Here is a 144,179-nt window from a genome sequence, read left to right on the forward strand (position 1 = left end):
CCAGGATTTTAAAACCCAATAAAGTTTGAATTTATTGTTTTTTCTCACTTCAAACCAATGAGATGAACCAATGTTTGGGGTATTAAAAAAAACAGACATTTTGAAAATTAGACAGAAACTAGCTGCCATTGAGCGAGACTGCCACTCAAAGCCCTCTCTATCAAAGGTACCTTTTTCATATGAAACACCTTTGCAGTAAAAGACGGAGGTTGACCCAGGGAGATCTTCAGCCGAAAGAAGGAGGACACTGGAGACAACAGCTGCTGCGTGGTTTTGAAGTTAAGATGATGTAATTTAAATGTGGGTTTTTATGGGCACAGTGTATTGTTATAGAGTTAGAAGCAGATAACAAATAGTTAAGAGAAAGGGAGGCTTAGAGTTGTAAATAGTTGTTGTTTAATGTTCACTTTTAGAGTTAAGGAATAAGTTGATATTATTTTTCTTTCAATAGTGGAATTTAGAAGTTCTCTGTCCCTCATACTTTAACAAATTATGAAGCGAGGGGACTTTTTCTGGGTGTTTGGTTTAGTTAGCAGAAGGGTTCACCGCCGTGTCATAACACGTCATAGAACATCCTCACATGCCTCCTCGGTGTCCAGTATTTTTCACTTCATGCCTGGCCATTTCAGCCTCACTGCCTTTGAGGTGCATAGCCTCCTCCTCTGTAGGGGTAAGAGGCCTGAGGTTGGAAACTCCACCTTGTGACCTCCAGCTCTTCTTGACATTGTTGAGCAGAACTAGCAACATGTCGGGTGATATCTGACCCTCTTGTCTGGACACATCCTCATTCAAGCACACAAAGACAAGGGATTGAGCAGGAACATTGTGGCCATGATATCAAGCCCCCAAGTTCATCCAGGAAGCCTGGTTCATTCTCAGATGGCCAAGGAATCAGATTGTGGTCAGGTGGCCAGCAGCAGAAATGGCGTTGAGATTGGTTAAGAGCTATAATCAAGCATGCTGGGAGTTTTGGTTGAGCTAGGTTAAATGCTGACCTCAGTTCAACTGCAGCCAAAACATGTTAAGACTTGTAGTTTGCTCTGTGACCAAATATGACAAGTTACATTATGGTTTGTAGATATAATGGTACCAGTATTACTGCAGTATGGAGAGCCACTGTCTCCAGCTTCGGGTAAACATTTGAGAGTCGCTTATCAGTAAACTCCAGTGGCTGGGATTGAAAAGTGTCAGCAGTTCATTGGTTGAGTGCCAGAGATCTTTCTGGAAAAGGAGCGCAATTTAAAGAACAAAGGAATTTTTGTCAGAGGAGAAGAAACCTCCACACCACATTGGAAAAGCATGTGCCCTGAATTTACTTTCAGAGAGAAATCAAAGAACCATGGGGCAAGACAGAGGACAAAGTTGGCCACTTCACTCAAATCGCGCTAGTATTTTGTTCAAACCAGACTTATTGAGTTAAAGTAAGAGTTAGGGTTAAATTTGGATGAAGTAAACTAAGGTAAAGTGAAGTGGGCTAAAGTTGAAGCTAGATAAAACAAATTGAGAAGTAAGTGTTGCAATGAATGCATGTTTTATATTAAATATTAGCACTTAAAGAGTTAAATCAAGAAGGGTCTGTTTAATTAAAGTCTGAGTCAGTTCCTTGCCTATTATCTGTCTTCCTAGGGAAGAATGCCTGGGTAGATGGTTTGAGTATTCCTCTCTGGCAACAGGATCTTTGGAATTGAGTGGGAGTCAGTAACCGCTAAAACAATGGACTCCCAGTACCTGTTCCACAGTCAGCAACAGTGTGCCACTTTTCCAACGCACCCTTTCCTACCCGATTGTACGTTCCATGCCCCACCCACCCTCACCTCTGTCCCAACCCCCTGCCAAACCCGTCTCCAAGGGGAGCATTAAATTCTCCCCATGCAGTCCAAATCCCTGGTTACCCCATGTGCTCCCTCTGCTTCCTAAACTTTGTCATCCATACTCAGTTGCTACTCACTGTGGCCATTTCCCCACATACACCTTGTCTCTCCTCTCTCCTGTCTCTCGTCCTGATGTCCAGACCTGGCTGTAGTACAGAATTTCCTCAAGTATTCATAGAAACGCTTGACCACCATTTTTTTATTGTTTGCTCTCGCACTGATCTGAATCATGATGAATGCAAAATCCACAAAAGTAGTGACGCATCTGAATAAAGGAGGCATAAGGAACCTGCTAATGGGGGAAAGATAGATGAAGATAAAGAAGAGAAGTCACTTTTTTTACCCACTTCACTTACATATGTTTATAATATAAGCTAAGTCCAAATTCAAGCACTTAGGAATGGATGTATTGACTACATCTTACCATTTTTAGATTCTTGCAGTTAATAATGAGGATAAAGGATGAGGGTAATTCAGAAGCAATTTTAAGTGTTAATATGTGCTCCTCAGTAAAAGTTACTTCAGAAAATGATCAATAATTGACTTGCATTGCTGCCCTCATTGTTTTGTTTGCTGAATTGCCAGTTACTATGGAGCAATCGATCAAGCAACCCTTTGTACCCAGACAGATGCCAATGATCTATCTCGTCCAGGAGGAAGCCTGGAAATTCAGTGTAGCCACATGCACCTCCAGCTGCTAAACTGAGCAGCTAAATCTCCGATAGGTATGTACTCATTCTAACTCCAATTTTTGCTAAAGCAAAATCTGTACTAATTTATATGCAAGGAAACTGGCAGACTGAGTTTTCATTTAGCTACAGAGATAGGAGGTAGGTGGGTTGGCAATTTCCGCTACCAGCTGGGGGCCACTTTGCCTGCATGTATGCACTCTTTTTATATGAGCTGGATTGGGAGGTTAAGGGTACAGTCTTTCACCACTGCAAAGTTCCTGGGACACAGGCAGTTATAAATTCAGCTGAAGATTTAGAATTATAACTGCATGAGCTTCTATACCCAGACCTTTTGTGGGCTGCACAGTGGCACAGTGGTTAGCACTACTGCCTCACAGAGACCTGGGTTCAATTCCCACCTCAGGCAACTGTCTGTGTGGAGTTTGCACATTCTCCCCGTGTCTGCGTGGGTTTCCTCCAGGTGCTCCGGTTTCCTCCCACAGTCCAAAAATGTGCAGGTTATGTGAATTGGCCATGCTAAATTGCCCGAAGTGTTAGGTGTTGGGGGGTGGGTTGCTCTTCGGAGGGTCGGTGTGGGCTTGTTGGGCCGAAGGGCCTGTTTCCACACTGTAATTAATCTAATCTAATCTTTTATTATTTGAGGCATCAGGAAGGTCAGATGACTGAATGAACCCAAGTTAATTTTGGCAGAAAGACAGAGGTCCTCCCCACTGCTCCAAGTGCGTCCCTCAGCGCTTAGTCCTGGCCCTTAGAATGTGCCAGCCTGCGATGCTCGGTCAGGTTCAACTCAACGTTCCAGAAGACCAACAAATTTCAGGCAGATCAAAGAGCATCTTTTACTGAGTTGATGGTCCTCCAGGCACAGTTGGTGTTTGTCTCGGTGTGCTTCCTGGGGAACAGACCGTATAGCACAAAGTCCGGCGTCTCAGTGTGTTTGGGAGAGGGAGTGTGAGAGTGGGGGAGTGTAGGGGAAGTGAGTGTGACGGTAGTGGTATGCTTGGGAGAGTGAGTGGGACGGTGGGTGAGTGAGCAGGGTGGCGAGTGTGACGGTGGGGATGTGTGCAGTGGAGTGAGTGTGACGGTGGGGGAGTGTGGTGGGAGTGAGTGTGACAGTGGTGGTGTGTTAGGGACGAACCTAGACAAAAACCATTCCATTCTTGTGCAGACTTCTTTTGCAGAGGCACAGTCAGTGAAGCAGTTCTTTTACAAGCAGTAGCATATGAAGAAACATTTGAGATGGACTCCATTCAGCAAGCAAACCCAAGACATTGCTTATTTGTATATCTCCTTCCTTCAGGACTGGCCGCAATGGCAGCAGTAGTCACTGCCCACTGCTCTGTAACTTGTGCACTGTTAGCATATACTGGGAAATTGTTGGCAGTATCTCAGTCAGTATCTGCTACTGTCAACAAACGGGGACTGTTTTCCATCAGTGTTTGAGCAGCACTGAGGGCCCATTTTGATTGGGTTTTTTTGCCTCCATAATAGTTTACTTCTCCTGGGGATTTTACATTAGTGTCCCTGGGTCAGTCAACTGCTTTAAACTGCCTGTCAGTGCTGCTCTGCTGTTCTGCAAAGTTGCTGACAAGCAGTTCAAAACATCTGAACCCTGAGCAATATTCAGCTGAGTTTGGGTAGACAGCTGTTCTAGTTAATGTTCATGCTGATAATGTCGCCAATCTGTACTGATCAGTGCAGCCAGTTGAGAAAGTCAAGCTTTGACTACAGTGCGATTTTATGTATTTTAAAATGGATTGTTGCAATCAATGATCACCACAATGAGTACAAGAACTATCACTGCTGGGAATTCCAATCTTTTCTCCAATTTTCAAAGCTGAATGTTTGTGGCTTTATCTACAGCTCAGTAATATGCTACATGCATAAATAAAATGTTATGGTACCGTGTTTATCATAAAGGAATGCAGTAACTCATAGGATGATCGGACATAATCTTGCAGCACACTGCAAAACCCTGATATTTGTTACGAAAACCACAATATCATTGCCATTCAGGGGAGATAGTTACAAAGGTTCAAGTGAATTTCCCAGTCCTTTACCAGACTGATCATTTTCCCACAACAGACATATGTTTGTACATTTACCTATTTCCACCTTCCTCACATCGTCCATCTCATGCTGTCTGTCTGCTGTCTGCCTTGTTGCTGCCTTTGTCACCTCCAGATGTAACTATAAGAACACACTCTTGGCTGGCCTCCCTCGTTCTCCCCTTTGTAAACGTGAGGTCATCCAAAACTCTGCAGCCTGTGTCTTAGTGCAAACCTCATTCCCCTGTTTTCAAATGTCAGCATGGCCACAGCCCTCTGTGGTCCTTGCAATCTTTTGCATCCTGTCAACCCTCTCTAATTCAGGCCCTCATGCATCCTTTCATTCACTCCACTGTTGGTGGCCATGCCCAAGCTCTCCATACACTTCTCCTCTATCTCGAGTTCATCCCTTGAGATGCATTTTAAAATCAAATTTTCTGACCAAGCTTTTGGTCACTCTGTCCTGACATCTCTTTGCATGATGCAATGTTGATAAAAAGACCTTAGTATGGTTCCTGTGAAGTTTCAAGGAGAGATTCATTCCAGCAAAGGCACTACACAAAGATAAGATGTTGCCCTCCCATCTCAAGAACATTATTGCTGATTGGGCAACCCTAATTAACCTCATGCAAAACATTAAAGTGAATGGAATTTGGCCTTATCACGTTGGGTGGCACCGTGGCTCAGTGGTTAGCACTGCTGCCTCACAGTGCCAGGGAACTGGGTTCGATTCTACCGTCGGGTACCTGGTTGCACAATCTCCCCGTGTCTGCGTGGGTTTGCTCCGGCTTCCTCCCACAGACCAAAGATGTGCAGGTTAGGGCGGATTGGCCATAGGAAGTTGCCTCATAGTGATGAGGGATATGCAGGCTAGGTGGGTTAGCCATGGGAAATGTAGAGTTACAGGGATAGGGTAAGGGGGTTGGATGTGGGTGAAATCCTCTTCAGATGGTTGGTGTGAGCCTGATGGACCAAATGGCCTTCTTCCACACTGTGGGAATTCTATAATTTCTAGGAATGGCTTCCAGGACACACATAATTGTGCTGTATCAGGATAAGCTCTGTCCCTAAAAGGCTTAACTGGTATCAGGATAAGCTCTGTCTATCACATTTTAAAGGACTGTTTGTAGGAGAGGTTAATGAGTTGTTCTCTAGTTGTTGTTCCAGTGTTAAGTGTGATGTGTACCCAGTCTCACTCTTAGGTCAAGTCCGACAATATCACAAGGCACTATCATGTTTCTCAGATACAATATGAATAGCGGTTAAGTACTATGTCATAAACTTTTAATGTTTAACAAACCTGAGTTTGGCTTTCAGTGAAGACTTCACATGGGCGTCCTTCTGCACCCAGAATCAGGAACCTAGATGGATAACAATAGGAAAATACCCAAGACTCGAAATCATAGAATCCCTACAGTGTGCTGCATGGAACTAGGCCATTTGGCCTATCTAATTCACACCAACCCTCTAGTCCCAACCCCTTATCCTATCCCTGGCTAATCCACCTAACCTAGGCATCCCAGGACACAATGAGACAATATAGCATGACCAATGGAGCACCTGGAGGAAACCCAAGCAGACACAGGGAGAACATACGAACTCCACATAGATGGTCGCCCAAGGCTGGAATCGAACCTGGGTCCCTGGCATTAGGAGGCAGCAGTGCTAACCACCAAGCCACTGCACTGTCCCTAGGCCTTACTTCTCAGTTGGTTCTTGAGAGCATAACCATGGCATTGATGAAGTGGACAGAGCAATGTACCACCCTGCGCACCAGATGTTGGGCCAGAGTTGGCGGGGTGGGCTGGGGTGAAACTTTTATTGCCAGCCTGTGACATTGCAGTCGACTCCCCCCGCATTTCCGGAACTGCATCTTCCGACAAGATGAAGATGGGAAACATAGTTAAAAATCACACAACACTAGGTTATAGACCCAACAGGTTTAATTGGAAGCACACTAGCTTTCGGAGCGACGCTCCTTCATCAGGTAAGCTGCTCATCACATCACCGGCAACGTCCAGATCACAGTAAAATATGTGGATGCTGGAATTCTGAAACAAACCCCAGAGAAACTCAACAGCATCTGTGGAGACAGAGATAACGTTTCGAGTGCAGCACGATTCTTCATCAAAACTCTGTTTCTCTCTGCACTGATGCTGCCAGACCTGCTGAGTTTCTCCAACATTTTGTTACCTCCAATGTCCTCAGACAAAGTTGAGCAATTTTGACCCTGGGCAGCTTTGAAGGCACCTTAATTGAAAAGATGACATTTGCATGGACCCTCTAAGTAAGCACACCCTCACTTGGTTTTTAAAAAAAAATTGTTTGCTGCTTGAAGGTTGAGAGCGGTTGGCAAAGTCACCAGTTGGCTGTGGCTGGGGGACTGTCCATCCCCCTGACATCACCCAGCAAGATGTGCTCTCTGTGTGTGCCAAGCAGGGCAGGCTTAACAACGTGAGCACTTCAAATCTGGAAAGCAGCTCCAATACAGACTACATGCTGGCTAAGCCGGACTCAAGCTGGGGATAATCATATGTGTGCAGTCTCCTGCTGCAGCTGCTGATGTCTGACCCACAAGACAGACACAGGACAACGTTCGAAGAGGAGAGAGAGTGGGGGGTGGGGGGGTGGGAGGGGGGGGGGGTGGTCGTTGGGATTGCCTTTTGTGGCACATTAAGAGTTAGATCTGCTACCCAGAAATTGTACTGTTTCACATCACAGGAGAATAAAATCAGTGGAAGCAAAGAACATGCCACCAGGCGTTAGAAACAGGGTGAGAGCCTGCCTCCACAAAGGAATACGATGCTAAAGACGACTTGTGAGTGGGATATTTACGGTGGAATATTTGCTCAAAGTCAAACAATGCAGCAGGAGAATTTTGCAGCGATGAGATGTTTTGCGTGTGTCAGAGGAGAGTGGATCCTGGTGCTGCTGTTCTCTTAATACTCTGGTAAGCTCCATTTTTACTGAAAGCCAGCTTCTCTGTTCTGTTCCTGGTATTCGCACAGGACAGACGATGCATTAAAAGCAAGCATTAACTGCAGGGAACTCAATTGAGTTCGTGCATTGCACGATCAAAAGAAAATCAACTGTTTAACTCATTGTAAAAAAGGAAGAGCTGAGATGAATCGGCGCAGTAGTAGGATTTTAAATCTCCTGCTTGCCTTGTGTTCAATTCAATTATTTTCTTGCATTGGAAACCAAAAGGCAATACTGTGACACCTGACCTCCGATGACTTCTTGCCCACTGCTGTGGGAACACATAATAATTTTGAGAACCCTGCATAATCACGCTCTCAGGTTCAATCTGTTTGGTGGTGAACTGTTTTGGAGAATTATTTCCACTGTGATTTAATTCCTCCATTTGCTATACATTTTGATGTGCAATGATGGAACAGTGTTAACCCTATGCTCGCTGAAAGATTCTTTCAGATGGAGCGGCAATGCTTTCACAGTTGCTGCCCCCGAATTTTAAGGAAACACATTTCTTTCTGAGGTTGTGAGGGACAGTCAATGGACCTGAAATGTTAGCTCTGATTTCTGTCCACAGATACTGCCAGACCTGCAGAGCTTCTCCAGCAAATTCAATTCTTGTAACCTATTTCTTTGTTCATAATATACTTTTGGAATAAAGTCAGAGGATTGGGAGTATAATCACTTTGATCTTGGCGAAGAAAAGTTAGTTCAGTTTTTAATCATTATATTAGTAAAAGATCTGAAATTAAACATCAGTCACTGAAGAGTTCACCATTGAAACATTAACACACATGCCAAAACAAAGAGGAGATTTAATCACAAGTAAGTCGTGTGGGTGAAAAATGAAAAGTTAATCTCGGAATGATGATTTATTCCATGTGTCGCAATTATTTTGAGCAGCCAAGATGGCTAGAAATGTTACTACAGATTGAGTATCTTGTGACGCAGTTTGTGATATGGCAGGTTGGATAATGAGCACATTCAAAATGCAGGAAGGTACCTCTTCGCTTATTCCAAGCATGTGGATTTGAGAAATATGGTAGATGTTGGAAAACTGTCATAAAAGCAGAAATGCTAGAAATACTCAGTTGGTCAGGCAACCATCTGGAGAGATAGAGAAACAGAGTGAACGCTTGAAGTTGATGATCTTTCAGACTGCCCTGTGCCCGCATGTTTGCATCTGCAATCAGAGATGACCAGGCCTTGCTTTGATAGATGGTTAATGCCCATGGAGATATCACGTGATGCAAAGACCTGACGGACTTGACTAACCCCACAGAAGCCGATATCCCATCACCTAGTCAGCCGTGCATAGTATTTGACACTGGTCTGGCTTCCTCAGAGCCAGCTATCAGAGTGGCGAGAACCTCTGACACTTCTGTTGATATCTGTCAGCCAGGGCTCCTTGATTGGACCAAATTAACAGCCCCAATCAGGGAACTCATATTCTATGAGGTTCAACTGACCAGCCTTGTTACAATCACTACAGGACTGTTCTGCTTTGGATGATTGCTCTGAAGTTTGCTAATCTCAACCGGTCATGTTTTACATGACACTGCACAAATGAAGGCATATCATGTTGATTTAAACACAATGTAGGAGGAAATTATTACAGATGCTGGAAGCTGTACTAAAAGCAACAAATTCTGGAAATCACAGCAGGTCAAGCAGCATTCATGGAGAGAGAAAAAGCTCTGATGAAGACTCAGCTAGACTCAAAGCATTAGCTCTCCCTTGAGTCACAAGGTGGTGTGTTCAGTAAACATTAGCCCAGGTGAGCACTCCAGTGTAGTGCTGTTGGAAAATGCTGTTAAATCAAAGCCTAGGCATAAAGAAATCCTTTGGATTAAGGAAAAGAAGGGCAGGACAATCCGGCTGGTGTCCTGACCAACTTTTATTTCTGAATCACAATCACGATAAACCATAGACAACATGTTTACTGCGCATTTAATAATCTATTGATACCAAATAATTCAGGTAAATAGATGATGGGTAAAAATGAGTCAATCCAATTTCTTTGGATTCAGTGGAATCATTTTAGAATTGCTTTATCATCATTGATGTGGACAGTTGTTGTCAGAAGGTCAGGCAGCATCTGAGGAGCAAGAAAATCGATGTTTCGGGCAAAAGCCCTTCATCAGGAATGAGGTATGAGCAAATCAGGCATTCTTGATGAAAGGTTTTTGCCCGAAACATCGATTTTCCTGCTCTTCGGATGCTGCCTGGCCTGCTGTGCTTTTTCAGCACCACAGGCCCGACTCTAATCTCCAGCATCTGCAGTCCTCACTTTCGCCTGGTTGTTGTCAGAAGTCAGTACAAAGAGAAAGGACAGGGAAAAGGGAAAGAGGCATTGCAATTGTTCCTTTCTTACTATCTCCTCCCAATACAGCTCTAGCAATTAACATTCTCCTTGATGCAGTCACCCATGTCTGAACGTTGTATCTGTTTGTAAAATTGGATAGCAGTTACTGGATAAGAACTGCTGTCAAGGCAGCTGGATGCTATTCCAGTGAATGAATAAATGTGAAGTGTGGCTTTACCACACAACTGACAATCCCCCTTGATAGCAGTAGATCTGTTCTCCAAATCCCTGATAGAACCATCAATCCTCCTGTACTCTGGCAGTTACTGAGCAGTGAACTTGCCACCATGCTTGGCACACTCAGACAGTTAAAGCAGGTACATATGGGAAAGGGAAACAGAGAGGGTAGGGACTGGCTGAGCAAATGACCAGACCAAAGTACACTTTATTTAATGACTGTCTCTTTGAGCTTTCACCATTCCCACCAAAGTTACAAGAGTACAAGGGGAAACTGAAGTGCATGTATAGGCAGCACAGTGGCTCAGTGGTTATCACTGCTGCCTCACAGCACCAATGACCTGGGTTCAGTTCCAGCCTTGGGCAACTGTCTGTGTGGAGTTTGCACATTCTCCCCGTGTCTACGTGAGTGTGCATCCACAGTCCAAAGATGTGCAAGTTAGATCAACTGGCCATGATAAATTGCCCATAGAGTTCAGGAATGTGCAAGTTAGGTGGGTTAGCCATGGGAAATGCAGGGATAGGCGAGGGGTCTGAGAGGGATGCTCTTTGGATGGTTAGTGTAGACTCGATGGACTGAATGGCCTGCTTCCCTGCTGTAGGGATTCCAGGAGCATTGCTTCATTGACGTCTTTTTACAGGATGTTGTATGAGCATCAGGGTCTGAAATAGTTAACACTGAAGTGTTCCTAAAGCACTACGACTGTGATAGTATCAGGTGGGACTCGGTGGCAGAGCATCTAAAGATCTTGAAAGGAGTGAGACCTCGCATCCAGATTTTTCTCAAACTCTCCATAATAATATCTACCATATCAATGTAACTAGTCAATAACATGCAATAAACTATTTCTTGTTCAATACAAGGACCTCTTCTACTCAGATCAAGTGAGTGTGTGTCCTCAAACACACCAGAAGACCATAACATCTAGAAGCAGAATTAGGCCATTCAGCCCATTGAGCCTGCTCTGTCATTCGATCATGGCTGATATATTTCTCAACGCTATTCTCCTGCCATCTCCCCATAACCTTTGATCCTCATACGAATCAAGAACCTATCTATCTCTGTCATAAATACACTCAACGAATTGGCCTCCACAGCCTTGAGTAGCAATGAGTTCCACAGAGTCCCTACTCTCTGGGTGAAGAAATTCCTGTCATCTCAGTTCTAAAGAGTTGTCCCTTTACCCTGAGGCTGTGTCCCCAGGTTCTAGTCACTCCTACTAGCGGAAACATCTCCACATCCACTCTGTCTAGACCTCTTAGTATTCTGGAAACTTCAACCAGGTTCCTCCTCATTCTTCTAAACTCCATCAAGTACAGACCCACAGTCCTCAACCACTCCTCATGGAACAAGCCCGGGATCATTCTCGTGAACCTCCTCTGTACCCCCTCCAAGGCCAGCACCTCTTCCTTAGATCCGGGGCCCAAAACTGCTCACAGTATTCCAAATGGTGCGGCATCAAAACCAATCATGTGGTGAGATGTAGGTTCAGTTTCGCTGTAAGACTTCATTCCCTCTATGTGAGAAAGAACCTGCATTTATGCATTGCCTTTCTCAATTGCAGCACCACACAAATTCAAGTATCGTTGTGTGGCTGATATGTTTTTTTTAAGAACCCCTACAGTGTGGAAGCAACCGGTCCACACCAGCCTTCCAAAGAGTAACCCACCCAGACCCATTCCCCTACGCTATACTTACCCCTGACTAATGCACCTAACCTACACATCCCTGAACACTATGGCCAATTTAGTATGGCCAGTTCGCATAACCTGACCATCTTTGGAAATATGGGAGGAAACTCACGCAGACACAGAGAGAACGTGCAAACAGTCACCCAAAGCTGGAATTGAACCCAGGTCCCTAGCACTGTGAGGCAGTCGTGCTAACAACTGAGCCACTGTGCTACCTAGCTATTGTTATTAACCTGTTGCTATCCCTCTATGACTCTATGTAGGGAGGTCCAGCAGCCAAATTGCACACAGCTCAATTCCATAAAGAACAAGAAGTCAAACCAGAACATCAGTTTGAGTCATGTTGGCTAGGGATAAAGGTTAATCAGGACACCAAAAGAGCACCTCTGTTCTTCTTTGATCACTGCCATTGGATCATTCTACCTTACCTCAGAGTGTAATAATTCACAATGAGCAGTGTATCTGACAGTGTGGTATTCCCTCAGTACTGCATTGGAGGGTAAATACCTGTTTAAATCCTACAGGGAAGGTTAAATCCAAAACATTTTTAATCAGGTGCATCAGAACTACCACTAGGCCAGAGTTGAGTGAAAGCGATGACCTAGTCATACTATCAATAGACTGTTGATCCAAGAGGTTCTTTGGACCTGGGTTCAAATCCTGTTACTGTAGATAGTTGAATTTGAATTCAATTAAAAATGGAATTAAGAGTCTCATGATGACGATGAAATCATTGTTGATTATTAGGAAGGAACCCATCTGGTTTAATGATGCCCTTTAGAGGAAGCAATTGGTATCACAGAAGGAATCATAAAATCATAGATGTGGGGCAGCTTGGTAGCTCAGTGGTTAGCACAGCTGCCTCACTACACCAGTGACTCAGGTTCAATTTGATCGTTAGATGTCTGTCTGCGTGGCGTTCGCACATTCTCCCTGTGTTTGTGTAGATTTCCTCTAAGTGCTCTGGTTTCCTCCCACTGTCCAAAGATGTGCAGGTTAGGTGGATTAGCCAAGCTAAATTGCCTATCGTGTCCAGGTTTGTGAGGCTAGATGGCTTAGCCCATGGGGAATACAAGGCTACGAGGGTAGAGTAGGGGGTAGGTCGAGATAGAATGCTCTTTGGAGGGTCAGTGTGGACCCAGTGGAATGAATTACCTGCTTCCACACTGTAGGGGCTCTATGAACTGCTACCCTTCCCTACAACAAAAACAGACGCTGCTGGAAAAACTCAGTAGGTCTGGCAGTATCTGTGGAGAGGAAATCAGAGTTAACGTTTTGGGTCCAGTGACCTTTCCTCAGAAGTTCTGAGGGTCACTGGACCCAAAACGTTAACTCTGATTTCTCTCCACAGATGCTGCCAGACCTGCTGAGCTTTTCCAGCAATTTTTGGTTTTGTTTCTGATTTCCAATATCTGCAGTTCTTTTGGTTTTTTAATTTGCTACCCTTACCTGGTCTGGCCTACATGTGACTCCAGACCCACAACAATGCGGTTGACTCTTAACTGCCCTCAGGGCAATTATGAATAATTGCTGGCCTAACCAGAGACCTCTACTTCCTGTGAATGACTGAAAATAAACCATTGAATAAAGTGAATTCTTAAAAAAAAAAGAGTATATATCTTTGTTCATAAAATATTGCAAAATTTAGAATATCTTTAAACTCCTCAAAACAATGAATTACTTTAATTCCTGTCTTCTGTTAAGTAGGTTGACTCTATGCAATGGATATAAAGTCATAGAGATGTACAGCACGGCAACAAACCCTTTAGTCCAACACGTCTGTGCCGACCAGATATCCTAAACTAATCTAGACCCATTTGCCAGCATTTGGCCTATATCCTTCTAAGCCCTTCCTATTCATGTACCCATCCAGATGCCTTTTAAATGATATAATTGTACCAGCCTCCACCCCTTCCTCTGGCAGCTCATTCCATACACAAACCACACCCTGCGTGAAAAAGATGCCCCTTAGATCCATTTTATATCTTGCCCCTCTCACCCTAAACCTATGCCCTCTAGTTCTAGACTCCCCCAACCCAGGGAAAAGATCTTGTCCATTTTCCCTATCCATGCCCCTCATGATTTTATAAATCTCTATAAGGTCATAAATCCCCAGTGTTAACCATAATCTTTCACTATCACAGAATCTACTTCAACTGGAGAAAGAAGTTATGAATAGAAACATTTTACAAGCAAATATTAGTGTTGGTCTGCGATTAACTAAAGTAGCTGGAAAAGCGCAGCAGGTCAGGCAGCATCCAAGGAACAGGAGAATCGATGTTTCAGGCATCAGCCCTTCTTCGTCGATTCTCCTGTTCCTTGGATGCTGCCTGACCTGCTGCTCTTTTCCAGCAACACATTTTCAGCTCTGATACTCCAGCATCTGCAGTCCTCACTTTCTCCTCGATTAACTAAAGTAGGTTTGTCTGAAGTAACAAGTTTTGCAATTCACAATGAGACATGAGTCATATTTCAGCACTTCTTACAACATAATCGGATCCTATTGTTTAGGTGGCCCCACATACACAACACATTAAAATTAACACATTGCTGTCAATTATATTTAAAAGTGAAAACCTCTCAGGCAGTGGGCTCTACTTTCAGAGGAATCCATCTTTGGTAAACCAAGGGCATGCTTGCTCTCTCCAACTCATACTGTTCAGATAAATATTTGCCCCATGACAATCATCCAAAAATAAATTGAGTAACTGGGTATTTTTCACATTGCTGTCAGGGAATCTTGCACAAAAGTGCTGCTATGTTACATATTTTGTAAAGAAAGCCAATCTGTCTTTACAATGTGCATGGGGAATCTTTCAAAGTCGCTCCCAGAAGTCACATGGCTACCCTTGGCGACTGAAGTCAAATGATTGAGCCAGTGCTGTGACCAGACTGTACTTTATTTTAGGAGGAAATCACAGGAGACTCTTTGAAAATCAATAAGCGTTTTTAAGGCTAAACAGAAACTCCTTGACAATGGTTTCTCTGGAAGTGTGAATAGCTCTTCCGATCTCATCACAACCCGGCAGAATGAGTTCCATCCAAGTTCAAGGCTAAGACTGGTAACTAGCCAACCATTTCAACTTAAAGAAGATTCAGTTCTCAACTAACCTAATAGTAAATATGAAAGCAGGGTCCAACAGATTTTGGGAAAGTGGCCATTGAAAGATTTTGATCTGTCAGGCTAAAAGTAATCATGTGTGTGGAGAGAAACATCATGAAAACAGTCATTGCTTCTCAACAGGGAGACAGAGGATGGCAAAACCAGCTAAAAGACTGCTGCACTCAACCAGGCTGCCAGGATCATTAACTTACCGTCACATAAACGCGAGACAAAGGAGCCTTCACCGTCCCCAATCCATCCAAACCTCAAACTATTTGACTGCAGAAGCCATCGTAACTGCTGAATCCACTTTCAGGCTTTCATTTTGGAAAGAAAGATTTCAAGGGCCTTCAGTGATTTTCACCTTCATGTCTAACCTTTACTCCGATTTGCTGTAGATCCTTGTATGTGGATTTTAACTCCTCAAAAGTAATTTTATACTTAAATCACTTTCAGCAATAGTCATGGAACAAACTAACCTTTGACCTTATTTAAAAAGTGCACTGCTTCGCTGCTGGGGTTTTTAAAATTGGAACTCTCAGAAACTAAAAGAGGGGTGGGGCAGGGGGGGTCCACTTAGGAACTGATATAAGTTTTTAGTTCATAGACTCCTCTGAGGATATGCATGGAGTGGTCGTGAAGCTGGACAAATTGGCTGATATTTTTCTGATATTACCTCAGTGACAACAGTTCATTGGCTGTCATGAGGTTTTGAAAAGGGTATACAACAGCACAAATTAATTACCAAAGCATAGCTGGGAGTCTCACAGCCTACAGTTATTTCAACCAACGATTTGGGTGGCACGGTGGCCCAGTGGTTAGCATGGCTGCCTCATGGTTCCTGGGACCTGGGTTCAATTCCAGCCTCGGGTGACTGTGTGGAGTTTGCACATTCTCCCTGTGTCTGTGTGGATTTCCTCCGGGTGCTCCAGTGTCCTCCCACACTCCAAAGATGTGCCGGCTAGCTGAATTGGTCATGCTAAATTACCCATTGTGTCCAGGGATGTGTAGGCTAGGTGGATTGGCCATAAAGAATGATGGGCAACGATGGGTGGGGGAGGGTGCTCTTTGGAGGGTCAGCGCTTTCCTGATGGGCTGAATGGCATCGTTCTGCACTGAAGGGATTCTATGAACCTGTTGAGATATGCTATGGTACACCTCTGGGGCAGGTAGGATTTGAACACAGACCTCCTAGTCAAGAGGTAGGGACATAATCAAAGCATCACAAGAGCTTGCCCCATTGTCCACACGTTCAATATTTTCAATCTTTGTTAGGTACAAACTACTGCTCAGTTTCTACCACTCTGAATTAATTTTATCGTACCCAGTAGCTTCAAGAAGTGCCCATAGGATGTCACCTCCCAACCATCTGGTCAGGTCATGCATCTTATCATAGGCTCACGTCAATGTGGAGTGACTGTTACTGCGTACCAGAGGGACAATAGAATACTGCCACTAGACCTTAATATGGAAAGTCATGGCTAGAATAATGAGCTCCCTTATGGCAGAACTCACAGTAAGTCAGCCGATATATTTCTTAATTAAAAATAATATTAAATCTCAGAACACCCAATAAATATTACATTGTTAAATTGCAACTGTGGCAATAGATTCTCTTTTTGGGCATTGGTGAATCAGATGGCTTTTTTTTCACAATGATCAACATCAGTTGTCGTGGTCACCATTACCGAAATTGGCTTTCACTTCCGGATTTTATGGGCTGAATTGAAATTCTCTCAGGTGTCGGAGTAGGAACCTCTGATCTCTGGTCCAGTCACATTTGCAATACCTCTCAACCAATGCTTCAGACAAGGTTCCCACGAGTAGGTATTTTCCAATCAACCTGCTCAGAGATCCTACTTTTTATGACACCAGATTAAACTAATCCCTTCTGCCTGCCCCTGGTCCATATCCCTCCATTCCTTGCACATTCACATGCTTATCTAAAAGTCCCTTAAACACCCCTATTCTATCTACCTCCAGCACCATCCCTGGCAGCATGTTCCAGACTTCTACCACTCTCTGTGTAAAAAAACATGGCCCTCACATCTCCTTTGAACTCCACCCCTACCCCCTACCCCTCCCCCTCCCCCTCCCTTACCTTAAATGCAGGTCCCCTTGTTTTAGATATTTCAACTCTGGCAAAAAGATTCTGACTGTCAACTCTATCGATGCTGCTGATAATTTTATAAACTTCAATCACGGCTCCCCTCAGCCTCCGCCTCCTGGTCCAAGGGTAGAGCCACAAGAGATTCTGTAGGTGTTCATGTGCATACACGGCAAAATTTCATCTCCCAGCTCAGCCTTCTAATCAATAATGATGGTCAGATTCATCACTGCCAATATATTCTGATCCCTTGTTGTCTGTTGAGAATGTTCAATTATTAAAGGTCTGCGAAGTTAAATGCTTCTGATAATGATACAAATTTCATCTTAATTAGATGAAATGTTTTCTCCTTTAGGATGGGATGTCAAATGCTGACAACATTTTAAAACATTTCTCTTTTATTCTAAAGAACAATTTTAGCTTTTTATCTTCAATGGCACTTTCTTAAAGAACTGAGTATGAAAACAGATTTCCATTCTTCTTGACTTTGTTAACTCATCGTTCTCTCCCTCTGCCACATCCACTGTGCCTTTGTCTCCAAGTCACACCTTCTGGCAAGTGTCCAGGTCAAGGGAGCTGTTCGGTCTACCTCTGACCTTCACAGTCGGAGATGATGTTTGAACACAGTTGCTGAATTCACATAAACTAGAGATTGGCTTTGTTGGGTTAATTATAAATATCCAATAGGATCAAGCTCAGAGTTGGCCGTGGTGCAGCAAGGCTAATCTTTGTACAGATGACTAGATGGATTTGATAAAAGTTTGGATTGTACTCAGCAAGCTGCGTCCTCAGTTTTTAATAAACAGGAAATGATAACAATTGCTGTTAATTCAGCATTTGGCTCATCGCACTGCATCACTGCAAGTCAACAGGAATAAAAAATTGAGTGAGAGAAATAGGTTGCTCAGATGCTTTCACCTTTCCAATTTTTTTTGTTGGCTGTTTTTAATTCTTTTATGTGTTCTGATTATCTCTGTCAATGCCAGCATTGATTGGCTGTTGGTAAAGGCCTATTGAGATGGTGGATAATGACAATTACCCAATCATCAATCACTCATCAGGGATTGATTGACCCTGCAGGTTGGTTTAGAACATAGAACATAGAACAGTACAGCAAAGGCCCTTTGGCCCACCATTTTGTGCTGAACATGACACCAAATTAAACAAATCCCTTCTGCCTGCCCTTGGTCCATATCCCTCCATTCCTTGCACATTCACATGCTTATCTAAAAGTCTCTTAAACACCTCTATTCTATTTACCTCCAGCACCATCCCTGGCAGCATGTTCCAGACTTCTACCACTCTCTGTTTAAGAACGTGCCCCTCACATCTCCTTTGACCTCCACCCCGTCCACTTGCCTTAAATGCATATCACCTTGTTTTAGACATTTCAACTCTGGCAAAATAATTCTGACTGTCAACCTATCAATGCAGCTCATAATATTATAAACTCCTATCAAGTCTCCCCTCAGCCTCTGCCGCTTCAGAGCAAACAACCTGAGTTTTTCTAGCCTCTCCTTATAGCTCATACCCTCTAATCCAGGCAGCATCCTGTAAAACATATCCCCTCCAGTGAAACATATTGTTAAGTATGAGCAGGAATCACAGCACACCAGCTGATTGCTGTGTAAGTAGCTTGCAAGACCCACTGATGGGTAGAATCGCATCATTGTATAGACACAGCCCATGGTCTCCTTCAAGGTGAAGTCTCTGAAAGGCAGGGCACAACATTTCCCTTCATTTCCAAAAGCAAGTTTAACTATCTCCAGTAAGAAGTGAGAGTCTGAAGCGTCCAGGTTTCATAATGGTACCATTGTCTGGAGGTGCCATTGATTGTCAAAGTGCCAGAGTCTGGCATGTCTCTTTGTGTTCTCATCCTTTTCTTTCACAGACTGCAGTTGTTGTCCCTAATTTATTCCGATGCACTGCAACAAGATTAGTTTCCCGATTAGCCGCTGATGAATCTTGCTCATCTTACTATTTCATGCCATTTAAGTTTTCTTGGAATTTATCGGTATGCTCCTTAAGAGCTACCAGCTCACTCTGAACCTGCTGGTTTTACAGCCTGGATTTTTCTATTGCTATCAAAGTGTTAGCTTCTGTTAATCCAGTACATTGCCTTCTTCATGACCTGCTCTAATACCTGTCCAGCCTCTTTGAAGATCGGACCTTGAGCACTTGCTGATTCCGCGGTTGTTTGGTTTCCTCTATGTTCCATTTGAGTTCTTTCACTAGAGCAGTATTCTTGGCTTTTATCTTTGAAAGGGCTGTCTAACAAGTATGATGGTACTGTCACGCTAAGAAGTTATTTTGTCCAGGTTCTTTTTGAAGAGGGTTTGTAAATGCATAGGTGCCGAAATGTCCCTGAGAAATAAACAATGGAAGCATCCTGGGTGTGGCAAGCTCTTACCAATCCAAATTTCTCAGTTTTCATTTTGTCAGTAACAGAAGAGTTGGAAGTTTCAGTGGCTGCTATACTCTCTGAATCTACTCTTGACATTTTCTTCCCTCTTGGATTAGCGAACTGCATGTGAGAATCTGCATCTGAATTCACCTATTTGCCAAGGAGTGTGTTTATGGGATGATACTGTATTGGAATAGTTATTTAGTCATAGGTACTGTGTCTATTATTCAGTGAAGTTTTCCAATAGTTAAGTTATTCTAATTTCCTCTTTCATTTGTTTGTACTTTAACTATAATTTTTAAATAAATTGCATTTTGCTTAACGTTGGGTAGCTTGACCACTCACATCGCATCTAGAACAGGCACTTCACATTCACATTTAAAATGAGAAAAAGTTAGGGTACAGGCTACCTTCTTAAAATGCTTTGAGAGGATCTGGTCTAGTCCATAACATGAGTGATCTGCAGCTCCTGTTGAGTGTGTTATGCATCTCCACTTGCTTTTGAAGGTCTATCGTTTTCTCCAGCATTGCTTTGATGTTTCTGCTCCTGCTGAGCCTGATCTGTTTTATGTGCGACTTGCTCCACACCTCCTGTAAACCATCAATTGTTTTATTTGATCGATGATATAGTGTTTGTAATACAACCTGCTTTCCTTCATTCTCTTTCAGCTCTCCATTCAGATTGTAAACTGAGCAAATTATTCCCTAATAACTTCATTATCTCAGAGATTGTAGTCTCAAGTATGAATTGATCCTGAGCTAATTATTCAACATTTTCCTCTTCACATTTCATGCTTCCCTACCCAACCAAGACCTAAGCTGTTAACTCCACTCATTCTGAAGAAATCAGATATTCCATTCTTCTTTCATGTTGAGATATGCGAGTGTTTCTTGAATAATCTGCTGTCATTTCTATCCTCTAGCTGATTCCATGGATTGTGACTAGTATTAAGTTACAACATTCTAGTAGTCCAGCAATGTCTACAATGTAGAAGATCAGTGATATCCAAGTGCATTGAATATACTGAAAAGTACCAAGAATTGTTTCAAGGTTAAAAATCACACAACACCAGGTTATAGTCCAACAGCTAGTGTGCTTCCAATTAAACCTGTTGGACTATAACCTGGTGTTGTGTGATTTTTAACTTTGTACACCCCAGTCCAACACCGGCATCTCCAAATCAAGAATTGTTTCAGTTTTGCCAGGATTGGATCTTTCTACGTCCAGAGTCTGATACTGTCAGCTGTGACCGGAAGTGTGTCCAGAAAATTTAAAACCATTACAGCTCTTCCAGTGATGGTACCACCAGTGGTGTATCCATCACTAGGAGGTGGCTCAATGTATCCGTAATTGCTATTTGGCCTCCCAGACAGTGTTTCAGTTTGTAATTATACACACTTAGTATTAGAGCCCACCACTGAATTCAATCTGAAGCTATGGGTGGCACTGCTTTGTATTCTTTAAATAGACCCTGCAGGGGTTTATGGTCTGTTATTATTATAAACTAACATCCATAAAGGTATTGGTGGAACTTCCTGACTCCAAATATGACCACCATATCTTATCTGGGTATACTTACACTCTGCATGAGCCAAAGTGCTAGATGCATATGCTGTTGGGAGTTCCTTTCCATTGGGCCACCTATGAGCTAATATTGCCCCGGTGGCATACAGGGAGGCATCACATGTTAACACCAGATCCCGCGTGGGATCAGTGTGTCAACACCTTAGAAAGCTGTGGCTTGTCTACACAACCATTTCTAAGGCTCACCCTTTTTTAGAACTTGATGCAAAGGTGCCAGGATGGAGTCCAGGTTATGTATGAACTTTCCACAATAATTCACCAGCACAAGGAGAGACCTCAGCTCCAGTATAGGCGTGGGAGCCAGGGCATCTTTGACCTCCCTCATTTCATCTTCTGATGGGTGTAACCCGGTCTTGTCGACTCTGTAACACAAGTAGGTCATTCAGGGGGCGAGTAACATGCATTTTCCTTTTTAAGATGTACACCTGCCTTGAACAAATGTCTAAGGACGATGTCCAAGTACTTCAGCAGTCTTCCTGTGCCAGGTGTTCCTGGTACAAAAGACATGGTGCCAGCTTAAGGCATTCTATAATCCATGGGCACAACAGGAGCTGGTGCCATGAACACTGGAAATTATATTATCACATTTATAAGCTTCCTTGGTTTATTGCAGAGATTTGGACCTTTACTAAGTTGTGTCCTTTTGAAATAAGGACTCTTCTTATCGAGTTTTTGTTTTACCATCTGGGCTGACCCAGTGTCTCCGAATCATGAATAGCTACAGTGCAGAAAGAGGCCATTCAGCCCACCATGTCTACACTTGCTTTCCGATTGAGCAATTCACTTTGTGTCATTCAAGGCAAGACTTTTACACTTGTTAGTAGGGTCCTGGGGAGAATTGGCAAGCAAAGAGACCTTGGGTGCAGGTTCATAGTTCCTTGATGGTGGAGTTATAGGTAGACAGGTTTGTGAAGAAGGTGTTTGGTATACTTGCCTTTATTGGTCAGTGCATTGAGTATAAGAGTTGGGAAGTCATGTTGCGGCTGTACAGGACATTGGAATACTGCATTCAATTCTGGTCTTCCTGTTATAGAAAAGGTGTTGTTAAACTTGAAAAGGTGCAGAAAAGATCTAAAAGGACATAGGGCAAAGGTGAGAGGGGAAAGACATAAACAGGACCTCTGAGGCAATGTTTTCATGCAAAGGTTGGGAGTGAGCTGCCATAGGAAGTGGTGGAGGCTGGTACAATTACAACAGTTAAAAGACATCTGGATGGGTATATGAATAGGAAGGGTTGAGACGGTTATGGGCCAAATGCTGGCAGATAGGACTAGATTAATTTAGGATACCTAGTTGGCATGGACATGTTGGACTGAAGGGTCTGTTTCCATGCTATACAACTCTATTACTCTATGGCTCGATAACATGCTCCTGCCTCCTTCCTGTAAAAGCCCTATAGTGCAGAAGCAGGCCATTCAGCCCATTAGGTTCACACCGACCCTCCAAACAGCATCCCACACCACAGACCCACCACTTTACCCTTTCCCTATGACCCTGCATCTCCCATGGCTAACTCACCTAATCCACACATCCCTGGACACTATGGGCCATTTAGCATGGCCGATCCAGCAAACCTGCACAACCTTATACATTCCTCCTCTTCTTATCTCCTTAGTGATTTAATTAGGAAAGGCTCTGCTGTGTAAGGTAGTGGTTCTGAAAGGTTTAATGTCCATGGCATGTTGAGCTCTTGGGTGAAGTCACACAGTTTTTAGGTGGAGGCAGAAGTGAGCAAGGGAGCAAATGTGTTTTATAAAGCTCCCGAGAGTCCTTGGTGATAAGGCTTAACTAGTTAACACAAACAGTAGCTATTGCTCTCATGCAGTAAACCACATTGCTACAGAAATAACCAAGTTCCATTATTTGCACTCACTTACCACTAAAAATAGCTCCTTGTTAAGCTTCACTTTTCAATGTCATATGAACTCTCTCATATTTGAAAACCAATGTTCCTTTCATTAATCCAAAGAGTAAGCTTGAGAGGTTTAAATCCCTGTGACTAAATGGGCTTTGTAGTTGATAAGATTGAATCCAATGCAATCTACTGCAAAAGGTTGCTGGTAATCACTCTGCATATGGCAAAGCAGGATTACACAATTCAAAATAAAAGGAACGAACAATTGGCAGGAGACGCACAGTATCAGTTTTTTATGTTTCTTTGAAAATAATTTCACAAATACCAAATTGGATGGGCTTTGGAGAATGAATCACAATTTTAATCAGCGGTTTGAGCCGAGAAGGTCTGAGAAGAAGCGTGACGGGCAAATCCCCACTATTTTCCCTGCGGGCAGTATGCACACATTATGCTACCTGCTCATTTACATGATCACAGTGTGCAGTGAGAGCTGAGCACAGTGTAGACTGGCTGCACCCCTGAACAGCTCACACAACACCACTGACACTTCCAGGTGTGGGAGCTGGTAGCTGTGGCAGTCACCAGACCTGCTGGGATTCAAGAGGGCATCTGACTGTTGTTGGATCAACATGGTCAAGCTTGGCTCAATGGTCCCCTTCTGTGCTGTACCATTTCTGTGTCTCTATGTTTCAAAGTTCAATGACCTTAGCACGGTGGCTCAGTGGTTAGCACTGCTGCCTCATAGCGTCAGGGACCCCAGTTCGATTCCAGACTCGGGCAACTGTCTGTGTGGAGTTTGCACATTCTCCCTGTGTCTGTGTGGGCTTTCGCCCACAGTCCACAGATGTATAGGTTAGGTCGATTGCACATGCAAAATTGCCCATAGTGTCCAGGGATTTGCAGGCTAGCCATTGGAAATGCAGGGTTACAGGGATGGGGAAGGGGTTGTGGAGTCTGGATGGGATGCTCTGCGGAGGTCAATGTGGATACAATGGGCCAACTGGCCTGCTTCCACTCTGTAGGGAATCATCTTTAAATATCCCATCAACCCACCATTGGATTAATCTTCTTCTGGAGAATCCTGGGCCCCAATCTCTGCTGCCATTCTGCCATCTTTCCGGAGCCAAGTCCCATTCTTGTAAAGCTTCCAGCATACACTCCTGTGAAAAATGCCTCCCCCCATTTTCTCAAGGTGCACGATGATTCCAATTCTACCTCACCATCCTGCCGGTGTCAGTGGTGTTGTGTGACCTGTTCAGGGGTGCAGCCAGTCCACACTGTGCTCAGCTCTCACTGCACACTGTGATCATGTAAATGAGGGGGCAGTATAATGTCTGCACCCTGACCGTAGGGGAAACAGTGGATGGTGGGGACTTACCCGTCACGCTTCTTCTCAGACCTTCCCTGCTCAAACCTCTGATTAAAGTTGTGAATCATTTTCCAAAGCCCATCCAATAGAATATCATAAGTTAGTGAAATCATTTTCAAAGAAACGTAACATAATTCGAAGAGGAAGCAGATATTGATGATGATGAAACCCCCTTTCAGTTGAGCTCACACTTACAGCCACCAGTTCCAATTGTTCCAAGTCTTTGGGACCCTGGAATAACCTTATAATGACATCAATGTGCTGCTCTTCACTGGGCATAAATAGCACCGCATGGGTGGAGTGGAGAAAGAAATAAAGAAGAAACTTATACAGAGCAGCATAAGAGTAGACTGACTTGTATTAAGCAAAAGAGTTTGTGACATAGTCTTTCAGTAATATAATAGAAAGATTAAAGCTTGATTTATCTCTGAATAAGAGTCAACCAACCCACTCTTCAGCAGATTCTTTATTCTCCACCAACATTAGTCGGCAGTCACCAACAGGGAAGGCGATGGGCTATAGTGGCATTATCTCTGGACTGTTAATCCAGGAAATTCAGCTCATGTTCTAAGGACCTGGTTTCGAATCCCACCATGGTAGAGGGTGGAAAATGAATTCAATAAAACTCTGGGATTAGGAGTCTAACGATGCAATAATCAAGACACCTTAGTAATGTTCAGGGGACTTGGGTTCAAACCCCATCATGGCAAATGGTGGAATTAGAATTCAATAAATTATTTGGAACTAAAAGTCATCTAATAATGACCACGAAACCATTGCTGATTGTCAGAAAAACCCATCTGGTTTATTAATGTCCTTTAGGGAAGGAAACTGCCTTCCTTACCTTGTCTGGCCTAGACTCCAGACCCACAGCAGTGTGGTTGACTCTCAACTATTAGAGTTGGGCAATAAATGCTGACTCAGCCAGCATCCTGTGAATGACTATAAAAACTTGCAAGAATTACTGAGGCACTGCCTCAAGTGAATGGGAGTGACTCGACAGAACTATCCCCTTAGGTTGACAGTGTTCCAGCTACAACTGAGAACACTATTACCCAGCATGCAGCCCCTGCCCTTGCCAAGATGGGGCCATAGCAGCCTGAGGTGATCCAGCAAGGCACCAGCATTAGTCAGGACCTTTCCACTACTCAGACTACAGCAACTGGGTAACACCAAGAGGACGGGCAATGACCCACAGAGGGCATACAGCTAAGGAATGGACACAGGGAGTAATGGACATCGATAGGATATCTTACGTATTAGCTCACCATTTTTGTTAACTTGTGTTGATATACCATGCAAGACTTTCGTTCGTGAATTTGATTGGGAAAGTCTATTTTGCATTGCCTTTCATTTTTGCATCACGATGGTCAGTGACACAGGGAAGGTCAGGAATATAAAACTGGTGGTAAATTGGGGATTTACCAGCATTGCAGTTACTGGTATATCTCATTGAAGGAGTTTTTAACATGGAATCTTGGCAGAAAGGAGTTACTGAGGTGGCAGCCTATGTTCCACTTCCCTCTCCTTCTTCCTGGTCGTGTTCCGTGTGACCTTTGTAGATTCTCCCAGTCATGCTCTATTCCAAGGGAAATGCCTACGAGAGCATCCATGCCCATGGGCCATTCCAAAGACATTTAAGTCAACAACAGGTCCTTCAGCCAGGGAAACCACTCCCTATAGATCTCTGCAACTTGAAATTATGAAAAAGGGTGGTGTGGTGGCTCAGTGGTTAGCAGTGCTTCCTCACAGCACCAGGGACCCGGGTTCAATTCCAGCCTTGGGCGACTGTCTGTGTGGAGTTTGGGCATTCTCCCTGTGTCTGTGTGGGTTTCTGCCAGATGCTCCAATTTCCTCCTGCAATCCAAAGATGTGCAGGTTAGATGGATTAGCCATGTGAAATGCAGGGTTAGGGTAGGGGAGCTGGGTTTGGGTGAATACTCTTTGCAGTGTCGGTGCAGAAACAATCGGCCAAGTGGCCTCTTTCCTCAAGGATTTTGTGATTCTATGAAAGGATCAAGTACTTGTAGAATATTGCCAACTGCTAAAACAAAAAAGAAAACTAGCAACTAAAGTAAATAGTTTATAAACCTTTTAACTAATGTTGGAGAGGAACACAAGGATATGGGGTTGGCTGGGGAGAAAGGAAGGTATCTTTCCTGCCACTTAATGCATGATAAACCCTGTGAAACCCCCCTCTTTTAAATGCATTCATTGAAGTATTGTGCTCCAAAATGGCAACACTGGCATTAAATCTGTAGAATACGCTATTTGGCGTCATGATCTACCTGCACTACAAACCGCTGGCAAACTAACTCTGTGAGCTAAACGTAGAAAACATCAAAGATAGGAGCAGGCCATTCAGCCCTTCGAGCCTGCTCCACCATTCAATGACATCATCATCAATATAATGCCTGGCACAGCTAAAGGAGTGCCAAAAAGCCCAATGCTGCAGTCAATGTGCATTAAGATTAAAATGTTGGCTAAACTTGCGACAATCAGAAGGTTGTTGGTTTAACTGCCATGTCAGAGACTTGAGTGTATTGTCCAGGCCGATATGGCAATCAGCCCTGATGAAGGGCTTATGCCCGAAACATTGACTCTCCTGCTCCTCGGATGCTGCCTGACCAGCTGTGCCTTTCCAGCACCACAACCTTTGACTCTGATATTTCAATAGAGTAGAGTACAGGCATGTTTAGTTTGAAATTCTGGAAGCGATTGTGTGTGAACGTATTGTATCCCAACTCACAGAACCTCAGCGTATTCCTGGTAAACTATGTTGGGGTCAGGCAGCAATTATGAGGAAAGCCAATTGACCTGAAACTTCGACTTTGCCTCTGCAATGTTTCAGTTAAGGTCATTCAATGGTTTGGGGCTAATACTGAAAGATACAAATTTGCCTACACCATTTTCCATCAATAATGTCTTTAAAACCATTCTATCTAGATAAATCTAGAATGCGTGCAATCACTTCAATTATCAAGTCAGGTAATTATACTTTCAGGTGGTTTCTGACTCATATAGTGATTTGCCATTTGCTTTAGGTTATTTTCTAAGTCTTCTCACTACTTCACAATCACAATACAGTTTTGGCCTCCTTACTTGTGAAAGAGTGTACTGGCACTGGAGGCGGTGCTGAGGAGGTTCACCAGGTTGATTCCAGAGGTAAGAGGGTTGGCTTAGGAGGAGAGGTTGAGTAGGTGAGGACTACACTCATTGGAATTTTGAAGAATGGGGAGAGAATCTTAAAGAAACATATAAAATGAAGAAGGGAATGGATAGGATAGAAGCAGGGAGGTTGTTCCCACTGGTGGGTGAAACTAGAACGATGAGGCACAGACTGAAAACAAGTTTATACCCGAAATGTTGACTTCTCCACCTCCTGGCTTGCTGTGTTCTTCAAGCCTCCAGTTTGTCTACCTTGGATTCCAGCATCTGCAGTTTTTTCGTCTCTAATCAAAATAAGGGGGAGCAGACTTAGGGCTGAGTTGAGGAGGAACTTCTTCACCCAAAAGGTTGTAAATCTGTGGAATTCCCTGCCCAGTGAAGCAGCTGAGGCTACCGTGTTGAATAGGGAAAGGGAGATAATCTTTTGACCAGTATGGGAAGTAAGGGTTATGGTGAGCGGGTGAACTGAGTCCATGGAAAGATCAGCCATGATCTATTGAATTGTGGAGCAGGCTCAAGGGGCAAAAGGCTACTCCTGCTCCTAGTTCTTATGTTCTTCTGATCTTCCAACCTTTGTGCAGTGCAGAGTTCAGACTAAGGCAAGTGGAGAAATCACTGGATAGATTTTGCTAGTCAAAGAGTCATGTAACAACCATCAACATTGTCGCTTCTTATGATCCCTGTACTCCACTAATTCGGGCTCTGTAAAGGCTCAGGTAAACAGGAACAATTCGAAGGAGGAGAGGGAGAGTTGGAGAGGCAGAGAGGCTTAGGAAAGGAACTCTGAAGTTTAGGACCCAGGCAGTTGCGGGCACAGTCACCAATGATGGATAAGCATAAAGCTAGAATTCAAGGAACACAAATTTCTTCAAGTTTTCTTTTTCACATTGCCCCAAAAATGTGGCTGACTAAACCATCATTTATTGCCCATCCGTAGTTACCTCAAGACATAGTGGTGAGATGCCTCTTGTAATGCCCCAATCTTTCAAATGAAGGGACACCCACAATGCTCCTAGGAAAGGAATTTCTCAGATTTTGAGTTAGCCGCAATGAAAGGACTGCGCGATATTTCTAAGTGAATGGTTTAGAGGGGAACTTGCAGGTAGTGGTAATGCCATGTATCTACTGCCCTTGTCCTCATTAGAATGCTGGGGAGGAAGTTATTTTATCAATCCAGGAAACCAAACAATGTGGGCCTGTTAGGGAAAAATAATGTGTCTTCTAGCGTAAAAATGTGGCAGGAAGAATGCATCATTAACCATCTCCTTCATTCAATTAAATGAACGCTTGGAATCATGATCGTTTGCTTTTATAAGTATTGGTATTGACTTGCAGGGAACTGGCAGAGAGAGGATCAAAAGGCACAAGGGTGAGGGAAAGGGGATAGTGATGAAATGTGACAAGCAGAACTGACTCTTCCAAAATAAAGTAAGTGCCTGACTGAAGTTACCCAGAAGCACAATTCATTCCATTGTAGACAGTCAACAAAAGGGAATGAGTCCTCACCACTGAGCACTTAAGCCAATAATCAGCCCCAGCAATGCTCAGAGCATTTGTGAAACAGCTGAATAGAAATCCCAGAGATAAAAGCAAGGGGATTGCCTCAGACCCATTGAAGCAAGCCGCCACAGAACATGCTGAAAGAGCAGACCCCTCGACAAAAACAGACACAATAAACTGGCAAAGTGGCAATAAACACAGCTGAGGTGTTCAGCTGAAAATGTTTCTGTACTTAGTATTGACCAGAAGGTTACAATCATCTCAATCCTGTTGGTATTAAATCTTCAATAAAACAACTTTTCCAGTCGGAAAGTTTACATTTACTGAGAAAATAAAATGCTTCGTATTTCGATGTAAGAAATGTTTTTAATTTCTCCAGCAATATATTCTCTTCCATTTGTTAATGTTACTGGGGAAGCAACATATGTAAATATTAAGTCAACCATGTTATGAGGATGAGTCAGAACCCTAAAGTACTTACAAATGCATTGAACTTTTCATGGCATGCATTTTTTAAAAAAAGAATTTGATTGATTTATTGTTGTCACTTGTACCGCGATGCAGTGAAAAGTGTTGTTTTGTATGCTGGAGAGGCAGATCATGCCATACAAAGTGCATCAGGGTAACAGAACAGAGTGCAGAATACAGTGTTACAGCCACAGAGAAGGTGCAGAGAGAGAGAGAGGGATCAGAATTAACATTTGAGAGGACCTTTCAAAAGTCTGTTAACAGCAAGGAAGAAGCTGTTCTTGAATCTGTTTGTATGTGTCTTGAAACATATTTATCTTCTGCCTGACAGAAGAGGGTGGAAGAGAGTATAACCGGGGTGGAAGGGGTCTTTGATGATGTTGCTTTCTTGAGGCTGCGGGAAATATAGATGAAGCCAATGGATTGTAGGCTGGTTTGCATGATGGACTAGGCTGTGGATGAAAGTTCAATGGCTTTTGGGAGAGGAACGCTGGAATGTCACACCTGAAGTGCCAAAGGAACTCTAAACAAATACCCTTTCAAGAACTGTGAGATAATTCCAAGTCAGAGTGGTGAGTGGCTTAGAGGGGAACTTGCAGTGTGAAGAGAGGTAAATCTAAATAAACTGGACAGTGATCTCCTGTGGCTACAGGAATAACGAAAGGTTAACTATCTCCCCGCCCCTCCACCACTCCATGCTTAACATGAAGTTCCCAAAGCACCTCTTTGTCAACTATTGTCAGACTATGGGCACCCATTTCTCATGCTGTATAAATGGTTGTTACCTTTCCTCGTGGTTTTCTTGCCTGTGATTGGTGTGACACAAAATGTTGCAACCTCATATCTCTTTGTAATGAGTTCTAAATGCGGCGATGAAAGTATAACCTGCATTGAAACAAATTCATCTATATTGTGTCCTACCCAACATAAAATTGAACTGTTGTCTATTGCGCTTCTTTTAAAAGTAAGAACATAAGAACGAAGAGCAGGAGTAGGCCATTCACCCCGTCATGCCTGTGCTGCCATCGACATAATCATAGCTTATCTCATTTCAGCTTCAACTCCACTTTTCTGCTTGTTCTCCGTAACCCTTCAACCCATTGCTAACTAAAAAATCTCCTCTTCAAATTTTCTCAGTGTTCCAGCATCCACCATCCTCTGGGGGCAATGAATTCCACAGATTCACAATCCTTTGAGAGGAGTGATTGCTCCTTATCTCCGTTTTAAATCTGCTGCCCCCCTTATACTAAAACTATGACCTCTTGTTGTAAATCGCCCCACATAAGGAGACACCCTCTCTATGTCTGTATACCTCAGTTAGATTTCCTCTCTTTTTAACGTCTAAAGAGTTTAGGCCTGAACTGCTCGCTCTTTCTTTGTAAAACACACCCCTCCCCTCCGGAAACAGCCCAGTGAATCCTCGGAACTGGCTCCAGAATAAATTGGAAAATGCAGTGAAAATGTAATGAACTGGATCAACAAGTGACAATGTTATGGTAACAGATGCAACGTGAATCATTTGACACGGTACCAGGAATTTGACACATTTATTTGCATTGAAAATAATATTTACGTTTTTGCTTTAACCTACATTGAAAAAGTGATCTGTAAAATGGGAGAGGGGGGGGAGAGTACAGCGGGATCTGGGTGTCCTTGTGCACCAGTCGCGGAAGGTAAGCATGCAGATGCAGCAGGCGATAAAGAAGGCAAATGGTATGTTGGCCTTTAGTGCGAGATGTTTCAAGTACAGGAGCAGGGATGTGTTGTTGCAGTTAGATAGGGCCTTGGTGAGGCCACACCTAGAATACTGTGTGCAGGTTTGGTCTCCTTTTCTGAGGAAGATTACGTTTGCTCTCGAGGGAGTGCAGCAAAGGTTTCCCCAGCTGATTCCAGGGATGACGGGACTGACATAGGAGGAGAGATTGACTGGGTTCGGATTGTTTTCACTGGAGTTCAGACAAATGAGTGAGGATCTCATAGAGTCTTATAAAATTGAAACAGGTCGAGACAGGGTAGATGCAGGGAGGATGTTCCCGGTGGTGGGAGTGTCCAGAACCAGAGGGGGAACCTTCTGAGGATTCAGAATGGACCATTCAGGATGGAGATGAGGAGTCATTTCTTCACCCAAAGAGGGGTGAGTCTGTGGAATTCATTACCACAGGAAGTGGTTGATGCCAAGACATTGAATGTATTCAAGAGGAGGCTAAATATAGACTTGGGGCGAATGGGATCAAAGGTTATGGGGAGAAAGCAAGATTAGGCTGTTGAGTTGGATGACCAGCCATGATCGTGATGAATGGCGGAGCAGGCTCGAAGGGCTGAATGGCCTCGTCCTGCTCCTATCTTCTAGGTGTCTATGTATCTTTCCATGGGGAATAGTAATGGTCAGATTGCCGTAAAGTTAATTATACAGACAATGAAGCATTTATGAACTGCATAGAATTTCAGATGATGGAAAACGTATTAAAGTTTGTCTTGTTTGCATTAAGGTTTAATGAAACCGAATGAATAGAATTTTCTAAGGAATAGCTTTCATAATGTAGGCTAAACCAAAAAGGTGAACATTATATTCAATGCATATGAATGCCTAAAGGTCACAAGGAACACTGAGCTTACAAATATGCCTCCCCACCACTGTGTTGGTGTATCTTCAAAGGGTTTTCCCTTTTAAGGGGCTGCCTAGATGTAAATGGTGGTCCAGCAAATTTGAGTGGCTTAGCTGGCAAACCCCAGACAGCGAGTGGCCAGACCCCCTGAGCGATATCTGTGCAGCTCCCCGATCCTCTGCACTGTATCCAGACCGTGACCCAATCCCCAGATGGTAAAGGCACAGACTGTAACAGAACCTGTTAGTGCCCAAAGCTCCTGGACTGATATCGGGCGCAGCCTCTGTGCTGGCACTGACAGGTGCCTCCCTGGAAATGCCAAAACCACCTTCCTGAGACTTGGCGGAAGCGTGGCCCTTGGCTGGCATGTGGTGCAGCTGTGAGATTGGTGCAGCATGTCCATCCTCTGAGTGATCATTGCTGGCTGCCCAATGTGGGAAGGTGCTGGCTCTGTCTCTGCACTGAACAACAAGATGAGACAGAAGTACGATGAGCCTGTCAGCTCGAGATGGGGGTGGGGGAGCTCAGAGAGTAAAGAGGCAGGGATATTGCGAGCATCCGGTCAGGCACGAAGTAAGTGAACACTGAGAAAGCAAGTGAGCAGTGCTGAGACACCCCCTGGGCAAGCCTGGCAGCCTGTCCCCCCTGAGCAACCAGCATTTCACCGTGGGTTACCAGCCTTTGTGAGAATTGAAGAGCAGCAGCATTACGCAAGTGCATCCTTAGAATCACCCTACAATATGGAAACAGGCCATGCAGCCCATCGAGTCCACACCAACCTTCTGAAGAGCTTCCCACCCAGACCCACCCATCCTACCCTATTGATCTAACCCAACATTTCCCATGGCTGAAGCACCCAAACGACACATCCCCGATCCAGGTGCCATGACTTGGCATGGAGGGGCTGCAATGTGTCAGATGCCAGCATCCTTGGATGGGAAGTGCACGTGCCCATTGCCACGTTCCCTGTGATGTTGGCATTGGGTGTCCAAGGAGAAGCCCATGGTGAGCTGGAGTTGAGCTTCTATCCATTCCAATGATCGGAAGCTACATGTCACTGAAGTGAGATTTGCAGCTAGTGGGGACAATAGCAAGTGACAATCCCTGTTATTATATCTCTCATTGCTCCCTGCTAAGAATCTCACCTCAACGCTGAAACTCTGTTGGAAAACTCAACCAGTTGCTTCCAACTTTGGAAAGGGATTTGCCTGACATCTCCCAGGCGTCTCCCCACTCCTTGCCTCATATATACAGCAGACAATAAATTAAATCTCACTGACATAAATTGCTGTGTAGGAAGTTGACAAGCAGGAAGATTAGTGAAATATCTCCTCTAATGCTTTCTTACAAAACAGAAGCAAAGAAAAAAAACACACAATGGCGCATGAAAAATGCTATTAACACCATGACTTCTTTACATTGGGAGCAAGGTTAAAAATGTGAGTCCTGAAAGACGCTCTGTCTCTGAATGAAGATGAGGAGGCTGTGATGGCTCCTGGTGTCTTGACTTGCGTGCTCGATTGATCAGATTTATTTTTAAGGGCGTGTGCATGTCGATTCAATGAGTGTTTAAGTGTTGGTAACCGATGTAACCGATGCACTGACACACTTCTTTCCTTTTTAAAATGAAACAAGAACAGCCTTATTTTACTTAACACGGTCTCACAATTAGAATGAGAAACACTCCAAAGGCCGACACACTCACACACTTGAAATTCACACACTCGAAATTGACACACACAATTGAAATTCCACATGCGCTTGAAATTCTCACTCACTCGAAATTCACACACACACACACCTCTGTGGCCTTTTGTTTTCAACACTGAGTTGGTAAAAGTGATTACTCTCAATTCAGACAGTAGCTGCTGGGTTCATTTTTTTACTCTCTGCCCGAGCTAAGCAGATAATCAAAACCACAAATGGGTTTCAAGACTTTAAATGAAAAGATAGAGTGAAAACCAACTCAGGGGTTTTGACAGACACTCATTCAATTGTGCACTGGTCTTCAGAGAAAACAGGTGATTAACTACACAAGGATTAACTTGCTTGGCATATGTCTCTCTCACTCCAACTACCTAGTGACCCAAATAGCTCGTGATTCCAGTTAACTTTTTTTACCCGATTCGATGACATTTGAGTACCTTCCTTGCATAACCAGAGTCTCAATATACAAATATTTTTGTTCTCAACCAGGTCAAAGCATATCATTGTTCCTTTGGTATCAAAATCCTGGAATTCCCTTCTTAACAACACTGCGTGTCCATCGAATGGACTACATCAACCACCTTCTCAAGGAGGCAGCTGGGGATGGGCAATAAATGGTGGCTCAGCCAGCGTTACCCACATCCCACAAATGAATAAGTAAGAAAAGTACAGTTGCATCCATCCTAAATGAAAGCAGTTTATCATGTGCAGTAGTAAATGTTAATCTTATAAAATAAGCAATGTGACAATATTTCCTTTGCTCAAGTAATAGCCAATCTTTGCGAGTAGATGAGAAAATGAGCGAGTTAGTTTAAAACTTTTCATTTAGAATAATTCATTTAGAAGTTTGCAAGCTGTAAAGTTTTCTTTACAATCTGTGAGGGTTTGGTGAGGTGGGAGAATTTTGAAACATAGAAACATCAAAAATAGATGCAGGAGAAGGCCATTCAGCCCTTCGAGCTTGCTCCACCTTTCAATATGATCATGGCTGACCATGAAATTTCAGTCTCCCAAGACCACAGCATCTCCTACCCCTTGATCCATTTAGCCGCAAGGATTACATCCAGCTCCCGCTCGAACAAGATGGTGGGCGGCACGGTGGCACAGTGGTTAGCACTGCTGCCTCATAGCACCAGAGACCCAGGTTCAATTCCCGCCTCAGGCGACTGACTGTGTGGAGTTTGCACGTTCTCCCCATGTCTGCGTGGGTTTCCTCCGGGTGCTCCGGTTTCCTCCCACAGTCCAAAGATGTGCCGGTCAGGTAAATTGGCTATGCTAAATTGCCCGTAGTGTTAGGTAAGGGGTAAATGTATGGGTGGGTTGCGCTTCGGCAGGTCGGTGTGGACTTGTTGGGCCGAAGGGCCTGTTTCCACATTGTAATGTAATCTAATCTAAACTGGCTCCAACAGTGTTTGGGAGTGATGAAAGTCTTAAAAATTAGACTGCCCACTCCAACCTACCTACTAGTTAAAATAACTGAGGCAGGAGGCTGGGTCAGAAACAGCCAGCACCCAAGGATGTAGCTGCCACTTTGAATCTTTAATGACGCTCCAAGACACATTATCTATCAGATTAAAACTACTGTTGATTTATTGAGCTTCCCAACTCTCCTGAGATCACTCCCCACCAACAACCTCCATTCCAGCCATCCTTCCTCATTCGTCCCAATCCCCCCTGCCTCTCAACTCAACCATACTCTCATCAAGTTCTGTCATCTCTGTATCAGGCTTCAATCTGTACACACAAGTTCCCAATCTGCGCTGGGCCTCTTATTCAACTCCAGCTTCCTGGGATGGGCTTAGCCTCCTGGGACATCATCCCTTCATCAAACACTCCACACCACTTTCTCTCCAGGTCCATACCCCTTCTCCCAACTCCCGAATCAACTCCCTTCTTGAGATCACCCCCCCCTCCCCCATCAAAACCGACACCATCTCCACATCACCCCATCGCCCCACCAAAGTCATAGCATAGAAACAGACCTTCCTGTTCAATCAGTCCATGTTGAACGTAATCTCAAATTAAGCTAGTCCAATCTGCTTCTCCTGTCCACCCTCTGTATAAAATATGTGCCCCTCAAATCTGTTTTTAAATCTTTCTCCTTTCATCTTTGAAATGTGCACCCTAGTCATGAAATCCCCCATCCTATGGAAAAAAACTCCCATTAATCCTATGTATATCCCTCATGATTTTATAAACTTCTATAAGGTCGCCTCCCAACCTCCCAGGGTCCAGTGAAAAAAGTCCCAGTCTATCCAGCCTTTCTTTATAACTCAAACCCTCTGAAACCGGCCATATCCTGGGAAATGTCCACACAAACTACTTCAATGGTGCACTTCACAATAAGTAACTTCAAATCAAACAGAAGAAAAACAAGGAACTGCTGATGCTGGAAATCAGAAACAAAAACAGAAATCGCTGGAAACATTCAACCAGTCCTGCAGCATCTGTGGAGAGAAAGGAGTCAAGAGTGTGGTGCTGGAAAAGCACAGCAGGTCAGGCAGCATCCAAGGAGCAGGAGAATCGATATTCCAGGCATAAGCCCTTCATCAGGAATGAGGCTTGTGGGCCAGGGGGCCTGAGAGATAAATGGGAGGGGGGGGTGGGGCTGGGGGAAAGTAGCTGAAAATGTAATAGGTGGGGATGAAGGTGATAGGGCAGAGAGGAGGGTGGAGTGTATAGATAGGAAGGAAGATGAACAGGTCAAGAGGGTGGTGATGAGTTGGAGGCGTAGGACTGGGATAAGGTGGGGGGAGGGGAAATGAGAAAACTGGTGAAATCTACATTGATCCCGTGTGGTTGCAGTGTCCCGAGACGGAAGATGAGGCGTTCTTCCTCCAGGCGTCAGGTGGTTAGGGTTTGGTAGTGGAGGAGGCCCAGGACCTGCATGTCCTTGTTGTAGTGGGAGGGGGAGTTAGCCACAGGCTGGTGGGGTTGGTTGGTGCAGGTGTCCCAGGGATATTCTCTGAAATGATCCACAAGTTGCTGTCTTGTCTCCCAAATGTAGAGGAGACGACATCGAGGTTACAGTAGATGTTGTGTGTGGAAGTCCAGGTAAATTTCTGTTGAATGTGGAAGGAAAGCAGAGTTAACTTTTTGGATCCAGAGACCCTTCTTCAGAACACAGCTGTCTGAATTGTTATGTAAAAGATTAATTTAGCAAGTGATCTGTGCCAGCAATATTTTATAAGCTGTGTGAGAATGAATAATCAGGTTGCCTTTGTTTTTGGCTTAGTACCTGACGGGAGAATGACCAGTGTCCTTAAAACATCCACATTAGCTGAGATGATGAATGGAAACTGAGTGTGGGATTGAACCCACAAATGTCTGCCCCCACCCAAGACCTGGGAGCATTACCACCCATGCTCACTGACAGATACAGTCACTGTGCTGCCATAGTGCTAGCTAACTATGTTAGCTTTTGTTCCATTCTTCAGTTATCAAGTTCAAACTTGAAATGAATTGCAACATAAGAATCTTGATGGATTTCTGCGTCCCTAATTAATTTATTTATTAGTCTTGTGTGGTAAGCCTGGCAAGTTAGCTTCTGAATTTTTGTAAATGTTGACATGGTTCCCACTTTGTGACGCTAGTGAAGCAACCGCGATTCTGAAAACTCTATTCCCAAATCAGCACCTGACATTTTTGCCAGGATGAGGTAGGGGTGGTCAGGAGAGTGCGGGGGTATCAGTGTTGAATTATACGTTGCAAATCCATGGATCAAGGAAACGGTTATGCAAACAGAGTGGGGTTCCCTTTGCTGTCCATTGGGTTTGTTAAATGGAGACAATAATTTGCATGAAAGGCAGCCAAAATAAATTAGAATGGGTGGTCTGATTGGAACCATAGAATCCCTACATGCAGAAGCAGGCCATTCAGCCCATCAGATCCACATTGACCCTCCAAAGAGCATCCGACCCAGACCCATCCCTCTATCTATCCCTGTAACCCTGCCTTTCCCATGGCTAACCTGCCTAGCCTGCACACTATGGGGCAACTTAGCATGGCCAATCCAGCCTAACCTGCACATCTTTGGACTGTGGGAGGAAACCAGAGAACATGCAAACTCCACACAGGCTGGAATTGAACCCAGGTCCCTGATGCTGTGAGTTACAGTGCTAACCACTGAGCCACTGTGCCAGGAGTGTGTGAAGGGAGGGATATGCTGTGAGGAGTGAGGGCTGTAGAGCTGATTTCCTTACAGATGTAACTGTGGTGATTGTAATGAGGTCAGCCAGGTGGATCTCATTGAGTATGAGTTCCCTAATTGGGGCTGTTAATCTGATCCAATCAGGGAGCCCTGGTTGACAGATATAAACAGGAGTTTCAGGGGTTCTGTCACTCTAGGAGCTGGCTCTGTGCTAGATGGGTCAGTGTCATGTACTATGTATGTGTAAATAAAGGGTGACTTGGTAATGGCATACCAGCCTCTATGGAGTTAGTTCAGTAACAAAGTCCCAAATTAAATAGCACATTCTTCCAAGCTGGATCTATGGAGCTGGAAGAGTTTCTAAATCTGCACTCCTGATTCAGGAGCAAACATTTGAATCAACATCTAATCACTGGTAACTCTATAACTGTATAAAAGCACAGAAACCTCCATGTTTATAGGTGTTACTGTAAGTAAGGAATGTTCTTTCAGAAAACCGTTATTGAATAATATTGGCTCATCCTGAATAGTCAGGAAATATTGAAAAAGTACTCATCCTTGGGAGCTTGAGCAGATGGTGGAACTTAATTGAAATGAAACAAATATATAAAATTGTGCTTTATTTGTCCAGAGGAAAGGTCACCAGACCTGAAGAATTAACTCTGATTTCTCTCCACAGATGCTGACAGACCTGCTGAGCTTTTCTGGCAATTTCTGTTCTTGTTTCTGATTTATAGCATCCGCAGTTCTTTTGGTTTTTATAAGATGGTTGTATTGGCTATAGGTGAATGCCAAGTTTATGCTTAGCTTTCATTTCAATATATAATGAGTTTCATCTGATTGCTAATCTAGGTATCACATTCAATTCATAATTGCTTTCAGGATCCTGTCTACTATTATTTAGTTCCAGCTTTCATTAAAACTGGCATGATTGTGCACACAAAGCTGTAATGTTGCAGATTACTAATTCATCAAAAAAAACACTTCACCTTGTAAATAATGATGTTGCTGTTTTTATACTGTTACAGTTTCTATAACATGCAACAATCATTTCATTTTCTATTGACAATACCTACATGTTATAAAGGAATATGATTATCTTGTCATTGTTTCCAAGTCACCTCTTTGTGTTGAGAATCTCTGAGCATGAATAGCTCAATCAGAGTTTCTATAAACCTCCTGCAGCACTGACAAATGGGACTGACATAACCTGCCAGGAATTTAATACAAAACAGTCCATTCTGATCGGACTTCAGAAGAGAACAGTGCCTGCTTAAAGCATAAGATAGACTTCCACTATTTTGTCCTTAATAACAGACGACTCTGAGGGTGGAATTGAATGCTGCCTCTTATGAAGGAATGGGGCAGGGAATCCATTGCCTTTCCTGACAAAGTCAAGGGAGGGAAATGTCTCCCAGGTTATTGAGGGCCACTTAAGGGTCTCAGTCTGCACTGGCAGCAGCAAGAGGGCCCACACCACACGGGCAGGCCTCCAGATTCAGCCTGATGCCTCGGTTGGCGACCCAGTACCCCATGAACAACCCCACTGGCAGCAAGGCTGTAACTGCAGGGAGGTCACTCCCCCTCTCTAGGCCTTGGGGACTGTTACTGGTCACCTATAAACCCAGTTGTGAGCATTGCCAACACTTGACCACAGCTGATATGGGAAAAGCAGTGGTGGTTGGCCCACTCCTTGAGGCAATAGGGGAGATGTTGTTTTGCAGCTTCACTATGACTGTTGCTGCATTTTCCTTGTCTGCTGAATACGTTTTGGTTTGAGACCAGGATTTTGTATTTCTTTAAATTTCCCAACTCTTACCTGTTTAAATGGCTCATTTATCAATTTCCCTGGTTCTCCCAGTTTTCTCTCGATGCTCCCTTAGTTTCATTCCATACATACACCACCCTCTGTGTGAAAAGGTTGCCCCTGAGGTCCCTTTTATATCTTGCCCCTCTCACCCAAACCTATGCCCTCTAGTTCTGGACTCCCCCCAGCCAAGGGAAAAGACCTTGTCTATTTACCCTGTCCATGCCGCTCATGAATTTGCTCCTCCAATGTTTGCTTGTTTCCTCTTATGATACTGTACAAAACAGAACTGCTTCAGTGACTATGCAGGAACATAAAGATATTTTTTATGAATAAAATATATTTTTGGAATTTTAAAAATTAAACAGTTTCCCAAAAATGTCAGGGAACTGAGGATCCCTTTAAAATCTTTCCCCAATCACCCTAAACCTATACCCTCTAGTTCTGGACTCCTCCACCGCAGGGAAAAGCCCTTGTCTATCTATCTTATCCATACCCCTCATGTTTTTACAAACTTCTATGAGGTCACCCCCCCTCTCCCCCCTCCCCCCCCCCCCCCAGTCTCTAAGGCTCCAGGGAAAATAGCCCCAGCCTAGGCAGCTTCTCCCTATAGCTCAAACCCTCCAACCCTGGCAACATCCTTGTAAATCTTTTCAGCACCCTCTCATAATTAACAACATCTCTTTCCGAAAGCAGGGAGACCAGAACTAGTTTCAGTAACGGTGAGCACCAAGTTATTATGGATTTTAGTTGCTTTTGTTTTTCAAAGACTTGCTCACCAATGTCTTTTAAGAAAGAAAAGGCGCCATCCTTACCTGGTCTGACCTACATGTGACTCCAGACCCACAGCAATGTGGTTGATACTTCCCTTCAAGGGCAAAAAGGGGTGGGCACAAAACGGTGACTTTCCAGCGGCAACCACATCCCTTGGAAGTAAAAGTTATCCTTTTTGGATTTCGGACTGTGGAGTGCTTAGGTCCAACTGTCTGGGCTCAACGCCTGTTTAGCTGTGAACATGGCCTGAGAACGTTGGCTACCTTTGGCTATATATTCAAATGCCTGCCATGCCTGTTCTTATCTGCCAGTCCTGAAATGCATGATTGTTCCAACTCTCTAGCTGCCAAATCTTACCATGTCTGAAGGCGGAGGCTGTGGAATGTGTGCCTGAAAAATGTGGTCATTTTGTCACTCCCAATTCCTTCCACAAATGGTTTCCCACATTGTGGAATCTGGACCTCCAGGCAACTGGTTTATTTCATCTAAATAACTGTCTCCCCTTGTGCCAAGAGGTTCTGCTGAGTGAGTCTTCACTCCGCTTCTGGAAGCTTACTTCACTCACCACAGTTATAGGGATCAGATTCAACTCTCAAACCCAGTCCCTTATCTGTTTCCCTGGCTGGACCGTCACCAGATGCAACATCACCAGATTATTTTTGCCACTTAAATCACTCTGCAGATGGAATTTAATCCAATAGGTACTGGGCCCATGCAATGGCGAGTGTGGCCCTGAGATCAATCAGTCTCCGAGTGATGGCCAAACTGCGCCTGATTAAACTAGAACATGAAAGGGGCTGATGTGAGCCTCTGGGACCCATGCCTGATTGGCTGGTCAGCACTTGGCAGGTTGGACTTGTTCCACCAGGGTCCTGAACCCTGGAGAGGACCCAACAATGGCCACCTAAATGCCTGAAATCTACATCATGACATTGGGCCTCCCTTCAGTGGAACCAATTAGAAGGGGTTGTGATGTTTGTTATCAGCTCTACAATCTGTCAGGCCAATTTAATGCCACCCTATAAAAGATCTAACACACATCCCAGTAAACAAGTATCATCGAATATTTTTAACTGGGTTCTTTCAGAATCTAAGGGCAAATGTTCACTAAAGTACTTCTAGCCTCAAATTCCTGAAGTGAAAATATTTCAATACAGAATGTTTTGCTCCTATCTAGTTTCTATACAGATTCACTAAGTGGCTCTGTGTTTTACATTGTTTTGCTGGCAATCCCTGGTTTTGGCAGTGATGAATTTGGGTGACAGATGAGACACCTGTCAAATCCCTAAAATTCCTAATCAGGGGCCTCTGACACCAACTGTAGCTGTAGGGCGCATGGTATTGGGGGCAATGTACTAACTTGGATTGAAAGTTGATTGGCTGATAGGAAACAAAGAGTAGTGATAAACGGCTCCATTTCAGAATGGAAGGCAGTGACCAGTGGGGTACTGCAAGGATCAGTGCTGGGACCGCAGCTTTTTACAATATATATTAATGATATAGAAGTTGGTTTTAGTAATAACGTTAGCAAATTTGCTGATGATACAAAGCTGGGTGGCAGGGTGAAATGTGAGGAGGATGTTAGGAGATTACAGGGTGACCTGGACAGGTTAGGTGAGTGGGCAGATGCATGGCAGATGCAGTTTAATGTGGATAAATGTATGGTTATCCACTTTGGTGGCAAGAACAGGAAGGCAGATTACTACCTCAATGGAATCAATTTAGGTAAAGGGACAGTACAAAGAGATCTGGGTGTTCTTGTACACCAGTCAATGAAGGTAAGCATGCAGGTACAGCAGATAGTGAAGAAGGCTAATAGCATGCTGGCCTTCATAACAAGAGTGATTGAGTATAAAAGCAAAGAGGTTCTTCTGCAGCTGTACAGGGCCCTGGTGAGACCACACCTGGAGTACTGTGTGCAGTTCTGGTCTCCAAATTTGAGGAAAGACACTCTGGCTATTGAGGGAGTGCAGCGTAGGTTCACGAGGTCAATTCCTGGAATGGCGGGACTACCTTAAGCTGAAAGACTGAAGCGACTGGGCTTGTGTACCCTTGAGTTTAGAAGACTGAGAGGGGATCTGATTGAGACATATAAGATTATGAAAGGATTGGACACTGTGGCAGCAGGAAACATGTTTCCGTTGATGGGTGAGTGCCGAACTAGAGGACACAGCTTAAAAATACGGGGTAGAGCATTTAGGACAGAAATGAGGAGAAACTTCTTCACCCAGACGGTGGTGGCTGTGTGGAATGCTCTGCCCCAGAGGGCAGTGGAGGCCCAGTCTCTGGATTCATTTAAGAAAGAGTTGGATAGAGCTCTCAAGGATAATGGAATCAAGGGTTATGGAGATAAGGCAGGAACAGGATACTGATTAAGGATGATCAGCCAGGATCATATTGAATGGTGGTGCAGGCTCGAAGGGCAGAATGGCCTACTCCTGCACCTATTGTCTATTGTCTATTGAGATTGATTGAGGGAGACAGGCATGGCTTTTCCACAAGGTTAAAGCAGGGTAGCATCTGGTGGGAGGGACCAAGTGTCTCGCCATGTAAGGGTGAGAGTTACCTTCACTGAGCCAGAAAGAGCTGGTGTTCTCCCCCAGGAGTCAAGGACAGTGTTAGCCTTCAGTGCTCCTCATTCACCTTTCCGTCCCATTAGACTCTCCTTAGACCCCCTTCTAGGCCACCAGGCATCCAAGGGATGCCTACTGTTTCCCTGGTGATGTCTGTACAGTATCCTCTTCCTACGCCCATTCTGCAGGGAAGTGGATCGACTGTATAAGGAGAGTTATAAGGAGAGGTTGGATGCACTGGGAGTTCTTTCACCCCAGTGTAGGAGGTTGAAGTTTGTCAAAGTTTATAGAGGTCTTATAGACCTTACGGAGGTTTATTAAATCATCAATGATATACCTAAGGCAGGTGTCTTTTCCCTAGGGTGGGGGATTTCAAGACTGGGGGGCATATTTTTCAGGTGAGAGGAGAAAGACTTTCATAAAAAAAAGGCATGTGGGGCTTCTTTTTACACAGAGAGTAGGTTTGTGTGTGGAATGAACTTCCAGAGGAAGTGGTGGATGTGGGTACAGTCACAAAGTTCAAAGACACTTAGGTAAGTACATGTGGGGTGGCACGGAGGCTCAATGGTTAGCATTGCTGCCTCACAGCGTCAGGGACCCAGGTTTGATTCCAGCCTCAGACGACTGACTGTGTGGAGTTTGCACGTTCTCCCCATGTCTGCGTGGGTTTCCTCCGGGTGCTCCGGTTTCTTCCCACAGTCCAAAGATGTGCAGGTCAGGTGAATTGGCCATGCTAAATTGGTGTTAGGTGTAGGGGAATGGGTCTGGGTGGGTTACTCTCCGAAGGGTCAGTGTGGACTGGTTGGGCCGAGTAGCCTGTTTCCACACTGTAGAGAATCTAATCTAATCTAATCAAAAAACAAAGATTTGGATGAATACGGGCTGCATGGTGGCTCAGTGGTTAGCACTGCTGCCTCAGAGCACTAGGGTCCCAGGTTCGATTCCAGCCTCGGGTGACTTTCTGTGTGTATTTTGCATGTTCTCCCTGTGTCTGTGTGGGTTTCCTCCTGCAGGTCAGGTGAATTGTTATGCTAAATTGCCCATAGTGTTAGCTGCATTAGTCAGAGGGAAATGGGTCTGGGTGGCTGTTTCCACACTGTAGGGAATCTAATCTAATCTAATATGAACTCGGCACTGGCAGGTGGGACTAGTTTAGTTTGGAATTATGATGGGCATGGACTGGGTGGACTGAATGGTCTGTTCCATGCTGTCTGATTTTATGACTCCATAATTGTATGTAAATAGGACCCTGAATTTAAAATATCCCAGAATTGCAGGTGATGTGAATATGTCTTTTGATGTTTCGGAGGGTGACCGTAGGCGTCAAGGCAGAATGACGAAGCTTAAATCATCAAAATTATTCAAGGGCATGAGGCATCTGCACAGAATTTTTCAAGAACTCCATTGTGAGATTGGTAATTGATTGCAAAGCCACAACAATCTTTACAATTATAGTTGCAGTCTATTTTTATTGAAAATGTCAAATTAATAACTACATTGGGAGAATCCACCAGGAGCCACAGAGGGACGTATCATCAGGATGAGAAGGTATGGGCACAAAAACCTTCCATCAGAGTGACGGATTGGTTAAAATAACACTCGCATTTCTCTTTCAGAAACTTTGACCCAGTCTTCAGCGTGCAAGAGATGGCAAATTTCGGAAGTGAGGGGCAGGACCATGAAATGCTGTTACCCCCTTCCTGCTCTCCAACAATGCCCAACGTCCAAGAGGAGGGACACGAACCACAGGACCACCCCGCTGTATCCCAGGGCAAAGGCATTGTCATCCATTTAACTTCTCCAGCGAGGTGTGGAGACTGGGAGAGTTCAGAAGTCAAGGGACTGAGCTGCTCGATGGCTCGGGAGGACATTGGAATAACCACGGCAGAGGGGAATGAAGGGACAGCAGAAGAAAGTGTTCGCAATGGTGAGGAACACGTGAATGTGCCGGCTTCATCCCTCCCGTCTTCTCCTTCGATTCCCGGATTATTAGGCGAGTTCCTTTTTCCAACTGTAACCTCCCCTCTGGCATCCTCAGTGAACTCCTGTGGCTCTTCTGAAGCGATGCCTTTGATCAGCCTCGTCAAATCTCTGTCCACAGAGATCGAGTCCAAGGACACGTCTTCTCTGAGGCCGAAGCCTTTGCTGAACCTGGTCAAGTCCATCTCCACCGAAATTTCACGGCACGAGCCAGAGGTCACACAGTCAAAGTCGGACTCGAAGCTGAACCTGTATCTCTGGCGGCAGTTAACCCAGCCCAAGGGGAGAAATGGAGATTCCAAGACCGCTCCACCATCGCCACTGCTTTCACCCACCGAGAGCAAGATCAGTTTCTTCAAGGTGCCCGAAGTTGAAGCCAAGCTTGAAGACACCAAAAGAAAGTTCTCCGAGGCTATCCAGGAGCCATTGAACATGCTAAGCAAGATAATTGGAGATGAAAGTAGTGGAAGCCCCAAATCTAAAGCATCGCAGTCGAACACCAGTGGCACAGGCTCCTTCTGTACCCCTAATGCTGAAGACTGCAGCAGTGATGCCTGTAGCAAGAATAAAAGGCCTGGCTTTGATAAGTTCAGAATAGAGATGCTTAAATCCGAAAAGCGAGAGGCTGGTAGGCCACCTCATGCCGAGGTGTCTTCCCCAGGAAGACATGCGAAAGGGAAACAGAGGAAACAATGTCTGCCCTTTCCACAGGGTTATGGGGACACCAGTAGCCCGAGGTACGAGATCTGTTCAGATGGAGATGTGCTACAGGTCATAGAAGCGGAGCCCAGTGAGGACAGTGTGTGGTGTGGACATGATGCCACGTGCCCCTACTCCAGTCGGGCCTTGACCCCACTCCAACCTTCTCGAAAAGTGCCAAGTAAAACTCTAATGTGTTTTGTCACCCTGGCCTACAGCTACTTTGTATTACCACTGCCATCGTTCCTGTCCGGCCTTTGCATCGGACTTGCCTGTGGATTTATGATGGGCCTACTCGTCATTTCACTACAGACACCAAGGCTTCCACAACCCAACCGTGTAATCCTGCTGGGTAACGAACCTCCGCAGTCGGAGAACATAGTTAGGGAACCCAAGGATTCCGAGACTGTCAAGGTAAAGGGCTGCAATTCTTTTCCTGGAGTTGGCTTTAACATTTTACACACGGTCTTTGAGTCAAAATCTAGGAATTCCCTTCCTAACACTGAAACGTAGAAACGTAGAAAATAGGTGCAGGAGTAGACCATTCGGCCCTTCGAGCTTGCACCACCATTCATGGCTGCTCATGCGATTTCAGCATCTCATCTCCCCTTTCTCTCTTTGTCCCTTCAGCTGCAAGGGCCATGTCCAGCTCCCTCTTGAATCTATCTAACAAACTGGCCCCAACAGCTTCCTGTGGGAGAGAATTCCACAGGTTCACCACTCTCCGTGCGAAGACATTCTTCCTCATCTCAGTCCTGAATGGCTTCCCCTTATTCTTAAATGGTCACCCCTAGTTCTGGACCTCCCAACATCCAGAACATTCTTGCTGCATCTAGTCCATCCAGTCCCATCAGGATTTAATACATTTCTATGGGATCCTAGCCATCCCCTTCATTCTAAATTCCAGCGAGTACAAACCCAGTTGATCCAGTCTTCCTTCATATGTGAGACACCATTTCAACTGCAGCAGTTCAAGAAGATTTTCCACCACCATCTTCTCAAGGGTAATTAGGGATGGGCAATAAATGCTGGGTGAGCCAGTGACACCCAAATCACATCAACGACCACATTTTAAAAATCCTCAAATTAGGTTTTACACAATTAACGTTCTTCCTCTTTGTGAAAAACACTTTAATTATTAAGCATGACAACTCAATTGTAATATCATGAGCATTACTTTCGTTAAGTAATGCTCATGATATTACAATTGAGGAAAGATAGAATCTTTGAAGCACCTTTTCCCCTATCGATATACTGCTAAAGAATTAAATAACACAGTTGGCTGGAGTGTGTTGCGAAGGAATACCAATTTGATTCCTGTGCCAGCCGACATAGTTACTTGCCTTTTAGATTAGATTTCCATGACAGTGTGGAAACAGGCCCTTCAGCCCAGCAAGCCCACACCAACCCGCCAAAGCACCACCCACCCATACCCCTATATTTACCCCTTACCTAACACTACAGGCAATTTAGCATGGCCAATTCATCTAACCTACACATCTTTGGACTGTGGGAGGAAACCGGAGCACCCGGAGGAAACCCACGCAGACACGGGGAGAACGTGCAAACTCCACACAGTCAGTCACCTGAGGCAGGAACTGAACCCAGGTCTCTGGCATTGTGAGGTAGTAGTGCTAACCACTGTGCCACCGTGCCGCCCACAGTGATGTCATGGCTTGGACCACTATTTGCAGCCTTCAGATCATCAGATTTACATTTAGAGAAATGTGCTGTAATTAAACCAGAAAGCAACAGAAACTGCCAGGCTAATACCAAAGGAAAGAGATGGTCTGCTATAACATTTTATTATGTATGATTTTAAATAAGAAAAAACCCACCTTCCTTAAATTCCATTTATTTTTGTATGCCCAAAATAAATTAGATTAGATTACTTATGGTATGGAAACAGACCCTTTGACCCAACAAAGTCCACACCGACCCTCCAAAGAGTAACCCACCCAGACCCATTCCCCTACCCTACATTTACCCTGAGTAATGTACGTAACACTATGGGCAATTTAGCATACCCAATTCACCTGACCTGCTCACCTTTGGACTGTGGGAAGAAACCTGAGCACCTGGAGGAAACCCACACAGGCACGAGGAGAATGTGCAAACTCCACACAGACAGTCACCTGAGGCAGGAATCGAACCCAGGCCCCGGGCACTGGGAGGCAGCAGTGCTAACCACTGAACCACAGTGCCGCCCTAACCCATTGGTTGATGCACTCAAGCTATGGAGAGGTTCTCAGGACTAAACGACCATGAGATGCAATACTTGATAATCATTAAAAACCAACCCTTTCCTAATTACCATTGGTCTTGAGGAAGGGTCACTGAACCCGAAACGTTAACCCTGCTTTCTCTGCACAGATGCTGCTGAGCTTTTCCAGCAATTTCTGTTTTTGTTTCTGATTTCCAATGTCCGCGCTTCTTTCGGCTTTTACTTAACAATCATTGGCTGCTTCATTGTTACAGTAAGCTTGGGAAATTTTTTTTGCCTCCCTCTTACAGTGGTCGACCCCAAGGTAAGTGGATTACTGTGGTACAACTATTACAAAACAACCTCGATTATCTGAACATCAATTATCTGAATTTCGGATTATCTGAACAAGATCTCAAGGTCCTTTAAAAACAGCATTAGGTAGCTCAGCATTCAGTTAACCGGCATTATGGCTGGCATTGCCGGATAACCGGGGTATGTTCAGATAACCAGCGCTCATAAATTACTGCTTGCTTACGATCAGAACAATTATCCGAACAAAATACTCCCCGCCCGTCTCAACCGGATAATCGAGGTTGTTCTGTATAGCCAGGTGAACTCTCTTCAGGGACAGTGAGTGAGATTATCGGATGCATCAGCACATGCTCTTGCCCTGACCCACGTTAGTGACAAAAGTGCTTCCTCTGTTGCCTCTTTAATCTGGATTGGGGTGGGGTGGGGGGGAGAACGTGCATGTTGAAAATGGTGGAAGAGAGTTCCGCAGGGTTGGGGGGGGGGGGGGGCGGCGGGATTGCACAGTTCCCAAAATCATTCCTTCTGAGTTCAATCCAGTCATTTGACTTTTGAACAAAGCATGGGGTTGCATCATCAAGACATCAGAGCACAGCTGGTCAGAATACTGTGGGTGCTCCTCTCACTGTACAACCTAAAGAAGAGCAGCTGGAGAGTAGAAAACAGGATCAAGCTGCAAAAGTGACGAGTGGATTAAGCATGGAAGATGGTCATTCAGCCCACAGTGTTAGATCTTTGCTTGGGAAATCAGACTGAGCCTGCCTTCTCCCCATGGTCTTATACATTCCTGCAATTTAACTATTTATTCAATTTCCCTGAAATGGTTTCTACCTTAAAGTTACTGCAGTGGAACACTCTCTGTTAGCGGTGCAAGTAACCTTCGATGATCATGTTGGATCTTCAGTGTCAGGCAGACGGAGTAGCACACAATTTTGCATAAGGGAGCAGGTTAGAGTGTATCCTGCAGTTGGCCAGTGCCTGGGACATGAACCACAGAATCCCTACAGTGTGGAAACAGGCCCATCAAGTCCACACCCACTCTCTGAAGACTAACCTACCCAGACCCACTCTCCTATGACTCTACCTTTACCCCAGACTAATGCACCTAACATGCACATCTCTGAACAGTATGGGCAATGTAGCATTGCCAATTCACCTAACCTGCACATCTTTAGACTGTGGGAGGAAACCAGAGCAGACATAGTGAGAATGTGCATGCTGCACACAGACAACTGCTCGAGGCTGGAATTGAACCCAGGTCCCTGACACTGTGAGGCAGCAGTGCTAACCACTGAGCCACCGTGCCGCCTAAAGGCCAACATCGTCATTATGGGTCTGAAGGATCCCTCCTGCACTCCTCCTGAGTTCAAAAACGAAAGTCGAAAAGTCTAAACTTAGCTCGGAAGCTTTTTCAGTTTCCCAATTCTTTTCATCTGCCGGGATAAAAGCTGAATGAAAATCACTATTTTGAGACACTATCCAGCAGCACCCCCCCCCCCCCGCCCCCCCACGGAGTTGTGCATGAGGAGCTGGGCTTTGGGAAAACACATTTGTTGTCTCCTTGGAAGCCTCACTATGGAAATGGCAAGATCCAAGCGATTAGTAACATAGGTCATCGTAACTGCACAGCCACCCGTCAGATGGAAACCTGCAGTCCTCCTGCTCTTATTGATATTTTTCAGGCACAACCTCTAGTTGACAAATGTTGAAAATTGTACATTTATTGTCATGTGTCTAAAGTATCATGTTGTGAACTCTCGTTGTTTCTAGTTCACCATCTCAACTGTTAATAGAGTCATCGAGATGTACAGCACGGAAACAGACCCTTTGGACCAACCTGTCCATGCCGACTAGATATCCCAACCCAATCTAGTCTCACCTGCCAGCACCCGGCCCATATCCCTCCAAACCCTTCCTATTCACATACCCATCCAAATGCCTCTTAAATGTTGCAATTGTACCAGCCTCTACCACTTCCCCTGGCAGCTCATTCCATACACACACCACCCTCTGTGTGAAATCATTGCCCCTTAGGTCTCATTTATATCTTTTCCCTCTCACCCGAAACCTATGCCCTCTAGTCTGGACTCCCCAGCCCAGGGAAAAGACTTTGTCTATTTACCCTAACCATGCCCCTCAGCCTCCAACACTCCAGGGAAAACAGCCCCAGCCTTTTCAGCTTCTTCCTGTAGCTCAAATCCTCCAACCCTGGCAACATCCTTGTAAATCTTTTCTGAACCCTTTCAAGTTTCACATCATCTTTCTGATAGGAAGGAGACCAGAATTGCACGCAATATTCCAACAGTGGCCTCACCAATGTCCTGTACAGCTGCAACATGACCTCCCAACTCCTGTACTCAATACTCTGACCAATCAAGGAAAGCATACCAAACGCCTTCTTCACTATCCTATCTACCTGCGACTCCACTTTCAAGGAGCTATGAACCTGCACTCCAAGGTCTTTGTTCAGCAACACTCCCTAGGACCTTACCATTAAGTGTGTAAGTCCTGCTAAGATTTGCTTTCCCAAAATGCAGCATTGTTCTGCTGGGGAGAATATAATCTTTCATGCTTCAGGTCAGTTAAGCAATTATTAAGATAGGAGTGCATCTGATCAGTGAGTTTACCCACATAATTGCACACTATTGTTGTTTATAGAAATATGAACAACTGTGCCTTGAAGTTTATTTCTAAGTATGCTTTTGGTTTCCACAACTCACATAACACAAAACTAGATTGTCAACGTTTGCTCCATCAGGTACGTTTGGTAGTGATGTGATACTCCAGGTTTGAAGGTATTGCAAGGCACTGAAAGGTACTGTCTACTGTGGTTGCATGAATTTAACATAGAGAGATACATATGGACACAAATCACTATTTCACTGAATCACAGAATGTTACCATCTCTGACACCTCCCTCCCCTTCCTGGACCTCTCCATCTGCATCAATGACGACCGACTTGACACCGACATTTCTTACAAACCCACCGACTCCCACAGCTACCTGGATTACACTCTTCCCACCCTACCTCCTGCAAAAATGCCATCCCGTATTCCCAATTCCTCCGCCTCCGCCGGATCTGCTCCCAGGAGGACCAGTTCCACCACAGAACACACCAGATGGCCTCCTTCTTCAGAGACCGCAATTTCCCTTCCCACATGGTTAAAGATGCCCTCCAACGCATCTCGTCCACATCCCGCACCTCTGCCCTCAGACCCCACCCCTCCAACCATAACAAGGGCAGAACGCCCCTGGTACTCACCTTCCACCCTACCAACCTTCGCATCAACCAAATCATCCGCCGATATTTCCGCCACCTCCAAACGGACCCCACCACCAGGGATATATCCAGTCTTTCAGTGTAAGGTAATCCCGCCATTCCAGGAATTGACCTCGTGAACCTACGCTGCACTCCTTCAATAGCCAGAATGTCTTTCCTCAAATTTGGAGACCAGAACTGCACACAGTACTCCAGGTGTGGTCTCACCAGGGCCCTGTACAGCTGCAGAAGCACCTCTTTGCTTTTATACTCAATTCCTCTTGTTATGAAGGCCAGCATGCTATTAGCCTTCTTCACTACCTGCTGTACCTGCATGCTTGCCTTCATTGACTGGTGTACAAGAACACCCAGATCTCTCTGTACTGCCCCTTTACCTAAATTTATTCCATTGAGGTAGTAATCTGCCTTCCTGTTCTTGCCACCAAAGTGGATAACCAGACATTTATCCACATTAAACTGCATCTGCCATGCATCTGCGCACTCACCTAATCTGTCCAGGTCACCCTGTAATCTCCTTATGTCCTCATCACATTTCACCCTGCCACCCAGCTTTGTATCATTAGCAAATTTGCTAATATTATTGCTGATACCATCTTCTATATCATTAACATATATTGTAACAAGCTGCGGTCCCAGCACAGATCCCTGCGGTACCCCACTGGTCACTGCCTGCCATTCCGAAATGGAGCCGTTTATCACTACTCTTTGTTTCCTATCAGCCAACCAACTTTCAATCCAATCTAGTACTTTGCCCCCAATACCATGCGCCCTAATTTTACTCACTAACCTCCTATGTGGGATTTTATCAAAAGCTTTCTGAAAGTCCAGGTACACTACATCTACTGGATCTCCCTCGTCCATCTTCAGAGTAACATCCTCAAAAAATTCAAGATTAGTCAAGCATGATTTCCCCTTCATAAATCCATGCTGACTGTGTCCTATCCTGTTACTACTATCCAGATGTGCTATAATTTCATCCTTTATAATAGACTCCAGCATCTTTCCCACCACTGAGGTCAGACTAACTGGTCTATAATTTCCTGCTTTCTCTCTCCCATCTTTCTTAAAAAGTGGTATAACATTAGCCACCCTCCAATCCTCAGGAACTGATCCCGAATCTATCGAATTCTGGAAAATAATCACCAATGCATCCACGATTTCCCGAGCCACCTCCTTCAGTACCCTGGGATGTAGACCATCAGGCCCCGGAGACTTATCAACCTTCAGACCTAACAGTCTCTCCAACACCAAATCCTGGCAAATATAAATTCCCTTAAGTTCAGGTCCTTCAGCCACTGTTACCTCAGGGAGATTGCTTGTGTCTTCCCCAGTGAACACAGATCTGAAGTACCCATTTAATTCTTCTGCCATTTCTTTGTTCCCCGTAATATATTCCCCTGTTTCTGTCTTCAAGGACCCAATTTTAGTCCTAACCATTTTTTTGCCTTGCACATACCTAAAAAAGCTTTTACTATCATCCTTTATATTATTGGCCAGTTTACCTTCGTACCTCATTTTTCCTCTCCGTATTTCCTTCTTAGTAATCCTCTGTTGCTCTTTAAAAGTATCCCAGTCCTCAGTTTTCCCACTTACCTTTGCTATGTTATACTTTTTCTCTTTTAACTTTATATGTTTCTTTACCACCCTCGTCAGCCACGGCCACCCATGCCTCCTCCTGGTATCTTTCTTCCTTTTAGGAATGAACTGATCCTGCAACTTCTGCATTATACACAGAAATATCCGTCATTGTTCCTCCACGGTCATCCCTGCTAAGGTATTGCACCATTGAACTTTGACCAGCCCCTCCCTCATAGCTCCATAGTTCCCTTTATTCAACAGAAATATTGTCACTTCCGACTCTACCCTCTCCCTCTCAAATTGCAGATTGAAGCTTAATGTATTATGGTCACTACTTCCCAATGGCTCCTTCACTTCGAGGTCTCTGACCAATTCCGGTTCGTTACACAATACCAGATCCAGAATTGCCTTCTCCCTGGTCGGCTCCAGCATCAGCTGCTCTCAGAATCCATCTCTGGACTACGTCATTTCCTCGGACCACATCCAGCACAGCCCCCTCCCTGGTTGGACTGGAAGAAAAGATGTTGTGCACTCTTGAACATCGTATCAATGTGAGTGGTCCAGGACAGATTATTGGTGATCGTCGCTCCAAGGAACTTGCTGCTCTCAACCATCTCCATCTCAGCTCCATTGATGTAGATACAGATGTGTCCTCCTCATTGCTTCCTATCATTGATGATCTTCTCTTTAGCTTTGCTGACATTGAAGGACAGATTGTTAGCTTTGCATCACGACATCAAGCTTTCTACTCCTTCCTGTATTCTGTCTCATCATTGTTTGACATCAGCCCTACAATAGTGGTGTCATCAGTGAACCCATGAATGAAGTTCAGACAAAACTTGGTCTCAAAGTCATGCATGTAAGGGTAGGGGTCTGAGTATTTGCAGGGTGCTGATGTAAAGATTGTCATGGAGGAGGTGCTGTTGTGTTCATGAATTTCAGTCTGTAGGTCAGGAGGTCAGGAATCCAGTTGCAGAGGTTGGAATATAGACCTAGGTCTCAGAGTTTGGAGATTACTTTGTTTGGGATTATAGTGTTAAAGGTGCAGTTGTAGGCAATAAGTAGAAGCCTGACATAGGTATCCTTATTAGCCAGATGTTCCAGAGATGTGTAAAAATGGTTTACATCAGAATAAGCTAGAACGAAATATGAGTCCATAACATTCCCAACTAAGATCAGAAAGTCACTCAGCACTGACGTTGGACTTTTCAATATTTAGGGGTGTACCCTTCCAAATGAGGATACTGATGAATATGTTTTTAGGAACTTAACAACGCATGGTCTACAACTATGCTTTTGAATAGGATTAGGACATGCAGTGCAGGGTTAGGCTATAGTTTCAGTAACCTAAATCCCCCACCTCAGCTAAACTGTCAGAGGACAGCTGATTGGAGTTTGAACTTTTTCCAACAGCGAGAGATGGATCCCTGCAATGAGCATCAAAATTTACCATTCTTATCCAGCGCCAATAATTGAGCCAAACAATCATGTCTGGGCTATGAGTCAAAAACTGTAATCTTTTTAAAACAATTACTCATTCGTGGGACCTTGACATCACTGACTAAGCCAGTGTTTATTACCCAGAGGGCAGGTTAGAGTCAACCACATTGCTGTGGGTTTGGAGTCACGTGCATCATAGAATCCCTACAAGTGTGGGAGCAGGCTATTCAGCCCACACTGATCCTCCAAAGAACACCCCACCCCTATCATTGCATTCCCCATGTCTAATCACCTAGCCTGCGCATCCCTGGACACTATGGGACAAATTAGCATGGCCAATCCACTTAAACTGTGTGAGGAGCAAACTAGAGCAGCTGGAGGAAACCCATGCAGACACAGGGACAACGTGCAAACTCCATACAAACAATCAGTCAGAGGTTGGAATCGAACCTGGGTCCCTGGCATGGTGAGGGAGCAGTGCTAAGCACTGAGCCACCACAGGAGACAGTGGAGTCTGCCGCTGCTGGAGTCGCTGCCTGACTTGCTGAGCTTTTCCAGCAACACACTCTCAACACTGAGCTACCACAGTAGGCCAGACCAGACAAGGATGGCAGATCTCCTTCCCTAACGAACATTAATGATCCAGATGGGTTTTGTACATCAGTCCACAACGGCTACAACATTGTCATTATGCAAACTTTTATTTTTATTCCAGATATTGAAAAATGACATTTAAATTTCACCAACTGCCATAGTGGGATTTGAATAAATGTCCCCAGGACGTTAGCCTGTGGATTACTGACCCAGTGACATTATCCCCACATCACCTCTTTATTTAATTTAAACATGGGTCAAGTATAAACCCAGAGTGAAGCTGATGATTCCAATACAGACGAGGGATTCAGCACATTTAACTGAAAGATTAATATGGTCCATCAAAGATTTAGATATGAAGGAAAATAACCAATTTTTAAAAAGTTGCAGATGCTAATAAAGAATTGTTAACAATCCAGGCAAGACTTTCAGGCCCTTTTCCAGTATGCCAATTAATCCATGCTCTGTCACCATTGATGTGTCATACACCATTGGATTACAACTAAAAGACAGGCAGGAAGCCGCTATAATGAGAGATTAATTGCAAAGCTTGTAACGTTGTTGCAAAAATTATTTTCTGATTCCAGTTAATTGGGCTGAGTGCCTGGAGGAGAGCAAATGGCAGAGATTAGCAGGAGAGGATTGAAACCCATTTCACGCAGCTCTGTGGCCCCGTGTAAATGAATTCGCAATTAAGCAAAGAAATTAATTTTCACAATTGTAGCTCCATCAGGTACCTGAAGCAGTGACGCTTGGACTTTTCCCTAACCCGAACTTTCCTGCACATATGTTTCAATGTCTGTCAGTGAGGCACAATCGTTGACCTATTTGAAAAAGTGTTGTGCTTTTACAATCAGCTGTTTGTGAAGATAAGATGTAAGCATTCCCCGCAAGCTGATCAAGAAATGGGATGTTATTTGGCTTCAAGCCAAAACAAAACGCCGGAAATGAGCTCAGCAGGTTAGGCAGCAGCTACGTATGGAGAGAGAAGCAGAGACTATGGACAGGATCTTTCTGTCCGTCTCATTGAGTTTCCCCCTGGGTTCTCTCAGTGAGGTTCAGTCAGTTTTCTCATCGCTTCGCTACCTATCCCGCCTCTCTGGCACCTCCCCAATCCCCCACCACCCCGATCCCCATCATGATGTGCCCTGCTCCCGGAACAACTCGTCGCTGCCGGGATATCCCAGGGCTGACTGGCACCGGTGCCATCTTTCGAAGGTCAGTGATGGGTGAGTCCAGAACCTAAGGACACAGTTTAAATATAAGGGGTAGGCCATTTAGAACAGAGTTGAGGAAAAACTTCTTCACCCAGAGAGTGGTGGTTGTGTGGAATGCTCTGCCCCAGAAGGCTGTGGAGGCCAAGTCTTTGGATACTTTCAAGAAAGAAATGGATAGAGCTCTTAGAAATAGTGGAATCAGGGGTTATGGGGATAAGGCAGAAACAGGATACTGATTGTGGATGATCAGCCATGATCATAATGAATGGTGATGCTCACTTGAAGGGCCGAATGGCCTACTCCTGCACCTACTGTCTATTGTTTATTGTCTTTTGTCACCGTGTGCACCTGGACGAGTGCTGTCGGACTGGAGCTGTCCAATTCTGGACCTTAGCCCCAAAAATTGCAAAGGGGGGTGATTTGACACCCTCATTACGAGCAGAGACCTGGAAGTCAAACTCGTCGAGATGGTGCACAGGCCTGTAACCAGAGGACCATGCCAGGAGAGCGTGCCAGCCTGGTCTGTGTTTGCCATTTGGGTTAAGTACATTCTCAGTTGTCTGGAGGAATGCACAGCAACATGGGAAGAAGGTCAATTACCTTCGCCACTCTGCCAGTGTAGACCTTCTCTCCAATCCCTCCCACTCCCTCTGTCCCCTCTAGAGATACCCACCTCCTACTAATCTACAATTCTCACTATTGCCTTCCCTCCCTCACTTAGCCACCCCCCCAATGCCACCAGTGATCCTCCATTCACTCTGCACTGCCTACTCACTCACCCAGGATAGCTTGTCACATGCCCTGAAATTAACGCCACTGACCTTCAACTCCTTTAATAACTGCCTCGCTCTCAATCCAGGAGGAAAACAGCCCACAATGAGGCACAAAGATTCAAAACAGTGGTAGATTCCCCTCCATCTGACCCTTGAGATAGATAGTGTTCTGACTCTGACCATCCTGAGCAGCGGACTGACCTGGACTAGTCTTGGAGGCTGCCCTTGACTTACTGAGCCCAGACCTACACTCCTGACTGAAAGCTGTCTCCTTTTACTCAACTGAGGCCTGATGCCAATCAAGATAATCTTCCTTGTTTTGTATTCAATGGCACAGCAAGCCAGCTGTAATGTGAGCTTGGTATCTCTGGAAAAATGCAAAACACGATGAGACAAGGGAAGGCAGGGATGCTGTGAGTGTGCAGGTAAGCCTCGGGATGACTGAGTGCTGTGACAGTGAGCAAAGAGCCCGGAGATGGAGCCTGTGGTGCAGGCCAGAAGCTGGGTGTGTGACCGTGAGCACACAGTGTCTGTGTTACAGTCTTACACTGAGAGTTACCTGGGGCTGCCAAGGGCAGAAAAGTGAATAGGAAATGTGCCTTGGGGATTCTCAAACTTCCACATTCGGAATTCTCACCATCTGGCTTGTTCAGTGTGTTTGGGAAGATCGGAAACTGGACATTGGTGAGGCTAGTCATGTGGCTAAATAGGTGTTTAACAAGCTCTAAACCCCCCCCCCCCCCCATTCATTAGCACTTGACCTGCCGAGTGACAATCATACCATGCTCCTCAGCAAAGTGAACAAAAGATGGATTGAGTTCCTTCCGACATGGAGTTAGGCCGCACCAGCCTTTTTGCCACAACCTGGATTCAGCCCAGGTCATTCTAACCCTGATAAGATTCTGTCCAATGTTCCACCTTTCACCAGACCCTTGTTTATTTAGAATCATAGAGATTTACAGCACGGAAATTGTATCCATGCCGACCAACTATCCAAACCTATCCTAGTCCCATTTGCCAACGCTTGGCCCATATTCTTCAAAGCCCTTCCTATTCATATACCCATCCAGATGCCTTTTAAATCTTATAATTGTACCAGCCTCCACCATTTCCTCTGGCAGCTCATTCCACACGCACACCACCCTCTGTGTGAAAATGTTGCCCCTTAGGTCCCTTTTACATTTTTCCCCTCTCACCCTAAACCTATGCCCTCTAGTTCTGGACTCCCCGACCCCAGGCATAAGACTTTGTCTATTCACCCTATGCATGCCCCTCATGATTTTATAAACCTCTACAAAGTCACCCCTCAGCCTCTGACCCTCCAGGGAAAACAGCCCCAGCCTCTTCAGCCTCTCCCTACAGCTCAAACCATCCAACTCTTGCAACATCCTTGTAAATCTTTTCTGAACTCTTTCATTGTTGTGGCCTGATTGGAAAATGCTGGATTTAGAAACTGGACATAATTATGACGATGAAGTAAAATTTGCCAGCATCTCAGGGGACCATCAGGTTTCTCTCTCTCTCTCTCTCCAGGAAGAGAGAGGTGACCGGGGTGGGGGGGGGGGGGGGGGGGGGGGGGGGCGGGGGGGGGGGGATGAGTTTCTGATTTACAGCATCTGCAATTCTTTTGCTTTTCACATTAAACTTCTTGCAGCTTGTAGACTATATCCAGGTTTCACCTATTGCAATAACAGATGAGTATGTTACATTACCCTATCCTTCTCTTTTCTGCATTACAGGGCTGGATGAATGAAATCTATAACTACGATCCTGAGACCTACCATCCATCACTGACCTTCTCAGTCTATGTGACACTAGAGGGGACAGCGCTGAGACTTTCGTACCCGAGGAGCAACATCCCTCGGCGTGCAACCTTCAATGAAGGCAAACATGACATGGTGTTCATCAGCCATCGCTCCTGCGACCTAGCAGACAGCAAGGTGGGTGGGAATGTCCAATCAAACTGAGAGCCTCCATGTTCCTATAAAGGTCTGGTGTGTACTGGCTGTTATTCTTAGCATTTATAACCTTGAATCTGCTTGTTAAAGGGGTATAAAGTGCCTTAAAACTTGTATTTGGAAAAGCAAGGATGAAACAGCCCAACTGGCCCAGGCTGTTCTTTCTTTTCAACAGAGCGACTTATGTGCTCCAGTTTCCTCCCACAATCCAAAGATGTGCAGATGAGGTGAATTAGCCATGCTAAATTGCCTGTAGTGTTAGGTGCATTAGTCAGGGGTAAATATAAGGTAGGGGAATGGGTCTGGGTGGGTTACTCTTCGGAGGGCCGGTGTGGACTTGTTGGGCTAAATGGCCTGTTTCCATACTGTAGGAATCTAATCTAACCTAATCACACGCACTGCTCCCCTTCTAACCTAATCTGCAAATCCTTTTACCCTGTCTCCCTCATGCATTTAGTAGTCTCTCCACATCTAGCCTTCCTTATTCTTTAAGATGCTCCTTCAAACCTAGCTCTCTGACCAAGCTTGTGGTAATCTATCTTAATGATCCCTTGCAAGGTTCAATGTCAATATTTTGGTTGTTAGCATCCTAGTGATGCATCTTGGGATGCTTCCCTTTTAATGTCCCAGCAGTGAGCTGTTATAATCCGGGATGCACAGCCTGAGAGGGCAGTGGAAGCAGATTCAACAAGGAATTTTGCAAGCAATGCAACTCGGTGAAGATAGTATTTCTGAAACTCCAGAGTAATGGGGTGAGATGACAGTTCTTTCAGTAAGGTGTGGTAATAGTATGAATGTGCTATCACAAGATCCAGTAAGGAAGAGAAAATGTTTTCAGGGTCTGGAGGGAGAAGGAAAGGGAAGCTGGACTTGGTGATTTGTTCTGTAAGAAGGTAGTATGGTTACTGCAGGCTGAATGGCCTCTCTACCATATTAGTATTCTATCTAGCTTCTTTTTTAATGCTGTTATGCCTTAGCTACTCCTTCTCTTAGCCGGTTTACATCCAAATCACTGGGCAAATGTTTCTTCTGTTTGAACCCCTCTTTATAATGGGATGCATGCACTGCCCTGTGGGGCCCACCATTTACTACCCATCCCTCATGATGTTAAGAGTCAACCTCATCACTTTGGTCCAGACTCACACGTAGTTGGGGAAAGATATTAGTGAAGCAGATGGGTTTTTGCAACAACCTACAGTAGTTACATGGTCTCCACGAAGTCAGTGTATTCTATAGTCCCCAGTTTTTTTGCCACAGTGGTCATTTAAACCCATATTCCCTGTGTGACTCCGGGTTACTAGCCAAGTAACATTTGGACTGTGCCATCACCTCACCTGCATTTTATGGTTCCTGGTTTTGTCCCACAACGTAGGAAAAGAGAACATAATAACTTGAGGATGCCATTTGGCCCATAGAACCAATTCTGCTATAACAAGATCCTAACTGATCTGGCTGTAGTCTCAACTTGACATAACCATTGCCACTCCCATAACATTTGACTCCCATGTCTATCAAAAACCTATCTTACTCAGCCTTGAGTGAAGTCTCCAGTGTTTTCTGACAGCAAGGAGTTGTGGAGATGAGAGTGGGGGATGCTGTGACTTCCCTAACAAACAACCCTCTGAGAGAAATAGAATTCTCTGCATCTCCATGTTCAAAGCAAGACTATTTATTCTTAATCCATGTCTCCTACTCGCAGTCTCCCCCACAACTAGAAGCATCCATTCACATTCGCTCTGTCACATCCCCTCAGGATCTTATACACGTCCATAGATCGTCCCCCCTTCTTCTTAACTCCAATGGATAAAGACCCAAATAGAATTGAATTGCATTGAATTTATTGTCACGTGTACTGAGGCACAGTGAAAACGTTTTTATTGTGAGCACTACAGGCAGATCACAGAGTTAAGTTGCATAGATAAGTAAATAATAGGTAAACAGTGGCAAAAAGAAAAACACAGGAACAGACGAATGTTAAGAGTTTGTCAGTCCATTCAGTATTCTAACAACAGTAGGGTAGAAACTGTTCTGAAACCAGCTGCTGAGCATGCTTAAGCTTCTGTACCTTCTCCCCGACGGTAGAGGTTGTAGAAAAACATTGCCAGGGTGGGATGGATCTTTAAGAATGCTGGCGGCCTTTCCTTGACAGCTGGCCTGGTAGATGGATTCTATAGATGGGAGGTCAGTCTTTGTGATTGTCTGGGCTGAGTTCACCACTCTCTGTAACCGTCTCCGATCTTGAATGGTACAGTTGCCATACCAGGTCGTGATACATCCAGACAGAATGCTCTCGATGGCGCACCTATAAATGTTGGCAAGAGTATTCTCTGTCCAATTGTTGCCTTGTTGTAGGTTCTTCTGTTGTTGAAATAATTTGGTCAGAGTCCATGGTAGAGCATGTTCCACATGGACGTCCGAAGGAGTGCGCTTGATGTATTAAGTGGCTCTTTTATCTTGTTATTTTGCCGGCAGATATTTCTTGTCCCACCAGGCCTGGCAAAGAAAAGAATGTGGAATAAGAAGTACCCCATCTGTATTTTCCTCAGAGAGGCTGGACCCTACAAACACAAATGTTCTGGAGACAGAGAGGTGAAGGCAGACGGGGACACTGAAGAGCAAAGGGAGAGGCCAGAAAGTGCACCAACATCAGAGGGTCTCCTGAGACACTCTGCAGAAGGTGGGGAGAATACACTCTTCCTCTTTGGAAGGACGGGAAGGGAAAAAGAAGAATGGTTCCGATATTTCCTGTTGGCTTCCAGGATGCAGTCAGAGGACAAGCAGAGCCTCAGCAGAGATGGTGGAAAAGCTGGTAATGATCCTCATGTTCTTGTCCTTTGAGCAGTGACAGTCATTCCTGGTTAAAACACTTTGAGCAGTTCTGGGACGCTTCACTTTAATAAACCTCCAAGCGAGTGCATTGTAGGTTTATTAGAATGTTACCTGGATGCTAACAGGGTATGAGAAGAGATTAAACAAGTGATGTTAGAAGGTTAAGGGTTGATTTGATTTTAGTTTGCAAGATGTTAAAGAAGGTGTTAATTGAGAGAAACTAGCGCTGTTAATTGGGGAGTTAAGGATTTGGGGTCATTGTCTGAAAAGTAGGAACTAGGCCTTCTGGAAGTGAAATGAGGAAATATATCCATATACAAAAGGGACAGAAGTTGGGATCTCTCTTCTGCACCGTGGGCAAGTGATACCCTGGTGGTATTTTCACTAGACTATTAATCCAGAGACCCTAGTAATGTTCTAGGGACCTGAGTTCCATGGCAGATGTTGGAATTTGGATTCAATAAATATTTGGAACTAAAAGTCTAATGATGACTGTAAAACAATTGTCAGGAAAAACCCATCTGGTTCACTAATGTCCTTTAAGGAAGGAAACTGCCATCCTTACTTAGTCAGGCCTACAATATAACTCCAGACCTACAGCAATGTGATTGACACTTAATGCAGTTAGAGATGGGTAATAAATTCTGGCCTGGTCAGTGACACCAGTGTCTTGTGAATGGATCAAACAAAAAATGGAAATTGAGGTTGTTAATTTTAGATTTTTTTTTGTTAACCAATGATTTAAGGGATACTGAGCAAAATCTGACATTGGGTCACAGGTCAATCAGTCAACATGCAGGATGGAGAACTCCCCCAGTTACACAGCAAGTAGACAACTATTCCTTGAGGAAATATCTAATTAAAGAAGAATATGAGGAGAAATGGCTCACATCTTTGCCCCAAATTAAAGTTACATCACAAGATTGCAGTCTGGGGAACCGAGGCACTTGAAGCTTATGGCCTGCGTTGCTCACTTAAACTTCCCGATCTACTTCACAGATATCACCCAGAATCCTGGCACCAGCCCTGTGGGGAGATTGGCTTACAGCAATGACAGCAGCAGAGGCAGTGCAGAAGATCTCCCTTCCCTTTTCAAAACCAAAGACTTGGCAGGAAACATCAGGCAAAAGATTCAGCTGGACTATAGCAGATACATGGCGAAGTTCACTGCCTCAGACAACAGCAGCCCTTGGCTAAGCCCTGATCATAGTACCACCAACAGTCCCACCAAGGGCCAGGTAAGACAAGGGGGACATAAACCAAGCAACTGGAGACATGGCCCTGTGAAGATAAATGATCGGCACGTTTGTAATACGCGCAGAACGCACCCATTAAGGCTGTCGGGCTACAGACAACACCTTTTAACCTCTCTGCTGTATCAAGTTAAAAATCACACAACACCAGGTTATAGTCCAACAGGTTTATTTGGAAGCACTAGCTTTCGGAGCGCCGCTCCTTCATCAGATGGTTGTAGAGAATAAGATCGTAAGACACAGAATGGCGACTATTTCCTTGAGTGTTGTTGGAACTGCACCCATTCAGGCAAATGGAGAGTATTCCATCGCACTCCTGACTTGTGCCTTGTAGACGGTGGGCAGGTTTGGGGAGTCAGGAGATGAGTTATTCGCTGCAGGATTCCTTCCCCATGACTTGCCCTGAGGCCACAGTATCAGTATCTGATCAATGGTAATCCCCAGGATGTTGATAGTGGGGACTCAGCGGTGCCACTGAATATCAAGGGGTGATTGCCAAATTTTCTCCAGCTGAATGTGGTCATTGCCTGACACTTCTGTGGCATAAGTGTCACTCAAGACATCAAGAAAGTTGGAAGTTGCACTACACCCAAGTTATAGTCACCTGACAAAGGGGCAGTGCTCCGAAAGCTTGTGATTTTAAATAAACCTGTTGCACTATAACCTGGTTTCATGTGACTTCTGACTTTGTCCAGTCCAGTGCAACACCAGCACCCCCGCATCAAGAAAATTAAACAAGCATTTTCAGTGATAGTTTAAAATCTGGTAAAGCTTACTCCTCTCACCCACATTCATCCCAATGTGTCATCACACACATGCAATGGGACTGTTTCTACATCACTGAGTCAGCCATACCTTTATGATAAATAAACCTTAAGGTATGCTTAGAATATCTGTAAGAAATACCTACTTTCTGTGCTGCATACTGAGCGTGTTTATTATTCCTAGATCTTATAGTAACCACAATGGTTCAAGAAGGCAGTTCACCACCACCTTCTCAAGGACAACTAGGGTCAGACAATAAACACTGGCCTAGCCAGTGACACCCACATCCTACAAGTGAACAAAAAAAAACTGCGCGAGGTATGATAGTAACAGGGAAAACCTACTTTTGGTTCCCCCTTGGTCCTATTCAGAAGAATGTCCTGAGTTTAATATATTCCACTATTTTCCCCTCCCTGCCTCATATTCATGTAGACTCGCTCAAAACAAAGAGGTGAACTTGAAACCTGTTTTGGGATCAGGTGAGATGGAATCTGATCTCTGCCCACCTTCAACCTGATGCCAACTAGTGGATTTTTTTTATCCATTCACAGGATGAGGGTATCATTGGTTTGGCCAGTATTTATCGCCATTCCCTAATTGCCCAGATAGCAGTTAAGAGTCAACCACGTTGCTGTGGGTCTGGAGTCACATGTAGGCCAGGCCAGGTAAGGACAGCAGTTTCCTTCCCTAAAGGGCATCAGTGAACCAGATGAATTTTGTTCTGACGATCAGCAGTAGATTTGTGGTCATCATTCAACCCTTACTTCCGGATTTTCCTTGATTGAATTCCAATCTCTCCATCTGCCGCGGTGGGATTTGAACCTGGGTCCCCCGAGCATTACCAGGGTTAACAGGTTGAAGAGGCAGACTGCCTGCTCCCAGGAAACATGTTGGCTGGTGATTATTTAGTGAGACCATCACCTTCAGATCTAACCTGTGTTCGAGGTTTAAAACTAATGAGTCAGATTTCCCAGGTTTTGGGAAACCAGTTGGCTGAAGGGGAGGCTAAAAGGCAGGTCTGGGGAGACGGAAAGTATTTTGACAGGACTGCCTGTGGACTTGGAGGACCAGAAGTGCTTCCTCCCAGCTCCTGTCTCACTAGCTTGCTTTCCTGCTTGGATTGAACAGCCCTACATCAAATCCCACTGCATCCCCAACGAAACAAAGATTCACATGATTAGGCATTACCATCTGGGTCTGGGTTTCTGGAATTCCCTCCAAGAATCTCTCCACTCCCCTCCCTTCTTTTGCACTATGCTAAAATGTATTTATTTGACCAGCTCCTTCTTTGGCTCAATTCCAATTTGTTCATCAGCTTAGATTTCTATGAAGCGCTTGGAATGCTTTTGTTCGGGGCTACATATAATTGAAAGCCATTATTGCTCTTACATAAGAACATAATAACCAGGAGCAGGAGTAGTCCATCTGGCCCCTCGAGCCTGATCCACCATACAATAAGATCATGGCTGATCTGCTTCTCAGCTCCACTTACCCACCTGCCCCCCATAACCCTTAACTCCTTTACTGTTCAAAAATCTATCTTTGCCTTAAAAATATTTAACGAGTAGCCTCAACTGCTTCACTGGGCAGGTAATTCCAAGATTCACAACCCTTTGGGTGAAGAAGTTCCTCCTCAACTCAGTCCTAAATCTGCTCCCCCTTATTTTGAGGCTATGCCCCCTAGTTCTAGTTTCACCCACCAGTGGCGTGTGAAATCAGGTCTCACAAAATTGATTCAGTTTTTTGAAAAAGCAACAAAGACGATTGATGAGGGCAGAGCGGTGGATGTGATCTATATGGACTTCAGTTCTACAAGGCTCCCCATGGGAGACTGATTAGCAAGGTTAGATCTCATGGAATACAGGGAAAACTAGCCATTTGGCTACAGAACTGGCTCAAAGGTAGAGGGTGGTGGTGGAGGGTTGTTTTTCAGACTGGAGGCCTGTGACCAGTGGAGTGCCACAAGGATCGGTGCTGGGTCCAATACTTTTCATCATTTATATAAATCATTTGGATATGGACATAGAAGATATAGTTAGTAAGTTTGCAGAAGACACCAAAATTGGATGTGTAGTGGTCAGAGGAAAAGGTCACCTCAGATTACAATAGGATCTTGATCAGATGGGCCAATGGACTGAGGAGTGGCAGATGGAGTTTAATTTAGATAAATGTGAGGTGCTGCATTTTGGGAAAGCAAACCATAGCAGGACATCTACACTTAATGGTAAGATCCTGGGAGTGTTGCTGAACAAAGAGACCTTGGAGTGCAGGTTCATAGCTCCTTGAAAGTAGAGCAGCAGGAAGATAGGATAGTGAAGAAGGCATTTAGTATGCTTTCTTTTATTGGTCAGAGCAATGAGTACAGGAGTTGGGAGGTCATGTTGCAGCTGCACAGGACATTGGTTAGGCCACTATTGGAATATTGTTTGCAATTTTGGTCTCCTTCCTATCGGAAGGATGTTGTGAAACGTGAAAGGGTTCAGAAAGATTTACAAGGATGTTGCCAGGGTTGGAAGATTTGTGCTATAGGGAGAGGCTGAATTGGCTGGGGCTGTTTATGTTGGAGCATCGGCGGCTGAGGGGCATGGATAGGGTAAATAGACAAAGTCTTTTCCCTGGCGTCGGGGAGTCCAGAACTAGAGGGCATAGGTTTAGGGTGAGAGGGGAAAAATATAAAAGAGACCTAAGGGACAACTTTTTCACACAGAGGGTGGTGCATGTATGGAATGAGCTGCCAAAGGAAGTGGTCAGCGCTGGTACAATTACAACATTTAAAAGGCATTTGGATGGGTATATGAATAGGAAGGGTTTGGAGGGATATGGGCCAAGTGCTGGCAAATGGGACTAGATTAGGTTGGGATATCTGGTCAGCATGGACAATTTTGGACTGAAGGGTCTGTTTCCATGCTGGACATCTCTATGACTCTCTGACTCTGACCCCTCTGCTTCTATCTCATCTATTCCCCCCATAATGTTATATGTTTCTATAAAGTCCCCCCTCATTCTTCTGAATTCCAATGAATATAATCCCAGTCTACTCAGTCTCTCCTCATAAACTAACCCTCTCAACTCCAAAATCACCTAGTGAACCTTCTCTGCAGCCCCTCTGGTGCCAGTACGTCCTTTCTTAAGTAAGGAGACCAAAGCTGTACACAGTATTCTGGGTATAGCCTCATCAGCACCTTGTAGAGCTGCAGCATAATTTCCTTGTTGTTAATGTCCATCCCTGTAACAATGAAGGGCAATATTCCATTTGCCTTTTTAATTACCTGTGGTATCTGCAAACCAACTTTTTGTGATTCATGCACATGGACACCCAGCTCCCTCTGCACAGCAGCATGCTGCAAATTTTCACCAGTTAAATAATCATCCATTTTGCCATTATTCCTATCAAAATGGGTGAGCTCACATTTACCAACATTGTACTCCATCTGCCAGACCCTTGCCCACTCACTTAACCTATCTGCATCCCTCTTTCAGTGTCCTCTGCATACCTTGCTCCATACTCATCTTAGTGTCATGTGTGAACTTTGACACATTACACTCGGTCCTCAACTCCAAATCATTGATATAAGTTGTAAACAATTGTGATGCCAACACCGATCCCTGAGGCACAACAGTAGCCACTAATGGCCAATCAGAAAAACCCCCATTTACCCCCACTCTTTGCTTTCTCTTAGTTAACCAATCTTCTGTCCATAAATATTACCCATTTTGCACCTTTATCTTAAGCAGCAAGCTTTTGTGCGGCACTTGGTCAAATGCCTTCTGGAAATTCAAATACATTGCATCCCCCATTCCCTGTTGGCCACACTGCTCATAATGTCTTCAAAGAATTCCAGTAAATTAGTTAAACATGACCTGCCTTGTTATAGAATGACACATTGATTTGTTCCCAGTTCGCCATGTATGAATATTTCTATTTTCTCCTGGCATCCTAATACAAGCCAATGAGTGGTATACTCTTTGTGCCAACACTGTGAAGGAGATATATGGGTACCTGTAACCTATACAATCAGAACACACCATGAAACATCAAAGGGCCTGAGTTTGCTTAGGAGATGGCACCTTCAAAACTCATGACAACTTCCATCTAGAAGGACAAGGACAGCAGATACATGGGAACACTACCAATTGCAAGTTCCCCCAAAGCGTCTCAGCATTCTCACTTGGAAATATATCCCCATTCCTTCACTATCATTGTGTCAAAATCCTGGAATTACCTCAGGGCATTGTGGGCCAACCCACAGCAGGTAGACAGCAGTGGTTCAAGAAGGCAGCTCACCACCATCTTCTCAAGGGGCAACTAGGGACAAGCAATAGATCAGCCAGCAGTGTCCACATGCCATGAGTGGGGTTTAAAAGTGTAATTGGGTGCCTCCCAGGCGTCCGAGCTGAGTTCCAGTCTCCAATGAGCGGGATGATCTGGACTGAGATCTGATGCTGCACTGTATTCTCACCAAGAAAGAATTGCCTAGTTCAAACACCAACAATCAACGTGGTTTGACATTGGATCCTCTGCGTAGCTATCTGTCACTCTAATTCTTGGGGTACCAGATCATGAAAGCTAATAATGACAGTATTGGTCTTTTCTTGCTAAGTCTACCGCAGGTTGGTAGGTTTTTGGGTTATTGCCTAGCAACCACGAGGAAATAATAATAATAAAGTACTCTGAAGCAAGCCCAAGTGAAGTAATTGTAGTAAAACCAGCGATGAGAAATATACTTAGTTCAAGGAAAATGTGGTTTAGGGTCTGTTGTTCTCCAAATATAACTGAGTGGTAAGGCAGACCTTTTCATATAGAGCACTTCCAGGACTATATGGACAGAGGAGGAGACATAAACCATTTTGTCTGTCGATTATACCTGCATTTGCACCACATTCCTGAATCCCTTTGGTTATCTCTCAATCTCAGTTTTAAGATGAACAATTGAACCATCATCAACTGTAGAGAGCTGAGTGACACTTAACAGTATAGAGCAGTTCCCAATACATCAATCCTGACTGGAATTTCTCTTTTCACTTGAGAGTTTTGCTTCCTTTGTAACTGGAATGTTTCCGACTTGGATGGAGGTGCTTCTTCATTATTGAAATACAGCAGCACAGATACAAAATCGCTAATGACAGTGACTCATCCTAAAATCTTCAGTCAATGTGTGATGGATGAGGGCAAGAAAAGGAACAATTCTGGCAGGATCCCAGATCAACTGATCCAGTATAGGTCAAGAAATAGTGAATAAGGTGACAAGTCGTGCACAGACAGCAGTTGGAATATTCAACAGCAGACAGAAAGCATTGACCAGTAGAGTGCTTCAGGGGTCGGTGCTGGACCAATTACTGTTTGTTATCTATAGCAGTGATTTGGACAAGAATGTACAAGGCATGATTAGTAAGTTTGCTGATGACACCAAAATAGGCAGCATCATGGACAGTGAGGAAGTTTATCAGAAACTGCAGCAGGACCTCAATCAGCTGGGGAAGTGAGCTGAGAAATGGAGTTTAATATAGATAAGTGTGAGGTCTTGTATTTTGGAAAGTCAAATCAAGATTGGAGTTTCATTGCGAATGTCAAGGCCTTAAGGGGTGTAGTGGAACAGAGGGACCTTAGAGGTCAGGTGCATGTTTCTCTAAAAGTAGAGCAACAGGTAGACAGGGCAGCTAAGAAGGCTTTTGACACACTGGCCTTCATCAGTTAGGGCATTGAGTATAGAAGTTGGGAAATTATGTTGCAGTTATATAAGACGTTGGTGAGGCCACATTTGGAGTATTGTATTCAGTTTTAGTCACCTTGTTATAGGAAGGATGTTACTAAACTGGAAAGAATGCAGAAGAAATTTACAAGGATGTTGCCTGGATTCAATTGTCTAAATTATAAGGAGGTTGGACAAGCTAGGATTTTTTCCTTTGGAGCACAGGATCTTGTAGAAATGTATAAGATCATGAGAGGGATGGATAGGGTGAATACACTCAGTCTTTTTCCCAGGGTTGGGGAATCGAGGATGAGAGGGCATCAGTTTAAGGTTAGAGGGGAAAGAATAAAAGGGAACCTGAGGGACAACATTTTTACACAGAGGGTGGTACACATATGGTATGAGCTGCCAGCAGAAATGGTTGAAGCGGGTACGTTAACAACATGTAAAAGGCATTTGGATGAATACATGGATAGGGAAGGTTTAGAAGGATGTGGGCCAAGTACAGCAAATGGGACTAGTGTGGACGGATGTCTTGGTTGGCATGGACCAGTTTGGGCCGAAGGGCCTGACTCGTGATGTGGGACTCTATGACTCTATGACTAAGCAAATTCATCCAGATATTGAACAATAGAATGGATCAACTTGCATTGGGCCTCCTCCAAGTTATTTAAGCAACAAGTACAAATATCGAGTATACCATTTCAAACTTGAAGGAGAGTGAATCTGCTAAGAGACAGAAAGTGAAATGATACTTGGTCAGGAGCTGTACAGAGCCAAGTTGCGGATCCATCTAAACAGCTTGGCTTCAGAATTATGCATTTTCATTTCACAAGGTTTGTGAAGGTTTGTAGCTCAGGTTGAGATTTAGAGTGTAGGTTTGCTCGCTGAGCTGTAGGTTTGATATCCAGACAAACCTAGGTCCCAGATCCACTGCAATCAGAACATCAATCTGATAGAGTCATAGAGTTGTACAGCACGGAAACAGACCCTTCAGTCCAACTCGTCCATGCCAACCAGATATCCCAACCCAATCTTGTCCCACCTGCCAGCACCCGGTCCATATCCTTCCAAACCCTTCCTATTCATATGACCATCCAAATGCCTCTTAAATGTTGTAATTGTACCAGCCTCCACCACTTCCTCTGGCAGCTCATTCCATACACGTACCACCCTCCATGTGAAAAAGTTGCTCCTTAGGTCTCTTTCATATCTTTTCCCTCTCACCCTAAACCTATGCCCTCTAGTTCTGGACTCCCTTCCAGTGTTCACTTCCAATCAGCAACAATTTGCATTTCTGTAGCCCCTTTCAGTGATAAAATACTTTGAGATAATTCACAACGGCCAGTAGTTGACATCAAGCTATGGATGAAAATACTATCACATGTGCCTAAAAGCTTGGCAAAACAGGTAAAGAGATAAATAAGTTTGGGGAGGGAATTCCAGAGCTGGGGAATTCCAATACTTATCTTGCAGGTTGAGTCAGTAGTTAGAAAGGCAAATGCAATGATGGCATTTATTTTGAGAGGACTTGAATATAAAATTAGGGATGCATGTCTGAGGCTCAATAAGGTGCTGGTCAGACCACATTTGGAGTATTGTGTGCAGTTTTGGGCCCCATATCTCAGGAAGGATGTACTGGTCCTGGAGCGTGTTCTGAGGAGGTCCACGAGAATGGACCCAGGAATGAAAAGCTTAACATATCAGGAACGTTTGAGGACTCTAGGTCTATACTCAATGGGAGTTTAAAAGGATGAGGGGGGATCTAACTGAAACTTACAGAATACTGAATGGTCTTGACAGAGTAGATGTTGGGAACATTGGTAGGAGAGACTAGGACCCGAGGGCACAGCCTTTGAGTAAAGGGAAGACCTTTTAGAATAGAGATAAAGAGGATCGTCTTCAGCCAGACAGTGGGGAATCTGTGGAATTCGTTGCCACAGAAGGCTGTGGATTCCAGGTCATTGTGTAAATTTAAGACTGAGATAGATAGGTTCTTGATTATCAAGGGGCTCAAGGGTTACACGGAGAAAGCGGAAGAACGGGGATGAGAAACTTATCAGTCATGATTGAATGGTGGAGCAGACTCGATAGGCTGAATGGCCTAATTTCTGCCCCTATGTCTTATGGGCTTAGCCTATGGCCAAGTCAACGGGGAACGTTAGCAAATCTAGAGTGTGCAATGCTGTGTGGGACAGAGAGAGAAATAAGGTAAAAATCACACAACACCTGGTTATAGTCCAACAGGTTTATCTGGAAGCACTAGCTTTCAGAGCGCTGCTCCTTTCAGGTGATTGTGGAATATAAGATCATAAGACACAAAATTTATAACAAAATACTGCAGTGATATATTGAACAATATTGTAATATATTGTTCAATATATCACAGTATCTATGACCTGGTGTGCAATTTTTAACTTTGTCCACCCCAGTCCAACACCGGCTCCTCCACATCAGAGAGAAATAAGACTCTGCACTTGCCAGTGGTAATGTACGTGATGTGAATGAAGAGTCGGAATCACTTTACCATGTAGACATCTAGATTGCCAGTAGGGTACAGCCAATAAGGATTATCCAACTGAATCAGAAGTAAGGAGACTGGGACAAACAACAGCTCAGATCACAGTGAAGAAAGGTGGCATGGTGGGCTCAGTGATTAGCACTGCTGCCTCATAATATCAGGTACCCAGGTTCAATTCCAGCCTCAGGTGACTGTGTGTGTGGAGCTTGCCTGTTTTCCCTGTGTCCCTGTGGGTTTCCTTCCAAAGATGTGAAGGTTAGGTGAATTGGCCATGCTAAATTGCTCAGAGTGTTCAGGGATGTGTAGGTTCTGTGTATTATTCAGGGGTAAATATGCGATAGGGGGTAGGTTACTGTTCAGACGGTCAGTGTGGACTTCTTAGGCTGAAGGCCCTGTTTCCACAGTGTGGGGCTGCCCCCATTCCAAGCCATATTAAGTTTAAAAGCCAGTGAAAAAAATTTAGCTTCATCCATGACTCTGCTCAAAATTCATATGTTAGCCAAACTGCTGTCTTGTTACTGCTGAATTTTATTTGATTTGTTCAATACACATTTCCAATTTGTCAACCTATTTGCCCACTTCTACAGATTCCCTAATAACTTTTATATCGAAATACGAATTGTTCCTATTCACATTAAACACAGAGAGAGACATTCAAATTCTATCCAGGGACATAAGCACATTTTAAAAGTGTAGTTAATTTAATATCAATTAAACCTCATAGTGTGATTTATGTAAAAAAAGAATTATGCAAAACTTAATGAGTGATTAAAAAGTTCCTTATATAAAGCATTTTAAATATCCATTTTGAACTACTCTGGATAAAAATCCTGATCATAACATACATTTTCTTGTCAAGTTATTAACAAAGATTCGGCTGTGCTTTCATTTTCGCCTCATCTGGGAAATCATTACAGCTGTAATAGTATAGGAGCGAACAACATCCCTGGAGCAGAAAGAGCAGGTGGATGGTAAAGATTTCAGAACTGCCCTGCAAAACTGAGAGAAATTTCAGCTAAAAGGAGATGATCATAAAAGTAACAGATCCAGGTGAAAAGATTCATTTTATCAAATATGTTGCAATTCTGTACAGACATACAATTTTAATCCAAATTAAATCTATAACAAAGACAATGTCCTCAATCTGTAGACATCAGAGTCAACATTTTTTTTACTTGTAATTATTCTCCCTAATCAGATACGCAGCTCTCTTTAGCTGTAAGAATTTACATGATTTTTCAGAAGTGTTGAATACATACTTCTTGTAAAAAGAAAAGGACACATTGTGTAGGAGGAAAATGATGCACTTTTGATTGTTGTTGAATGCAATTATGGGTCAAAGAGATGATCCCATTATTGCCTTCCAGTGTAAAATGATTGAGTACAAAACATAGTCGGGTCTTATGGCTGACAAGATCAGGTTATACAGCAAACCTATTTTACAAGCTGAACTGCAGTGCTTGAAATGCCATTCTGTGTGAGAGCAGGTAACATGTTATTTAGTGAACACTGAAGAATGGTTTCACCTGAAATGTTGACTTCTCCACCTCCTGATGCTGCTTGGCTTGCTGTGTTCTTCCAGCCTCCTCGTCTAATTTGGTGCAGGCAGCTGTTTCTGAAACTTTCTCTGCTTCCCTTAGACACAGCCACTAAAATATGGTTGGGAGACACAGAAGGCTGTTCATCAGATCTACACAGAATCAATAACGTCACATAAAACACTATTCATGAACTCTTGGCCCTCTTTTGAATTCTCAGTGGTCTACCACACAGAGAGGGGCAGATAGCGACGTCATGGTAACGTCACTAGGCTAGTAAATACAGAAGCTCAAACTAATGCTCCTGAAATCTAACTGCAATTAATAAATCTGGGATTGAAAGCTAGCCTCAGTAATGATGATTGTGACACTATCATTGATTGTTGGAAAACTTCATCTGGTTTCCTAATGTCCATAAGGGAAGGAAGTCTTTCCTAACCTGGCCTATGTATGACTCTAGATCCACGGTTGACTCTTAACGCCTCTGAAATAGCCCAGCCACTCAGTTCAAAGGTAATTAGGTATTGACAGTTATTGCTGGAATTCTAAGGACACCCACATCCCAATAAAGATTTCAAAGATAACTGAGTGCAACTTTCTTCAGTTTTGTTGGACACATTTTTCTTAAAGGATACAACTCAGTCATTGCAGAGAGAACCACTCGCTTGATTCAGTTGAATTCCTGGATGATATTCCCAGCTTGTTTGAACTGAGTTCTAGCTCTATTTCCCAATACAAGGCCAGGGAGGACTGCAGTTGCACTACAGAAAACTGGCTGACCCACTGGGCACCCATCTGTCACTATTTCTGGCAAAGGAACAAGAGCAGACATGAAATGGAAGGGTTTTTTTTTAATGCAAGAGCAACCTGCCCTTATGAAGTGGTTCATTTATTCTGGCAATGAGTGGCTGTTTGGTTTTGCCTTTTTGGAAACCAATAGCAACCAGGAAAGATTTTTGCTTCCTTCAGTCCCAGAGTCCATTGGTTGTGACAGCCCTGAGTGGTGGTCAGATGATGGCTGCCTTGACATTCAATCCATCACATGATCTTTCCAAATGGAAGATATTTGCCTCTGTCCTGATACAGCACCCCGTAACAGGTTTAATTTTACAAATGAACAACATGATAAATATCATTTGTTAAACTCTGTAGGTAGATGGAGAAGAGAAACAATTGGTGCATATTGCCTCCACCTGTGGAATCTGGTTATCTGCACAATGCATTTACAATATCTTATGTTTCGGATGAATTATTTCATTCAATTCCCTATGGAGAACAGGCAGCAGCCTGAGGGTCCCTGCAATTGCCTGCCAGAATCCCACAAAATGTAGGGAATTAATGATAGTATTTATATAGCCATCATATTAAGACCCAGTCTGGGGAGGGGAAACATGTCTGGAATAGATAATGCTTCCATTATGTAAAGGCACACTGAGTATGTGACCACAGGATGGAAACTATGCACATTAATGCTTACTGCCCTTCACAGTTCAATAATTTTACAGGTAACAGTCATAACCCAATGCAGTGTAGGAAGACAGATGGCTGCTTCCTAATAGAATAAGGCTAATGACTCCCTCAGACCCAACTGGCAGACAACAGCTTGAATCTCAATAAAGGGTCTATATTTGGATGTTTACATAATGATTCTGATTTACTGACAAATCGGCCACAGACTGACCAACATCTCCCAGATTTCTGCGGTCTGCTACGTCTTACACAGCGAGCTTGAAGAAAGGCTATTTCCCTAAATAGTGGAACTAAGGTGAATGGATTGAGGAGAGGGAGTGAAAGGACAATTAAAATTACACAGTACAGGACCAATAGAGACCTGCCCCTTCTGAAGAAACTCATTTATTCTGGCCAAAGTTGTACATTTTCAAGAGATGGGTGTTTAGAAACTTTGAACATGACTTTCTGCCTATTTACTTAGGTGGTGGCAGGCTAAAATCATTTTTTAAAAACATTTGCCCCCACTTTGTGGCGTGGTGGCTCAGTGGTTAGCACTGCTGCCTCACGGCGCTAGGGACCTGGGTTCGGTTCCACCCGTGGGTGACTGTGTGGAGTCTGCATATTCTCCCTGTGCCTGTGTGGGTTTCCTTCAGTTTCCTTCCCCCAGTCCAAAGAAGTGCAGGTTAGGTGGATTGGGTGTGCTAAATTGCCCATAGTGAACAGGGATGTGTGGGTTAGGTGGATTAGCCATGGGAAATGCACTGTTATAGGGTGGGTCTGAGTGGGGTGCACTTTGGAGTGCTTAATATTGCAACCAGTTCCCAATTGCACACTGAGGACGTTGTTGGCACATTTAATCAAGTATTGTGTATAGGTGTGCTTGTAGCATGCTATTTAAAATGGCAGTGAGCAGGATCAGAACGAACATCTGAAATAAGAATTTAACGTGCTGGAGGAATTCAGCAAGATATGTAGAGAGAGAAACATTTAATCTTTCGAGTACTCCTTCAGAACTGAAGAGAAGTGGAAATGTGAAGGGTTTTACCCTGTTGAAATATAGAGGAACAGCAATTTAGATCAAAGAGCAGAGCCCTCAGCTCTACTTTACCTGCATCTCGTGGCTAATTCCTGTTGGATTGGTGAGTTAAAATTCCCTACTCAGTTTTAAGCCAGTGTGCCAGTCATTCCTTAGTGATAAGTCAGACATGAAGTCACTCGAACATTATAAGCAGATTGCAATGTCTTCAACATTCTCCTGTTATTTGTGATCCTGTCACAAATCCTCTTCACCAAGCTCCTGTCTGACTCCAATATGTTCTCTCCTGTCTCTCAGATGCCCGATGAAGTCCAAGTCAATGCAGAGCCCCAGGTGTCCTGGATAAATGCATTGGTTGGGAGAATCTTCTGGGACTTCCTACGGGAAAAGTACTGGGCCGATCAAGTTGCTTGGAAAGTTCAGAAGAAGCTAAGCAAGATCAGGGTGAGCGCAATGAATGTTCAGAATTGTTAGGTTCCAGTAAAATCAGTCGGTGAAGGATATTACGGGCAGGTGGACAAATGATAGGCAGGAAAAGGCCCAGTCTCATACAACAGAGAAGCATGGTCGATCGCAGTTCAGACCGTTCCCAGCTCTGGGTAGGAACCATTTTCTTAGAAGAGATGAAGAAAGCAAGGACAATGATTGTTGACCAGGAACTCCTCACAGCTTGTACTCTGGCTGAGGGAAATATAGGCTTAGAAGTCATTCTATTCAAAGACAGGTGCTCACTACTACACTACCAGGACTTATATCATTAATGGTAGGGCCCTACAGAGGGTTGCCGAACAGAGAGAGCTAAGAGCAAAAACGAAAATTGCTGAAGAAGCTCAGCAGGTCTGGCAGCATCCGTGAAGAGAAATCAGAGTTAATGTTTCGGATCTGGTGACCAATTCTGAGGAAGGGTCACTGGACCTGAAACATTAACTCTGATTTCTCTTCACAGATGCTGCCAGATCTGCTGAGCTTCTCCAGCAACTTCTGTTTTTGCTTCTGATTTACAGCACCTGCAGCTCCTCTGGTTTTTAATTCAGAGAGATCCAGGAATGCAGATATGTAGTTCTTTGAAACTTGCATCGCAGGGTGCTGAAGAATGCATTTAACATGCTTGCCTTCATCAGACAGAGCACTGAGTACAGGAGTTGGGTTGTCATGTTACAGCTGTATAAGACATGAGTAAGGCCACATTTGGAGTACTACGTACAATTCAGGTCGATGTGCTCTAGGAAGGATGTTATTAAAGTGGAAAGGGTGCAAAAAAGATTAACAGGGATGTTGCTAGGACAGGAAGGTTTGAGTTATAAGGAGAGACTGGAGGGGCTGAGACCTTTTTTCCTTGGAACATAAGAAGCTGAAGGGTAACCTTATAGAGGTTTATAAAATTATGGAAGGGCTTGGATAGGATAAATAACCAAAGTATTTTCTTCAGGAAGGCGGAGTCCAAAACCAGAGGGCATAGGTTTAAGGTGAGAGGGGAAAGATTTAGAAGGGACCTGAGGGTCAACTTTTTCACATAGAGGGTGATGCACATATGGAACAAGCTGCCAGAGGAAGTGGTAGAGGTGGCTACAATCACACTTGAACAGGCACATAGATAGGCAAAGGTTGGATGGGGTATGGGCCAAATGCACGCAAATGGGGTAACCTGGTCGGCATGGACGAGTTGGGCCAGAGGGTCTGATTCTGTGCTGTGTGACTCGAATGGTTAGAGTTCCTGAGAGCATATGACACCCAGAGAAAAACATCCCACTGAGGATTAGAGACTTGCAGACAGGATGGCAAGAAAGAGTTGAGCAAACACTGAGTATAATCTGAAATTCTTCAATACTTGATCAGACTTCGAATGCTATACTGCTCTCATACAAGTCAACAAACACGGCATGCTATTTCTCACTCAATAAACTTGCAATGATTCTCTCACACTATTCATGGAGAGTCATAGAGTCTTAGAGTCATAGAGATGTACAGCATGGAAACAGACCCTTCGGTCCAACTCGTCCATGCTGACCAGATATCCCAACCTAATCTAGTCCCATTTGCCAGCACTTGGCCCATATCCCTTCCTATTCATATACTCATCCAGGTTCCTTTTAAATGCTGTAATTGTACCAGCCTCCACCACTTCCTCTGGCAGCTCATTCCATACACATACCACTCTCTGCGAGAAAATGTTGCCCCTTAGGACCTTTTTAAATTTTTCCCATCGCACCCTAAACCTATGCCCTCTAGTTCTGCAATCCCCTACTCTAGGGAAAAGGCCTTGTCTATTTACCCTATTCATGCCCCTCATGATTTTATAAACCTCTATAAGGTCACCCCTCAGCCTCCAATGCTCCAGGAAAAGCCCCAGCCTGTTCAGCCTCTCCCAATAGCACAAACACTCCAACCCTGGCAACATCCTTGTAAATCTTTTCTGAACCCTTTCAAGTTTCGCAACATCCTTCCAATAGGAAGGAGACCAGAATTGCACACAATATCCCAAAAGTGACCTGACCAATACAGCTGCAACATGACCTCCCAGCTCCTATGTTGGGAGTCTTGTTCTGCATTATCCATGTTAAATGGAATGATTTCTGACTATTGCGACACCTGTCGCTCTCTGGAAAGTGGTTGTAAATAAAAAACAGACACATGGGAGCGATTTTAAAGGTGCCTTTTTGTTTGAGGTTCAGATTACAGTTAAAAACTGTGGACACATCCTGCTCTGCAGCTTAATGCTTCCTTTGCTGTCTTCACTCAGACTTTTGTTGAGTAACAACTCCTTGGTGTTCAGTACTGTATTCTGTGTGCACTGCAGCCATTACCTCCAGCCTGGCTATATATCGAAAAACTGCACGAGAAGTGATTCCTGTGACAAAGTGTCCCCGTTGCTCAGCATGTTCAAAAGCTCTACCGCCCCAGGCTGATCTATTTCCAGCATCTTGGGCTTTGATGAGGAAAAGTGATATTGTCATAGAGTCATACAGCATGGAAACAGACCTTCCAGTCTCTGTAAGGTCACCCCTCAACCTCCTACCCTCCAGTGAAAGAAGTCTCAGTCTTTCCACTCTGTTTTTATATCTCACACACTCCATTCCCGGCAACATCTTGGTATATCTTTTCTGAACCCTCTCCAATTTAATAATATCCTTCTGATAGCAGGGCAACCAGAACTGGACAGAGTACTCCAGAAGAGGCCACACCAACCTCCTGTACAACCTCAGAACTACCGCCAACCATAATCCCAAACGAAATTAGTCCCATCTGCCTTCACTTGGCCCATATTCCTCCAAATATTTCTCATTCCTTTTCTTAATCCAAATGTCTTTTAGAAGTTGTAAGTGTACCCGCATCCACCGCTGCTGAGGTTGTATGGGACATTGGTGAGATCACTTCTGGAGTAAGGTGTCCAGTTCTAGTCTTCCTGTTACAGAAAGGATATTATTAAGGTGGAGAGGATTCAGAAAAGATTTGCCAGGTTGCTGCAGGGAATGGAAGGTTTGAGCTAGAAGGAGAGGCTGGATAGGCTGGGACTTTTTTCACTGGAGCATATGAGGTTGAGAGGTAACCTAATAGATGTTTATAAAGTCATGAGGGGTATAGATAAGCTAAATGGCAGGTGTCTTTTCCCTAGGACGGGGGATTTCAAGACTAGGGGGGGCACATTTTGAGAAGAGAAAGATTTAAGAAAGACATGAGGGGCAGCCCTTTTATACAGAGAGTGGTTTGTGTGTGGAGTCATCGCCAAGGTACCATACTCTGATAAAGTGGTGTAGAGCTGTGATTGTAATTTCTTTTCCTGTGTTCACCTAAGTCGTCACTTTTGCCCAGGACAACTTCTCATTCTCATCCTTATTTTAAAATCCCCCCAAATCCCATCCCTGTAACTTCCTCCAGCCCTACACCCTTCTAAAGTATCTGTTATCTTCCAATTCTTGGCCAACTGTGAGTTGCCCGATTCCTTGATCACATCCTTTACAGACAAGCCTTTAGCTGCCTCAGTCCTAAACTTACCCACCGTCCTCTCCTTCCAAGCTATCTCATTGATCACGTTTCAGTCGCTTGTCCTAACACCTTCTAATGTGACTCGGCATAAAATGTTGTCTTATAATACATTAAGGATGGCTGTATACATTTTGCAACATTAAAGTTGCAACAGTAGTAGACCCGCCAACTTTAAGGACATTTAAATGGTCATTGGATAAACATATGGATGAAAATGGATTAGTGTCGGTTAGATGGGCTTCAGATTGGATCCACAGGTCGGCTCAATATCGAGGGCCAAAGGGTCTACACTGTGCTGTAATGTTCTATGTTCTAAAGTCACGTTAAAAATGCAAGTTGTCATTGAATGTTAAATTAAGAACTTCAACGATCACAGACTCGTCTATCAATTATATTCAATGTTATTTAAAGAAGGCATGCGAGTTAATATTGTGACTTTATGTCTCACATTAGCTGCCATATTTCATGAATGAGCTGACCCTTACAGAGTTGGACATGGGGACATTGCTACCTGTGGTCACCCGCTCATCAAGCCCATCTGTCAACCAAAAAGGTGAGTACTTTCAAATTGCGCCTAGTTTCAAAGCAGGCAACAAGGCTGTTCTCACTGTCATTGGGATATAGGAACTGGAGAGACCGTTCATAGACACAATATAGGACAGCTGTCAGAGGTTGTTTCTTTACTCAGAGAGTAGTAGAGGCATGCAACGCCCTGCCTGCAACAGTAGGAGACTCGCCAACTTTAAAGGCATTTAAATAATCATTGGATAAACATATGGACGAGAATGGAATACCCGTAGGATAGATGGGCTTCAGATTGAATTCACAGGTCAGCACAACATCAAGGGGTGAAGAGCCTCTACTACACTGTAATGCTCTATGTCCTATTCAGGATGTCTAGTCTGATTATAGATCATGTCTGATTATCTTTCAATGCCATAGTCCCATTTCCCATCGTGTCATGAGTAACTAGAAATCCAGCAGATGTTATCCTGAACACGTTTACTGGCCCAGAACAGGTGCAGAATGTCACCGTCGTCAAGAAGGCTCATGGAATGCTGACCTTTCTATCTAGAGGACAGGGGTCACAGAAGTTAAGCTGCAGTTATTCAAAACTCTGGTTAGACCCCCAACTGGATGACAGTGAGCCATTCATCTGTAACTGAGCTGTGGTCGGGAAAGCTGAAAGCGAGGGCTGAATCAAATGGTTTTGAGATTATTGTTTGTTTTTTAGAGTTTAAAGAATGCAACATAGGCTGAATTTGGGGAAATACAATCAATATAAAATGTGCACGTTCTCTTACTGCTGTGGTTCATGGTGTAGACATGGGATCTCACAAGATGCAAATAAGCCTCTAATGTATGCAGTGACCGCAGTAGCCATGTGAGAGAAACTCTGCTAGAACATTAGAACGAGAGGAGCTTAGGACTGAGGTATCTTTTAATGTTAATGTTGATCTCTCTCGGCAGCTGCAATACTGTATCCTATACTCTGTTCTGTTATCCTGATGCACTTGTATAGAACGATCTGTCTATAAAGCACATTATACAAGATTTTTCACTGCACCATGGCACATGTGACATTAATCAATCAAACCAATCAATCTGCTGCATGATCATCATGTTGCTACTTGGTGTTAATGAATTCTGCTTAAAGAAACAACCTGAGATGTTGCCTTTGCCTATCTGAACAGACAAACCCATACCAAAGCAGATAGCTTTGATGATCTTTAAAATGAGGAGGTTTATAAGGAAAGTTGTTTCTTATATATATATAAGCCACAGATATCTACCTCATCACATCAAATCCCTGCTCTCTCCTGAGATTCAGAACCACACCAACGAGTGACTTGAATAAGAGTGGGGTTGAATCTAACTATTCCCACCACACTGTAATGGACAACTGTCCTCTTTAACCTGATAACCTGCTGATTGACTGTGCTATTTTGCAACAAAGTTGTGAGTAGCATAGACATCTTCAACCTTAGCTCATTCTTTTTATTCATTCATGGGAGGCGTGCATTCCTGGCCAGGCCAGCATTTATTGCCCATCCCTAATTGCCCAGAGGGCAGTTAAGAGTCAATCACTTTGCTGTGGGTCTGGAGTCACATGTAGGCTAGACTAGGTGAGGATGGCAGTTTCCTTCCTGAAGGACATGAGTGAACCAGATGGGTTTTTTCCAACAATTGACAATGGATTAATGGCTGTCATTAGACTTTTAATTCAAGACCTTTGTTGAATTCAGATTCCACCACCTGCCCAGAGAATTCCTAAAGTATAGATTATGAGTGAGGTTAAAATGCTCAACTTGTCTAAAATGACATCAGTCTGCAGTTTATTTTCACTTGAGGTGGTTGCATTTTGAAAGAGTGTAATCTGGGATGGAAATATGTTGATTTTTCTCTGCTGCAGTAAATTGTATTTATCTGGATAAGGCAAAAAATTAATCTGCCTCAACAGCTCAGTCATGGTTTCCTTCCATCCGTCATCTAGTCACACTGGAAAGAACCTCGTGCTTCCCAATGTTCCCTCAGTTTGTTTCAATTGTATTTTGGATGGGTTTATCAAACAGTGGAGAGTGGTGAGGGGGGTCAGAAAGCTACATGGTGACATGCATGTTCTCAACTTGATCGGGAATGGATAGGGTTTGTGCCCTCACTCGAAGCTAACTGTCCTGCGAAATAAATTCCTGGCTGTGGCATTCCCATCTGTCAGCCATGGAATATCTCAATTGAAACCAAAGGGGTGTCAGAATAGGGAAGGTGAAAGGGAGGAAACCAAGAGTCACGGGGTTGCCCCCTCTTGTGGTGCAGTGGTAGTGTCTGCACCCCTGGACTGAGAGGCATGGGTTCAAGTCCTACCTGCTCCAGAGGTGTATGGTAACGTCTCTGAACAAGTTGATTAGAAAGGTAGGCTAAATAAAAAAACTCCAGGGTAATTCCTGGTCATAATATCTGAGCTCAAAGGTTCGATAATTCAAGGTCACTCTCTTTCTCAAAATAAACACAGTCACAGCAAAGTCTGTGGCACCATGCATTGACAAAGCAGTTAGAAGTTGGCAAACAGGGAGAGTCTGGTCTTGCCCATGCTGCACAGTGACACGCACAGAAAACTGTAAAAGAAGCATGATGATCAGATAAATCTCAAATAGGCTGTCTCTCTCCTTGTCTGTTATTACATCTGTGTGACACATGGGGTACAAAATTCAGCAGGCACTCTAACAAATCGACAAAACTCTCGTCAGCCACATCAAGGTTTCCACTGACAAAGTGGTGAAGACACAGACTCACCTTAAAGTGATTAGCTAGTCACCCAAAATCAATGGATGTATCAGCAAGATGAATAATAGAATAACAACTCATCCAACAGTCCTGAGTAGTGTACCCAGCCATCTGTCTAACAATTAAGAGCAGAGAAGACTGAGGGGAGAGTATGATTGAGGTGTATAAGGTTATGAGGGGAATGGACAGGGTGAGTAGAGAGTAACTGTCCCCTTTTGTTGAGGGGTCAAGCAGGAGAAGGCATAGTTTTAAGAAAAGGGGCAGGAGCTTCAGTGGGGATTTGTGAAAAATCCTTTTCACTCAGCAGATGGTGGGAATCTGGAATGCATTGCCTGGGAAGGTAGTGGAAACTTTACAACCTTTTAAAAAGTTTTTTGGATGAGTACTTCAAATATCATACCCTTCAAGGAAATTGGGATTAGTGCACTTTTAGTGGTAGCTATGTTCGTGCAGCCTCAATGGGCCAAAGGGTCTTTTCTGCACTGTATGAATCTCTGAATTAAAGGTTATTCTCCAAGATACTGAGGTGAGCAACTCTGGAAGGAAGATTTACAAACTTCTTTTGAAAATTTCATTCCAACCCTTTAGTTTGCTAGTTGTACAATCTTTGATAATGTGAGTAGGTTGGTGATCAAGCAGCTAATGATGCAAGAGGTTCTGAGAGTGACAGGTATCTTCTCAAAAAGCCATGAATCGGGGATGAGGCCATCAGAGGAGGGAGGTCATGTGCTGAAATCTCCAGGAATACCCCTGACCAACACTGGGCGACCCAAATTATGGAGGAGATCTGAAGAATCCTTCATGGAGACTCTGCCACACTAGACAGCATTCAGGTATATGTCTCTTTTGTGAGCCGAGAGTGTGGTGCTGGAAAAGCACAGCAGGTCAGGCAGCATCTGAGGAGCAGGAGAATCAATGTTTCGGGCATAAGCCCTGATGAAGGGCTTATGCCCGGAATGTCGATTCTCCTGCTCCTCAGATGCTGCCTGACCTACTGTGCTTTTCCAGCACCATGCTCTCGACTCTAATCTCCAGCATCTGCAGACCTCACTTCCCTTCTATATGTCTCTTATGTGTCATTGGCTCTTTCCTTTCACAGGCCTGTGGGTGGATCTGGAAATTGGATACCACGGGGCATTGCAGATGACACTGGAAACCAAAATGAACCTGTGCAAGTTGGGGAAGGAGTCGATGCCAGAGGGGCTCAGACTGACTGACACGAGAACAGACCGGTAAGCAGACTGGCATTTTATGCTTGATGTTATCCCAGCTCGAAACCTCAACAACTTGGAATTTAAACTGATGACTGAATGCATGCAAGTTCAAACTCTTATGTAAAAATTGTCCAGTTCTGGCTGCCCAGTTATAGGAAGGATATTATTAAGCTGGAGAGGGTTCAGAAGAGATTTACCAGGATGCTGTCAGATATGGAAGGTTTGAGTTATAAAGGGAGGCTGGAAGCGCTGGGACATTTTTCACTGGAATATAGGAGGTTGAAAGGTGGCCTCAAAGAAGTTTATAAAAAATCATGAAGAGTATAGATAAGGTTAATGGTAGCTATCTTTTCCCTGGGATGGGAGATTTCAAATTGGGAGAGGGTGAGGTGGGGACGTGTGTACAATAGAGGAGAGAGACACAAAACAGATGTGAGGAGCAAATGTTTTACACAGAAGGTGATTCGCATGTGGAATGAATTTCCTGAGGAAGTGGTCGATGTGGGTACAATTACAATATTTAAAAGTCATTTGAATAAGGTCATGAATAGGAAAGGTTTGGAGAGATAGGGGCCAGGAGCAGGCAGGTGGAACTAGATTAGTTTGGGATTATGTTTGGTATGGGCTGGTTGGACCGAGTGGTCTGTTTCAATCCTATATGGCTCTATGACTCTGTATGGAATAAATACAGGAAATGCTGGAGAAACTCATCACATTAGGCAGCATCTGGAGAACGAAGTCAAGTTCATGTTACAGGTCAATGATCTTTTATCAAAAGTCCTGAGGAAAAGTTATTGACCTGAACATTTATCTCTGTCTCTCTCTGCATAGAGCTGATGAGTTTCTCTGGCAATTACTGTTTGTATCACAGTACTATATGTTATACCCATACTCATGGGAGGTAGTGGTTTCATAGTAATGCCACTGGACTAGTAATCCAGAGTTTCAGGCTAATACTCGGGGGATATGGATTCAGATCGCACCATTGCAGATGGTGAAATTTGAATTCAGTAAAATAAACTTGAATAAAAGATTTGTCTAATGGTGACCATGTGTCAACAGTCATGACAAACCATCTGGTTCACCAGCCTTCCATCCATTGACTTAATCTACACTTCCCAATGGAAAAGCAACCAGCATAAACAAAGACCCCCCCTACCTGGTTACATTCTCTTTCACCCTCTTCCATCGGGCAGAATATATAAACGTTTGAGTACACGTCTGAACAGATTCTTCCTTGATGTTATTGGACTTTTGAATGGATCTCTCAAATGTTAATGTGAATCTCTCTCTCAATCTGCAGCTGTGACATTGTATTCTCCTCTCTGTTCAGTTACCCTGATGCACTTTGTATGGTATGATCTGCCTGTCTAGCATGTAAAGCAACACTTTCCACTGTACCTCAATAAGTAGAATCCCTACAATGTAGAAACAGGCCATTCAGCCTATCAAATCCACCCTAACCTGCACACTATAGCACAGCTAATCTACCTCACCTGTCATCTTTAGGCTGTGGGAGGAAATTCACACAGGGAGAATGTGTAAACTCTACACAGAGAGTGACCCAAGGGTGGAATTGAACCCAGTGCTGTAAGGCAGTTGTGCTAACCACTGAGCCACCATTCCACCTTGCTGTGATAGTAATAAATCAATCATTGATGTCCTCTGTGGAAGAAACCTGCCATCCTTCTCTGATCTGGCCTATATGTGTCTCCACACCCACAGGTGCCATCCCTATCTCATGAATGAATAGAAAATAAATCTACGTTATGGAGCTTTATATTATTTCTGTTTCCCTCACAAATCAAATATTTCATAAAGGTGCTTGTTGGGAGTGAAACAAAAGATCTGAAATCATTGTCTGTTTAGTTATAACTGATGTGTTTCGGTCAATGATGGAGGAAAAACAATTCAAGTGCAACTCAATTTAATTTTGTTCTCCTTAGCTCCCAGAGTAGAACTTTGGGAGGAACTAAATCTGAAAGTAATTTAAAATGCAAGTGTCCAATTGAGAATTAAGAGCTTCCTTAACTGACAATGGAACTGCAATACTATCTTTTATTCACACACAAGAATGAGGGCATCACTGGTGAGATCGGCATTTATTGCCCATCCCTAATTGCCCAGAGGGCAGTTAAGAGTCAATCACTTTGCTGTGGGTCTGGAGTCACATATAGGCCAGACCAGGTAAGGATGGCAGTTTCCTTCCCGACAGGATATTAGGGAGCCGGGTGGATTTTCTCCCCTTGACGATCAACAATGGCTTCAGGGTCATCATGGGACTCTTAATTCCAAACTTTTATTGAACTCAAATCTGCTGTGGAAGGATTCGAACTCAGGTCCCAAAAATGTTACTTTGTGGGGGGGGCCCAGTAATTATACCACTAGACCATCACCTCCCTCCCTCGGGGTCAAAGGCTGTACAAAATAGACAAGACCACGATGAACCATCAGGAAATTCTGTTAAGCCCAAAATGTTTATTTTTGTTAGATTTCTTTCGAGCCTTTGACCAAAGAGCATTTCTATTTCTGGTTCTTCTGCACTTCTCTTCTGCACACACACACTGGAGCACAAATCTTTTCTATAAGCTCCTATCTTTCACACCCAAACAGACTTACCTTCTCTGCCACATGGGTAGATGTGTCCACACATGTTTACTCCCCTCAAAGGCAGCGACCATTGAAGTTTCTCATGGCTCGTCCTGCCAAGACTTGTCCGAGTGGGTTGGCAGTGTAGCGTTGTCGATGATTCAGGCCAAAACAAGAGGATGCCAGCACCGTACAGACATGAGGGCCCCTCCACAGTTGCGCAGCTGGCTGATGCTTCCTCAAGCAGCTTTTCCAGGATACCCCCCATTGCAACTTTAGTAGGAGTCCACTGAAAGGATCTTACATTAGACTGGAAGCAGGTTGGAAATTCCTGATTAGCCTGCCCACCAGGAACATGGTTTTTCTTTGGGAAAAGGGAAGGAGGAAGAGCTCCCGGTGTCAGAGATTCCTGAATCCCAGGTTTTGTTGGTGGCACTAAACAGCAGTAGGGTCACGTGTTACCAAGTGGCAGATGTCAGACCATGGGATAGATGGGCCGAATGGTGCCCATCAGTTCTAGCTGAACAAGATGGAATATGCTGGCACTGCCACTCTCTACCAAGATTTCCAGATATGTTGCACATCCTATTGCACTCCTAGTCACATGGTAGAATAATTATTCCATTGGTGGCATAATTCTTACATCGCTGCAATGTTCAACAGGGCAGTTCTTTAGTGGTCACATCCTCACCACGACAGTGAAGCTTGGGCCAGGATCCTCGTGATGATCTAATCCAAATACAAAGTTGGAAACACTTGTATGAACTCCCATTTCTTGTAAACATCCAAAGAAAATCCAGCAAAAACATACAGCAACTGCTCAATCTGCATTGATCCATCTGAACAATTCACTATTACAAGAGGATGGGAGACTCTTTGAAGGGTTGGTGTGGACTTGTTGGGCCAGATGGCCTGTTCCACACTGTAAGGATTCGATAAAAAAAACAAACAAGATCAATTTTCCTCCTCAGGACAAATTCACATTATCATGCCTTCTGTAGCATGCCCTTCTTCCTTTCTATGAGGAAGTGCCTGTGTCAGGATATTCCTCATTCGTGGTATTGTTTTGTTATTATTTTGTTACTGTGGCACCACAATGTTGTATTACTTTCCTCAATCTTCTCTAATGATATGCAACACTAACCATTTGGTCTCATCCAGATATCAAGCCGTTATAATGCAGTGACGTGATTAAACAGTGGCAGATTGAGATAGCAGGTCCCCTCTCTGAATCACTGATCATTTCCGTTGAAACAGGTCATGCCATGGAAACTGAATGTCACTGTAGGGCCCTCTCCAATCCTCTCTTTATCCCTGAGGCACTCCCATTGGGAAAAAGCTGCTCAGCTGACTTGACAGCCCTCATGACCCTTATGAAAAGAATTCTAAGTTAGTCGTAGCTAATCAGAGTTGAAAGTTACATGATACCGGGTTATAGCCCAACAGGTTTCTTTGAAACAGTAAGCTTGAGGTTTTCAGATAAACCTGTTGGACTATAACCTGGTGATATTTGACATTTCGACCCCAGTCACCTCCGGCCCCTCCACATCGAAGTTCATCAAGTTTATCCTTGTCTTATTAATAGATCTTGTTGTTTCTCCTCCCTGTGGCAGCTCTCTAATTCTCTGATGATGTCCTCGATGTGAAGCTGTATAAAGGAGTATATGGGATTCAAAGAGATTTCTTTTCAAAAACGTAACTATTTAAGATGTGGAACCAGGTCAGCTGTAAAATCTGGTGTGCATTTATCTGTGAAAGTTAAATGACTCCAGTGTCTAGAACAGGATAAGGACGCTGGGCAGATCATTTCGGACGGAGATGAGGGGAAATGTCTTCACCCAAGGAACGATGAGCTTGTGGAATTATCTGCCACAGAGAGTAGTTGAGTCCAAAACATTGAATGTTTTCAAGAAGGAGATATAGCTCTCGGGTCCCAAGAGATAATGGGAAGAGAGGACTGAGTTGGATCATCAGCCATGATCATGTTGAATGGTGGAGTAGGCTGAAAGGGCTGAATGGCCTCCTTCAGCCTAGTTTTCTGGGTGTTTATGACTCCTACCATTCCACATGTTGCCACTCAGCCAGACAGCCTGGACTCCTCTCCGTGCCCACTTGATACAGCTCAAAGCAGGACATGCCAATGACATTGTGCAAAGCTGCCTACCGTCAGCCCACCACCTACCTTCCAGCAGCATGCTGAACCCCCCCCCCCCACTGTGTAGGAATACTGTGGCAAATCCAGCCATGAGAGGGCTAGGAAGGGAGTACACAAGGGTGGTCAGTTGATTTTAGTCTGACTAACTTGGAATGATTGTTTCTAGAATGCAGAGCCCGAACCATGTATAAAACAGGTATAGACCTTTGTGGTCAGCAGGTTGGTCAAAATACTGAGTGAAGAGTGAACTGCCACAGAATGGGGTCATCATGGCTACTGTCGGGATAGCAGGCATTCAGGTGCTGAATGTGGGGAACACAGTGGTACGTAACCATTCACTGAATGGTAGTCTTAGTGGTTCCGATACCTGGAGCTCATGGTGTGGTAGCTCAGTGGTTAGCAATGCTGCCTTACAGCACTCTGGACCCAGGTTCGATTCCACCCTCAAGCATCTGTCTGTGTGGAGTTTGCACCTTCTTCCTGTGGCTGTGTGGGTGCTCCAGTTTCCTCCCACAGTCCAAAGATGTGCAGGTCAGGTGGATGGGCCATGCTAAATTGGAAAGGGTGGGTCTGGGTGGGTTGCTCTTTGAAGGGTCAGTGTGAACCCAAAGGGCCTGTTTCCACACAATAGGGATTCTATGGTGTGGGCACTAAGATGCACCACTTGTACCACTGAGTATATGGATTCCCAGGGGGCTCTCTGATAAAGCAGAACACAATGAACTGCTTTATCCTTGTACAAAGAACCCATCACCTCTCTCTCTATTGCAACACTGAATATCAGATTGCTAGGTATTGCAGACTGCAACTGCTTCATCATGTTGTGTAGCACTATCACAGTGCTAAATGGGACAGACTTCGAAGAGATCTAACAACTCCAGACTGGCCATCCATGAGGGACTGTGGGCAATCAACAGCTGCAGAATTGTAGTCCAGCACAATCTGTAAACTCATGGTCTGGCATATTCCCCACTCAGTCCTTGCCATCAAGCCAGGGTTCAATGGCGAGTGCAGGAGGGCATGCCAGGACCAGTACCAGGCATACCTGAAAGTGAGGTGTCAACCTGGTGAAGCCACCAAACAGGACTATATGCATGTCAAATGGCCTAAACAGCAAATGATAGGTCGAACTAAGCAATTCCAACGCTGTTGTATCAGATCTATGCTCTGCAGTCTTACCATATCCAGTTGCGAATGGTAGTGGACAGTTAAATAAGTCACTTGAGGAGGAGGAGGTTCCACAAATATGGAATGATAGAAGAGCCCAACACATCAGTGTGAAAGATAAGGCCTAAGCTTTTGCAACAATCTTCAGCCAGAAGTGCCGAGTGGATGATGTATCTTGGCCTCCTCCAATGATCCCTAGCGTTATAGATACCAGCCTTCAGCCAATTCGATTCACACCACGTGATGTCAAGAAACGGTTGGAGACACTGGATTCTGCAAAGGCTCCGGGACCTGACAACATTCCTGCAATAGTACTGAAGACTTGAACTCCAGAACTTGCCGCACCCCTAGCCAGCTGTTCCAGTCCAGTTACAACACTGGCATCTCCCTGACAATGTGGACAATTGCCCTGGTATGTCTTGTACATAAAAAGCAGGACAAATCCAGCCTGGCCGATTATGTCCCATCAGTCTCAGAGTGACATTAAAGCTGCATTTGACTGAGTGTGGCATCAAGGAACCCTGGCAAAACTGGAATCAGTGGGTATCAGGGGGCAAACTCTTCGGTGGTTGGAGTCATACCTGACACATAGGAAAATGGTCGTGGTTGTTGGAGGTCAGCCATCTCAGCTCCAGGAAATCTCTGCAGGAGTTCCTCAGAGTGTCCTCAGCCCAACCATCTTTAGCTGCTTCATTAATGACCTTGCTTCCATTTTCACTGATGGTTGCACAATGTTCAGCATCATTTGCACACTCCTCAGATACAGAAGCAGTTCATGTTGAAAAGCAACAAGATCTGGATAATATCCAAGCTTGAGTTGGTAGTGGCAAGTAACATTTGTGCCACACAAGTGCCAAATGATAATTATCTCCAATAAATGACAACTTAATCATCACCCTTTGACATTCAATGGTGTTACCATCAGTGAATTCCCCACTACAACATCCTGAGAATTACCATTGACCAGAAACTCAACTAGACTCACTACATAAACATAGGGGCTACAAGAGTAGGTCAGAGACTGCAGCAAGCAACTCATGTCTTGATTCAACAAAGCCTGTCAACCATCTACAAGGCCCAAGTTAGGAGTGTGATGGAATACTCCCCACTTGCGTGGATGGGTGCAGCTCCAACAACACTTGACACCATTCAGGACAAAGCAGTCTATTTGATTGGCACCACATCCACCACTGATGCTCAATAGCAGCAGTCCGTATTGTCTAGAAGATGCCTGGCAGAAATTCACCAAAACTCCTTGAATTCGCACCTTCCAAATTCATGACCACTTCCATCTTTTAAGAGTAGCAGATCCCATGAAAACATCACCACTTGCAAGTTCCCCTTCAAGCGATTCACCAACCTGGCTTGGAAATAATCACCATTCCTCCAATATCACTGGGTCAAAATCCCGAAGGGCATTGTTGGTCTATTTAGAGTATATGGACTGCAACAGCTCCAAAAGACAGCTCATCATCACCTTCTTGAGGGAGACAAGGGACGGGCAATAAGTGCGGACTCAGCCAACGAAACCCACATCTCACACCTTCATAAAAAAAACCACTCTGCAAGGATCCCAATACAAAGAATTTGGGCAATTGCCAACCTGTTGGCAAAGCTGTCTTCACTCTGCTCTCAGTCTGCAGGTCAGGTGGCATCATTCTGTTAGCACCTCCTTTCGTAAAGCACAAATGTGCTGCTCCTGGTTTACAGAGTAGTCAGAGAAATACCTCTACTAGATCAGAGATGGATAAGAGCTTCTTAACAAAGAACCAAGAACAAAGAAAATTTAGAGCCCAGGAACAGCCCTTCGGCCCTTCAAGCCTGAGATGATCCAAATCTACTGTCTAAACCTGTCGCCCAATCCTACTCATGCATCTGTCCAGATGCATCTTAAATGAATCTACCATGCCTGTCTCTACTACCTCTACTGGAAACGTGTTCCAGGCACCTACCACTCTCTGTGTAAAGTACTTGCCGCGTGTATCCCCCTTAAACTTTTCACTTCTCACCTTGAAAGCATGACCTCTCATTGTTGAATCCTCCAAAGCTTATCTCTATCTACCCAGTCTATACCTTTCATGATTTTATAGACCTTAATCAGGTCCCCCTTCAATCTCTTTTTTTCTAATGAAAACAATCTGAACCTACTCAACGTCTCTTCATAGCTAGCACCTTCCATACCAGGTAACATCCTCGTAACCCTTCTCTGCACCCTCTCCAAAGCATCCACGTCCTTTTGGTAATATGGCGACCAGAACTGTACAGAGTATTCTAAATGCAGCCGAACAAATGTGTTATACAATTTTAACATGACCTGCCAGCTCTTTTACTCAATACCCTGTCTGATGAAGGCAAGCATACCGTATGCCTTCTTGACCACTCTATCCACCTGTGCAGCAAACTTCAGGGTACAATGGACCTGAACTCCCAGATCTCTCTGCTCATCAACTTTTACTGAATAATTTGTTCTAGAATTAGCCTTCCCAAAATGCATCACCTCACATTCTACTGGATTGAACTCCATCTGCCACTTCTCAGCCTAACTCTCCATTCTATCTATATCCTCCTGTATTCTTTGACAGTTCCCTATGCTTTCTGCTACTCCACCATCTTCGTGTCATCTGCAAACTTGCTGATCATACCAACAGTGCCCTCTTCCAGATTGTTTATGTATATCACAAACAACAGTGGCCCCAGCTCTGATCCCTGTGGAACACCACTGGTCACCTTTCTCCATTTTGAGAAACTCCCTTCAACTACTACTCTCTGTCTCCTATTGCTCAACCAGTTCTTTATCCACCTAGTGAGAACACCCTGCACATCATGTGACTTCACTTTCTCCATTAGTTTATCATGGGGAACCTTATCAAATGCCTTACTAAAGTCTATGTATATGATATATACAGCCCTTCCTTCATCTATCAACTTGGTCACTTCCTCAAAGAGCTCTATTAAGTTGGCAAGGCACGACCTCCTCTGCACAAAACCATGTTGTCGATCATGGATAGACCCATTCTTTTCCAAATATAAATAGATTTTATCCCTCAGTACCTTCTCCAGCATCTTTCCCATGACTGACTTCAGGCTCACTGGTCTGTAGTTACCCGGAATATCCCTACTATCCTTCTTGTACAGGGAGACAACATGAGCAACCTTCCAGTCCTCTGGCACATCATTTGTGTTTTGGGATGCTACAAAGATATCTGTCAGAGCCCCAGCTATTTGCTCTCTTGCCTCCCTCAGCAACTTGGGGTAGATCCCCTCCGGTCCTGGGGATTTGTCCACCTTAATAACCTCTAACCTACCCAACACATCATAGCCACATCTTTATCAATGATTGCTTAACTATTTGAAACAGTGACTAAAGTCATATGTCATGAGAATGGAGGAGACTGAATGCTAAGTGGGCAGCTCTTAAATCTGCTTTAGGATTTACTTGCAGTAAGTCTGTGTTAGTTTGCAAATAGCTGTAATGTATTTTTTAAATTTTATTTTATATTTCTTTCACAAGGCCAGCATAGTGTTCTCCCTGACCAATGAGGGAGACACTGCACTGTTAGGGTTCCAGTAGAATCATAGAATCCCTCTAGTATGGAAGTAACTCTTCAATCCATTAGTCCACTCCAAAGCGCATCCAAAGAGCATCCCACCCAGACCCACCCCTCCCCCCGTACCCTTACCCTGTAACCCTGCATTTCCCATGGCTAATCCACCTAGTCTGCACATCTCTGGACACTACGGGTCAAGTTACCATGGTCAATCCACCTAACCTGCATATCTTTGGACTGTGGGATGAAACCAGAAGACCCAGAGGAAACCCACACAGACATGGGGAGAATGAGCAAACTGAAGGTTTGGTTCAAGTCTCACCTGATCCAGAGATCCATAGTAGCATCTCTGAGCAGGTTAATTGGAAAATATCTACCCATGGGAACCCAGTCCAAAGTGTTTGATGAGACTGTGACATATTGTTAACATGACTGGACCAGTAATCCAGAGGACAGGGGTCCCTACTCCAGCACCTAAGAGAATTTAAATTCAATTAATAAAATCCGCTAAGTGAAGGCACTTTCAGTAATGGTGACTGTGATAACTATCATTGCTCACTGCGAAACAGAAAGCCATCTGATACAACTTAAAAGGTTTCAGGAAAGATTTACAAGGATGACAATAGACAATAGATGCAGGAATAGACCATTCGGCCCTTCGAGCCAGCACCAAAGTTGGAGGATTTGAGCTACAGGGAGAGGCAAAACAGGCTGGGGCTGCTTTCCCTGGAGCATCAGAGACTGAGGGGTGACCTTATAGAGGTTTATAAAGTCATGATGGGCATAAATAGGATAAATAGCCAAGGTCGTTTCCCTGGGGTGGGGGAGTTTAGAACTAAAGGGCACAGATTTAGTGTGGGAGGGAAAAGATATAAAAGGGAACTAAGGGGCAACCTTTTCATGCAGAGGGTGGTGCATGTATGGAATGGGCTGCCAGAGGAAGTGGTGGAGGCTGGTACAATTGCTGCATAGAGGGATGCGGGTCAAATGCTGACAAGTGGGACTAGATTAGGCTAGGATATCTGGTCAGCATGGACGAGTTGGACTGATGGGTCTGTTTCTGTACTGTACATCTCTACAACTTCATGACTCTATGACCAATGTCCAGAAAGGGAATCTATCACGACGGTTGCAATGAACAACATAATAATTTATTGGGTGTTCTATGATTTAATAATATTTTTATTAAAAAATATATCAGCTGACTTACTGTGAGTGCTGCCATATGGGAGCTCATTATTCTACACATGATGTGCCATAGAAAGGTCTAGTGGCAGTATTCTATTGTCACTCTGGTACACAGCAACATTCACTCCATATTGAGGTGAGCCTATATAAGATGCATGACCTGACCAGCTGGTTAAGAGGCAACATCCTATGGGCACTTCTTGAAGCTATTGGGTACAATAAAAGGAATGCACAGCTGGATTCGGAGAAGCTGAGTGGTATTTTATACTCAATAAAGATTGAAAATTATGAGCACACAGACTGTGAGGCAAGCCCTTGTGTCTCTGTGGCAGTATCCTTACCTCTCAACCAGGAGGTCTGTGTTCAAGTTGTACTTGCTCCAAATGTGTGTCATAGCATATCCAAAAAGATTCATTGAACCCCTACAGTGTGGAAATAGGCCATTCGACCCGTAGAGTCTGCACTGGCCTTCCAAAGGACATTCCACCCACACCCTTTCCTATCCCTGTATTTCCTACGGCCAGTCTACCTCATCTACACAGTCCAGGAAACTGCAGGGCAATTTAGCGTGGCCAGTCTATCTAACCTGCACATCTTTACACTGTGGGAGGAAACTAAAGCATCCAGAGGAAACCCACATAGACACGGGGAGAATGTGCAAACTCTTTACAGTCACCTGAGGGTGGAGTCGAACCTGGGTCCCTGGTGCGGTAAGGCAGCAGTGCTAACCACTGAGCCACCGTGCCAGTTAGTAACAAAGCATCAGAGAGAAATTTCTGCACATGGGTTGTATGTAGTAGTTCTGCAAATTACTACATTCTTGACATTCAGACCTTCTGACCATTGGCCTTGGTTGTGCAAGGGCTTTGGGACCCTGGAGCAATCGTGCGACAATGACACAGAGCTGCTCCCCACTGGGCTTAAATAGTACAATGTGGGCAGAGTTAGTAGGGTGCAAGAAAAATTGAAAGAGAGGAGCGCATGTAGAGAATTGCCTTCCAATAATGTATCTGTGAGATTAGAGCATGGTATATCTCAGCTTATCATGTATGGTAGCAGTTAGTACAAAAACAGGGTCCAGAACCGAGGATGATTCCTGACATCGCTGTGCCCTGAACTGATCTGTCTTAAAACCAACCTCCAAACCACACAATAAGAGAATTGTCATGCCTTTGTGATCCATAAAGCTCCGCTTGCTTAAGCCTCAATGTGCAGCAAAGAGTATTCAACTGTGATTGTCATGTATAGGCGAGCTAAGGGCTCTGGGGAGATCACTTACTGAGAATAACTGGCACAGTCAGAGTGGATCACCATAACCTCTGGCAGTCTTCCTGGTGCTGATTCAGTTTAATTTGCATGCGAGGATGTTTCCAGCAGGAATTGAGAGAAGAAACTGGGCCTGCGAGGAAAGCAAGTCAGTAATGTGTTGGACCTAACAGCTGTCAATGTGAACGCTGTTTAGTGCCGTTTCTTTCCAACAGGCATAATCCCCGGACATTGGTGCTGGTGGACAGTGATGAGGAATCTTCAAGTGCTGGGTCTTCAGATGAAGAGGACGTGCCTTCAGCAGAACCACAAGGTGTCGAGAAACTCGGTTCGCCTGGTGCAGAGGGGTAATTGGGGATTTTCCTCATTATCTCGGAGATTTTTGTATGAAGGACCTCTGCGAATGTGTCGCGGTGCTCCTCAAACAACATGGGTCACCTTCTTGTGCTTTGTTTTAATAGAACCATTATAAGTTTAAAACACCAGATTACCTCGATTCCAGAGCATGGATGTTAATATCATTAGAAAGGCCATTAAATTTATATGTTCAAATGCTGGCTATCACCATTGACTCTCACATGGCAACAGGGCAGAAAGATCTGATCTAGTTATAGCCATAAGAATAACAAAGGCTTTACATTAACTGCATGAGCCCTTATTATTTTATACTTTAAGAATGTCATCTGTGCACAAGGTCATATTTCAGAAGGAATGGACTCTTGTGATTAAGATGATTGTGGAACTAGCTTCAGCCTCACCCCTGTGGACATCTCAACTGTTAGGGCTCACAAATCTTAACTTTAATCTGTCTCAATCTTCAAGAGTGGGAAATATATTTGCAAGAGGGATGTGTGAACAGGACCATAGAACCATAATACACAGAAGCCAAATAAGGCCATTCAGCCCATCAAGTCTGCTCTGTGATTCAATCAAGGTTCATGTGTTCCTCAACCCAATCTCCTGTCTTCTCCCCTTGACCCTCAATGCCCTTACTAATCAAGTACCTATCTATCGCTATCTTAATGATATTCAATGACTTGGCTTCCACAGCCTTCCGCAGCACTGAGTTCCACAGATTCCCCATCCTCTGGTTGAAGAAATTCCTCCTCATCCCAGTTCTAAGGATTCGTCCTTTTAATTCGAGGCTGTGCCCTCAGGTCATAGTCTGTCCTACTGGCGGAAACATCTTCTCCACGTCTGCTCTATCCAGGTCCCTCGGTATCCTGTAAGCTTCAGTCAGATTTCCCCTTATCCTTTTGAATTCCATCATCCTGTCCCCTCATTATTAGTTGTTGGGAAGGATTGGGAGCAGGACGGGATCTGAAGGGGAATTAACTGGAAGTTGTCAGGGGAGGGGGGATGATGTTTGGTGATGAACAAGTCACGGGAGATTGAGCAAACAAAATAAAACCCTTGTGAAACAAGACTTCCTTGTCCTTCCAGGTTTGCAGCAGGGAGCAGCACCAGCAGAAAGATTCTTCGCTTTGTGGATAAGATTGCCAAATCGAAATACTTTCAAAAAGCCACAGAGAATGAATTCATCAAGAAGAAAATAGAGGAGATGTCGAACACTCCACTTCTCCTGACTGTTGAGGTTCAGGAGCTGGCAGGAGTGCTGGCTGTCAACATTCCACCACCCCCTACCGATCGTATATGGTATGTCCCATCCTGTTGTATACTGTTCCAACAATGAATGTAAAGGAGAACAGAGTCTTTGTTCAGCAAAACAATAATTGGCAACAGTGAATGAATCACTCAATTACAGCCCACACCAGTCATACCTACCAGAGCAAGTCACAACAGTTTACATTGACAAATAAAGACTAGCACCAGTACTACCCCAAAAGCTATGAGGGATTCTACAAGCAAACCTGTTTATTAGAAACAGCGGTGTCACCTAGGTGGGCTGAAATGGCACTTTCTCACACAACAAATAGGGTGCAGAAATTATTTTTCAAGCCGAGCAGCCTTTTGATGCTGGTTGCAGCCATGCCACCTTTAGAAGTAAACTTTTTCCAACTGTCCTTTTCAACGTGGAACTGGTGAAGCAAGGCAACACAACAGGCACCACAACAATAAAGTTGTGTGGTATAGGGCCTTTAGCCTATTGTGCATCTCCCCTCTCCTAGATAGCATGTCTGAAACTTATCAGAGAGAAGTCGACAAGCCACTATCAGTCCTGTCTGATCTTCAAATCTCAGACTCTAGTCCAATGGTCAGTTTATCACTGTAACTCTTCAAAAACACCAAAACCCACATGTTTTACAGACATAGTCTTCACAGCCACACGTAATTTAATCCCTTTAGTTCCTAAACATATTGCACATCATTTTGCTTCCTGGCTTTATGATTGAGGCCTACTGTCCACGTGGATAGACCATCAATCTCCTGTCTCACGTCATTGCCCAGCCACAATTTCCTTATTTCTCTCCTCTAGCAATCAGAGAGCATCCATGTTGCCCTTTTTGTTTCAGCTGGTCAAATGGTAAAGCCATTCCTTTCCCTCCTTTCCTGACTACTTGGTTTGGCTTGTTGAGAAGTCCCATCTGAACTACCTCTCTTTTCCCTGTAGTACACGTGACCGAAAATGAAAGATTCATCAAGCAATGGTCAGTGTGAAGCTTGGCTTGTCCTCTGACCTCTGACCTCAGTCCAAGGTCAATAACTCAAATACTCCAGCAATGAAGCTTGACATCACCAGCCCCGATGATCAAAACAGGGGAAACACACAAATTAATTCTATTCCATATGCCTGACACAGAGGCAAATCGAAAAGATGTTTTATTCATGGCTCATGAATATTTAAAGAAAAGCTGAATCACTTCTCACACATTCAGTTGTTCTGTTGTGTATCCTGACTACAGGGATGACTAAACTGACAGGAAAGTGCCAGTTTTAAAATTCATTTGCTAATTGGCATCAAGAAATTGTATTGAAGAGTTAGTGGCTGCAAAACTCAATAACACCCTAAAAGCAAGGATTAAGATGAGTAAATTAATCCACAACCATTTTTACCAAAGCACTTGGAACTCACCACTAAACCTTTTAATTACTTTATTTTGCTTGCAAGCTGGCTTTTGTTACCTCAGAGTCATAGAATCATAGAAATGTACAGCACAGAAACATACCCTTCGGTCCAACACATCCATGCTGATCATTAATCTAGTCCCAATTGCCAGCATTTGGCCCATATCCCTCTGAACTCTTCCTATTCATGTACACGTCCAGATCTCTTTTAAATGTTGTAATTATACCAGCCTCCACCACTTCCTCTGGCAGCTCATTCCATACACGCACCACCCTCTGTGTGAAAAGGTTACCCCTTAGTTCCTTTTTAAATCTTTCACCTCTTACTTTAAGCCTATACCCTCTAGTTTTGGACTCCCCCACCCCACGGAAAATACCTTGACTATTCACCCTGTCCATGCCCCTCTTAATTGTATAAACCTCGATTAGGTCACGCCTCAGTCTCTGGCACAAATAGCCCCAGCCTCTCCCTGTAGCTCAAACCCTCCAATCCCGGCAACATCCTTGTAAATCTATCTCTAACTGCCCTCAAGCTGGATGGCCTGCTAAGCCACTTCACATCAGGGTGGGTCTGGAGTCACGTGTAAGACAGAGTAGGTAAGGATGGCAGAGTTTAGAGAACCAGGCCAGCCCTCATGATAATCAATGACAGTTAGCATCGTCAACATCACTAACAGCAGCTTTACGTTCCTGCCTTGTTAATCACATATATGTTTAACCAGCTGCAGTGGTGTCATTTGAACACATGGACCCAACCACTAACTTGAGCCTCAGGGTTATCTAATCCAGTGATTTGGCTACGACATTACCATCTCCCCCACCCTAGATTGGGTAACATCATGAGAGGTTAGCACCATTTAAAGTGGAGGTGCGTCTGGGCTTCAGTAAGTAATGGAACGGATTGAAGGATTACTGTGAGCTGGAAAAGTACTGACTGTTGGAAGAGAGAGTGGTCTCCAATATTGTCCACTGAGGATTGAGAAGGTGTAAAGGAGAAAAAATGTGCATATCTATATGGAATCAGAATGCCCACCAGATACTGTCTTTGAAAGCACTGGGAGCTGATAGCTGTGACAGTCAATGTCAGGGATCGAACTCAGGACTTAGATACATTTTTGATTTGGTTTATTATTATCACACCTGCCTAGGTACAGTGCAAGGTTTTGTTTTGCGTGCAGTACAGGCAGATCATACCACACAAAGGTCATAGGGTGACAGAACAGAGCGAGGAATACAAGGTTACTCCTGCAAAGGAGGTGCACAAAAAGCAAGGTCAACTTTAGATTTGAAAGTGCTGCAAGAAGCACATTGATCTCACATGAGTGGTCACAGTCAGGAAGGACATATTCAAATTCCATACATACCACAACCTCCCATGTTCAATTCATATCACAACCATCACCAATCGCAGCTGAACATTTTGAACCTCACGCTCACATAGTTAGTCCCCAAGTATACCTTGTACCCACAGCCTGTACATCACCTGAATGCCTGGCACCACTCTCACTGATACATGGGGCACCAGGCAGCAGCCAGCTGGGGACAGGGGTGGCAGATTCTCCTACACCCATGGAGGAGAGAGTACTTGCTACTGCTAGGGTGGTAATGACAGAAACAGTGACAGTAATGTTGAAACCACTGAAGATGATAGTTTACTTATCCTTGAGCCAGCTCCTCACAGGGCGGCACGGTGGCACAGTGGTTAGCACTGCTGCCTCACAGCGCCTGATACCCGGGTTCAATTCCCGCCTCAGGCGACTGACTGTGTGGAGTTTGCACATTCTCCCCGTGTCTGCGTGGGTTTCCTCCGGTTTCCTCCCACAGTCCAAAGATGTGCAGGTCAGGTGAATTGGCCATCCTAAATTGCCCGTAGTGTAGGTAAGGGGTAGATGTAGGGTTATGGGTGGGTTGCGCTTCGGCGGGGCGGTGTGGACTTGTTGGGCCGAAGGGCCTGTTTCCACACTGTAATCTAATCTAATCTAATTTCCACTTCCCAATCCCCAGATCTCTTCCCATACGTAAACTGCTCACTGTCTATATATTCATCCCATGCTTTAGACAGGACATCGCAGAACATATAGTAAGCAATCAGGCTGTTTCTGTCCAGTTCATGTCCATGTGTATGTACCCCTTCCCCCCAACACCTTCCTCATCTAAACCTGTCATTATTACCCTTTCACCCTGAGAGACCGGTCTGTAAACGGCCTCAATATGGAACACTTCAACCAGTCCTTGAGTGGCATGTTCCATATTCTAACCAATCTTCAGGTGAAGAAGATTCTTCAATGGGATTTCTTGGTGACTATCTTATGTTAATAGGCCCCTCTTCTCATCTCAGGATTAAGATTGTAAGGAAACTGACTTAATAACAGACTGGTGCCATGGGAGAATGATAGAGTTGGAAGCCAGGATATAGAGTCTGGAGCAGGGACAGAATGGTTTCACTCTTCCCAATATTGGAGGGGCTTCTGCTCTACCATTACTCAGGTCAACAGTTTGAGTGGATAATTAGTAGGCATTTGTTTCATGTTTTGCATGGTTTGATGCATAAAATTAACTTGTTGGTTGTTTTATGGTTTTCAGTTCATCATTGTGGACAAGAGGTGATTGCAAAAGGTCAATAATGCAAGGAAGGTAAAAAGTGAACTACCATTGAATGGGAAAGAGGGGTTTGTATTCACAAGTACTGCAGTCTGATCACTAGAAAGGGAATCTGCTGGTTCCCACATTCTCCTTTGCTTCCTGCTCCTTCTCAGCTTCTTGCCGTTTACCTTTGGGTCAGAACTGTGCCCCCTGATGTTGTGGGTATACAAGAGATTGTAAACTATATAAGTTGTGCAAGTTGTATAAGTCATCGGTGAGACTGCACTTGGAATATTGTGTACAGTTTTGGTCACCCTGTTATAGGAAAGACATAGTTAAACTGGAAAGAGTGTAAAGAAGATTTACAAGGATGTTTCCAGGTCTAGTAGGCCTGAGTTATAGGGAGAGGTTGACCAGGATAGGACTTCATTCCTTGGAACGTAGGAAAATGAGGGGTGACCTTATTGAGGTATATAAAATCATGGGGGGGCATAGACAGCATGAACGCATATGGTCCTTTTTACTAGGGATGAGGAATTGAAAACTAAAGAGTTTAAGGTGAGAGGGGAAGGATTTAAGAAGGGCCTGAGGGGCAACTTCTTCACACAGAGAGTAGCGCGTATATTCAGTGGGTTGCCAGAGAAAGTGGTTGAGGCAGGTACAACAGCAATAGTTTAAAAGTATTTGGATAGGTACATGAATGGGAAGGATATAGAGGCATATGGACCAAGTGTAGGCAATTGGAACTAGCTGAGTGGGCACCATGGTCAGCATGGACCACTTTGGGCTGAAGGGCCTGTTTCCGTGCTGTATTACTCTATGACTCCATGACTTAATAAGTGTTGGAGCATGCTACAAGTATACAAATGCTAGGCAAATCACCATCTTCAATTAAGGCTTACTTTAATCATGATGGTTCATTACCATTGCTGAATCCCCAATATCAACATCCTGGGGGTTACCATTGACAGAAACCAGACTTGCCACATAAATACTGTGCCTCCAACAATAAGTCAGGGACTACGAATCTGCAGTGGGTAACTCATCTCCTGACTCCCCAAAGCTTGTCTCTAATCCCAAGGACTGCAGCAGTCTGCAAAGACTCAGGGTTCAGATCCACATTCGCTGACAACACTGGACATGTCTCCTCACACACATGCTCAGTAAAGGTACAGTTCCTGGAGTAAAGGTACAGTTAACCCTTTACTTCACAAGGAATAGCTTCGTTTTAGTGCAAGCAGTCATCTTGGAACCATTTCAACCCCGAACTGTCTGCTAATCTCCTCCATATAGTTACAGGTTGGCCATTAGATGGCCAACAAGCACAAGCTGAGGTAACAGGGAGCCCCAATGAGTGACCCATTGAACAGGAGAACTCACCACCTTGAATGAGCCATTCCCATAGTTTCCAATCACCCAGAAAAAGCTTTGAACAATGCTACAGGTGGCAGTTCCCTGGAAAATGTCAAATATGTCCTTATGCTGAAGTTGTGTTTTAAACCCTGAATCTTTCAGGGAAGGTCAATAAATCATTAAGCACCTTCAATTGAAAGTGACTGGGTACTAGCTGCAGCTCTCTTGTGCTGGGCATCAATATGCCTACAGCAACTGTGTGCTGTCAAATGGAATGGGTAAAATGAATTGAAACGGACTGACCTTGCAATGAAAAGGCTCGATAGAAACATTAAATAGTAGTGCCCACATTTATCGAGTCAAAGACATAATTTAAAAAGCAAGCAGTCAGTTTGGGTCAGGCTGTGATTGTACAGCCAGTTTCAGGAATGAAAACAATTCGTAAAATGAAATTAGCACATTGAGAAATTGCACTTAAAAATTGATTTGGTTTCAAATTGGTCTGAATTTATGAAAAACGAAAAGCTGAATAAAATACGAAATACGAACAAATCCTTAAAGCTTTCAATTCTTACTTTAGAATATTATTTACATGGTGATATATTGAGAAGTGTGGCTGTACAAAGGGATCTGTGTGTCCTTGCACACCAGTCACTGAATGTAGACAGGCAAGCAGTTAGGAAAGCAAATGGTGTGTTGGTCTTCGTTGCAAGAGGATTTGAGTTCAGAAATAGGGATATCTTACTACAGTTTATCAGGGTTTTGTTGAGACTACACCTGGAGTATTGTGTGCAGCTTTGGTCTCCTTATCTAAGAAAGCATATACTCATCAGAGAGAGAATGCAACAAAGGTTCACTAGACTGATACCAGGGATGGCAGGACTATCCAAGGAGCAGAATTGGTTCAGCTGGTTATGCAGTCACTAGAGTTTAGAAGGATGAGAGCTGATCTGATGAAAACAAATAAAATTCTAACAGGGCTGGACAGACTGGATGCAGTGTGGATGTCTCCCCTGATTAGGGTGTTTCGAACCAGGGGATCATAATCTCGGAATACAGGGTAGAGTATTTGGGACTGAGGTAAGGGAAGATGCCTTCATTCAAAGGGTAATGAACCTGTCACATTGTCTACCACAGAAAGCTGTGGAGGCCAGATTGCTGGGTATACTGTATTCAAGAGACAGATAAGCACTTTTTAAGATGTTAGGGACAAAGCCAGAATTGAGCAAACATGAATCATATTGAATGGCGGAGCAGGCTTAACAGGCTGAATAGCCTCCTGCTCCCAGTTTCCATTTGTTTCTATGACATGGGTGCTATCCATGGAGAGGCCTATAGAAAATATATGCCCTGAATGGTCTCCAAGAAAGCTGAGAACACAGTTGAAGATTGATGTGAGCATTGCAAGAGATTGGGAGGGAGAGAAGTAGAATGTTAAAAATAGCCTGTTAATGGGTAGAATGAAAGACTCAGAGGAATGTACGGTAAAAGGGGTCAAGCATATTATGGTAATGTTGCAGTGCATTGCCCATGATAACCTGTAACTGGAACTCAACAGAGAAAGGTTCTGATGAAGCATGCAAAAGTCGATATTGTCAATAGCGTAACCAGTGTTGAGAGTGTGGCGCTGGAAAAGGACAGCCACTCAGCATCCGAGGAGTAAGAGAATCGACATTTCAGGCATAAGCCCTTCATCAGGAAGCCATTCCTGATGAAGAGCTTGTGCCCAAAACATCAATCTCCTACTCCTCTGGTGCTGTGCTTTTTCAGCACCATACTCTCAACTCTGATCTGCAGCATCTGCCGTCCTCACTTTCTCCAAATAGTGTAACCAGCCAATAAATACTTATTAATTTGTAGTGGCATGGTTTCCAGCTTTCATTAAACATGCAGTCCCCAGTCCTGATATTCATATTACTGGTAGAACGATATTCTAAAACAGGGATTGAGTAATCTGGCAGGACAGAAGCTTGTGAATACTGCGTGACATGTTTTAATATCATTAGGTACAGCTTCCGGACTCCACCCCGACTGGAATTTAAGGTACGGCCCAAGCTGGGTGAGCGGGAAGTCACCTTCACACATGTGACTGAGTGGATTGAGAAGAAATTACAGCATGAATTCCAGGTAGGAAATGAACAAACGAAAGGACATGTCCGTCTGGTAAAAGAATCCTGACATTTTAAGAGCCTGAGAGTGAAGTGACCTCTGTAATTATATAATCACTGCAATCTTGCAGCAAGAAAGTAACCATTCAGTACATCTCATCAATGCCTGTTCGAGGAAACAGTCATCGACCGCATTCGGCGTCTTCACCCTTTCCTCAAACTTTAAATTAGTTGCTCCTTTTCATATATTAGTATTTATATTCATTTCAAACCCGTACAGTTTGTGCAATGTTTGACCTAACCATCACCTCTGAGAAAAACACATTCTGCTAAATGTTTATCTTTGCACTTTTGTTGATGACATAATGATTTTGACCTTTGTACTGTTTGATAAATAATCCTACTGCCAGGAATGATTGTTATTGATGGTCCTAAATTCAAGGATGATGTCCACTCAGGGTCATGGGCTTCTGCCATCAGTGTCCACATGATTGGAAAGAACAGGCCTTGAGCTGCAGATCTTGGAGAACATGGTGCTGGTGAGGTTTGAAAGGCACAGGATTTACTTCCCTTTCCTTTGCCTTCTCTGCCTCATTATTAAGACACTGTTGATAATGCAGCTCACTCATTAAGTTCGCACGGTCTGAACAATTGGCAGCAGCTCCTCCCAGTCAGTAACGCCCGCGCTTTGAGGAGACCCTCACAGCATCTTTGCAGGACTTGATTTTGATGTCCTCTCCTGGAACACTGACCAGTTGAACATGGAGCTGGTGGGGGAGATGTTGTGGCCATCTAAACATAGTTTCTCATCAATCGCAGTTGATTTCGCGGGAGGCGTACCTGATGCTTTGAACAGAACTTTCAGCAATGAAAACACCTGGAACAAACAATCGCTCTTGAGGTTTTTACCCTCCAGGCCAAATGAGCTTCTGAATTCGGAGCAGGAGTAGGCCATTCAGCCCTTTGATCCTGCTCCACCTTGTGGCTAATTTGACTATAACCTCCATCCTACATTCCCTCATGTCCCATTTGTCGTGAATGTAACAAGGTAAAAACAATGACTGCAGATGCTGAAAACCAAATACTGGATTAGTGGTGCTGGAAGAGCACAGCAGTTCAGGCAGCATCCAACGAGCAGCGATGCTGCCTGAACTGCTGTGCTCTTCCAGCACCACTAATCCAGTGAATGTAACAAGGTCAGCCAGCTGGACCTCATAGAATATGAGCTTGGGATTAACCTGGTCCAGTCAGGGAGCCCTCTCTGACAGATATAAACAGGAGTGCCAGAGGTTCTGCTCACTGTGAGATCTGGCTTTGAGGGAGCTGGATCAGTGCCATGTACTGTGCACATATAAATAAAGGGGTGACTTGATGATGGGTCATCACCCTCTGTAGAGTTATTTCACACATTGAATCACTTGTTCCTCATCAATCTATCTACTTTGGCCTTAAAACTGATGAATGCTTCTGTCCCCACGTTCTCTGGATAAGAAAGTTCCAAATGTTCTCAACCCATCTGAGAGAAAAAGATTCACTTTATCTCCATATGAAATGAGATATCTCTTATTTTTAAACTTTGTCCCCTAGTTACAGTGTTGCCAATAAAAGTAAGCAATCTTTCAGTACACATACTGTGCAATCCTCTTGTCTCAATAAGATCACCTTTTATTCTGCTAAATGCCAATGGGTGCAGAGCTGACCTGTCCAAACGTTCCCCCCAAGTTTCACCCCGTGTGAGGTATCAGTTGAGGGGACATTCTTTGTACTGCTTCTGATGCATTTACATTCTTACTCAAATCAGGAGACCAAAACCTGCACACAGTTCTCAAGATGAGGCAAGTGGATTTGTTCATTTTGTGATTATGGGTAGCATGGACTGGTTGGACCAAAGGGTCTGTTTCCGTGCTGTACGACTCTATGTGGTCTCACATCTGTCCCTCCTTTTATGTTTCGGTTCCCTTCTAATAATTGACAATTGACTTCCAAATGACTTGCTGTACCTGCAAGCTAACACTATATCATTCATGTACCAGGACACGTAGCCCCTCCTGTGCCTCAGTCTCCATGTGAATAATGTACAATTTTTCTATTCTTCCTGCCAAAATGCACAAGTTCACATTTTTTTCTAGGTTATAAGTTAGCTGCCCAAATTTTGCCCTCTCACTGAACCTATCCATATCCCTTTGTAGGTTCTTCACAATTTACTTCACTCCCTCTTACCATCATCAGCTAATTTTGCAACATACATTTGCTCCCATTGCCTGAGTTACTGATTGAAATTGTAGCTGTTTGAGGATTCAGTGTTGATCTCTGTGGCATTCCACTGCTTACAGTTTGCCAACCCAAAAATGACCTATTTATGTCTATTTTCAGTTCCCTGTTAGTGAACTTAATCCTCTATTAAATATTATTTACCCTGTACACTATGGGTTCTTATTTTGCACAGTCATCTTTAATATGGCTTTCTGCAAATCGAAGTACAGCCCACCCACAGGTTCCCCTTTATCCAAATTCCTTGTTACTTGCTCAAGAAATTCCAATAAGTTAATCAAACACACTTTCCCTTTCGCAAAACCATGTTGATTCTGCCTGATTGCAATGAGATTTTCTACGTGTCCAACTATATCCTCCTTTAAAAAAGATTCTAGCATCTTTCCTGCGTCACTTGTTAAGCTAACTAGCCTGTGGTTTCCTGCTTTGTGTCTCCTTCCTTTCTTGAATAAATGTGCTATTTTCTACTCCAATAGGACATTTTTAGAAACTATTTACTAATATCTTGCAGCAGTCCCTTGTTGTCATGGAATAAATTCCATCGTGACCTGCGGATTTGTCAGCTTTGGTTCTAATAGTTTTCTGAGTGCTCTTTTCCTGGTGAATATAGTTATTTTAAATTCTCCTTCTCTTTCAATGCCTGATTCACACTCAATTCTTGTGTATTATTTGTATCCTCTTTAGTGACATAAAAGATCTGCTCAATTCATCTGCCATTTCCTTATTTTCCATTTATAATTTGCTTGACTCATTTTCTCAAGAAGCAAACCCCACTTTATTTATTCTTTTCCTTTTAGAATGCTTTAAGAAACTCTCACTCGTTATTTTTAGTTAGCTTTCTATTGTCCTCTAATTTCTCCTTCTGCATTCTTTTACCCTTTTTTTGTTGCATACATATTGTCTCAGTTTTGGTTTGTCATTTTTCAGAATTATGAGCTTTTTCCTTCAACTTAGTGCTGTGTTTTAAACTTCCTGAGTTAGCCAGGATGGTGCGTCTTCCTTTGGAATCCTTCTTCCTCATCGGAATTTTATGAATCAGCTGAAATATCTCCTTAAATGTCTGCCACTGCACCTTACCTGACCTATCCTTTAACCAGTTTGTTCCATCTTCGTACCTTCTTAATTCCCCTTATTTGCAATTAAAATATTAGTCTTAGGTTAACACTGCTCAAACTGATTGCAGAATTCAATTATATTATGATCACTGTTACCTAAGGACACTTTTACTGTAAGGTCATAAACCTTGTCACATTGAATACCTTATCTAGCTCACTGGTTGGCTCAAGAGTATGCTGCTGTCAGAACCTAACCTGAAAATACTCCATGAACATATCACCCAGGTTACTTTTTGTGTTATAATTTGTCCAATCTAAATATAGATTAAAATCACTCACAGTGATCACTGTATCTTTCTGACAAACCCCCACTATTTCTTCCTATTTACACTGTTCTACAATATAATTACTGTTAAGGGGGCTATGTGCCATTCCTCATCTCTACCCAAACTAGTGCGACATTTTGATCTCCAAAGCAAAGGCCATCTCTCTCCATTCTATCCCTCCATCTTTTCCTAGAACAAAAAGAACAAAACACAGTACAGCACAGGAACAGGCCCTTCGGCCCTCCAAGCCTGCGCCGTTACAGTTTGCCCTTCAGTGCTAAAATTGGCTTCACTTACAGGATCCATATCCCTCTATTCCCTTCCTGTTGAGGTGTTTGTTCAGGTGCTTCTTAAACGCTGCTATTGTGTCTGCTTCCACCCCCTCCTCTGGCAGCACGTTCCAGGCACTCACCACCCTTTGTGTGAAACACTTGCCTCGCGCAGCTCTTTTAAACTGTCGCCCCCTCCGCACCTTGAACCTGTGTCCCTTAATAACTGACCCCCTCCACCTTGGGAAAAAGGCTCATACTTTCCACTCTATCCATGCCATTCACAATCTTAGAAACTTCTATCAGGTTGCCCCTCAGCCTCCTGCATTCCAGTGAAAACAAACCCAGTCTATCCAACGTATCCTAGCTTCCTGTCCTTCCTAATGTCTTGTACCTTTGAATATTCAGGAGAGCAATTAGGCCTAATTACATTTACTCAGGCCACTCCTGAATTACTGTATCCTTTCTTCATCCCTTCACTGATTCAATTTAATTTTGAGTGCTGTTACATCTTGGAACATAGAACATAGAACAGTACAGCATAGGAGCAGGCCCTTTGGCCCACAATTTTGTGCCAAACATGACGCCATTGGTCCGTATCCCTCCATTCCTTGCATATTCAGATGCTTATCTAAAAGCCCCTTAAATGCCCCTATCATATCTGCCTCCACCACCATCAGTGGCAGCATATTACAGATTCCTACCATTTGCCCCTCACATCTCCTTTGAACATTCCCCCTCTCACCTTAAATATACATTAGGCATTTCAACCTTGGGAAAAAGATCCTGATTGTTGACCCTATCCATGCATCTCATAATTTTACAGACTTCTATCAAGTCTCCCCTCAGCATCAACTGCTCCAGAGAAAACAACCTGAGATTTTTCTAGCTCCTCCTTATTGGTCATACCCTCTAATCTGGGCAGCATCCTGGTTAACCTCTTCTGCACCTTCTCCAAATCCTCCATCTTGAGGATTATTTAAAGTTCGGCTCTGATGAACCAAAGATTTTCTCTGGCCTGAGATATATTACTGAGATGTGTTTAGTGGTAAAAGCAATGACCATGAATTAAAGCCTGTTTCTTGGAATCCTAATCCAATGTTTTTCAATTACAGAAAGTCTTTGTGATGCCAAACATGGATGACATCTATATTCCCATCATGCACTCTGGCCTTGATAAACCAGATCGGTCCAAGCGAACTCCAGAGGAAGTCCCCACCAAAGTCTCCTTTGATTCTACAGACAGATTCTAAGAACTGATTCTTGGAAATGGCTGAAAACTTTCAGGAACGATATCTGCTACTGAAGTCTGCCAAAAAGTATCATCTCCAGCCACTACTTCAAAAGTACAAGTGGAAGACCCAAGCTGACTGAACTGACTCCTTTTTATGATTTTGGTGCATCTTCCTTATCCATGATTTTGCTCTGTATCTGCAAATGTTATCTCCAAATGGAAGCCTCCAGATGCACTGGGAAGTACCATGTGGAGAATTAGCACTTGTAGCATCACATTTATCCTGGTGTGGTGCAGTGGCTCAGTGATTAGCGCTGCTGCCTCACAGCACCAGGGGCCCAGGTTTGATTCCACCCTTGGGTGATTGTCTGTGTGGAGTTTGATCATTCTCCCTGTGTCTGTGTGGATTTGCTCTGGTGTCCTCTGACCGCCCAAAGATGTGCAGGTTAGGTGGATTAGCCATACTAATTTGCCCGTAGTGTCTAGGGCTGGGTGGATTGGCCATAGGAAATCCAGGAATAGAGTTGGGTCTGGGTGGGATGCTCTTCAGTAGGTCAGTGTGGACCTACTGTTGGAATTCCATAACTATCACTGTGCATTTTCTGACCTGAAATCTCTCCCATTTGCTCTCCCTGATTTGCACCAGCAGCCCAGTACATGTGTACCTGAAAAACCCTTCAGTTCTAACCTCAGGAGTCCGTTATCTCATGTGTCTTGATAAGTAGTGAACACTGAGTAGCTGTTTTACAGATTGCACTGTTCACATTATGACAGTGACTGCAAAGGGGCTTCATTCATTGTAAAGCATTTTGGGACATCTAGAGGGCAAGATGGGTAATTGCAAGAGTTTCTTTCTCATTTAACTTCCCGACTCTTGTCACCATTGAACACACACAGACACACACAGACACACACACAGTAGAGCAAGGATGATGAACACTCGAATGTTGAACCTGTCGTAGCCTGAAGGTTTTACCATCACCATTTCGGAATCGTTGCCAAGAATTGCTATTTTTGGTTGCTGCAGTCCCAAACCTATTTATCTTTCAATTAATGCCACTGAATGTTTCCAAACATGGAAAAGGGGAAGTGTTATTGGTTAAAATCCATCAACGCGACTGAAATTTTATTGCCAAAATTAAGAGTTTTCAGAGGAGTTTATATTGATTGCAATGATCTTTCTTCTCCAGAACAAAATTAGACAAAATTTTAAAAATCTTTTCCTTTCACTCGACTGAATTCTGGCTGCTTTTGGAGGGGATAAATCTGTCCATTTTATCTGTCACTTTGTAATATTAAAATCCACGGTTTGGCAAGTGCACTGTACAATCTGGCTCAGCAAGGGTTAAAACTGTCTGCCAATGGCAGTGGGTGACCATACAGTCAGAGAGATCCACAGAACAGCAAAAGGCCCTTCAGCCCATCATGTTCTGGCTGGTCCACAACAAACTCCTAACTATTCTAATCCCAGTTTCCAGCACTTGGCCCATAGCTGTGAATGCCTTGGCATCCCAAGTTAACACCTAATTACTTCTTCAATGTTACAAAGGTTTCCATCTCTATCACCCCAACAGGCAGTGAGTTTCAGATTCCAGCCACCCTCTGGGTGAAAAAGTTATCCTCACATTCCCTCTAAACCTCTGCTTCTTACCTTCAATCTATGCTCCATGGCCATTGTCCATCAAGGGGAGTAGTTTCTTTCTGTCTACCCTATCTATACCTCTCGTAATTTTATACACCTCAATCATGTCCCCTCTCAATCTCCTCTGCTTTAAGGAAAATAATCCGGTCTGCCCAATCTCTCCTCATTACGCAGAGAGGGGTAAGGGTGTGGAATATCCTACCTTACCTGCTAATGTAGTCAACTCAGCCACATTAGGGAAATGTAAACAATCCTTAGATAAGCACATGGATGATTTTGGGATAGTGTAGTGGGACAAGCTGAGAATAGTTCACAGGTTGGCGCAACATCGAGGGCCGAAGGGCCTGTTCTGCGCTGTATTGTTCTGTGTTCTATGTTCTATTACTAAAACTCTTCAACACAGGCAACATCCTGGTAAATCTCCTCTGCACGCTCTTCAGTTCAATCACATCCCTCCTATAATGTGGATTCCAAAACTGTACACAATACACTCAAGCTGACCCAGCTGACATTTTGTACAGTTCCAGCATAACGTTCCTACTTTTAAATTCTCTGCCTCAGCTAATAAAGGCAAGTATACCATATGCTTCTTAACCTCTTTGTCTATCTGTCCCATTAATTTGACTAAAGACAAAAAAAAAACTGCAGATGCTGGAATCCAAAGTAGACAGGCAGAAGGCTGGAAGAACACAGCAAGCCAGGCAGCATCAGGAGGTGCAGAAGTCAATGTTTCAGGTATAACCTTCTTCAGGACTGGGGTAGAGGTAGGGTGAGCTGCAGGGAAAGGGGGGTGGGTTTTGGGTGAGGAGAGGGGCAGAGTGATGAGGTCGTTTTAAGCACACCAAGGTCCCTCTGATCACGATGCTTCCCAGGGTCCCACCATTCATCATGCAGTTCCTTGCCTTGTTTGTCCTGTCCAAGTGCATCACCTCCAGAGTGAATTCCATTCCCATTTGTCCAGTGTGAATTCCAGCACAGATACCAGGCACGCGGAAGCAATGAAAATCTTAGACACCCAGAAACCACATCCTGGTCAGAAGGTATGTGACCATGCTAGACCGGGTTGCAGGAGAATTCCAATCTGCTCATGATTTAGATTTTTCTTCCTTGTGAGGCCAGAAAAGTCCTGAGTGCTCCTCTGGATCCCACAAGGGAAATGAGAGTCTCTCTTGTGTGGACCCAGAATAGCCCATGTCATGTTACTTGCCAAACCGCTGACCTCTCCTGAACCCCATCTTCCCCTACCCTGGATCCACTTAAGACTCAGAGGCTGTTTATAGTTAAGGATATACAAGCAGAGGATTATTTTTATTCTTTCATGGGATGTGGGCATCACTGGCTGGGTTAGCATTAGTTAACCGTCCCTAATTGCCCTGGAGAAGGTGGGACCACTTCGCAAACTGATCTTGATGTGTAGGTTAGGTGGGTTAGCAGTTTTACAAGGATGGGGAGGAGGCTGGGTCTGGGTGGGGTGCTCTTGGAGGGTCAGTGGGGACTCGATGGGCTGAATGGCCTGCTTCCACACTGTAGGGAGTCAATGATGCCATGATTTCTGTGAGTTGGGTGAGGTTGCAGCCTTTACTTCCTAGAAGAAGGGTATTGCTCTTCAGGCACACTTCAGACCCAAGTGCCTGCTCTTTAGCCACCCAGGGCTGTAGAGGGACGGAGTTGGGAATGGGACAACGGAACCTCCTCCATGTGTCTTGCTTTGACAGATCCTGCAGGCAGGGGACTGTTGAGGTGGTTCTTTGACTTGGGCCTTTGTTTTGTATTTACGTCCATGCCAGGTTGCCCTTGGCGACGGAGCAGTGCCAATACCCTTGAGACATTCCTGACTGGTGGACACCACAATAGCTGGAGTGTATCATCTTCCCCAAGGCTTTTATTTAACATTAATTTGCTGTTTCCTTTTTACTGTTTTGTTGTTATTGTTTTATTATGGTTCTCCTTTAGGAAACTGTCAACCAAATAATTCATGTATTTGCCCATTATTTGCCCAAAAGAGTATATTAATGGAACCTTCAGGACACTGGATGTCGCTTAGACAGGAGACAGATAACTGCACAGTAGCTCAGTGGTTAGCACTGCTGCCTCACAGTGCCAGGGACCTGGGTTTGATTCCAGCCTCGGGCGACTGTCTGGGTGGGTTTGTTCTGGATGCTCCCACAATCCAAAGATGTGCAAATTAGGTGGATTGGCCATGCTAAATTGCCCACAGTGTCCAGGGATGTGTAGATTAGGTTGCACTCAACAGGGGTAAATGTAGAGCAATACGGGAGGGGAATGGATCTGGGTGGGTTACTCTTCGGAGGGTTGGTGTGGACTTGTTGGGCCAAAGGGCCTGTCTCCACATTGTATGGACTCTATGATTCAGTCAAATATTAAGCAGAAAATTGGCATCTGAGATTTACTACATTGTCTGGCTTCAGATTAAATTAACAAAGTTCTGTCTTTTCCCACCCAATCTTTCCTGGTGTCTAACATCAACTGAGCCACTTCCAGACAATTTGAACATGTCCCTAGGCTGTTCTCCCAGAATGGAGTTGAACGTGCCACCCAAACTTCCCTCCCTTGTTCCTCATCCATCTTTTTATGTCACAAAATGGTGCAACATTTTTACAGATTGGGATTTGGGAATCCAGGAGCAATTTACTTAAGTAGGCTGAAAATAGGAGGAACTCGTCTCTCCCATTCAGATTCACTGCAGTCCCTAAAGCCCAGAGAATATCAGGACACCTCAGTAAGAGCAGAGACTGTGAGGCCTCAGCTATTTGCATGGATTCTGCTGGAATAATCCCAAAGCATTACCTGTAGCCAAGAGCTTGGAATTTTTCCCAGCAGAACCTATGAATCACGGCCTTAGTAAAGGAAATTGGTTCCCAATAAATCCAGCCACAAAATTTGTCCTGCCACCCTCCCAGCTCAGTGCACTCTAAGATCTACTTGGCTGCACACATTTCTACTTCACCAGAGAATTTTTTTAAAAACCATTCTGAGAGCAGGGATGCAAACGTAGCAGAGCAGTTTGTGCTCTGACAAAACAGCTCAAGTTAAGATGAGCTTAGATTTGGCGGTGGAATTTGCACTGAGTCTCAGCTCCTGCGCAAAAATGAAAAATGACTCTGCCAGAGAGTCAGGGTGTGGAAGTTTTTTTAATAGAAATGGGGTTGTCCACTCTTGTAACTATTTATAAGGCGTTATTGGGCAGCTTTGACCGATATGAAGGATAGAAATGTGATCTGGTAAAGTCTTCGCGTTTTTGGTACAACCCTGAAAGCACTTTCCTCCTTTTGTTAATGCATGTTACAGTATTTGTACAGAGAAAAGTTTTGCCTATTTATCATGCCCTCTTTATGATGGTTTGAGAATAACAAGCCACTGTGTTCAGTGCAATAAGCCATTGATACAATGATGGTGTTTTCTTAAGAATTCTCTTTGTATTAATTATCTGTCGCCAGGCAATACTTGTGTAAGGAAAGATGGCTGTTAGAGTTGCATGTGTTGTTCTTTTCTTAAAATAAATCAAAACCATCCAGCTTTCCGTGCAAACTGTGCATTTCAAAAGTTCCGTGCTTGGTGTGAGAGGAAGCTTATTTGCTGGAGTTATTGCTGCCTTACAGATTTCACAGTTCCGTATCCTGTCTTCCTGTATGAACCTCTCAATATCGTTCTAACCAGGGCACTGGCTATTTCAATCCATTCTATTAACGTTTCCACTTTATTACAGAAGCACTTTCATAGGGGGAAGTACCTTAGACATACACAGCAAGTATTGATGATTATAATGACGTTTATTGCAAATGACAGACTCATTTCATCGGAGACAAACACAGACATTGCTGGAGAAACTCAGCAGGTCTGGCAGCATTTGTGGAGAGAAAGCAGAGTTAATGTTTCGGGTTCGGTCACCCTTCTTCAGGACCGATAGTAGCCAGGAAAAGGTTGGTATTTATGCAGATATTGGCATGGGGAGAGGGGAGAGAGTAAGCAATAGGTGGGGATGGAGCCCAAAGAGAGAGAAAAGCACTGGGGCAGACAAAGGATCGGTTAAAGGTCAGTCTGGGAGAATCAGGAGCTGCTAATGGGGACCATCAGTGGCTGACAATGGGTTGTTTGTGGTAACAGTCCATGTGGTGATAGGGCCTGGTGTGTAAGGGTTGCAGTAGAATCCCTACAGTGTGGAAACAGATCCTTCGGCCCAACAAGTCCACACCAACCCTGCGAAGAGTAACCTACCCAGACCCATTCTCCTACCCTATTATCCTATATTTACCCCTGACTAATGCAGCTAACCTACACATCCCTGAACACTATGGGGCAATTTAGCACAGCCAATTCTTCTAACCTGGACATCTTTGGTTTGTGGGAGGAACTGGAGCACCTGGAAGGAACCCACACAGACACGGGGAGTAAGAACATGGCCCCAAGTCAAGTTGTTGAACTCGTTATTAATTTGTGAAGACTGCAGAGTTCCCAAGTGATTTCATCAGAGCATGGGATTTGGTAGATATTGAAAAACAGACAGTGATGAATTTTGGTCATCTTCTACCCAGCAGGTAGCCATATGAAGGATTAACTGAATTTATAATAACGTTGTTAATCAATCTCTATCAGGTTGGCTTCAGAAGAGCCAAGCATGATAAGGAAACCCGTACAAATAGAGACCTTTAAACACAAGCTTCAAACTTAATTGTTAATCCCAAGAATGTTATCACATGTCGAGACACAAATTCTTCTGGTAGCAAATCCCAAGATATTTGTGGAGGTGACGTTGCTCATTAACCACATTGGTTGACAGGGCTATATCTCTCCAACTGAGCAATGATGTGGGAGGCTAAGGTTTCATGGGTTTGGAGTGCTCCCGAGTTCCAGCCCAGACAGGAAAAGAAACCGCAGATGGCTGTGGAAAGACAAAGAAAAGAAACAGCCCTCTTGCCCAGCCTGTGGAAACTGGGGATAGATGAATATAGCAAAGTATACCTGGAATGAGGATAGATGGATTGAAGCTGTCTACTGTCCACCAAAGTATTTTCCACCTTGAGAGACCCCTTCAATGTGGAAACAATAGTTAAGTTCAGTGTGAAATATCTCCCAGGGGACTTGGCTCATCCGTTAACACAGCAGGACATTTAACTCCGAACCTGGGAATCAGCAACATCAAAGCCATGGGTCCATTTACCACAGGAGTAGCCTCAATTTCCAAAGCAGATGTCAATCCCACACCAAAGGTTTTATTTTATTCATTCGCAGGATGTGGGTGATTAAGGTCAGCCCTAATGGTCTCAGAGAATAGCCGATGGTCAACCACATTGCTGTGGGTCTGGAGGTGGGTGTAGGCCAGACCAGGTAGGACAGAAGATTTCCATTCCCAGATGACCTTGGTAAATCAGACAGGGTTTTCCCCCTGACAATCAGCAATGGTTTGTTTCATGATCATCACTTGACTCAATTCCAGATTTTTTTTGGATTCAAATGCCACAATCTATCATGATGGGATTCAAGCAGAGTCCCCAGAACAGTCGCCTGAGTTTCTGGATTAGTAATCGAATGATAATACCAGTTGGCCAGTACTTCCCCTCTACACCAATGTGGCCAATGTGACATCAAACATGACCAATGAGAGTGGTGATGGCTGGTGTGTTAGCAGTGTGGTTTTGGTCAGTCTTACTGAATGTCTCTGTGTTATTCCAACAATCTAGGTCATAAAGCCACAGTTATAAACTGATCCACTTGTCTCATTATGTAGAAAATGATAAGGTGAGGGTTAATTCTGCTGAGGACCAAGAGGTGCATAGTTCCTTGACAGTGGAGTCAAAAAAAGAGTTGTGCTGGAAAAACAAAGCAGGTCAGGCAGCATCCGAGGTGCAGAAAAATCGACATTTCGGGCAAAAGCCCTTCATCAGGAATAAGTAGTGAAGAAGACATATTGGTTTCATTGGTCAGAACATTGAGGTGTGTGTGAGTCACCATAGTCTCACCAGACCATCGGTATGCTCTCTCATTAAAGCGAGACATGACCAGTGGTGATTAAACCCAAGGGCCATCATACCTCAAGGAGGAGAAAGTGAGGACTGCAAATGTTGGAGGTCAGAGTCAAAGAGAATGGTGCTGGAAAATCACAGCTGGTCAGGCAGCATCCGAGGAGCAGGAAAGTTGGCTCTTCAAGCATAAGCTCTTCATCAGGAAGCCTGACTGGCTGTGCTTTTCCATCACCACACTCAGCCACCAAACCTCAGACAAGGGGAGAGGTTGAGAAGGGCAGTCCTTCCTGGTAGCCTCAGCTGGTGTGGGAATTGAAGCCATGCTGTTAGTATCATATTGTTTCACAAACCAACCATCCAGCCAATCACCTAAACCGATCCCTGGAACATTGAGGGTATGTGTTGTGATGTCATGTTGCGGCTGCACAGGACATTGATGAGGGACTTTTAGAATACTGTGTACAATTCTGGTCTCCCTGCTACAGGAAGGATGTAGTTAAAATTGAAAGGGTGCAAAAAAAGACTTACAAGGATGTTCAAAGTTTGTGAGAAGGTTTGTAGCTCGGGTGCTCGTTGTTGTGGTTCTGTTCGATGAGCTGGGAATTTGCGTTGCAGACATTTCGTCCCCTGTCTAGGTGACATCCTCAGTGCTTGGGAACCTCCTGTGTAGCGCTTCTGTGATCTTTCCTCCGGCATTTGTAGTGGTTTGTCTCTGCCACTTCCGGTTGTCAGTTCCAGCTGTCCACTGCAGTGGTCGGTGTATTGGGATGTGTTTGTTGATAGAATCTGTGGATGAGTGCCATGCCTCTAGGAATTCCCTGGCTGTCCTCTGTTTGGCTTGTCCTATAATAATAGTGTTGTCCCAGTTGAACTTATGTTGCTTGTCATCTGCGTGTGTGGCTACTAAGGATAGCTGGTCGTGTCGTTTCGTGGCTAGTTGGTGTTCATGGATGCGGATCGTTAGCTGTCTTCCTGTTTGTCCGATGTAGTGTTTTGTGCAGCCCTTGCATGGGATTTTGTACACTATATTAGTTTTGCTCATGCTGGGTATTGGGTCCTTTGTTCTGGTGAGTTGTTGTCTGAGCGTGGCTGTTGGTTTGTGTGCTGTTATGAGTCCTAGTGGTCGCAGTAGTCTGGCTGTCAGTTCAGAAATGTTCTTGATGTATGTTAACGTGGCATGTCCGCATTCCATTGTCTTTCCCTTAAGCATCTATTGATGAAATTGCGGGGGTATCCATTTTTGGCGAATACACTCATCCACAGATTCTATCAATAAACACGTCGACCTTGACCCAACATACCGGCCACTACAGCGGACAGCTGGAACTGACAACCGGAAGCGGCAGAGACAGGCCACTATAAATGCCGGAGGAAACATCACAGAAGCGCTTCACAGGAGGCTCCTAAGCACTGAGGATGTCACCTAGACAGGGGACGAAACGTCTGCAACACAAATTCCCAGCTCGGCGAACAGACCACATTTACAAGGATGTTGCCAGGGTTGGAGAGTTTGAGCTATAGGGAGTGGCTGAATAGGCTGGGTCTCTTTTCCCTAGAGTGCTGGAGGCTGAGGGGTGACTTTATTGAATCATGATGGGCATGGAAAGGGTGAATCACCAAGGTTTTTTTCCCAGCATAGGGGAGTCCAAATCGAGAGGGCATAGGCTCAAGGTGCGAGGGAAAAGATTTAAAAAGGACCTATGGGGTAGCACTTTCACGCAGAGGGTGGTGCGTGAAATGAACTGGCAAGGCGAAGTGTTTGAGGCAGATAAAATTACAAAACTTAGAAGGCAGTGAGGAACTGCAGATGCTGGAGATCAGAGTCGAGAGTGTGTTTCTGGGAAAGCACAGCAGGTCAGGCAGCATCCAAGGAGCAAGAGAATTGATGTTTCGGGCATAACCCCTTCATCAGGAATGAGGCATGTGGATGGGGGAGGTGGGGGCTGAGAGATAAATGGGAGTGGGGTGGGGATGGGGGGGAAGGTAGCTAAGAAAGCAATAATAGACAATAGGTGCAGGAGTAGGCCATTCTGCCCTTCGAGCCTGCACCATCATTCAATATGATCCTGGCTGATCATCCTTAATCAGTATCCTGTTCCTGCCTTATCTCCATAACCCTTGATTCCATTATCCTTGAGAGCTCTATCCAACTCTTTCTTAAATGAATCCAGAGACTGGGCCTCCACTGCCCTCTGGGGCAGAGCATTCCACACAGCCACCACTCTCTGAGTGAAGAAGTTTCTCCTCATCTCTGTCCTAAATGGTCTACCCCATATTTTTAAGTTGTGTCCTCTGGTTCGGCACTCACCCATCAGCGCAAACATGTTTCCTGCCTCCAGAGTGTCCAATCCTTTAATAATCTTATACATCTCAATCAGATCCCCTCTCAGTCTTCTAAACTCAGGGGTATACAAGCCCAGTCGCTTCAGTCTTTCAGTGTAAGGTAATCCTGCCATTCCAGGAATTCACCTCGTGAACCTACGCTGTACTCCCTCAATAGCCAGAATGTCTTTCCTCAGATTTGGAGACCAGAACTGCACACAATACTCCAGGTGTGGTCTCACCAGGGCCCTGTACAGCTGCAGAAGAACCTCTTTGCTTCTATACTCAATCCCTCTTGTTATGAAGGCCAGCATGCTATTAGCCTTCTTCACTACCTGCTGTACCTGCATGCTTATCTTCATTGACTGGTATACAAGAACACCCAGATCTCTTTGTACTGCCCCTTTACCTAAATTGATTCCATTTAGGTGGTAATCTGCCTTCCTGTTCTTGCCACCAAAGTGGATAATCTCACATTTCACCCTGCCACCCAGCTTAGTATCATCAGCAAATTTGCTAATGTTATTACTAATACCATCTTCTATATCATTAATATATATTGTAAAAAGCTACGGTCCCAGCACTGACCCTGGCGGTACCCCACTGGTCACTGCCTGCCATTCTGAAATGGAGCTGTTTATCACTACTCTTTGTTTCCTGTCAGCCAACCAACGTTCAATCCAAATTAGTACTTTGCCCCCAATACCATGCGCCCTAATTTTGCTCACTAACCTCCTATGTGGGACTTTATCAAAAGCTTTCTGAAAGTCCTGGTACACTACATCTACTGGATCTCCCTCATCCATCTTCAGAGCTACATCCTCAAAAAATTCCAGAAGATTAGTCAAGCATGATTTCCCCTTCATAAATCCATGTTGATTCTGACCTATCCTGTTACTATTATCCAGATATGTCGTAATTTCATCCTTTTATAATAGACTCCAGCATCTTTCCCTTCACTGAGGTCAGACTAACTGGTCTATAATTTCCTGCTTTCTCTCTCCCACCTTTCTTAAAAAGTGGTACAACATTAGCCACCCTCCAGTTCACAGGAACTGATCCCGAATATATCGAACTCTGGAAAATAATCACCACGCATCCACGATTTCTCGAGCCACCTCCTTCAGTACCCTGGGATGTAGACCATCAGGCCCCAAGGACTTATCAACCTTCAGACTAACAGTCTCTCCAACACCAATTCCTGGCAAATATAAATTCCCTTCAGTGCAGGTCCTTCAGCCAGTATTACCTCTGGGAGATTGCTTGTGTCTTCCCCAGTGTACACAGATCTGAAGTACCAATTCAATTCTTCAGCCATTTCTTTGTTCCCTTTAATATATTCCTGTTTCTGTCTTCAATTTTAGTCTTAACCATTTTTTTCCCTTGCACATACCTAAAAAAACTTTTACTATCCTCCTTTATATTTTTGGCCAGTTTATCTTCGTACCTCATTTTTTCTCTGTGTATTTCCTTCTTAGTTACTGTCTGTTGGTCTTTAGAAGCTTCCCAGTCCTCCATTTTCCCACTTATCTTTGCTATGTTATACTTTTTCTCTTTTGACTTTATATGTTTCTTAACTTCCCTCGTCAGCCACAGCCACCCCTGCCTCCTCATAGGATCTTTCTTCCTTTTTGGAATGAACTGATCCTGCATCTTCTGCATTATACACAGAAATATCCACCATTGTTCCTCCACGGTCATTCCTGCTAAGGTATTGCACCATTGAACTTTGGCCAGCTCCTCCCTCATAGCTCCATAGTTCCCTTTATTCAACAGAAATATTGTCACTTCCGATTGTACCCTCTTGCTCTCAAATTGCAGATTGATGCTTATTATATTATGGTCACTACTTCCCAATGGCTCCTTCACTTCGAAGTCCCTGATCAATTCTGGTTCATTGCACAACACCAGATCCAGAATTGCCTTCTCCCTGGTAGGCTCCACCACCAGCTGCTCTAAGAATCCATCTCGGAGGCACTCCACAAAGTCTCTTTCTTGAGGTCTAATACCATCCTGATTCTCCCAGTCTACCTGGATGTTGAAATCCCCCATAACAACTGTAATAACATCTTTGCGACAGGCCAATTTCAGCTCCTTATTCAACTTACATCCGACATCCAGACTACTGTTTGGGGGCCTGTAGATAACTCTCAAGAGGGTCTTTTTACCCTTAGTATTTCTCAGCTCTATCCATACTGACTCTACATCCCCTGATTCTAGGTCTCCCCGCGCAAGGGACTGAATATTATCCCTTACCAACATGGCCACCCCACCCCCTCTGCCCGTCAGTCTGTCCTTACAATAGCACATGTGGCCTTGAATATTCATTTCCCAGGCCCTGTCCACTTGAAGCCACGTCTCAGTTTGGTGGATGAGGGAGAAAGTGATAGGTCAGAGAGGGGAATGATGGACAGGTGCAGAGGGTGGTGCCGAGTTGGAGGCTTGGCACTTGGATAATGTGGGAGCAGGAGGAATTAGAAAGCTGTTGAAATTCACACTTATCCCGTGTGGTTGCAGGATTCCCAAGGCAGAATATGAGGTGTTCTTCCTCCAGCCATTGGGTGGTAACAGTTTGGCGGCGGAGGAGGCCCAGGACCTGCTTATCCTTGACGGAGTGGGAGGGGGAGTTGGTTGAAGTGTTCAGCCACCGGGCGGTGGTATTGGTGGGTGTGGGTGTCCCAGAGATGTTCTCTGAAATGATCCACAAAAAGGCATTCTGTCTCCCTGATATAGAGGAGACCACACCGAGCGCAATAGATGCAGTAGGTGGCATCGGTAGAGGTACAGATAAATTTCTGATGGATGTGGAAGGATCCCTTGGGGCCTTGGACAAAGGTGAGGGGAGTGGTGTGGGCGTAGGTTCTGCACTTCCTGCGGTGGCAGGGAAAGGTGCTAGGAGTGGGGTGTGGGCTTCTGTAGGCAGGCACTGAGGAACGAAATGTCCTTAGGCACCACAGGAAATGCAAAACCTGCTCCCACACCATTCCCCTCACCGCTGTCCAAGGCCCAACAGATCCTTCCACGTCCATCAGAAATTTACCTGTACATCTACCAATGTCATCTAATGCATCCGTTGCACCCAGTGTGGTGTCCTCTGTATCGGGGAGATAAGACACCTTCTTGCGGATCATTTCAGAGAACATCTCTGGGACACCCACACCCACCAATACCACCGCCCGGTGACTGAACATTTCAACTTCCCCTTCCACTCCGTCAAGGATATGCAGGTCCTGGACCTTCTCCACCGCCAAACTGTTACCACCAGATCCCACGAGGAAGAACGCCTCATATTCCACCTTGGGACCCTGCAACCACATGGGATAAAGGTGGATTTCAACAGCTATGCCCCACATTATCCCAGTACGACACCGCTCTCCTGAACTGTCCATCACTGCCTCCTCTTACCTATCACCTTCTCCCTCACCTTCATCCACCTATCGCTTTCTCAGCTACCACCCCACCCCCCACCATTTATCTCTCAGCCCCAACCCACAAGCCTCATTCCTGATGAAGGGCTTATACCCGAAACATCGATTCTCCTGCTCCTGGGATGCTGCCTGACCTGCTGTGCTTTCCCAGCAACACATTCTCAACAACATTTAGAAGGCACTGGATAGCTGTGGAGGGGTTTAGAGGAATAATTGCTGGCAAATTGGACTATGTCAGCTTGGGATATCTGGTCAGCATGGACAAGTTGGACCAAAGGGTCTGTTCCATGTTGTATGACTGTGTCTGATGAGGAGGATCTGATCAGTAGAAGCAGCGAAACAGTGGGGAAAAGATTCTGGGTACTAAAGCTGCTGTCATACACTGACAAATCACTGAGCTAATTCAGACCAAGATGGACTCGGATGTTACATCATTACAATATGGCTCTGGGAGATAAAAGCACAAACTGACTGTCAGCAACTCATCAAAAACTAATCCTGAAGAACAGTGGGATCGTTTCTTCAAAAGTGTTGAAGGAGAACAAATCCACAATAGTTCTGGCATTCATTCAGGCGCAGTGTAAATGCAAGGATTACTTCTGACTTTTCAGGTAATCTGGATGAATGTGCCAGCGCCAGTATGTAATGCCCGTCCCTAGTTGCCCTCAAGGAAGTGGCGCTGAGAAGCCTTCTTGAACAGCTGCAGTCCATGTGCTGTGAGTAGACCTGCAATGCCATTAGGGAGGGAATTCCAGGATTTTGAAGCAGCAATATTCAAGAGACCGGATCATGTCAGGATGGTGAAGTAGCAACTTGCAAGAGGTGGTGTTCCCATATTATGCCTTGCCTTTTTAGCGGATGGGCTTGGCGGATTAGGGAGATGCTGTCTCAGGAGCCTCAGTCACCTGCAGTATGTCTTGTAGATGGAGACACTGCTGTCCAAGTGTCAATGGTGGGTGTTGAGAACTTTGGTTGCGGTACTATTTAAACAGACAGCTTTGTCCTGGGTGCTTTTGGAGCTGCATTCATACAGGCAAGTGGGGAGTATGTGATCACACTCCTACATTGTGTCTTCTGGGTGATGGGCAAGCTTTGAGGAGGCAGGAGGTGAAGTGCTTTCCAGTCTCACACCTACTTTTGTAATTACAGTGTGTTACATCCAGTTGAGTTCACTTTCTTGACAGTGAAAGCTCCAGAATATTGATTGTGAGAGATTCAGTGTTGGGAATGCATTAACTGTCAGAGTAAAACAGATAGGTTCTCTATTATTGTAGATGGTCATTGTCTAACATTTATATGACATGAATGTTACTTGCAACCTATCAACCCAAGCTGGGACCTTTTCCAGGCATTAGAGTCATAGATTCATAGAGATGTACAGCACGGAAACCTTTGATCCAACTTGTCCATGCTGACCAGATATCCTAAATTAATCTAGTCCCACTTGCCAGCATTTGCCACTTGCCACATATCCCTTCAAACCCTTCCTATTCATATATCCATCCAGTTGCCTTTTAAATGCTGTAATTGTACCAGCCTCCACCACTTCCTCTGGCAGCTCATTCCATACACAAACCACCCTCTGTGTGAAACATTTGCCCCTTAGTTCCCTTTTATATCTTTCTCCTCTCACCCTCTACCTATACACTCTAGTTCAGGACTCCCCCACCTCCGGGAAAAGACCTTATCTATTTATCCTATCCATGCCCCTCATGATTTTATAAACCTCTATAAGGTCAACCCTCAGCCTCCCATGCTCCAGGGAAAATAGCCCCAGCCTGTTCAGCCTCTCCATGTAGCTCAAATGCTCCAACCCTGGCAACATGCTTGTACATCTTTTGTGAACCCTTTCAAGCTTGACAGTATCCTTCCTATAGCAGGGAGACCAGAACTGAATGCTGTATTTCAATAGTGGCCTAATCAATGTCCTGTACAGCTGTAACATAACCTCCTAACACCTATATTCAATGTTCTGACCAATAAAGGAAAGCATACCAAATGCCTTCTTCATTATCCTATCTACCTGCAACTCCACTTTCAAGGAGCTATGAACCTGCACTCCAAGGCCTCTTTATTCCGCAACATCCCCTAGGCCCTTGTCATTAAGTGTATAAATATGTATTTATTCCCTACAGTGTGGAAACAGGCCTTCAGCCCAACAAGTCCACACCAACCCTCTGAAGAGTAACCCACACAGACCCGTTTCCCTCTGACGAATGCACCTAACACTACAGGCAATTTAGCATGGCCAATTCACCTGACCTGCACACCTTTGGACTGTAGGAGGAAACCCAAGCAGACATAGGGATAATGTGCAAACTCCACACAGACAGTCGTCCAAGGCTGGAATTGAACCTGGGACCCTGGTGCTATGAGGCAGCAGTACTAACCATTGAGCCAGCAAGCTTTCATATGTGAGGAGTCATGATTGAACATGTGTAATCAAGAATAAACACCTGCAATTCTGACCCTATATTGGACGTCAGAGCCAGATCACAAAGAGATTTCCTGTAACTGGAGTAAAGGAGTGTACTGTAATATCCATGAACCTGGACAGCTCATGGCTGGTCCAGCCCTGGCACGTGCCCATTGACATCATCCAAATGGCATGCACAAATCCTTTTTTTAAGTCACTCATGGGATGTGGGTGTCACTGGCTGGGCCTGCGCCTAGGTGCCCCTTGAGAAGGTGGGGGTGAGCTGCCTTCTTGAGCTGCTCTCTAATTTTGTTTACCTCATCTTCATTACCTTTTGCATCAGCTATCATTTTCTTGCGTATCGAGAACTGTATACCTGGAAGAGCGAAAATACACAGCCATTGCAGAGAGTGTTTAAAGAGCCATTAGTGAGACATCCAGCGTCTGTTTTATATCCCTTGCAAAAATTGCTTTAGATTGAGTGGCGGTGTCTATTGTGTGAATGACACTGAAAGATACGCTGTGTAGGACTTCCAAAGATGTTCTTGTCAAGTCAAGAGATGTAAAGTGGCTTCCCTCTGAAGTTAAACCGAGCCCTTTTCTGTTGTTTTGCCAAGTCCACACCATCAGGCCCTTCAGCTGTAGCTTGATATTACACTTAATGAGTCATCAGTGAGGCACAACAGGTATGAGCAGAGCATGTCAATGAAGCCTGAACTTCGATTAAGGCTTGAGCCTCCCAGTTGGGACGCCTAATGGCTGCAGACCTAAGAATGATCCGTATCCAATTTCCACTGAACAGTCTCTTTGTCTCATATATCCCCACACATTATCAGCTGTCTACATCTGTAAAGAGGCACATCTTGGGATATCATTCACATCTATGTGCTGCTATTGTGAGCGTAGGACTCCTAGGGATAAACAACTTCTTGAAGTGAAGTTAATTGTAACGTGAATACATCATTGGTTTTGTGCTGTTCTATTTATGGAGGGATTCCCTTCACAGTTTGACCCCTGCGTTCTGCAAGAAACCTAATTGCCAACGATTTCAGTACAGTAACGTCCTGCTCAAGAATAAACTGAACTCTGAGAAGTGCCAGTCTATCTCTGGAAAGCCAAAGTATCTCAAAAATTCGAACAGGCAAAGAAAGATATTTCATGCAGCTACAATGGCAGAGCAAGTAGAATTTTCCTTTAACAGGATGCTGCTGTCAGTCAATAAAACACTTTCTGCCCACCACCCATTTTGTTTTTGCAGGTGTAGGACACAGTGAGGAACAACAAGTGCATAAATCCTTATTCATATTCCACCACCAGGAAGAAAGGAAACATTCGAGTGGCCAGTGACAAGCAGTGCCCTCCTCATCAAAGGGCAATGCTGTGTGATCAAGAAAAAGTGAAGGGGAGGGTAGGGATTAAATCAAAATAGAGTCAGAGAGGGAAATAAAACACTCCACACTCCACCTCTCCCTGAACATCTCAAGGATGTTGGTAGACAGTATACCCCTTCTACCCACCACCCAATGGGTCAAGAGTCAATATGAATTTCATTGTCGATATGAATGCAAGTGTATAGTGATAGGCTGATTGGCTAGCAGGCAAGTAGTGATTGGCTGTTTGGATAACCGGCATGTGGTGATTGACTGATTGGATAACAGGTGTGTAGTGATTTGCTGAATGGATTGTAGGTATGTCGTGATTGGCTATTTGGATAGCAGATATGTAGTGATTGGCTGATTGGATAACAGGTATATCATGATTGGCTGATTGGATAGCAGGCATGTAGTGATTGGCTGATTGGATAGCGGGCATGTAGTGATTGGCTAATTGGATAGCAGCTATGTACTGATTGGCTGTTTAGATAGCAGGTATATCATGATTGGCTGATTGGATAGCGGGCATTTAATGATTGGCTGATTGAATCAAACAAAATGTTCCTCAGATTGTTCGTATCAGGCAGGGTACAGACTACTAACAGCCAGCTTATGTTTTTCAAACATAAAGCAAAACATTTGCTATGAGATGGAATTCTGCAATTCAACAGCACTTGCTGAACAACCCTGAGTATATTGATAACTACACCAACGAGCCATTTAAGAAAATCAGTTGACCTCACGGTGTGGTTCATCCATACTTTCGAGAATACATTCATACGTTTGATATACAGGCAGAGGAATATGTTCACAATTTGCACCCTTTTTGAAATGACCAGTTGCATCAGGAGGCTCTCATTGCTTGTTGCGGCCTCCATGGCAACATCTCTGTCAATCAGAGTCAACTTACCAACCAACCAACCCCGTTATACCTGAAGTAGAAGTTGCTGTGATAGTTTGAAATTTGGCATTCTTGTGTTTGCCCCGATGAGTGTGAGGTGTAAAGGATTGAAAATAGTGAAACAGAGAAACTTGGAACAGTTGTGGGTCATTCAGCCATTCAAGCCAGCTCTACCATTCAATATCATCATGGCTGACCCTCTGCCTCAACATCGTATTTCCATTTTCTCTTCATAGTACCTTTAAAATATAACAATTATCACATTGTTCCCATTCTGAAGAAAAGTCATACCAGATTCAAAATATTAACTCTGTTTCTCTCACCACAGATCCTGCCAGATCTGCTGAGTTTCTCCAGCATTTTCTGTACTTGTTGAATGCATCTCTCCTCTTACAATATTTTCCTTTGCAGCAACTGGCTTGAAGTAGGTTTGTCCACCGAGCACCAAGAGTAGGCCTCACCTCCCTCAATCTCTCACGATCGTGCCAGCCATGACATATGAGGTACTCATGCTCCAGCAGTGCCACTGCTTTTGGGGGGGAGGGGGGCGTTGGTGGCAGGTCTGGGAAAGGATAAAGTTTTGTTGGAAAAGGGAAATGCAGAGGGCTGGCTTCTGATATATACAGGGTTTGCCTGGCACCAAGACTCTACAGCTTTTACTTACTGGCTTTACGACCAGGTATCAGCCTCTGTCACCACAGGTAAAACACTTCAGCGGGAGAAGGAGGCCAGTAAGAGACTATAATTGGCCTTCCAGCCATCCCATCCTGTAGTGGGGCTGGGGGTATAGAACGTGGCCCTTCCTACAATGCATACAGGTCCATGACAGTACCAACTCATTGTAAGAGCTGACCCACCAGCCCAGTCAACTCCTCTGGTCAACACCAGGTAAAAATAGGCAGAAGATTCCAACATGGATCTGGTGAGGGTTATAATTAGTGTCCTCGAAGCACAGATATATGACCTTTGTTTACTTAAGCAACTATTGCACACAACAAGCCAGCAGGCTGCGCAACCCCTTGCAGGCCCAACTGAGAAAACATATTAAATCGGCCTTGGAATGTCCAGAGTGTTCCTTTCCCTGCAGCAGGTAAACATTTCACAGTGCAGGAAAGGGGCGATGAGGGATTGAAAATTGCTTCCATGGACGAAGGCAGGCTAATTCCAGTCGTGGTTAATTATTTAACATGTGGAAATGATTAGCAACAAAGATAAAAAGCTTCCTCCAGCTTTAAAAGTGCTGATTTTATGTCCCATGTTATCAATTACCACAGAAAGCAGGATGAGACAGAGCATTGGCCATTTCATCATTGACATTATTTTGTGAGATGTCGCCTGCTATTGTAGAGTAACAAGTAACTTTGGAAAACAAAAACTGAGCATCAAACGATTCTTTATTCTCAGCCGGATAAGGGACAATACAGTCCTTCAGCTGTTAAGAATCAGCTGAGACACTGGCCCCCACTTGTACCCGATCTTTCTTCAATGGACCCTGAATAAAAAGAACAAGATAGAAATGAACATGATTTTTGTGCTATTCAGACCCCCAATATACATCATTAACTTGCCTTCAGTATACAAACATAAGACCGAGAAGCAGGAATTAACAATTCAGCCCCTGCTCTGCCTTTTAATACATACATGGGTGCCCTGTTCCTGGCCTCAACTCCACTTTTATACCTGCTCTCCATAACCTTTTAATCCCTTACTAATTAAATATCTGTCCAAGTCCTCCTTTGTTCAATTGTTGTTGTCCAACAGGCCCAGGAAATGCTGGTTAACAAGGAGATGGACTACTCTGGACATAAGGCAGGGTCTGCTCCATCTTTGAGGCATTGAAGGGACAGGGGAAGCAGCTTAATCAAAGGCCCCAGCACAGCAGGGCACAGCAGTACAAGCCCCACATCTTGGGAACGGGCAAATACCATGTTCCTCTGGCCAAATTCAGAATCAAGCTTGCTGTTTAACTGGCAGTTGCTCCCACCTGAATATTATTGTCCAGACGCAGTGACCAAAACTGACCCACTTATTTTGGGCGGCATGGTGGCTCAGTGGTTAGCACTGCTGCCTCATGGCACCAGGGACCTGGGTTTGATTTTGGCCTCAGGCGACTGTTTGTGTGGAGTTTGCACGTTCTCCCCGTGTCTGTGTGGGTTTCCTCTAGGTGCTCTGGTTTCCTCCCATAGCCCAAAGATGTGTAGGTTAGGTGGATTGGCCATGTTAAATTACCTGTAGTGTTCAGGGATGTGTAGGTGTATTAGTCAGGGGTAAATGTAGGGGAATAGGTCTGGGTGGATTACTCTTTGGAGGGTCAGTGTGGACTTGTTGAGCCTGTTTCTACACTCTAGGGGTTCTATGATTCAATCTTAAGCCTGAGGTGAAGTTCCGTAGGTTTGACAATCCATTGTTATTATTATTAATTTCCTATTTTCCAACCTGAGAGTTGAAAAAGACAGGTCAGAAATTGCGATTAGCAAAGAATTGCATGTCAAATGATTCAAAGTTTACTGTGCTCTGTCGAAATAATACAGTTCTCAACAATTTGTAAAGGTCAAGGGTAGGTGAAGCTTAATTGAAAGCATTGAAGTGGTGACTGGAGTAGCAAACAGTGGAACGTTAAAGATTATTTGTATTCCAGAAGGCATAGAATTGAAGACAAATTATGGGTCTGGTTAAGAAATTGACTGATGGACGGGAGTCTATGCTGGGTCCTCAGCTTTTTCCAATGTATATCCAAGACTTAGATGAGGGGAGTGAAAGCTTGATGACTAAATTTGCAGATGACACAACGATAGATAGGAAACTATGTTGTGAAGAGGACAAAAGGAGGATACTGCTGATACGAGTAGGTTGACTGAATGGGCAAATGTCAGGCAGATGGTGTATAACGTGCAAAAATGTGAATGTAGGTGTAATGAGAAAAGGAGAGCATTATTAAAATGGAGAATGACTGCAGATTTCTGAGGGGCAGAGGAATCTCAACATTCTAATGTGTGATTTACAAAATGCTAGTGTACAGCAAGTATGGAAGATTATAGAATCCCTACAGTGGGGAAGGAGGCCATTCAGCCCATGTAGTCCAACCGACCCTCCAAAGACCATCCCACCCAGATCCACCCCATCCCTGCATTTCCCATGGCTAACCCATTGTTGGCAATTTCCCCAAGGACGATCCACCTAACCTGCAAATTTTTGGACTGTGGGAGGAAACCAGAGCATCGGAAGGAAACCCACACAGACACAGGGAGAACATGCAAGCTCCACACAGTCACAGGCTGGAATCAAAACCAGGTCCCTAGCATTGTGAGGCAGCCATGCTAACCATTGAGGCACTGTACCACCTATCGTGCCACAAGAAGGTGAGTGAGATTCTAACTTTTGTTCTGAGAGGAATTGAACATGAGTTATACAGGGCATTGGTGAGACCACAAATCAAACACTGTGTGTAGTTTTGGTGTCCTTATTTAAGGAAGGATATAATTGTGTTGAAAGTGGACCAATGGAGTTTTATTAGATTGGTACCCAGAATGAGTGGGTTTTCTTGGAAGGCCAGGCTGGGCTTGGTTCCACAGAGGTTTAAAAGAATGAGTGCAGATTTGGTCAAAGTGTGTAACATTAGTAGTCTTGAGAAGGTGGATGCACAGAGGATGTTTCCTCTTATGGGTCAGTCTAGCACTAGCGGACACTGTTTAAAGATTGGGGATCAGCATTGTAGGATGGAAATGAGAAGTTTTATCCTCTGTCAGCGTTTCGTGACTTTGGAACTCTCTGCCTCCGAAGGTGGTGTAAGAAGACTAATTGAATATTTTTTTAAGGCAGAACTGGATAGAGTTTTGTGAGGCAGGGGATATCAGGGATAAATGGGAAGATGGAATTCTAAACGCAAACAGTGATCTTATTGAATGGCAGGACATGCTCAAGGGGCTGAATAGTCTACTTCTGCTCCTAATTCATCTGTTTTGATTAAGTTAAATTGCCACTCCCTAATCTGAAAGACTGTTAGATCTTATCACCTCTGCAGTCACAGTTTCACATTAACGTTTTTTTTATTTTATGGGATGTGGGCATTTGACTGGGTTGGCATTTATGGTCTGTTGCCCAGAGGACAGTTAAGAGTCAACCACATCGCAGTGGGTCTGGAGTCACATGATGGCCAGACCAGGTAAGGATGGCAGATTTCCTTCCACTACAAGGAGTTTAATGAACCTACAATAATCAACAGTGGTTAATTGGTCACCATTAACCTAGCTTTTTATTCCACATTTTTACCCAGTTCAAATTTTCCCATCCATTTTGATTTACCACACCAGTTGGTCAATTTTACCATGGTGGGATTTCAATCCCAGAACATTAGCCTGGAATTCTGGATGGTTAGCCCAGTAACGTTATCACTCTGTCATCTCCCATGACCACAGTGGAAAGTCGGGAGAGGAACGTAAAATGAGCTGCCAACTCATTATCGGCTGCTTTATGCTACCACAAAGAGTCCAAATCTATCCCACAGAGTCCGAGCTACATTGCCAGCCTTGTTTGGGGGTTGGGTGTTTTGAAAAGCATTAAAGCAGGTAAGTTCCCAAGACCTGACGGTATTTATCTCAGCATGCTGAGGGAGGCAGAAGCAGAGATTTCAGGGGTCTTGTATGAAATCTTTGTTTTCTCTTCAGTCACAGGAGCGGTTCCCCAGAGGGATGGAAAGTAGCTAACATTGGCTTTTTTTTTTGTGTAAGAATGGCAACAGGGATAATCCAGGAAATTCCAGACCAGTGAGCCTTACGTCAGTGGTAGGGAAATAGTTGGAAAAGATTCTTAGGGATAGAATTTATGGAGGAAGTGACAAAGATGATTGATGAGGGCAGGATGGTGGATGTTGTCTATATCCTCATTCCTGATGTGGGGCTTATGCCCAAAATGTCGACTCTCCTGCTCCTTGGATGCTGCCTTCCAGCACCACACTTTGTGACCCTGACCCTCCAGCATCTGCAGTCCTTACTTACTCTGAAATCAACTTTAGCAAGGCCTTTGACAAGGTCTGTCATAGCAGGCTGATACAAAAGATGCAGTCACATGGGCTCTACAGTGAGCTGATAAAATGGATACAGTGTGCTAGCTCAGTCATCGAAAACAAATTAGCGGAGGAAGGGTGTTTTTCTGACTGGAGACCTATGACCAGTGGTGTTCCGCAGGGATCAGAGCTGAGAGCCTTGTTTTTTGTAATGTAAATTGGTGATTTGGAGGAAAATGTGATAAGTTTAGTAAGTTTGTGATTAGTAAGTTTGTGGACGACACAAAGATTGGGAGAGCTGCGGAGAGTGAGGAGGATATGGATAGGCTAGAGGTCTGGATGGAGAAATGACAGATGGAGTTTAATCTGGAAAAATCAGAGGTGATGCACGTTTGGGAGTTCTAATGCAGGAGGGACGTATCCCGTAAATGGCAGAACACTTGGTAGCATCAACATAGAGGGGTCTAGGCATACAGGTCCATAATTCCCTGAAAGAGCAATATGAGGTGGTCAAGATGGCATATGGCATGCTTGCCTTCATCAGTTGGGGCATGCAGTATAAAAACTGCCAAGTTATGTTGCAATTGCATAGAACTTTAGTTAGGTCTCATTTGGAATATTGGGTCCAGTTCTGATCGCCACACTACTGAAAGGACGTGGCGGCTTTGGACAGGGTACAGAAACAGTTTAGCAGGATGTTGCCTGGTTTGGAGGGTATTAGCTATGAGGAGAGATTGGAGAAACCTGGGTTGTTTTCACTTGTACGTCCAAGGACGAGGGATGACCTGATAGACGTTTACAAAGTTATGAGGGGCATAGATTGGAGGGTGGGTTGGAGTGTTTTTCCCAGGGTAGAAATGTCAATTACTATGGGGGACATAGGTTTAAGGTAAAAGGGAGTAAGTTTAAAGGAGATGTGAGAGGCAGCCTATTTTACACAGAGGGTGGTAAGTATCTGATATGCACTGCTAGAGGAGGTGGTAGCAACAGCTACAATAGCAACATTTAAGAGGCATCTTGACATATACGTGAATAGGCAGGGAATAGAGGGATATGGACTATGTAGAGACGAAAGGTCTTTAGTCAGGTAACATGTATCAGCAAAGCCTTAGTGGGCTGAATGGCCTGTTCCTGTGCTATACTGCTCTTTGTTTTTGTTGGTATCCCTACCATGAAGGCTCTCTTCTCCTCTGGTGTCTGGAAGTGTCCGTAGCCAAATTTGGAAGTTGTGTCAATGAACTTGAGCTCAACCGATTCAATAGCGGTCCTCTTGGTGTGAACCAGGAGAGACTGAAAAAGAAGAGCAGACAGCAACCCTGAATAACCACTTCCAGTTCCTCCAGGAATACGATGTAACAACGTACCATCTGGAGTGTACTTAATACGATCATGATATACAATCAACCAGTCCGCGGCTTTCAGTAACCCTTCTGCACTTGAAATGGATTCCCGCTGTACAAATGCTGTTTTACCCATTCTTGAGATTTTGATCGAAAGGTTTCCAAGTTGTCCCCTCCATCGTTTCCATGGCAACCTCATGCTTTGTTTCAGGATGTCGACTGACTTTATTTAAGAGTGCTGCTTTGTTTTCCAATGGACGTTTCAGGACTGAATATGGCACGGGGAAACATGTGCTCATTCCACGCCAGTTGTGTACCAGCCGCCATTTTGATGACGGCTTTTTCCACAGACATTGTGGCCGTGATATAACCCTGACATATATAAATTGACTATTGTGCTTCCACTGGCCTCCCTGAGTGCTAGTAATACAAGGATTCCATCCCACTTCAGAAGCAACCACAATAAATCCTCCGTATCCACAAAATCGTGAATTTTCCTATCCGCATCAACAAATAAATTAAAGACAAAATTCAACTTCCACAGGCAAGATTCATCTATCCTTGATTTTTAACCAGTTCTGCTCTCACGAATTTTATCATAGAATCCCTACAGTACGGAAACAGGCCCTTCAGCCCAATGAATCCACACTGACCCTCCAAAGAGTAACCCACCCAGACCCATTCCCCCTACCCTATAACTCTACATTTACCCCAGACTAATGCACCTCACCTGCACACCCCTCAACACTATGGACAATTTAGCATGGCCAATTCACCTAACCTGCACATCTTTAGATTGTGGGAGGAAACCCATGCAGACACAGGGTGAACATGCAAACTCCACAGAGAGCGTCAGCTGGAATCGAACCCAGATCCCTGGTGGCTGTGATGCAGCAGGGCTAACCACTGAGCCACTGAACTACTGACATTCTCAGGAATGTACCCCTCTCCGTCATGGAGCAATAACTGCCAGTTTCTGGGCCACTGTCTCTGTATGTAATTTTAACGAACGCGCACTTGATGCTTAAAAAGTGGACAGAGAAAACTCTCTCTCTCAAAACACCACAAAAGCAAAGCTCGAATTGACGACTCCCCGAACACATTGCTGCCACACAGAGGAGGGACGGTGTACCTTTCTGAGCGCAAGAATACGCTTCTTCGTTCCAACAACACAGCCTTTCACCATAACATAGTCATTGTTCACTTCACCATAATGCGGAAATCCACCCTAAAACAGAAAAGCAGAACGATTGCAACCAGCATCCGATTAATACCACAACACAAGAATCAACAAGTAACTTAAGCCAAAATATCTGAACATAATTAGAACTGTAAACAGTATGGCTGTTAAATTGTAACTGCCCATGGACTGAATTACATGTGCAATGAATAAATCTGTCAGTCAACAAAGCATAAGGTAACATGAACAGATTATTACAAACATGACTGAGAGATAAGGGATTCAGTATTGTTTAAAATTTAGCATTATTGAAGTAACGAGTTGGATGAACATTTGGAAAGATGTATCTTTGAACTATTGATTCATTCCTATTAAACTGTAATTTGATTGTACTTTTTCTGGATACTTAACAACAGACTAATGACGTTCCAATGAGGCAGTGTACTGGACACTGAGGAATTGGGAGCAGTTCCAATGAGGCAGTGTGCTTGACACTGAGGAACTGGGAGACATTCCAATGAGGCAGTGTGCTGGACACTGAGGAACTGGGAGACATTCCAATGAGGCAGTGTGCTGGACACTGAGGAACTGGGAGACATTCCAATGAGGCAGTGTGATGGACACTGAGGAACTGGGAGATGTTCCAATGAGGCACTGTCCTGGACACCGAGGAACTGGGAGATGTTCCAATGAGGCAGTGTGATGGACACCGAGGAACTGGGAGATGTTCCAATGAGGCAGTGTGCTTGACACTGAGGAACTGGGAGACGTTCTAATGAGGCAGTGTGATGGACACTGAGGAACTGGGAGACTTTCATGTAAGAAGAGGAGGATGAGGAGACTGGGGAGGAGGAAGCTGACATTGACCATGGCAGAATGCAAATGCACCAAGCGTCACAAACCAGACAGAACTTGATTGACACATAGTTCCAGTGGATAAAGCAGTCCATCATGGACCATAAAATAGTCATTAGCCATGATGCTGGTCGGTGTGGTGGGGGTGAACATCAGAGGTTTGGACAGTGTTTGCTTTTTGCCTTTAACTGTACTGACCTAGAGAAGGTGTTAATTTGGGATGTAGTTACTGACAGGTAAGGTGTGTGGCCTGCTGGTTAAACAGTAACCTGGCTGAGAGAATAGGGTCATACATGTGAGAGAATGTCAACCTGTGTGCCTTGGGCAGTGTGGTTCTGTGGCTGTTGTGCCATGCCATTGCTGATAAGGGGCAGCACTGGATTGCTAACACAAGTCCATTTACACAGTGCTCTATCAAAGATGGAGTGGATGCAAAGGATGCTGGGCTTTTGGTGGATATCCACTGAGTGGTAAACTGTTCAAGAAATAACGTGTGGTAAAATGGGACCTGAGGCATGCCTTGGGGCATGGTAGATAGTTCATGAGGCAAGTTTTGTGAGAAAACCTGTTGAGTCACATGGTGGAAATCCTTCCAAAACATTCAACGCAATTTGGGTTTAGCAAAGAAAAGTAAGATTGAGTCCATATTCTTTAATAATCTAGGTGAAACCTCCGTTCTGCCTGACTGAGGTGAGTTATTTTATGACTTCATATGTGAAATATAGTAAGATTCATAAGTTACCAGTAAGTTCAAGCTAGGTCATGCAGGGATGAAGGAACCATTAACCACAAGTGGTAAGTTCTAACTAACTGGAACTATCCTACAACTAGTGGTCAACCCATTTACAGATGGTATATTCTTGAGAAGTATTGGTTCTTGTGGTAAGAACTCAGAATGATATATAAGGAGGATAGCAGCACTTTATAATCGTCAGAATCAATTTGCAAACATCAGCTGTATTCCAAGTGAGAATGTTCAAAGTGACTCACCATAGGGGTGATGCTCTTATCAGTCAGATCATAATGAGTAGAAGCATTATTTTTCACTAATTTGCCATCTTCGATATGGATGCCTTTTCCAATACGATATATCTGAGCATGAACCAAGACAAAGAAACATTCACATGGTGTTTATAATCAGGTATTAGCACTGAGAGCTGGTGTCTTTAGGATGAGGTATTCAATCAAGGCCCTATCACTAAATTGTCTGTCATTTACCCACAAAGAACTGTGGGCATCTCCCTCTTAGTTTCAGACCGTGAGAGAAACGAGTGGATCTGGTTTCTGAGGGCAGCATTCCTTATATTGTCAGGCTGGCCAGGATTTTTTTTCCCCTCTGTTCTTAGCACCTGCTCTGCATATTTTGTGAGACTTAGCAGGATGACGAACAATTGTAAGGTTGTGTCACAAGCACTCTAAGTCCTGGAGCCAGATTTGAACCCAGAGCTTCTCGGTCCAAGCACTCCTAATGCACCATGAGACCAGTCTTCAACCTTCATGAAGTTTAAAACAGCCCATAGTACTATACAAAAGAGCATCTCCCCACATTCAGGGCAATATCTCTTCCTTAGAATCTTAGAATCCCTACAGTGCACATAGAGGGCATTTGGTCTCTGCACCAACCCTCTGCACAGTGTCACTCCCAGACCTGGGCCCCCACCCTATTCCTGTAACCCTGCATTTCCCATGGTTAACCCACTTAGCCTACATATCCTAGGACACTACAGACAATTTAGCACGGCCAATCCATCTAACCTACACATCCTTGGACTGTGGGAGGAAACCAGAGCACCTGGAGGAAACCCACGCAAACTCAGGGAGAATGTACAACTTCCATGCAGAACAGAACCCTATATTCCTGCACACTATTACTATCCAAACCACCATCCAATGCCCCTCTTGTATGTCTCAATAGAACCTGCTTCCACCACATTTCCAGAAAGCTGGAAGAACACAGCAAGCCAGGAAGCATCAGATGGTGAAGAAGTCAACGTTTCAGGTATAATCTTCTTCAGTCCTGAAGAAGGGTTACACCTGAAACGTTGATTTCTCCACTTCCTGATGCTGCCTGGCTTGCTGTGTTCTTCCAGCCTCCGGCCTTTGGATTCCAGCATCTGCAGTTTTTTTTTGTTTCCAACAAATTCTCAGGCAATGCATTCTATATATTTACTGCCCACTGTGTGAAAAAAGATTTTTTTTTGTCACATCGCTTTAAAGCTCTGCACGATCGTTCATTTCCCTTCTGTGAGCTGGTACAGCTTGTCCCTATCTGCACTGTCCAGTTTAGCAAGATGGAGAACCCCACATCTTATTTGGAAAGTAGCTCCTGGAGTGTGAGCTCGGACACACTAATGTAGGATAAGGAAAGATTGCTTCTGTTTGTTGTGGGTTATAAAATTAGCTCAGAATTTACAGATTGACATGAAGTATCAAGGATGATGGGAACTTTGCCTCACAATGTCTAAAGACCATCCCAGCGACCATACCTTCTTATTGACCTCTGTGCGGTGGAAATAACCTTTCTGTCCCGTCCGGGCAATTGTGAACCCAACGCGAGCCGGATGCCAGGCTCCAATGCAAGCGACCTTCCTCAGACCTTTGTGGGTCTTCCGGGGAAGTTTCTTGGTGTGCCAGCGGGATGTGACACCTTCAAATTACAAAGAAAAGGTGCAGTTGTTGTGATTACATTTTACCTTTTGCATACTTTCCCCCGAAATCTCCTAAATGCATATCTGCCATTCAGTTAGCTCAATAATTTATGATAATCTCCACATCCTTTGATCCAATAATTCTTCAGCTAATCCCACAGAACACATCCATGGTTTTAAAAATTCCCACCATGTTCCTGCATGCCTTTATAAGTGGACACTGAAGATTCACAAAAGACAAAGAATATGAAAGCTCACAGTCGCACTGCAGTTGTGCAATGTGTTAGTCAGAACCCATTTGAAATAATGTTTGCGTTCACCCATCCCATTTTGGTTGTGATGAGAGACTCTTGAAACTGAAGTTGTATTTTCTGGAGATGAAAAATGATCTGATTGAGTTGAAATATTGTGTGGAATTTTCACAGGCAATTAAGTCTTTCAGAGAAATTCAATGTAACCTTAATTTTGAAATTACAACAATCAATTAAAAGATAATTGAGGGAAAATATACATGCTATGTGGAAAACATAATTGGCACTTGAAGAACAATCTTTGACTTTTTGAATAGTTGTAGAAACTTTTATTCTTTTTTTGTTGTTTAGGATTTCTCTCTCTCTGTTTCCTCATTCTTTGCTGGTTTTTAAGTTCTGTCCAGTCTTTGAACCAACCACTTCGCAAACTTGAAAGCCCTTTCTCTTCCAGTTTGATTCTAGCTCCAACTAAAGGCACGGTGGCTCAGTGCTTCACACCGCTGCCTCACAGCACCAGGGATCTGGGTTCAATTCCGCCTATTGTCTGCGTGAAATTTGCACCTTTTCCTCTGGGTGCTCTGGTTTCCTCCCACTGTACAAAAATGTGCACCTTAGCTAGATTGGCTGTGCTGAATTGCTCAGAGTGTCCAGGGATGTGCTGCCTATGTTGATTTGCAGGTTTACAAGTTGAGAGTAGAGGGATGGGTCTGGGTGGGATGCTCTTCAGAAGGTCAGTGTGGAATTGAGGGACTGAATGGTCTGCTCCCACACCTGTGAAGATTCTATGATAACTCTAGGTCAGTTTGTGTGCACATGTGGCTAACAGCATGAAGACTGGACTCTGATGCAATATCGAGGGTAAAAGTGCATTTGTGGGTAGCAGTTCCCTCTGAGCTTCCTTCTACAGGATGGCAGATACAGAGGCAAGTCCATAGAAATTCTGATATCACACTTATGCCATGGGAATAGATGAGAAAGGGAAATCAGATTGGACTTAACACTTAATGGTAAGGTCCTGGGGAGTGTTGCTGAACAAAGAGGCCTTGGAGGGCAGGTTTACAGTTCTTTGAAAGTAGAGTCACAGGTAGAAAGGATAGTGAAGAAGGCGTTTGGTATGCTTTCCTTTATTGGTCAGAGTATTGAGTACTGGAGTTGGGAGGTCATGTTGCAGCTGTACAGGACATTGTTAGGCCACTTTTGGAATTTTGTGTGCACTTCTGCTCTCCTTCCTGTCAGAAGGAAGTTGTGAAACTTGAAAGGGTACAGAAAAGATTTACAAGGATGTTGCCAGAGTTGGAAAGTTTGAGGTCACCTTATAAAGGCTTATAGCATCATGAGGGGCATGGATAGGATAAAGATACAAGATCTTACCCATGGGACGGGGGAGTCCAGTACTAGAGAGCATTAGTTTAAGGTGAGAGGAGAAAGATATAAAAGAGACCTAAGAGGCAACATTTTCATGCAAAGGGTGCTATGTGTATGGAATGAGCTTCAGAGGAAGTGGAGGTGGCTGCTACAATTACCACATTTTAAAGGCAGCTGGATGGGTATATGGATAGGAAGGGTTTAGAGGGATTTGTGGCCAAGTGCTGGCAAATAGGACTAGATTAATTTAGGATATCTGGTCAGCATGGACAAGCTGGACCGAAGAATCTGTTTCCGTGCCGTATAACTGTAGGACTCTAACACTATATGACTAGAACATACATGCAATACTTCTTTAAGTAGAGTTAAATAGAGTTTCCTGCATCCAACAATGACGAGAGACAGGGAGAAGGTAAATTGCAAACAGATATACAATGACCTTAATGCACCTTTAAGAATATTGGCTAAGCTTTATTTGGTAAGGTAACAGGAACAACAATAGTCAGACATTCTCCTTGCATTATAGGGACTTCTTGACATTTAGATTGGAATCACAAATTTGAAGTACTTGGAGAATGAATGGTAACTAATCAGCACTTTGGATTGCTGATTACCTCATACATTCTTGTATGTTTAGGCTTGAGCCTGAGTCACATCTAATATTCCTTTCCACCCTTACCAAGTATAATACAAGCAGTCAAATTTATTGCACTAGTAAGGTTTTAGTTGAATACAATATGTAATATATTCATTTTAAAATTAATGTACAATATTTGAATGAAATGATTTAGGTCTAAGCTGTACTAATGTTCCAGTATCTCGGAATAAGAGAGAATACAGGTGGAACTGGGTGCCATCCATCTAGGCAATGAGGATAGAGAATATTGTACCATTCTTACCAACCAGTGCTCCCTTGGTTCCATTTTGAGTGTAGGATTGGTTACTAACATCATAGAATTGTTAATTTGTGTGAAACCTTCAACTTCCTAATCCAAAAATGGTTGAAAAACAGTGGAACAATTGTTCCTCATCTTATGCCTAAATATCACAACAGAATCTCGGCAGGTTAACAAGTCTCTGAGTTACCTTTGAATCCTTTTCCTTTGCTGACACCAATCACATCGATCATTTCGTTCTGATGGAAGACAGTGCTCACTAGGACTGGTTTCTCTAGTTTCTCGTGTGCCCAGTCCACTTTCTCTGCAATGGTCCCTCCATTCAGTTGGATTTCCATGATGTGGGCTTTTTTCTGACGCAGAGGTAGCAATCTCATCTAATAGGTGTGTGTGGGGTGAGGGGTTGGGGGTGTAAGGGAGAGGAGGGATGGTATTGTTGGACATTATATTAATAACAGTATAATGACATTAATCTTTACTTTAAGAGACATTTCTTCCTCATTCCCTGGCCATAGTCAGCCCTGCATTTGTTGACTCGGTTTGCAATTTTAGAATCTTAGAATCTCTATAGTGCAGATAGGGCCTATCAAATCTGCACTGACCCTCCAAAGAGGATCCCACTCTACTCCCACATTTACCATAATTATTCCATCTAGCCTGCACATCCCTAAAACCAGAGGGCAATTTAGTGTGGCTAATCCACCAAACCTACACATTAGATTAGATTCCCTACAGTGTGGAAACAGGCCCTTCGGCCCAACAAGTCCACACCGACCCTCCGAAGAGTAGCCCACCCAGACCCATTTCTCTCTGACTAATGAACCTAACACTATGAGCAATTTAGCATGGCCAATTCACCTGACCTGCACATCTTTGGACTGTGGGAGGAAACCGGAGCACCCAAAGGAAACCCACGCAGCCACAGAGAGCATGTGCAAACTCCACACAGACAGTCAGCTGGAATCAAACCTGGTGCTGTGAGGCAGCAGTGCTAACCACTGAGCCACCATGACACCCCAATCTTTGGACTGTGGGAGTAAACCCACACTGACAATATACAAGCACTACACAGAAAGTCACCCGAGTCTGGAATTGAACCCAGATACTCAGTGCTATGAGGCAGCAGTGTTAACGACTATAAGCTACTCTGTCACTCATGTGATGTCATCTTCGGCCTACCTGCCTTGATCGCTGTAGTCTATGGATAATACAACCTGAACACTCTGATACTGTTAAGAGGAAAAAGGTTGCATTTACGAAGTAACTGTTTCCTCCTCAGAAAGTTCTAAAGTGCAAAACGAGGTGATGTTGACTTCACGTGAGATGGTTGGAGGTTCAAATCTTCAAACAATTGTTTTCCTAAAACTCTACCAACTCAGGTTCAGGGGCCTGTAGCGATGAGCTCCCCAACTGGGACTGTTAATCTGGCTCAATCAGGGAGCTCTGGCTGACATAAAAGGATGAATGTCAGGGATATTGGGGCCCTGAATGCATGACTCAGTGAGAGGCACTGCTATTGTCAAAGGCTATGCATTTGTAAATAAAAAGGTGATTGGTGATAGGATGCTGGCCTCTGAAGATTATTTCGGGGCCATGTATTAGGCATAAGGTGCAGCATTAACATTGGAATTAGGATGTTTTTTAACCATGGATATTACTGAGAAACTGAAATGATTCTTAGCGGATGTGAATCTAAAAGTAAGTGCAGACATTTTCAGGGTTAAAATAGGATAATCAAATTTTCAAATGAATAAATGGTGACAAAAAGAAACTGCATAAGATTGATCTCAGCAATGCCCTATACCTTCAAGAGAATGGAATCACAACACACCATTTGACACTCTGGTATA

The 144,179-nt window shown here is 44.2% G+C and overlaps 2 protein-coding genes across 3 annotated transcripts in view; one reads left to right on the forward strand and one right to left on the reverse strand.

Annotated features, from left to right (window-relative positions):
- Nucleotides 1-7,263: 7,263 nt before the first annotated feature.
- tex2l (testis expressed 2, like) lies at nt 7,264-115,910 on the forward strand. 2 transcript variants are annotated; one of them, XM_072559383.1, is made up of 12 exons: nt 7,264-7,558; nt 44,608-46,084; nt 58,808-59,008; nt 61,499-61,835; nt 62,855-63,093; nt 76,408-76,554; nt 80,548-80,647; nt 84,476-84,608; nt 96,719-96,850; nt 97,947-98,159; nt 105,473-105,593; nt 110,611-115,910. In XM_072559383.1, the coding sequence occupies exons 2-12, from the start codon at nt 44,639-44,641 to the stop codon at nt 110,746-110,748; spliced, it is 3,207 nt and encodes a 1,068-aa protein (XP_072415484.1). In that variant the 5' UTR covers nt 7,264-7,558; nt 44,608-44,638; the 3' UTR covers nt 110,749-115,910. The 2 variants fall into 2 exon arrangements, with proteins under 2 accessions (XP_072415484.1, XP_072415483.1); XM_072559382.1 differs by lacking the exon at nt 7,264-7,558 and adding an exon at nt 34,263-34,344.
- Nucleotides 115,911-130,168: 14,258 nt separating this feature from the next.
- LOC140464760 (large ribosomal subunit protein uL3-like) overlaps nt 130,169-144,179 on the reverse strand; it is a 29,891-nt gene continuing 15,880 nt past the window's right edge. Inside the window, exons 5-10 of the mRNA XM_072560256.1 lie at nt 142,520-142,706; nt 139,656-139,816; nt 138,160-138,261; nt 136,267-136,362; nt 134,965-135,084; nt 130,169-130,284 (exon numbers count right to left, since the gene is read on the reverse strand). Of these exons, the coding sequence (XP_072416357.1) occupies nt 130,228-130,284; nt 134,965-135,084; nt 136,267-136,362; nt 138,160-138,261; nt 139,656-139,816; nt 142,520-142,706 (723 nt within the window). The 3' untranslated portion in view covers nt 130,169-130,227. The remainder of the gene's footprint in view (nt 130,285-134,964; nt 135,085-136,266; nt 136,363-138,159; nt 138,262-139,655; nt 139,817-142,519; nt 142,707-144,179) is intronic.

Source organism: Chiloscyllium punctatum, chromosome 40 (assembly GCF_047496795.1).
Source record: "Chiloscyllium punctatum isolate Juve2018m chromosome 40, sChiPun1.3, whole genome shotgun sequence".
NCBI lineage: Eukaryota > Metazoa > Chordata > Chondrichthyes > Orectolobiformes > Hemiscylliidae > Chiloscyllium > Chiloscyllium punctatum.

Bases quoted from the DNA above. Each gene is read 5' to 3' on its own strand.
- tex2l (XM_072559382.1), top strand. The intron at 63,094-76,407 runs GTAAGACAAGGG...CCTGTCTCTCAG, and splicing joins ACAGTCCCACCAAGGGCCAG to ATGCCCGATGAAGTCCAAGT. The intron at 76,555-80,547 runs GTGAGCGCAATG...GTCTCACATTAG, and splicing joins AGAAGCTAAGCAAGATCAGG to CTGCCATATTTCATGAATGA.